The sequence below is a fragment of the Magallana gigas genome, chromosome 10 (assembly GCF_963853765.1).
Source record: "Magallana gigas chromosome 10, xbMagGiga1.1, whole genome shotgun sequence".
In the NCBI taxonomy this organism is placed as follows: Eukaryota; Metazoa; Mollusca; class Bivalvia; order Ostreida; family Ostreidae; genus Magallana; species Magallana gigas.
The window spans coordinates 10,669,785-10,793,581 of NC_088862.1; the positions used below are offsets into that span (position 1 = coordinate 10,669,785).

Here is a 123,797-nt window from a genome sequence, read left to right on the forward strand (position 1 = left end):
TAGCATATATTTTTAATTTAAGCTATGTATCCAAATAGAAAAATATTATATAAAATGAAGATATAGTTATGGAATGACGTAGTGGAAATCTTCACATTGCGGAGATAGGAAAAAATAAAAAGTAATGGAAGATAAAATGGGCCAATTTGACGCAATTTTAGTTTCAATGGAAAGAACTTTTCAAAACGGGGTGCACGAAAACCCGGGTTGACTAGTTTACATCATGTCGTAAAATGTAGGGCGAGTTAATCATCGAGCAGATACATTGGATCTGACAACTTTGTTTTAAAGTTTACCAAAAAAAATATGCACGCACTTGCGTTTTTATATTACATACATTTTATATACTATTACAGATTGGTTGTAAACCTCTATAGATAGATTAATTTGTGAACTGTGAACATATTGTGTTAACAACCGTACGTCTTTAAGTCTTCTCAAAAGTCTTCTATCTGATATTCTTATTTGGGATAATGATAAAAATATCGTTATATTTGACCATAGAACAAAATTAAAAAAAAAAAAAAGATATCAAACATTGTAAACCTACTCCCTTGTTTGAAGTAAAAAGAAAAATTTGGTTTAACCTATTAATATGCATTTTTCATATTAATGCGCAAAGTGTTTTTTTTAGCGCGCTAGCGCAGAATATCATCTAGTAAGAATCATTTTTACCATGTTTTACAATTTCTGATTGCAAATAGTGAAAACTTTTTTTGTCAAGCTTAAATTTTCAAATATAGCTTGCTTTTCCGTTCAAAAGAAGACTTCCAGCATTTATACCCAGGTAAAAAGGAAAAAGAAACCTGACATACCTGGTCTTGTACTGTATGCAGGGTTATTTCGCCCCGTGTTATTTTTGCCTTTTTTACTTTAAATTTGCAAACGGCTTCGCCCAGATACAGTAGTATTAAAAAAGATATAGTTTGAGACAATGGTATTCGCCTAGTGTTCAATTCGCACACCGACAACGAGGACAGAAAGGGGCGAAAATAAACCGGGGCGAATATATCCCTGCATACAAAATTACTTGTTCACAATTACATGTATAAGTATACCGTTCGAAAAATATTCTTCAAACCATTTGTAAAAGTGTCAAATTTGCGGATTTTAGTTTTAGGTAAACGAACGTTTGTTGTACGTTTTTTTTTTCATTCAAACCCGAAACTACCAGTTGAGACAACACGAATTTCCCCCCAAAAGAATGACCGTTTTTTGTTTGTATTTTGTTTTGTTTTGCTTTTTGTTTTTTCATCTGTAAGACGCACTATAACGTTATTCGGCAACGTATGCTATTGGTTGAATTAACGCCAACTTTTTTGGAATGGTACAAATTAGTTCTCAAGGATTTGTTTATTTTAATCTGGAGATTTTAATCGAAATTTAAATTTCAGACAACAACAGCATTTTAATAAATTCCTAATATTATAAACATTGATTAACAATTAAGAAATCTTGATAAAAAGTTAAAATGGTTTGGTATCATGTTTATCGAAATATGGGACTAATCAATTTATGCCAGTGAATATATGAATATGTTATAGAGGCGGAAGATACTTTTATTCTATTAATATGTACAATGATAGCATCTTACCACATGAAAATGATTCGGTATATATATTTATAAATATCATTGGTTTTTATACCCCCTGCAAACAAAGTTTGGGGGGGGGGGGTATATAGGAGTCACCTTGTCCGTCTGTCTGTGCAATCGTGTCCGGTCCATATCTCTTATGCAGAAACATTGGAAGTTCTTACTTCACACAAAGATTGCTTATGACCTAAGGGTGTCTCATTACCTTGACCCAAGGTCATTCGGTCAAGGTCACTGGCAGAATGAATACAACATTTTTGTCCGGTCCATATCTTTCTTATGTAGAATTATTGGAAGTTTTTACTTTACACAAAGATTGCTTATGACCTTAGGGTGTGTCATGACCTTGACCCAAGGTCATTTGGGCAAGGTCAATGTCACTGGCAGAAAAAAGTACAAAATTTGTGTCCAGTCCATATCTTTCTTATGGAGAAACATTGGAAGTTCTTACTTCACACAAATATTGCTTAAATCCAAAGGGTGTGTCATGACCTTGAACCAAGGTCATTTTGGCAAGGTCAAGGTCACTGGCAGAAAAAATACAAAAATTCGTGTCCGGTCCTTATCTTTCTTATGGAGACACATTGTATGTTCTAACTTCACACAAATATTGCTTAGGACCAAAGGATGTGTCATGACCTTGACCCAAGGTCATTTGGGCAAGGTCAAGGTCACTGGCAGAAAAAGTGCAAAATTCGTGTCTGGTCATTATCTCATGGAGAAGCATTGAATGTTCTTACTTCACACAAATATTGCTTTTGACCAACAGTTTAAAAAAATAGAAGAGTTGTTATTTATAGAAAATGGACGGTGAAATAGATTCATCCACAATTTTCTATAATTCGAAAAATACACGCATTATGATTTTTGTCTTAGCGGGGGGTATCAATTGTGAGCTTGCTCACAGCACCTCTAGTTTCCTCTTGTAAACCATGTTCAAAATAAAATCTATAAAATTTTGGAAAATTTAAATATATATTCAGGAGCAAGTACAAAAACGTTCGAAAAAGTTTTTACGAGAAATTGAAAACGTTGCTATATTTTGATTTATGTATTTCCATTGGTTTTCTGACCCAGTTTTATAAGTGTTAAATCTTTTGATATCAAGTAAGGCTGCTGTCTGGTGCACTTTTGAACCTTCCTTTCATTGGTCCAAATGTCAGTGCTAAGATTCAGATATCATTTTATTAATACGATGACCTTGCAGAATATAATCCGTCTGTAGGTTATTATGTTAATGTCTGGCATTAAGAATAAGATGCACATCTTTAAAGTATCTCGTTCAATCAGTTTGTTGATTTTTAAAGGAAACCTGTTGTCGTTAAAACAGGTTTCAATGGTTTTTCAATTTTATCCTTTTTTTGCGAAATCTGAAACCTCTTTACAGTGTTAAAGACGATGGTTGTATTGTTCTTCTTCATTTCAAAATGATAATTGCATTTCAGTCTTGATTTTAATGGAGTAGCTGTTGTACAAGGTATCAAAAATAAACTCGTGATATTCTTTATTTTTTAGGGAGGGAACAATCTAGAATGTTCGTGCTAACATTTTTTTTTAAACGTATTCGTTAAATTTTTACAATACCCTATTTCATCTTCGTAAATTTGAAAAACGACAAAGAATTTAAAACAATTTTTACTTGGTCCTTTTTATATTTCTAATATTGAATATGTGATTATTGCTGTATAAAATAATAATTATCTTACCAATTTTATCAAGATATTAGGTATATTTTCGAAATTTTTGACATTTTACTATAGAAATAAGATGTCTTTGTAGCAACAATTTTATAGGCTGTATAAAGTCTAGAATACAGGCGTTATAAATCATTCGCCGCTCAATGTTTATCAGAAAGAACAAATAAAGACCCCCTGGATTAGCAAATACAAATCCTGTTCAATGTGAATGCATTGAAAACTCTTATATTTGAAGGACACGTGCCATAAACCCCGAACTTTGTACCTCCGAGAAGAAAATTACCGGAAAAATGAGGTTGAATGAGTACAACATTAAACAAATATATAGTGCAACGCGTCAAAAGAATGAAATCAACCGCTTACGTTGTAAAATATATGAACTCAAATGACAAGGGTTGGTGCGTCGTTTTCTAGTACAATAATCTTCATTGTCGCTAGGGAATTTCGCCTATATTTTATCGTTTTATTCTCATTCTGTCTGTCTGTCTGTATCTCTCTCTCTCTCTCTCTCTCTCTCAATGTTTTCCAATTTTGATTCATATTTCTAGCTTTAACGATGATTTTCCACACAAAATAGGAATAACGAAGAAACGTAAAGAACAAAAGCCATTTTATTTTCATAACGATTATCACAGTAGAACTTCTTTTAGGCACATACATTTTGTGCATGAATTTAAATGACATTTTTCATCAAGCATCAGTAAATGATTTGTCAGTCTTTTACTTGTTAAGATGGCGGTTTTTGTAGAATATATGGAATGCAATGGTTTTAGAGAAAAATAAACATGTATTTAAATCGATACTACTCAAATGCAAAATATACATATAATAATAAGTAGTCTTATAGGCACCCAGTTAACACCTTTCAAAATAACAATAGCTTACATTACATTACATATACGAATTAATAACACGGTAAATACCACGAAAAACATACATAAGTAAGGAAAATCATACGATTTGTCTCAATATTCTGCAGACAGTAGCGTCTGGCAAGACAAATTTTCACAAACACTACAAATCTAAAATCGAGATCATTCAATGGAGTTTCGTGTATATTCAAAACCGCTCAAAAATGCCCTATTCAACAAACTATTGGTGGAACGAAAGAAGAGCAAACAAGATAAATATTTTACTCTTCAAATGAAAGCACTACGTATTTCACCAACAGAAATCTGTATTATCAAAAATCACACACAAATACAATGAATGAACAATCAGCACAAAACTTAGGCGCACCCGCAGCGTTCAACTTTCATTTTTGGCAGTGTCGTTAATTGTACCCTAAGATTGTGATCAAAGTAAAGCATCGTGAGACTTGACATCCGAACAGGTGTACAACATGGTCCAGCGTTACTGCCTCCAATGATGCTCGATTCGGGAACCTGCTGAACAACAGCAGCATGGGCAGATTGGCTCAAACCTTCATTTCTGCATTCTCCCGCGCAGTAATAGGCGTCGTAATGCAGCGGCGCGATAACGAAATCCCATTTGAACTCTTCGAAATCCACTGTTAAAGGATAGCGACAACACGTTTCAAATTGGTTTTGCTCGTTGCAGTCAATACCCGTATCTCTCTTTCTTCTGTTCTCATGAAGGGCTGTTGTTGTCCTGAAGTCAAGGTTTGGTTCCTACAAAAACCCACGATTTATGAAATTTAAAACAATGCATTAACTTCTTAAATCGAAATAAATTTTCTGTTTGAAAACGTAAACGATGAAACGTAAATTTCACCAAAATTGAGTAAACAGAAATATTCGATTTATATAAATACATAAGATATCGGAAAAATCTGATAAAATAACATTTATCAACAATCGAGTCAAAAATTATCAGGATTTTGGGCTCAACAAATGTCAGAGATACAAAATATGATACAACAATGAATGACATGAAACAATTAATCGTGAAACTGGTATAACAGTCGTATAATTCTAGATCAATACAAAACGCATATCCTAACTGTAATCAAATTACCAATGCGTTTTATTATTATATATTGTATATTTTTCTATAAATTTACATGTCAGTGATATATTTCTTATTTTAAATTTTTTTAAAATTAATTTAAACCTTATATTTCTTTGCATTTAGACGTATTATAGTTATAGTATTTCCTAAGCAATAAATTTTAAAAACTGGTGATTTTGCATATATGTGAGCCAAATGTTTTTTCTTTCTTTTTCTTTTTTATGATACTTTTAACTAGTATATATATATATATATTATCCCTTCTTATTATGAATAAAGGGCGGTTAAAATCTTACTATTGCTAAGGCGGGTGTTGTTGGTTTTTTTTTTATCTTAAGATAACATGGATACAAAACATAATAGGTGGATAGATGTTATGATTTCATGTCCAAGTACTGCTATTAACTGCTTTAAATAGAAACCAATTACATGCACTTTAGTTATCAAAACTTTAATAAATTTATTCAATATTATTTTTGACAAATCAACACTGTGTAATTTTTGGGCGTTTCGTGTAATCTTTGCTATATATAACCATTGTGTGTGTTTTGTATTTAGAACTAATCCATGCACCTGTACTAATAAATCTTTCATAAGATTCAAATAAAATTGACCTTAGACATACGATTTCTCTGAAACAATAGCAATTGTATTGGTTCATTATACGGGTACAAAAATACTTATTTTTACATGTTTTGCCAGGTGTAATGTAACTTGAGTTTCATGAAGTTAACCATTAACTTAACAGTTAAGGCATAATAGATTGTCTTGCGCCCATATACTTCAGTTTAAATGTCTATACATATGTCAACATTTTGTTTCTTCATATAAATATTTGAATACTTTATCAGATAATTAAACGATCACTACCAAGCTTTCCTAAATATAAGTCTTGATATCATTTGGTTGAGTCACTGATTTTTACGGAAAATGAGTTTAAAAGCTTTTTAGATACATTTTCTGTTTGGTACTCTTCTTTAGTTCATGTTTCATTGAATAAATCTAGTAATATACTAAACAGTATTTTGCATTTATGCAGTTTTTGATTTGTGTCAATATGAGACCAACAGATTCAATTCATATTATTATGCAATGCTACCATGCCTGTCTGCATGAATTACAGCATTGGAATGTTAAAACTAAGCCAACCTTAAAAAACTATCAAATCTGATTATATAGAAGATTGCTCTGACCAATTTAATGCATAGTATCGGTAGCAACTTACATATCCACTGCTGCCTGCAGATCCATTAGGAAGGACAATTAGGTTTTCATTATTTACATCGAAGGCTTCTACAACTACCCCTAGGTTTGAAGAAGGATCGGTTACCCAAGAATGGGCCAATTCAGTGATATCAAATTGATGCCATCCAGCAGTTTCTGCAATGGATTTCTTCCTCTTTTTTATGAACCTTTTGACTGGTGGTCCTAGACGTTTTCCAGGAGAAACCAATTTGTATAGAAACATTTCCGTTACATTGTGTGGTAAGTCATATTGTCTTCGTTGTTCGATGTATACCCATAAGTGGGCCTGGTACACACGTCTGTTTTCCATATGAGATATATTGAAGTATATTGCGCTTGGTGCTTCTACTCCCAATGATGTTGGTGCTGAAATGAAATAAATTGTAGCTGTCAAAGTACCCCCTTTTTACAATAAAATTGGTTAATAAATTTATCGTCTTTCCTCGGTGGTAAAATATAAAAACATTTATTGTACAACCTGCGACAACTTTTTCATATCAGTTATTTGGTACTGTAAGGCGCAAGAAAAATGAAAGTTTTTCATGGTCATGTTGCACAATATTGTAATTGCAGTATACTTAATACTTACGATCTTCAGAAAATATAAAGGTTCTTTCCATTCTACCAAATTCATCTTCTTCATCTTCTAGCTGTTCTGCATATGAATATGCTTGATCGTTTTGCATTTCATTCAAATTTAATTCGTTTTCATATTGTTGCTGTAATCTTTCATAGGATGGAACTCTTGGTAATCGTGTTCGTGTTACATTTGGTATACCTAAAACGTCCAATCTTAAAGCGTGAGACAGTTTTGCTCTAATGGAATCCAATCTTAATTTCTTTTGGCTCTCACGAATACGACAGGGTCGACACTGGTTTTCTGTATTATTTAAACCATCAAATCCGTTCAACAACTCTGGGGTTTGATCCAAAATGTTAGCGATTTGCTCCGATTCCTCTTCGGTAACACCATATTGTTCCATTATATCCAGGTTCCTTCGAGGTATCACCGTGCAGAATGCTAGCATTGTAAAATATGTGTACGTATAAATTAATGAGAGCAGGTTTGAATACATCGTTCACTTTGAGTCAGCTGATTGTTTTCGGTGTCTGTCTCGAGAAAGAACACGCTCTATGTCTTTTATACCAGCGGTCAAGATCCACAGAGGCCCAAAGTCTACAACAAAAAATCACTTTTGTCGATCATAAATGATAAAAACCTTTAAAAACTCGGCACTAAATAACAATAAAAAATCCATTGACGCCTTCAGTCTCTTTTGTTGCTAACTCACATTCATTTTCTTCGAAGGATTTTGAAAAATGACAAAAGAAACGAGCAGTGATTTCAACAATGAAAGAAATGAACACTTTTGCGCATATTTTGAAAGAGTATACATGCGAAAAAATGATTCATGCAGTGTGCATTGATAGACAGCCGTAATTAAGATACTTGGTGTCTGACGTAATATAGAGCTTATCGATTGAAACATGCATCTCGTCTTTTTCAACTGAAACCTAACTCTGTTATCGTTAATTAACAGGTAATAAAGTTTTAGTGGTTCAGAAAAGGTCGATATGATTGAATGAAGGTATAAGCTGATAAAACAGGTTTATGTTCAAAAGATTTTTTTTGGCAAAGTATTTTGAAATAACGTTTGAAATCGAGTTCTCTTAAAAATTTTCAAACAAAATATTTATTTTTACAAATATGCAATTGCTTTTTTTTTCTTTTGCAAAATAGTAACTTTTATTATGAATCAGGCAAGGGAAAATCAATTTTATTAAAACTATTAAATGATGCTCATTTTTTTCTTTCAAGGTATATCATAATAATGACGTTTGACGTTATACATGTCGGGTAGTTTTTTCCTTGCTGTTCAGAAATATGTTTGCCTCTCGCGTTACTCCGCCCATTTTACGTTATTCTTTTTGACACCGTACGTAAATGTAGTTCTGAATATTTCTTTTAGAAAATTACCAACACTGAAGTATTTTTACAACAAAAACTTCATTTTTCCAGCTGCGTCTTAATTATAAGCCATCTTTTTCATTATTTTCGTGCTAGTAAGGCTTTGAATAGGATGTTAAAGATAGAAAACCTCTTTTTATCTTCTTTTGCCTCATTTATTTTTAACTTTTGAAGTAATATAAAGAATCATAAGATACATAAATCTATTTTTAAAATTATGACAAGTAGAAAAATATGCACGTACATCATTTATGTCCTCAGTTAGGAAAATGAGATCGCGTTCTACCTACATAGCATATATAGTTTTGACCTTCAGGTCTTCACGTTTCTATCAACGCCACTATATGAAAAATGTCATCTATATGGACATTTCGTATGCATTTTTTATATATCATGAATGTTGAATTGATAAAATGACATGATGGTTTTGGCGCGTCAGAGCAGTGGTTATATGGAGGCTATAATATATTATTAGCTGCTAATGTAAAGTAGTTTCTGCATGTAAGAAATGTCACTATAACACTTCAGCTTGACGGTCGACTGTCAGTAAGTTTGTCATTCTGTTCAAATAAATTGTGTTTATTGCAGCAATTCGTAGTGATTGACAATAGCAAACCACCAACCTATATATTTCCCGATTGAGATTCGACATGAAATATTAGTATTTTAAAATTGTATTTCAAACATATTGTGCCTGGTTGATGTCAGAAAACAGATTTCCGCTTTAACTTGTATGTCAGCATGAGACTAAAACCATCATAAAATGTAGAAAAAAATGTGAATATGTTTCCATTATTTGTCGATTTTTAAGTCTTATGCCATTGTTTTTCTAACCACTGAAAAGGGTTTCAACAATTTTAAGAACGCGTTATTAGCGCTTCATAATGTTGCACTTTTACGAAGTAAAGAAAGACAAAATCGGCTGGAAATACATATCTACTGTATTATTTGAACATATCTGCTTTTATAATTCCCCATTCTAATAGGTGTATTTTTTTAAGTTTATTTTCATGCTTGTCTTTTATCTATTATTGTTTTGATTAAAAACAGATTTTTTGCTTATACGTTGTTTTTACTTGATAGCGAAATGTTTTAAATGATCTTTAAAATTTAAATTTAAAAATTAAATCTTTAAAATGATCTTTCAAATGTCTTTTAATTGTATAATTACCGACATGTTTCAGTCGGTAAAAAAAAAATATTTTTTTTTATAACAGTGGGTTTCAAGGTCATGATCTTCAGATCAGTAACTGATGCTTAGACCTATTGCACTACGTTGTGAGTTTTCGAATTGGAAGCCCTCATAAATTTACTGTTTTGTTTTATTTTTTTTAATTCGTATCAAGTTATTTCATAATGCTGGTCTGCACCTTTCCTCTCCAATTTCTGTCTTATGACTTCTTGAAAATTAATCATAGTAACATATGTATCTCTTAGTTCTTGGTACAACCTTAGAGCATGTCGGTATCAAACACTCGTTTAGAACGTTTTAATTAAAAGATATCAGATTGTGTTCTGTCCATGGCTGTCATTGACAGTGGAGGTATAGGCGATGCCAAGCCGTTTTTGACGAAGGTTATTTTAGATATTGCAAGAGAAGCTAGATTACACAGCTAAATGAATTTCTTAATCTTAAATTTTATCTTTTTAAAAATATAAACTATAATTCAAAGATGTTCATTTTTTTTCATTTAATTTTTTTATTTCTCCTTTTAGACTGTAGTAAAGAGCCTATTTTTGCAACAAGAATCTTTTATAAACTTCAATCAATTCATTATTCATTAAATTGTTCTGATAATTATCACCTGGCAATATCGTCATGAATTGTTTGAATCTTTACAAAATAAGCTTGTCATATGTAATTAAAATATGAAAAAAAGTATTTATAACACAAGTTTATTTATAAAGGAAGGTCACAACAAAAATATATACATACGCATTTCTTTATTTTGAATATCACAGTTTCTCATAATGTTTAGGCACATCAAAAATGTGCAGTTTATTTTGCAACAATTACAAAATTTGCCATTCATACATAAAAATGTTCCGCTTTTCTATTCAGAATAGACGTATCATCTAACTCTATATATTGCACATCATTCAAACATTTTGAAGGAGATAAAATGTAATCACATTTTCTTGGAATGCAAAACAGTAACAAACAATTTAAGAGACTTTCTTATATTCTAGATTGCACCAAAAGCCATGTTAATAAAAAACATTTAAAACTCCAAAATTTGGCGCGTCAATTGAAAATCAACATATTTAAAAAGCTGTTCGCACAAACATTCAAATGTATTTCTCACAGTGCTTTACAATTTAACAGCTGTACATTAACAATAACATTGAATGGAATCAAAACACAACACAAAAAGCACAATTACGAAAAAGCACCACAACACATCGTATAAAACTTCAAATCTACCTTGTTTTTAAAAAAACAAACACCAAAGAATACTCTCCACAAGAGATCATGTAACGGATTTCAATACTGAACAACATGCCTTTAAGTTATGTTCATATCTTTATCCTTTGCCCTATTCTTAAATACGCACCAACGTTGAAGGTGAAAGACGAAAGAGAATGATTTTAGTCAAAACCTTAACTGTCTTTTTTCATATTTTCATTCTCAAAAAGGTCATCTTCAAGAAGTTGTTCATGTTAAAAATATTTTAACGTGTCGATATGTAGAAAAAGGCTGGATACCTCGATATTTCTACGAAAACTTATAATAAACTTCACGCTGAAAGACTTTCAGTCTTGTGGATCTTAGATCCATAAATTCAACTCATACAAAAACAATTCAATTGGACAATATCTCTTTTAAGAGCAACCACACCTAACTACCTTCATACGCGGAAGGGTTGTGAGCTGTAATCTAGAGGTATGATCAAAATACAGCATTCTAAGATTAGACATTCGGACGGGTGAACAACACGGACCCGGATTATTTCCGATCATTCTTGACTCTGGTACTTGTTGAACAACTGATGAGTGACCGTGATTGCTCATTCCTTCGTTCCTGCACTCTCCAGCGCAATAATAGGCGTCATACCATTTGGGAGCAATGACAAAGTCCCAACCAAATTCTAAAAAACTGACGGTCAAAGGATAACGACAACACGCTTCAAACTGATTTTGCTCATCGCAGGTTAGTCCAGTGGATCTTTTTCTCCGACTGTGTGTTGCTGTTGTTGTTGTCCGCAAATCTAGGTTGGGTTCCTGCAAAAAAAAAAATAATTCAATTTTTAAAATAATTTTTCTTTGATTAATCGAGTTATTATGCGGATTATTTCCCCTTTTTGTTTTAACTTAAGTAGGTACTTTTTTTTTTATTGTGAATTAAGGAACAAGTGTTTTAATTGGGTTTGTTGATAAAATCGGATAAGCAAATATCATTTTCTTTAAATAGACCTTTAATAAAAAGAAAATGATAAACATTTGTGTAAGATATATCATGGATTCAATCAAATAGAAAATAAGCCACAGCTGTTCCTATTATAGCTCACTAAAGTACACCAAAAGTAGAAATGTACATAAATATCCACATGTCAACTTTCGGTTCTTATAGGTCGACTGCCACCTGGTCACAATGCACTTGGGATTTATTAGCAAAAAAGTGCAGACCAAGCAATTTTCTTTTGCTTTCACCGACAAGAATTTCTAATGATGTTAATAATTCCCCCTTTTATCAACAAAAGATAGACTTTTGACCTAATGACACACTTATTGCCAAGATTTGGATTTTAAAAGAAATTAAACATGTTTCTAAATAGCAGCCTGAAGGAGAAAAGAAAAAGACAGAATGTGAATACAAAGAGCGATCTTCACCACGAGTCATCGAAAATTACTTACATATCCTTCATCTATTCCTGAAGTAGGTGGCATGACAATCAAATTTTCATTCTCAGCATCAAAAGCTTCTACAACCAGTCCAAGATTTGAGGAAGGATTTGAAGCCCAGCGATGTGCAATGTCTGACACGTCAAAGTGGTGCCAACCACTGGTGCTAGAAATCGGTCTTTTCCTCTTCTTGAGAAATCTTTTGACAGGGGGGCCGCCGTGTTTTCCTGGTGGAACCAGCCTGTACAGGAATATCTCGGATACGTTGTTGGGTAAGTCGTAATGACTGCGGGGGGCTATGTAAACCCATAACAGTGCTTTATACACGTCTCTGTTCTCCATTGAAGGCATGTTAAAGTATATTGCGTTAGGAGTTACGATGTCGAGAGATACTGGGGCTGTAACAACAAATATATACATTTAATTAATAATGATAATATTACATCTACGAAAAATGAAGGTTGAAGGTCAGCGATTAAAAGTGTATTTTATATTAAACTCCTTAATATTTGTGATATGATTTTTTGTTATTAAACTAAAAAAACAATAGAGGAAGTATATTGTCTGATAGCCTGCAAATAAATCCTTTTTTTTTTTATTACAGGTGTATTCTTTTAATTTCCAAACTATTATATATTTTTTTAAACATTTCTATATATTTTCATATGGATATGGGTTTTGTCATTTTATTATTACAAATAGCATTTTATTTTTATTTTTTTTATTTTAATATTTAAAATTAAAACAATTTAGTATGGTTGCCATGAAAAATTGCACGTGGTTTAATAAAAAGAAATTGTATTACAGAAATATGAACGCAATGCTATAATTTAAGGGTTCAAATTATCCCTTCCCATACAAAAATAAAAAGATAAATAAACAAATAAAAGACTAGGATACTTTACACAATATTTATCAATGCTGAAAAACGAAGTAAGGTTAAAAAATCGTTAATTGTGTATAAAAAAATATGATATTGTTGCTAAAACAAATGATGCAACTTTAATTTATTTGAGTTGTTGGTGTCATTATGGAGGATGAATCTCATCAATATTTGAATATAGCTTGATTAAACCTTAATTTAAACCAAATCAAAAGGCAAAATATTGACAAAACTTACGTTCTTCGGAAAATATGTACGTCCTCTCTGATCTTCCGAACTCATCTTCCTCGTCTTCGATCTGATCAGCGTACGTGTATGGCTCATCACTTTGCATTTCACTCACTCTGTCTTGAATTGCATATCTCTCTTGTAACCTTTGATATGACGGAACTTTTGGTATCCGTATTTCTGTTATGTTGGGGATACCCAGAACGTCCAGTTTTAATGCATGTGCAATTCTGTTCTTGATTGATTCAATTCGTATTCTCTTCTGATCCTCTCTTATCCTGCAAGTCTGACACCGACTCTGATTTGAATTTAATCCATCTGAATCGCCTGGTGAATTGCTGTTTTGAGATAAGATACTCAAAATCTGTTCTTGTGTAATGTTGCCGGTCTCAATGTGTTCCAAATCCTCCATTGAATCTATTGTCTGAGGTAGAACGGTGCAAAAAACTGCAACCACTATACAAGCTATGATATAAAAAACGGAATTAACATTCGCCGGCATCTTGAACATTAAAATCAGCTGATCCGTGTTTGAGCGTCGTGTTCCAGATGAGTAGGTTCTCCCAAAGAGAGCAAGCTTTTATAGCAGCGGTCAAGCTATTCTCCTCGGCCAAATGGTTTGACAGCTGTGATTCTATGATGTATACAAACGGACGGTCAAGATCTCTCTTTTTTCATATACGCTTTTGTTACTTTTTTATTTCAGGTTTTAGGCATTTAGTTTAAAGAGTTTTTTTCTTTCTTTTCTAAATCCTCCGAAAATTAGGTCATAATTTTGAAGACCGGATTCTCCTTTTGGTTTACGTCACTTCTTTTTTTCTTTTTTTTTTTTTACTTTTTATTTGATCACTGAAAGTAGAATAAATTCAATTTCCATTATCAGAATAACAACATCCTAGAAAAAAAATACCGCAAAGCAGTTCTCCGTTTCTATTGATCTGCTGATGTTAACATCTTTCTATGCAATGCTATGGTATATCCCGTTTTTATGGTTTTAGTGCGACGAAAGGGCAAGGTCTTTACTAATTATTTTTACACACCACCAAATCATTCTTGCTTTGAAAGTCGGTGTCATATGTTTGCAATTAAAAGCAAATAGTAATATACTTAAGAAAACGGAGCCTGTCATTAAGGATAACTGAAATGTATATTTAAAGAAGAAATGCCGACACGGATTATTTCGTCTCTTAATTACAACAGTAAATTTGATGTTTCTCTCTTTAAGCTTAGAGAAATATAATGAGTACATTTCAAAGACTTTTTCGGGTTTTACCTGCTACAAATCTGGCTTAAAGTTCAAAATCCTGAGTTGTCTCTGAATTGTTTCATCCAAATGATAGATACGTTAGGTATATGTTAGCGGTATTGAAAAAATGAAAAGGTTTTATCTGTTCGTTATATAGCCCTTAGATCAAAAAAGGATGTAAACTAAAATATAACGGGAGTTACCTGAGGACCGATGCATACACGTTGTCTTATCTAAGTTTGAATAACACTCGCAAAAAAGAAAAATCTACATTTTGTTACAAATGTTATTTCGTAAGTTTGCTCAATTTGTTTAAAATGTTCCCCGTATTTCTTTTAATGTTTGTAACCGCAGTTTTAGTCCATTTTCTTTTCATTATTCTTAAAAGAAATGAATTTTGTTTGGCACTACATGTCACATGTAGTTGGTGAATATATTAACTCATTTTTTTTTCGTTTGGAGAAATTAGATCAGAAATGACAAGTCCTAAAGGGGAGAAGAAAAAATCCTAAAAGAATACGAATATTTTCAGAGTTTCTTCTACTGGGAATATATACATTACGTATGCTCTCATATTTCATTTTGTTGACGGTTTTATGTTTCACGAATTATGACACGATCGCTTTTTAGTAACCTATTCTGACATTTATTAGCACAAAATAGGCACATAGAAGTAGAGTTAAAGATTTATTCTAGATTTGAATAACAAAAAGTTATTCGATACAGGGATCATATACCCACGTCAAGTTTGTCACTTATAGTGAATAATTTGGACATTTATTGTGGCTACTTAAATGTAAAAGATGGCATCAGACATTTAATATCAATCAAACATTTTTTGGGCGAACAGCTTTAACATATTCAGAACATACGGGTTACATACATTTGAGAAATTTGTGTAGTTTATCTTTTCATGACAGGATTCCTCGCTCAACATAATATGAGCTTATGATTTGAAACATGATGTGATGACACCTCGGTAAAGGCGCACAATGCGCACCCCTGGGGCGCATATGTTAATTACGTCAGCATTTGTGTTTTTGCACATATTGGACAGAAATTTCATTGTAATCCTTGTTATGTAAATACGTGTAAAATGACGCGAGTCGATTTATTTTTTAGATGCATAAATTGCTTGTCCAAACTCAGTTTATTATTGTAATTAAACCACTATGACGGATCCGCTGTTTCTTGATTAATCATTTCGCATTTGTACTAGATATATGCCGTTAAACTATTTGTACTGTATGCATATTGTGCATATACTTGCATTATTTTTTAATACTTGTATATTAAGTTTAAAATTGTATACATATTTAGCCTTCTGATCCAAAATTAAGGAAAGTGATGGAGGAAGAATAATTAAAGAAAAACATTTGTTTTATATTCATCCTGTCAAAAAATTGAAATTATTTTTTTTTTAACAAGCTCCTAGTCAAATTACCTTACTGAGCAAAAGTTTCAATATCGTTATCTTGAATTAACCACAGTGTTTAGATGAAAAAAAATGACAATAACAAACCATGAACCATCTCGAAATTCCATAAAACGGAATACAAATTCAAAGCAGAGCAACACTTGGTAGCAGTCTATTCGTGTTTTATTCAAAAGATATTGAGGATTTATTTGAAACTTTCCTTGCAAAACTCAATTTTAAAAGCACTATCTAAAATAATTAGCATCCATCTGTGAAACACAGAGGTTTCCTCTTAATTCGATCAAGATAGAGGAACAGTATGTAAGTTAATAAAACAGATAATTTAAGGTACAAGTATTCATTCCTGTTTTTTTTTTACTATTAAAAGGAAACTCGCAATCTGATACCATGAAAACACTGAGCAAGCCCAGTGATCATGATTGCTGGCTTTTTGTTAAATTCTAGAGTAGACAGTTAATGAAACTGCTGAAATCTCATGATACATGTAATTGCTCGTGACTGCATCTGTTCTAAACTGATCTATAACTATGTTGCGCACACATATCAATGCTATTTTTTATTTACCACTCCTTATACCTTTGACAACAAATCTTTACAAGCAACCAATCTGATGCTCTCGACTTTATCGATCAAACAGCGATAACAAATGTACACGATTATGGAGATGTACTGCAAGTATCATCGAAAACATCAAAGCCACTTTAAGTATTTTGATAAATTATGGCGAGGTGCACGACGTGTAATGCTCTATCCTAATCAAGTATTGTTTCTCTGCATGATACATGGACGATTATGTCAGTTCCATGGCACCGTCTGTTTTTTTTTCGCTTGTTTGTTCCTTCTTGGAAGTGTTATGCTCATCTTCGACCACAACTTGCAAAAACACTTTTCACTTGTGGAATCTATTAACCGAATGACCGTCTTTTGAATTACTTCATAGAAAAAAAATGGTTTCTTCCAATCGCAAACATCAGTGCAAGAGCTTTTAATAAGAGTGCAAACCGTCAAAGGATTTTTTTTCATTCATTTAAGGAGGCCGGATGCTCAACAACTTCACCATCACATCTGCCTAAAATTTTCAGATATGATTTGTTGAGCTATAAAGTATTATTTAATAAAGGAACAATTCATTTATTACACCTTTTGAATTTAGGTATTTTCCTTTATTTTTATATAGAGTTCTCCTTCTAAAGGAAATCAATAGAGTCTAAAAGTGGCCACGACTTTTGAGTCCTCTTAAGACATACAAGCAGCACTTTTATTTCCAAGTGCTTTATTCAACTTTCTTTAACTTTCAAATTGTGTGTTATACAGAAAGCTTATTTTCGATCGTGCGTACTTAAATGGCCAAGAATGTTGCACCCGGGTTTCGAATTAATAAACATTCTATTTTACGAAATTTAAAAAAATTAAGATAATTGGTTGATATATGTAATGGTTATGTACTTTCCTACTTTAATCAAAATGATGCGCAGTTGTATTTTTTCGCTTTTAGTTAAACAATTAATTAATGCTAAAAATGTGGAGCAAAGTTTAAAGACCCGTGACTGGGTCTTCAGATGTTGTAATCGTTGGGTTAATTTCGGCTTCTCTGAAATAAGTGTTCTAAATCTTAACTACATGTACTTGTAAGCCACTTTATTAGAAAATTGTCGAATCAGCCTATTTAACTTTGAAATAAATATAAAAGAACTTCTTGATTTATTTTTCCATTTATATACCAGTTGCGATCAAGAATGTGTTGACAATTTTGATAAAAATAAGTGTCGGCAAAACTTTGCATAATATGCTACATCGGTATCTTCAGAGACGGTGTGAAAATTCAGTAGGGGGGGGGGGCGGGGGAGGGGGCTGGTAGTCGTGGCAATTTTGTATAATTATATAGAATATGATCATACATGTATTTTGAAGCTGTTATGTTTGGATTTTTTCTTTACAAAATTATAACGTACCGGTAGTTTATGGCTAAATATACCATAAAATAATACGTTAAATCTGATGGGTAACTTATTTACAACTCATCCTTCCTTATCTTTGCTTTTAAATGATCTATTTCCTTAACAAAACTTGTCAATTGATTTTACATCTAACAGTATTTAAGATAATATCTTTAGAACCAATTCATGCCGATATTTTGATAAGACGTTTGATAGGGAACCGAAATGCTTTTTCTAAAGTCGGATTTAGCAGTTATTGAAATAAAAAAAAGAATATTTCGTTTGGATGATTATCTGCTTCTATGTACAGTTTTATGTAGCTTGTTGGCAAATTAATTTCAACTATGCTATCAGATATTGAAAATATCATTTTACATAAAATCCCATGCCACAGTACAATTCGAAAAATACGCAAAAAACCCTGAAATACTAGAATAAATATACGTGCTAAATGTATAAATGTGGAATATGTATTTAAGCCAATTTTATTATTTTTTAAATATTCCACAAAATATAAAAAAAAAAAAATTTCGGGAAAGATGCTTGGTTTTAAAAGATTTATTTTTACCCCAATAATAAATAATTACAATAAAAAAGGGTACCACAAAAATTGAAGAAATCATTTTTAGATTTGAGAATCATAAAAAAAAATTCATTTTACTGATAGATATAGAACATACTATATTGGAGTTAAATGGACTTAAGTTATTATATTAAAAGGTTAAATTACTGCGTCAAATCTCCCACCCCCTAGTTAATGTCCATAAATCGGCTTGAAATCTCTTCGAATCATAGGATGACTTCATTTGAGTACAATGTGGGCGCAATGTAGGAATGTACAATAAATAGTTGGCACACTTCTAATCTATTAAAATTCTTGGCTATTCGCAGAGTTCAATAAATATAAATTGATGATGAAACGGTGGATGTTTTTATGCCTCGCGAGATGCTGGTTTCTCCCTATTTGTTTCTCCCATTCCAGATCTTGTCATTCACCCACACTTCTGTTCTATCTTATATTACTTCCGACAGATGTCTTTCTCCTGAAATTCCAACATCCCGTTTGGTATGTGTATTTGATAAATTATTTTTCGGTCCAAAACTTTATATTCACAACTTCTTTCATATTGAGACTTCTTGAAAAACCGAAATTGTGAAAAATACCTTTTTAAGAACTTGTTCTTGTTGCATGAATTAAAGAATACAAACATGAAACCGGGGACTCGAGTGATAATGTCATCTATCGACCATAAAAATTGACAACGACATAAATAAAGCAAAATCAATATACATTTACAAATAGTAGATTAGCTAATCTTACGATGAAGCATTATAATAAAGCATTAAAAAGCTTAAAAATGTTAGTAGCAAATATATCATTATAACATCGTTTATAATTTTCACGTTAACAAAAATTCGAACACCCCGTCCAGTATATGTATAGGCCCAAACCTTTTTCTTGCAGCCCGCGGACTAGAAATTGGCTGCGATTCGGGTAATATGTAGTGCAATGGTGTTTTCAATTTTTGTAAAATAAATTTTTACACAAATCTTAATGATATAGAATTATAAGAATTTTTTTTCCCTTTTTAAGTTCTTTATAAAATAAATATTTCATTATTTTGTGATATGGAATTTCATTTTTTTTTTACCGTGGTTTTCAATGCTTTGCTTAAAGCAGAAAAAGCACTTGTCACTAGCTTATGCCAAATGTCTCCATACGCCATAATCGCATTATACTATATATAACAACGTGTACAGATAAACAGATAAACTTTCATCAACACTTCTTGAAACATATATATTGCCGAGTTACACCTATCTGGCTTTCAGCAAGCGCCCATATCAACTTGACAAGAGAATGATTCGGATCATGTGCCAGCTTATTTATATACATCACTTCTTTGTTTACTGAATGCTCAGAATCCAGAAAATTCTAATTATTTTCCTTGAACAGGTGGCATTTTCAGATTTTGTCATATCCATCTTATTGTGACATGAAACAGTTCAAGGTGAAACAGACGCTTGGAGATTTTTAGATTATATATTTTCAGTGAATTTAGGTTTGTGTTTTATATAAAAAATAAAATAAAAAAAAAAACCACTTAAAGGACGCAATATTTCCGATGAAGATTATTTTGGTAATTTTCGCGGGGTTTTTTCACAGGGTTATATCAACTAATTCCCGGCATGCACGAGTGAAAGAGCAATTTACGATCCTTGCCTCTAGAAAATTTTCTCAGTTATAATGTTCAAGGTCTCCTGGCATCAGCTTACGGAAACTTGATGCAAGTAAACTGCTTTTTAAAAATTTTGCAACGATTTCTGAGGTTTATTTCATTGTTTAGCTGTAGAATTTTATTTTTTCCCCTCGTCTATGTAATATTCAACGGATGCATGAGGGTTTTTGAAATTACTAACATTATTGCAACCATCTATCATTTATCGCTCAAAACGCTATTAAAATCTCCTATTCGGATGCCATCAAGCCCTCTTGAGTATTTCGACTAGCTATCGCGCGTATTAAAGGGGTTTCGCATTTCAATACTACATCAATATTTAAAGGTTCGGTAATTTGCTTTGTCAGCATAAAGTTGCGATATCATTTTTCATTTCTCTCCTTGGGTTTTTAGATAATTACAATGCTTGATGAAGACCCATAGAGTGGTTAGGCATTGACACGCGTATTTATCGCCGTCCTGCAATGTTTAAATACCGACCTAGGTCAGAATTAATTGGAGATTTCGTCCAGTTTCAAATCTCCAATCGCTGAAAACTACAGAGAGATGTCTTATTAGTGAGTCAAGGTTAACCTAAATAAGCCGGCTTAACATACAAACGTCAGTTTAGAATGTGGGTTTCTGGGTTTTGCACTCTCTTTATCTCGCACCGCTTGTGATTATAATAAGTTGTTGAGATGTCAAAAGCAAGCAGAGAGGAATTGGACGTGTGTTTGTATGTATTCATATTATGATAAGAAAAGGAGGCGAAAAAAAACCCCGTCACGCTTATGACAGCCAGGTGACCAATTCAAAGTTGAATTTGAATGACAGATAGTGGAAAAAAAGTATAATTTTGTGATGATGCTTAGAGTTTTAATTAAGAGTTTAATTATGTCAGCGGCTTATTACCAATATCTACCGACTGCCCCGGTTTGGTTTTAGTATATATGTAATAAATTGATTAAAGGAAAACATAATTGATTATAATGTAAATCAAAATTTAATTAACCACGAATATATTGAGATCTAAACCGGTATATCAAAACGACTCGTGGTTTGGAAGATAATTAATTTACTTTAAACATGTAAATCAAAATTTAATTAACCAAGGACATATTGAGAATTAAATGGGTATATCAAAATGACTCGTGGTTTGGGAGATAATTAACTTAAACAAAATGATATCGGCGTGATATGGTATGAATAACACATCCATAGCTATTCCGAGACCATTACAGAATCACAGTGGGTAAGCTGGAACAGTCACTGATACATATGGAGTTTTAACTTGCTGAATATCTAGAAACAAATACAACTTAACGATGGGAAAATAAGCAAATGACAAAAAGTTAACAAAATAGGTAAATAAACAAGCCATAGATAGATAATAAGAAAAATGACCTACACAATAGTCGATTTTTTTTCATAATTTGATAATTAATACTTGCACTAGGTGTAAGGGGGGGGGGGGTCGAATTTGAATTTAGTTTTGGTCGTGTTTTGAGGAATTAAATATATTGAAATAGATTGAAACACATTCATCATGACTTTGCAAAAAATTAAAGTATGCAGATTGTATGAGTTTAAACATAAAAGGTTGTTAAAATATCACCTGGGGTTGTAAGTAAAGAAAAGCAAATTGTTGTTTACAACAATAATGGCCGGATAGATTAAGGTGTCACATTTTTTTTTTATCTTATTCTTAAGGAAAAATGAGAAAAATGCTTGAAATAAATACCATGGTTGAAGGCCATCTATTTTATTATATTAAAGGAAAGCACATGCAGTTCAACGAAACCTATACGGAAGTGAAACTTCATTGCTATCTGCATGCGATTTTAAAGTTTGTGGGAATCATTTCTGCCACATGTGGCAAATTGCCTTAAATCTAATGAAGTGTTCAGTTTCTTTTCCTATCCACTAACCCCGCCCCCCCCCCCCCCCCGCCCCCACCCTCCCGTTTTTTAGACATTTTTTGACCAAAGAATCTTCGCTTTTACAGTTAAGATCAGAAGGAAGTATATATATGCTGCAAATAAAAACAACACGTCAGAAATGCATTAGGAATGACTGTTACGTCACTTCCTGGTATCAATATCCTAAACAATTCATAAAAATATGGCAAATTGTTGGGAGTGAAACATGCGTTATGTCAGCTAGCAAAACGGCTTCATTATTTTTTTTTTACTCTGACGAATTATTTTGTTTTTCAACCGATTTGTTGTATATAATTTGTAGCCCTCGGGCCTAAAATTGATGTTTTAACATCCAATGCTTGAGAGCTTTCTGAAGTAGTTTGTTTGTAATGTTCTCAACAATTTACAACCAGTGTTATTTGATACGTGGTATTTATCACTTGCCTGGCTATGCCAATTATATGCGAAATGTCAGAGAAGGAGAGAAGGATGTAATATATATGTACTAACTATTATGACCCATCATTTCAAGCTACGTTCGGTTAAAAGAACGCCAAAAAGGAGCAGGGAAAAGATAATTGCATTATGTACATTAAAAGGAACCATCTTTTTACTGGGGTGGGGTAAGGTGGGGTTAATTTTGTTCCTTCTTTCCTTACCATATTTTAATATTTATTCAAATGTTCATGCAGCTACCATTTCCGCCCCCCCCCCCCCCCATATCACTTCCCTTTAAGATCACCCCTTTATGTGTTCACATCAAGCCAGGCACGTAGCATCGTTTTTGGTTTTTGAAAGTTGGGGGGGGGGGGGGGGGGCAGGCTCATCCAAAAATTCTTGACAAGCCAAAAAAGGGGGGGGGGGCAACTCTTTGATAAGTCAATTTTTTGTATGTAAATGTGAGAAAAATCTTTACTGTGCAAAACAGATGTTGCAGCAAAACCTCGTAACAATGTAGTGGATCTTGTTCTTCGGTCACGATATTAATATCAATAATGCTATATAATTAATAAATTTTTAAGATCGTATGCATCATGAAAAATTCAATGTGCATGAGGTTACATCATGTTTGAATTTTTTACAATAATTATGATATCCCAAGCAAGTTTCAAAGTCATGAAAAACACAACCAAACGCTTCAACCAACTGCCAGGGTAGGTACTATATTTTTCAAATCATATTACATAAGGAAAATAATGAAAAAGGTTTTTTAATACATGTAGCTTATTGAATGCGACGATTTAGTTGATAGGCATTCGTAAGAATGATATCAAATAATTAAGCAACCTTTTGATAATAATCATTCAAAAATACGAATAAATGTTGCAAAGTAAAAGTTTGTGTCCAATCTATACAAATCTAAGCTATAAACCTTAAAGTATTTTTCCGTTTCGTTTTCCGTTCCGCGTTTTAGCAACACCCTTTTTTTTTATTAAGCATGTGTTACAATATCGATATTATAATATAAAATGTAGATTATAGGCAGGAATTCAAAATCAAGGACTGGAATCAAATTTTTTTTTTCTTATAAACAATGAAGTACTGTAGGCTAGATTGTCTTCAAATTAATCATCAAACCTATGAACTATAATTTTCAATTGAATTTTTAGAGTAAAATTTGAATATATTCCTTTTTTTAACTTAGCTCTTCTACTTTAGGAGATCAATGTAGTGTGAAAATGGCCACGACTTCCAACCATCTTTAATGAAGACAAAATTTAAAATGTTTGTTGTTACATGTATATCCATTGCTTATATCAAGCATCGGTGGTTCAGTGGTAGAATGCTCGCCTGCCACGCGGGCGGCCCGGGTTCGATTCCCGGCCGATGCAATTTTTTTCTTAAAGCAGTATGAGACACTTCCGTGTTGAGGTGTATTGTTTATCGAAATAAAAAATAAATGAGGTGCATTTGTATAAGTAGTTTCTTCCCGACATTTTCACTTACATTTACATGTAACAGCGTAGCGCAGTGGGTTAGAGCGTTTACAATGAATCTGTAAGTCATGAGTACGAATCCCGCTTGGGGTTTTACAACTTATTTTTAAAAGATATTTTTGGTAAAATATAGTAAAATTTGAAAATTCTAAACCGGTGAAAATATTTCAATTATAATGAACTTTAATCCACGTATTTCACAGATGCCCCATATTACCTTAATTTTTGTCATCGATTAAATGTGTTATCGGATATATTAACTCTCTCTCTATCTCTTTTTGTGTCTCTTTCTCTTTAATTGAATTTATTTAGAGCACGGATAGCACCTGCATATCAAAATTTTTACTGACATGTTTTGTTTAAAGATTATATTCCCCAGTATGTCGGAAAAATATTTCGTACTATGCGTTTTTATCAATTTAGATTGCTCTAATTTTTAGTGAAAATCTAACGCTTGCTCCGGATTGATATAAAGTGGGTGGAGCTTTACTTACTTATATCTTGGTCAAAACAGCTGGCACTAGTAAAAAGACAAAAACTCTTTCATGGACACGAGATATAAAATAACACTCTAGGAACCTTTATCTGTCTAAAAACTGGTTGAGTGATTTCATATCAACGCCCCGTGATCAGATAAGCTCAAGAAATGAGGGTATATCTCATGAACTTCATGCGGGAAAAATTCATATTTTCAAGGTCTTTATTTCCACGAGTACATGTCTTTCTGCTCTGATTATGGATCTCAAAAACCTCTAAAAATTAAAGGCCCCCCCTCTCTCTCTCTCTCTCTCTCTCTCTCTCTCTCTCTCTGCCTTCCCGTACCCAGTCTCAACCGTCTTAGGCTAGTTTAGGCGCTAGGAACCTTGCTATATGAGACCCTAACAATCTTTATCGGGTTCCACGCAGTGTTTAAAAAATGGTATTAAATTATATTTGAAGTGTGTAAAGGAGTCTTTGGACAACATAAGAAACGCGGACATTTACAGGTATATAACAAGCCTCCCACACAAACATTATTCTCTGCACATATATCGTATAGATTTGTTGCTCCCTTTTCATAAGCTTTTGTAATGCTGTACATTTTTCATTCAATAATATTCTTATCTTTACTGATAATATGTACATTGTATGGATGCTTTGTCACATCAACTGACTGTGATACAAAGCTGCAAACATGTGTTTATATTTACATCTACCGAGAATGATTCCACCATTTCTTACGGAAACTTACTGTTAATTCATAGCTTTATAGAAACCTCGATTGGTCTACAGCGATCTACGAAAAGTCATGGACATGATTATGTCAAACTCAAATTCCCATAAGAGAAGATTTGGCTGTTTCTTTTAGCTTACGTACTGATGCACATTAACAGTAGTTTAGTGAATTTGACTTACTGTTTACAATCAGTTAATTAATTTGTTAAAAGAACGATATAAATATAAACAATAAACGCGGGTTATTTATTTTTTTCTGCAATGTCGCCTACTTCATACATCGCATGAATCACCTAAAAAGTATTTCATTGTTTAAACTCATGTTCAAGGCACATACTGAATTGAAAAGGTGTGTATTTTGAACCTCAATGTAATGCATACTGTGTTTGTTCTCCGGGTTAATATCTAGTATATATAAATGTATATTTTCTTACAATGACAGGTATATTATCAATTTAATTTCTTTACCTGGTATTTGAGAACAAGAGATACATATGCATTTACTCATTTATTTGGTATAGGTTTACATGTTGCTAAACTAGATTATCTCTTAATTAAATTGATCAAACATAGTTTTTGATTAGCAAAGAATGAAACAACAAACGAGAGAGAGAGAGAGAGAGAGAGAGAGAGAGAGAGAGAGAGAGAGAGAGAGAGAGAGAGAGAGAGAGAGAGAGCATAAAGCCGTAAACGAAAGAAACACAACTCTTGCTTCATTCTAAACGAAGTTCAAAAATTTTAGTTACTGTTCGTTCACTGTTACAATATTTTTGTTATAAGTAAACAATTCTGATTTTTAAAAGGGCTCGATGGTTGTGGCATTTTTTTTTAGACTGTATTGATCTCCTTTAGAAGAAGAGCTATACCTAAAAATATAGAAAAAAAACACCTAAATTCAAAAAGTTATCTATATTGATTTTTATTCTGTACTAATTAATAGTTTACAGCGATACAAATCATAATTCTCTGTTGGTTAATTTGTTGACCATCCAGTCTACAGAAAGAAAAGATCGGCTTATCAACAACAAACAAGTATTACAATGTATAAATATTTAGTAAACTATGCTGAACTTTTAATAACTGATAATTTGGACCGCTTATTTGAATTCGTTTTGATTTTTTAAGTGGGCTGCATGGCGCGGAAAGTGATAAACAATCAATTAAGGCCGCATTGTGCATTGATATGTCATGAACTAAATTAGGGATTGGGGGGGGGGGGGGGGTGAGTTAAGTCCCATAGAACCGAAATTAAGGGGGTACAAGTATCCTCCCCATCATGGCCAAAATAAACCTACAAGTGCCTACTCCACGAATTTCGTTTACATTATTGTCAAATGGTACATTTCGGTCAGTAATATGATCTTGACTTAATATAAAGAAAAGTTTCAGAAAACAAATTTTAAAACGTTGAATATTGTAGTTTACATTTTTTTTTAAAATCTAGATATGTCACTTCTATTTTGTGACGAGGTTATGTATAATTGGCCACTGGAAAATTCAGAAAATGAGCAATATTTGTCGGTTAATTCCGGTCAGTTAATCATCTGATGCAATTGTTGGTTTTTGCTTTGACCTGCATTCACAAAATGTATATAGCCTATACAAATTTAAAAATTAAGCTAAAGAAATTTGATTGTAAATAAACAATAAGCTTTGCATCTTAAAAAACCACACACACAGTTCAATGGTTTATATGAATTGAATTTTATTTTATGCGTTAATCGATATCGAGGTGGGTTTTCTTAAAATTGTTCTTTCACACCCCCCCCCCCAAAAAAAAAACCAAAAAAAAAAAACCCCCCAAAAAACAAAGACAAAAACAAACAAAAACAAAAACAACCCAAAACCAAAAAAAAAAAAACCCCAAACAAACAAACAAACCCAAAACAGCCATGGCCCATGATTCTATGATATGAATTTCTGAAATATCACGAACGTCGAAGAACGGTTGTAAAATCGATTCATTTACTACATCGTTCAATTCAACGGACACTGCAAAGTGAATGCGACAGGAAAACAAATTCTAGTTTCACGATTCCAACTTATGATTTTACGGAGGCCCGTTGATGTCATGTAAGAAGAATACTTTTTCTGGCAGCCACATTATATCTGGCGGCCGGATAGAATTGATGTAATAGATTTATGTGAGCATGTGCTTGATGTGATCCTAATCAAATGAACTTCTGCTTTAAGGAATTTGAGAAAATGGTGCCACACACAATGTTCTGCTTAAAAAAAAGACCATACGGAGCAATGTTAAGGCGTCCCGGAGCTAAAATACGACTGGAAAATTATATTATTTGAATCATCGCTAAAATACTTTGACCGGGAGTATATCTTAAAATCTTTATTACGTTTTTTGACGATGATGTTAAACATTATAATTATTTGATGCATTTTTGTGACGTCATATGTACTTCATAATCACGTGACGGGCAAATCCTAACATTGCAAATGATCAAATTAAATTGCATCGGTGCAGGTGATCAAAGGCATTAGATCAATAATATTTTAAAGAAAAATCCTTTGTTATGTCATATATTTGAAGTTCTTGCTTGGGCTTGAACTTTTTGTTTATCATAGATATTACCAAAACATTCCACTATCATCAAAATAAAGCAAATTTTTACTAATCAAAAGCGATTTACAAAACAGTGGACTGAATCCGTTGGTTTCCCAAGCACAATTCATATGGGTACTTATATTCTCTACCAATTTTTCGTAAAATATTCTTAAATTGTATTAATCTTTCACCTGCGCAAACCTGGTTTTTACATGCATTTAACATATGATTTCTTCATAGACCAATCCACACGTTACAAAAGTTATGTCCCTTGGCCGCCATCTATGGGGAAAAACCCATAGGTTTCTCACTGTAGCCTTTGTAGTTTAGAGGTTTGTATCTTTGTTATTTGGCAATAAAATTCTGTTTCCGTTGTGTATTTTGATTGCCCCAAGATGGTGCAACCCACACATCGAAAGAAGATTTTATCACAGGACACGCAAATATTTGGTAGCATAAAATAGGAAAAACGTTTTGTTTTTCCCTTTTGACCTTTGGGTTGACCCCGCAAAGGGAAACATCTTTTGTAAAATGTGGATTGGACTAGTCAGTTGTTTATATGCAGTAGGAAAAGTGTAAATTGTCTTTTACTTTGAACGAAGCTTTACGTCTAGCATTAACGACAGCATATATGTAAAGAAAACATGCGGTTTTATTACTGTTTTGATAGAATTCACTTTTAGCCTTACGATACATTCCCTGAGAACTATCGACAGGAATGCAGATCGTGACGTCAGATCGTATGAAGTACACATCGCTGTAAAATCAATCGAGAAGCCTTAACATGCCAGCGAAAGTTTCACCCGCATTAGAATCGGACAATATCAAGAAAATATGATATACAATCTAGCACAAAATTTTCTTTTCATTTTTGAATTATAAAGATCTTGTTAAAATTATCACAATTTAAAAATTTATACTTTGATTTGCATTTGTTCACTAGAAACTATAAAGCATTTTGATAATGCTCAATGTATCGAAAGAATTCTTGAACTATCTTAGGAAATACCGAGTTGCATCAAGGAGATCAGTTTGTTTTAATTTTGTCGATAAAAAAGTATTTGTCATATGTTTTCTTGTTTATTCACATCTTACATGGAATTTTGTTGTGTGAAAATTGAGAGGTATTAAAGTAAATATATACATGTATTTACAGTTTGATAACCTCCTATAGGATAAGGATAATTCTTCGGTAAAGGAAATTAATTTTGGTGTATTCGGTAAACAATAGGAACAGACAAACCCTTTCATACAGATCATGCAGTAATTTTCTCTATTTTACAGCCATGTATGTGCACTTCCTAATTTTGTTTTTTACATCAGAGTACAATCTTGTTTCTATTTCTTAATGCTAAAACATATATATAAATTCTATTGAGCCATTTGAACTTTAGTAACCCCGTATTCCAACTGAGGGGCATTTGTTTTTGTTTCCAAGTGTACACATTTTCTCGCAAGACAAATATGGGTATCTAAATCACACGGGCAAGGCGAAACCAGAGTGACCGACCTCTCCTGCTATGTCATAATTTTTACTGGTCTACAAAAGGTATCCTCGTACCGGTTGGATTCGGTAAATAACTTATTAATTCTAATCTCAACAGTTATAATTTTAAATGTTTGCTGACCACCTTAAACTTATTAAACTTAAATATTGCTACATTAAATAGATCTATATCTTACTGACTACAATTCACAGGAGAATGTAAGACTAGTCATATGTAGAAAAATCTGTTGAAGGTTAATTTTGTACAGATATATTTTTTTTGCATGTGGAATATCATTGTAGATCTAATGAACTATTGTACCAAAGATAAACCCTCACTAGTGAATTTGGTTTCTCTGAAAATACAAGTGTATACAGATACGACTTGTATGCATTAATTAATTGATTGTTTAACCAATTCAAATGGTTTTTTTCTTTCATTAAACATGGCTTGCAGATCAAAGGTATTGCAGGGGATATATGTACAAGACAAGAAAGGTGTCTTAATATCTTTTGCACAGTTAGAGTTACTATAGTAACTAATGGCTACAACAAGTAAAGAATATATATTTTTGTATAATGATTATAACATGTAGAGGCGATAACATACAGAGATTTAATTGATTCTATTTAATGCATTGCTTTTGTCGTTTCCATATCATTATGCAATTTTGATTGAAAATATCATTGCATTTACACATTAAAAATCAAAGATTATAAATTTTCATTTCTTTTAGCTACAATGATAAAGTTTCATTTTTCAACTTAAAATGCTGAAGTGAAACATGATTCTCCTAATCTGGTAAATTCTATTAGTTTAATTAATTAACAGTTAATACAATAATCTTTTGTCTTTTTTTTTTTATTTCAGAGGTGCAATTTAGTTTGGTCATTAAGGTTCAGGCAAATTTGTTAATGATTCATGGGCAGTCAAGAACATGCAGTATAAACCTCAAGGTAACCAACTCCAAAGATCAGATTTTTTAGGGAATGTTCAGAGACAGGCACTCTTTTGAATTCTGAATAAGATATTAAAAAAGCATATAGTTACCTTTAACATTAACAGTATTTTAACATCTATGGTTACTGTTAAAAGATTAACAAGTAAAATTAAGAATCAAAACTGAACATTCAATTAATTTACAAAGACATTTAGCTACAGGTAATGTAAAATAAAAATGCAAAATGTTCACTTTTTTCTTTTTAAAAAAGAAGAACATGTAGGAGTATTCAGAAGAAGAATCTATAACATCATATTAATGTAGCACTGGTGATACCAAACACTTAATGATATTTGATTAATATTGATACACTAAATTAAACAATAATACATGCAAGTATGTTTATGTTTTACAGTGTTAGTGTGGAAACACTTGGCATAATTAGAAGACAAAAAAAGAAGATATATTCCAGTGTTAATAATTCTCTAGTTTTAATCAAAGAATGGAACAATTTGCACTAACCATGTGGTGCAATTCATACAATAATAATAGTAACAATAATAATGATTATAATAATAATGAAAATCATAATAATTATAGTCTAATCTATCACAGGAAATTTGTTCTCAGCCTCTGTCACAAGTTTCATCATAGAGTGAAGAAAATTTAGAAACTTAACTTGACAGCAATGAGCTCACTAAATAAGACAATGTTGAATTTTCTTCATTTCTTAAAAAGATATTCAGCAATTCCGACTTTTTTTGTTTTAATAATAACAATGGCAACCACTGATGCAACGAATAAAGGTACTCCCACGCAACAAACAACAATCACAGGGATTTTCCAGTCAGATGAGTCGTTGTCTGAAGCTGCTCCTGACCCTGATGAATTTGAATTTGTGGCTGTAAAAAGAAGGAAAATAATTTATGAAATGGTTTACAAACATTATAGTTGATCTAAAGTGGTTTAAGAAAAAAAACTATCGTGATATTTTAATGCAGAATGTTGATAATACCGGTATCAAATTTGATAATTGCAGTTGTTTCTTTTCCATTTGATTTTTTTGAAGTTGCTTTTAAAATTTCAGTCAGGAATTTGAATATAAGCATGCATCTGATTTTTTGTAGTTCTTAATGTTAAGTTTTGCATGCATGTGAAAAATACATTATACTAGAAGAGGCATGTGTGTTAGCATATCTTACAGAACAATTTGACATTGACTGTATATATGTAAATGACATAATTTTTTTTAAAAATAATATTGTTATACTTTAAAATACGTTAAGTGTATGTAAATGCAACGGCTTCATTGTACATGCACAAAATGTGCTCTATTAGGCGAAATTAATTTTTTATAAAGATATTTCAACGATTATCGCAGTTGAAAAAACCCTGAATAATTTGATGTATTTTATGTTTGATGCAAATTTGTTTCCTCTATCTACGCCTTGTTACCGTTTTAAGGTAACTGAAGTGTTTGATTGTATGGCCAAAGTACGTTATAAGGTGGCAAGAATCAACTTACATTTCATAAAAATAATCTTTGGCGTGACTCATCGGTGTCAAAGAAACTTTGACTTATAGGCACCAAAGAATAAAAATATCTCTGTTTAAAGATAAATACGTTAAGGCACCAACAATTCTTTGTTAAATTGAAAAATATCCCGGGAAAGTAACAATTGATGGTGTAGGTAATATCTCTAGTTTAGAAAAACAGATTAATTAGCAACAAATGAAATTTTTCGTACTTTATTTAATTTGTTTAATTTTGTATGATTGTAAATTACGCAAGTCGAATGGAAAATACCAATATTAAATATAAAACCTAGAAATCATGGCTCATGAGTTATAATGAAAGAAACCTTTGTATAGGATTTCATCATGAATTCCATTCAAATTGGTGTTTATTACAGAAAGTACAGCAAAAATACCTAAATCGATTCAAAATCATGAAAAACTTATTGTGAATCCAAAACAAAGCTAGATGATGTATAACGAAAACAATTTTAATAGCTGTTAGAACTTACCCCGTGAAAAGCTACTTTTAGAAGGAACAGTAACTGATGATGTCGATTTTAACAAAAGAAAAATATTAGTTCTAACAAATCATGCAATCTATGTTCATATTGCCGGTTAAAACATCTGCATAATATTCTTTGAGAAGTATCATTATGAAATCCAACGACCTTAAAACCGAGTAAGTTACATTTAGACCACAAAACAAAAGAAAACACTTTGGTACACCAAAAACATTATATCATGTTTGATCAATAATACCTGAACTTGCCGCTAGAAGACGGTCAATTATATAATATGAAAGTAAGTAGCTTTGCGTTTCTACCGAGCTATTATGAACGCTTAGTTCAACCTGACGTTTTGTTAGCGCAACGCAACGTTGCTTAGACAGATTGTGTGGAAAACGAGGCAAATCACAAAAGATTGATAAATATATTTTTTGAATATTCATACGATGACACAATGTTTAAAAATGTTTATATAAATAATATTCATGAAAATGAAGGAAGTTGCTTTTTTCTCATTTATAGTTAATATATCTATGCACTCCATGCATGGTAAGAAGTATACAAAATTAAACTCACCACTTGACATACTACTCACAAATGTGAATATAGAGGTTTTTGTCGATTCTTCAACTTAAATTTAATAAATACTGATTATCAAATCAACCAATCAAAATCACTGTTTATACGCTCAATTCATATTTGTGCGTAATAGCATAGAGCTTTTATTCGATGATAACTTTTGCATAGAATATCAATAACCAGACGAATTAAATCGAAAGATTTTAAACCATTGATTATTATAACAACATGGTGTTTGACAATCATGATAAATGTTAACACAATAAGAGTCCTTTTAATGAGAGTCATACGAGCTTCTGTTACTGTTTTTTGATAAAAGTAGTGTCTTTAAATTTGTTAAAAGTAAAGCTACATGTATGCATTTGTATTCACCAAAGGTACGCAAAACAATTATAATACATTGTTCCTCCATTGCAGTTGCACGTTTGTCAAGGTTTTAAAACCCTTTCACCATAAGATATGCTCGTTTTGGCAAACATGATTTTTTTTATCTCAATAATTGAATGTATAAACTTACATATATTATAATGTATTACAAAGGAGAAAAATCCTGTATGTATAATATCAGGCCATGCCATGTTTCTAGCATACATAATTATTGTTGCATTATTCATGATATCACATGATTAAACCAGTTGTATCATGCTCCATTATATAATTAAGTTCTACTCACCGCTCGACGAGTTACTCATATACAGTGTTGTGGATTCTCCTACTGAATAACAATCATTTAAATGTTATGATTGCAAGCACATCATCATGACTACGACGTGAAACATGGGATTGCTGTGTGCTAAGTATTTGGTGTCTGCAAAGTCCTACCTTACTATGAGTGCATTATGAGCTAATTTGTGTATTATCTATACTTGGTTTTGAATCCACTCGTGGAAAAAACTGATTTTCAAAAATCATAACTACAATCATTTCCATTTTTTTTTTTTACAAATAAGCTACCCTGTGGTAGTATTTACTGTGATTTTTTATGCAATGCTTTCAGATTGAAAATCTTTGATATCAGAAATTTGAGTGAACTGTTTAATGGATGGTATGGTAGTTTGATATTCATAAGCTTTTGCACAAATACATCTTCTTGTAAAATAAGAATGGTTAATTATTCATTGAAAATTTTTAATATGATTGTAACACTGTTTTTTTTTCAGTATAATGTAGTAAGAGTATAATAATTTTAAAGTTGACCTGCTAAATGTCTGAAATGTGCATATACTAAAATATGTTATACATGTATGTACTTACAACTTGTGGTTTGAGCTGGAGATGTAGTGGTAGCAGAGACTAAATCTGACAAAAAGATGATCGGCTTGAATTATCCATCAATCAGATTTATATCACACATATCAAATTTGTATAATAATGTTTAGATTACACCACCCAGCAATATCACTGATGATATGAAATTTTGTTGATGATATTGTTCAACTGTTTTATTCTATAAGCTGAAAAAATGGTAATTAAATTGGGTTCTTACTCAGATATCTTTTTAATTTGAATGAAGATTTTTTTCTTCAATATTATAGTATGGGATCTAGTGTAATTAAAAAACATAATAAAATCTTAACTTTTTTGTTATTTTCCTAACCAGAATCTCCACAACCTTTAAACCCCTGTTTGCATTAAACGATTTCAAACAAATTTTATGATTTGAGTTCGTACATGTAATGCATTTTTCAAGCAAAACAAGGTTTTAAATCTATGGCTTAAAATGACGCATTATTCGCAAACAAAGTTACAGCTGAAATATACCGTTTTTATTTATAACCTGATAAACAAGACATTTTTCTGAAGAAATATTTAAAATAAAAATGAAAACTATCATAAAATTTGATATTTACTGACTTTAATTTGATTTAAAAATGCTGTGTTCTAGTGACAACTTACGTAATTACATGTACATTGTAATTGTGTTTACACAACAGGACTTACACCTTTATGTACTATTTGTGCTTAATAATGAGGACAGGGTAACCGAAAATGGTCGTTCGGCAGTAAAGCCAATCAGCTATATAACAGCTAGTTTAAAACAGACATTCTCTCAGAATTAAAAGGGTCAAGCGTAAATCATGATCATTTACAATTAATATTCTAAATGTATTCTAAAGGTGAATATATAACTACCCGCCAAATCTTGTTTCTATAGTACACTTAATCTAGCTGTTTCTCTCGGCTCCGAAAGAAAACAAGGGATATAACTAAGTTTCATCAGTTTGGTGAACACAAACTGTTAAATGTCGTTAACAATGAAGGGAACAAATGCCGTCGGAAATTTGTGAAGTTCAGATAATGCGTGATTTTTAAACATACATGAAAAGCTGAGATAAGTTTCATTTATATCAGGTATTTAATACGGTAAATAATATTTTAATATCGTTTTATAGCGAGTTAACGGTGTTTGATCATTGCAATGATTTGACACGATTACATGTGAAACTATGATGAGGGTCTTAAGAAGAAACGTGATGATCATCAATGTTGTCTGAAAACGCATTAAAAAAACATAAATGCTTATAAAAAAATCTGAAATTTAAGATTTTAATGAACAGATGAAATAAATAACACTGACAAATTTATTTATATTGAGAGTATTTTTTAAGAAAATTGTGGAATGCAATCAAGAACATGCTGATATTGATTTTAAACTCATCTAAGGGCAAATGAAAATATAAATGATCAAAGATGCAATTTTGTCTTGCTTTGAACACTCTCAATCTACTTGACGGTTAAATTCCAAGATGTGGAGAACCCTGCATATTCTTCTTTCAAATTAAATAAAATAATATATCAATGTTACTGAATATCCATCTTTATCATAACTACTGTATGCATATCGTAACAAAGTTTTACTGTGTTTTGAGGTGATGTTAAAAAACAATTTTTATAACAACATATTTTCTGAGTTATTTTGCACTTTGCAAGTGTCATTTAACTTTTTGCATTACAATTCAATTGTGATATATATGTAATATATTGAAATGAACGACAATATATTGTTAAAAAAATCAAATGGGAACATTATTTCTATTTCTCATAGGAATAAAGAGATGAAAATTATCTAGGTATTTTCATGAGATAAAAATTGTCAGTGACTCTTTAAATCTTGATTGTTATTCGATTTTATCGACGTGTTGTTACTTTAGCATGGGAGTCTTATTCTTGGATGTAATTGGTCTTATAGCACACCAGCTAGTTCAGACAAAATGAATAATGCACTTAGGCATGATGACGTTTATACGTGTGCTCGTGCACCGTAACAAGGTTGAGTCTGTTAAGGGAAATTGAACGTCGCATATTTGTTATACAAACATAAGGGGAAATATTCACTAAATATAGGTATTTATGGATATTGATTCTGTCCTTATCATATGTGCACTTACTTTCAGGGTAAATGTTGGCTAAATATCCTACTTTTGGACTGTAAGCGTCACTAGAAAACAAAATGGTCAATGAGGATCCGGTTGATGTAATTATGCCAGGAATAGTGGTTCCACAAACCTGCTGTATTCGCGTTGAGCTAGTTGTATCTCCTAACAAACAAAAAAAGGTCAAATGAAGAAATAGAGATTCATTGATGGAAAACTAGGTTTCTTTAAGCTGACCAATTGAATTTTTATGTATATAAAAAGTTGTTTTATACCCTACCGTCATATATATTAATATAGTCATAACAATCGCTGGGGCCGTTTGCTTCGACGTCTAAAAATAGGAACTCCATCTTAACTATTCCAGTGGGGTTTGGATTTGTATAAGTGTAAGAACACACGTAATTTCTATGAAAAAGACAAAAAATTAAAATATGTAATGGATATCTAAATTCAATTAACTCTTTTAAAACAACCGAGATATATATTTTTTTATTAAATTTGTCACAAGAAAACATTAATATACAATAAACATAAAAGGATAGGGATTTGAGTTTGAGAAATAGTTAGATTCCCATTCAATAGTATCTAACAAAATTTACGTTTTAGATAAATAAAACTGTTCATGCTATTCACATTATTTGAAACTGCCATTAACATTTTAAAACAATATCTAAAAATACATGAAAAAATGTTCGGACACAAACGAAATACTTGTAAAGTGAATTTTCTTTGCTGGAATCTCAATAAGTATTCTTTTAAAGTTAACATCACATCAAATATTAACAATTAAAAAGAACTCTTGCACAGCATATTCAGTAAAAAAAAAAACCAACTAAAATGTGGAAGTCTTACATTGGGTACGTAGCAGGAAACAGCGGCGAAGAGAGAGTCACAGAACCTGATAGATCAACATTATTTGATGTTCCATTGGATGAACAGTTTGCTAAAAGAAGCAACGTTAAGATTAATCATCAACGGTACATGAACAACAGTAATATATACTGTCAAGAGATATCACATAAAAATGTAAAAATCATCCAATCTCTACCCCTAACGAATTAATAGCGTAAAGATTATCTTCTTTTTTTATTAAGTATAATAATTGGTATTATATTTAATGGTATTATAATAACATTTTTTTTATATAACAAAATACAGGTTTTGGCATGTTACATCACGATAGCGAATTAAACGCCTATTATTTATGACCACACATTGATTTTATCGTTATAGTTGAAAAGTATTGGTAAAAACTAAAGTTCATTAGTTTATATATATATATATATATATATATATATATATATATATATATATATATATATATATATATATATATATATAATTTCTACAGGTTTTTATAGACCCGACGATACTATATCAACCTCGGAATTTGTCCTCGGTCGATTAACTCTTATCAACTAAATAAAATGATAAAATAAGACAAAAACTTCCTTACATTCATCCTTTTCATAAACAATTGATACCTTGAGGACTATACGACAAAATTTGACTGCATCAATAGGTTATGATTGTATAATGTAAAACACAATAAAAGAAGATTATATTATGAAACCCAAACTTGAATAAAATTCCTTACATTGATCATTTCCATAAACAATGGATACTTTGAAGCCATTTTCCCTTCCCGTATTAGTAGTGCTGTCAGTGGTTAACTTTGCATATATTTTATTTCCGGTTGATGTTTTCGCAGGCAGTGTTGTCCCACAAGTAGTACAACAGATAGAGGAAACAATAGTCGAGGCGCTGTCTGAATCACCTGCAATATAATTATTTAAAATTCGTTAATTTATTACGCAAGACATGACTTGCGCCAGATGAACAAGTGAAAACTAACACTAGTACTGCCCTCTTTTTTTGATATATAGTTCTTATGAATATAAACACTGAATCAGTTCATTTCGTCCATTTACAAAAAAGACCTTAATCTTAAAAAGACCCAACAAATTTTATTGACGATTTCAACAATGCATGTAACATCAACTTTACCACTATACATTTAATGGTAAAATAAATTGTGTTAGGTACAGAATGTTATAACACTTGATAGCTTTTGTAAAAATTATTTCGCTAAGCTAAAGAAAGGGATCTTTGTTCCAAATACACAAGCTTTTGAACTTTATTTTTTACAAGTGTATGCAAGCTTTAAGTTTCTTTTATTTTTATCTTTCCTTCGAGGAGGTCCTATTGATTCGCACTATCAACGTTTGTAATACATTTACTTGTTTGACATAGTTTTACACAAATATAAGAGTGCTGGAAATAATTTTGCAATTCATTTTCAAAATAATACATACTGGAGGATGAACAAGGCGCAATATATTAGAACTTGATTGACAGTATCAAAATATCACTTAACAACAGGTTTTTTGATGCCTTTAATATAAAAACAGCACCCATGCAGTCTTATTTAAATGTTTCCAAATCATTTTCCCTTTCCATTTGAGCTAAGACTTTTACTTGAAGGCGGAATCATTGGTTTTCAGACATAATAATTCATATATTAAGTTACTGTGAAATCGTCATTGTTATTGGGGGATCAATATTTTTGGCTTTCGTGGGTAACCCTTGCCCAGGAATTTACATTCCCGCGAACCTATATACAAGGATTTGTTTAATGTTCAATAAATTGTCCCGAACTTGCTAACTGTACCAACGAAATTACGCCCCAACGACACAGGAACATTTTTGCTACCCACGAATATTGACACTCTTGAATAAAAATGATTCCATAATGCCCTTATTTAAATTACTGTTCTTACCGTCATAGAAATTGAAAACATCTCCACAGTCGACGTATATATCAGACACAACAAATGAAAATCTTGAACTTGAATCAGGTGATTGAAACAGCCATTCGCAGGTTGTTAGTCTAAAATAGAGCATCATTACTCTGCTAATTATATCATTAGACAATAATTAAAAAAACATACAGAAAATGGACATATATAACAAATATGCTTTTTCTATCTCGCATCCAACATAAAAATACGAAAAATTATTGAAAATGGTAATTTGTCTACTACAAGTAAGTCAATTAAATAAGAGGCCCATGGGCCACTTCGCTCACCTGAGGAACTATAGGTATGATAAAATCAGCCTAATGAAGTCATAATACAAACTATCTGGACAATGTACAATAATGCATGTAAATCCATTTTTCTTATGTTTATAATCATTTTAGTCAAATAAAACCAATCTACAACATCATGACTGAATTACATGCTTCAAAAATTAATTTTCAAGAAACAAAGTGTTAAAAGATGTTCAGAACAATTTGGATATCAATAAAGTTTGTACAAACCTAAAATATCAATTTAAAAATCATGAACTGATCAAAAACTGAAGTCAGTTATTTTTATATCTATTGTATTATTTAAGGAATAGGGAATCATTCTTTGAGTATTATGAGGTGATAATTTTGGTCGGGACGTGATCAAATCTAAAGCACGAAGGACTTGATGATAGATTTGAACACGCCCCGATCGAAATCATTGCCTTATAATATGCAAAGAATGATTCCTTATTACTTATAATTATGTCATTTAAAGCCATTGTATAATTAAATATTAAAATATGAATAAGCAAACCCCGCTGGTGCTTTAACTATGCGTCACTTGAAAGTTATGGGTTATATAGTACAAAATCGATACATAGGCAAAGACACTAAAAAATGTAAATATTTTGTTTTATATTTCAAACAAAGCGTCAAGGGAACATGAATAAAATGTTTGTTAAGATGTGTTCCGGTAAAACAGTCAACACGTTCTAATTAAAGAAACCAACACAACATACATGTAACAAAGACAATAATTTACTTTGTAGTATAATTTTGTGTCGTGTTTGTTAACTGATAATAAAATGCCGGATGCTTTTAAATTATTTTAAACATATTCTATTGAAATTCCAATGGATTGGGTTACAGGCATAGCCTATGTAAACCATCTTCAATGATATTGTCAGTGAACGTGTGCAAATCATCAAACATTTGTCAAGTATTGAAAAATGATTTGCTGGGAAACAAAAGAAAATTTAGATGTCTGAGGTATAACTGGCTGTACCAATTTAATCGTTCCTTCAAAGTCTTTGTTAAATTTAAGTTAAAAAAGCAAGCTCAAGTACTAACGTTGGATATGTGCCAGACGCAGGGTACCTGTAGCTTTCATAAGCACTGGCAAGATTGATGATAGAGGGAGATCCACAGGTAAGGCTGGTTACTGAAATGATAATGATATTATAAGATAATCCTATAGTGATATATTTATTGTAAACACTTAGACCATTAATAGTTCTTGTAAAAAATGGTGATTATAAAAAAAAGTTATAATTATAAAAAAAATGAATTGAATTTAAAGTGAACCCAAATTGACTTGTTTTTTGAGACTTAAAATATGAGAAACTAACTGTTAATATAAATCAATTGAATACATGGTTTTATCTTGAATTGTAAAAAAGAGTTTTGATTAAGGAAGGAGTCTTCTCGTTATCAAACATACCTCTTTTAAAAAGAAATTCATAAAATTTTGACCCAGTAAAACAGATCATATAACCAAAATGATTCTATTAGTTTAATCAAATTTGACCTCCTTGTTTTTACATAAAGATCATGTCATGGTCAATACCTTTTTCCTCGACTTAACGGATGATAAAAATACATGAAGATCTTTGCAGTCAAGTAGACATCTGTTTAAGATATGAAGATTCTATTCTTCAATGAAATGATAGATTATCAGAAGGTCTATCAGCTTATATTACTAAATTGGAATAAATATTGAAACTAAAATTGATATTGCTTAGCCCGCATTTCCTATAATTTTCTTTAATTTTGAATATCTTTTTGTTATTTTTTTATGCTTCTAATGTTAAAATATTTATAGTTTTTATGTATTATGAAGATTTTTTATTAGAGAAAAAAATTGACAGCAAATCTAATATATTGACCATTTAATAAAGGAGAAAAATCGATTTTTGTGAATTTTTCAGACAAATCGATATAAAGAATGGGTGCTTTAAAAAGCTTATAAAAATGTAATTTGATAAGCAAATCTTAATCTAAAAATAAATTCTAAAACTCAAGTATCATATCATTAGTTCACATTAGTTAAAAAATCCAAAATTAATGTTATTGTTTTAAAAATGCTAAAACAGACTGATTCATTCTCCTCATTTTGTGGACGAAGAAAGTAATGGAGGTAAAGATAACAGTGAATTGATCCACATCAATTCTGAATTGCGAAATGTGTGTTATTTTCCTACGCCAATATACCGCCAAAAATATAGTCCTTGATAGATTCTTGATATTGATTACTATTTCTATGCCAAATTGTATGATAGTAAAAAAGAAAGATAAATATAATATTTTAATTTCCTTTCATCTTGATTTAATGATAATTAATCAAATTTACATTTGAGTAGTCGTCTAAAACTAGAAAAGACACCTTCTTTAATGAGGTTACCTTTTGATTGTATATTGACAGAGAGTGTGAATAGCTAATAAATGCCAGTCAATGTTGAATGGCCCGTTTTATTAACTGTTTGAATTACAGTTATTGAACGAAATCGTTTTCACAACCTTTTAAGTATATTTCTTTCTAAACACAATAAAATAGAAACAAAGCAAAACACCCCCCCCCCAAAAAAAAATAAAAAATAAAAATTACCAACCAAAAAAGGTTAATAAAGGTTAATTAATAGTTTTCATTTTGAAAAACAACAAAAAAACTAGTCTTGATTTCTTACCACATACTGCAGGACTAAAGAAGGATAGAAGCACAACTACAACAGTGGCGATCTCATTTATACATATGGTTGCCATGTGCCTCCAGTGTCCATAGTCCATTGAATCAGAATATATATTGAAACATATTCTTGATAACAAAAATCTGTGACAAGAAATGAAGTCATTTAGTTTTCTCAGCTTCACATTTCTCTTGCTGCATACATCATATACTTATTTCCATGCACTCGACTGTCCTTGAAATTTTATAATCAATATATTGATGATTATTTAATTAATTTAATAATTAATTTATTATCTTGATAAGAATGAACATGTAGTGGAATCTGATGTTCATTTTTTTTTGTTGCAGAAAATGAGGTCATCCGAATATAATTTCATCACTGATCAATAGATTATTGCACTGCAGTTGAAAGGAGATATATTGCGACTGTACATCTCTGTTGACAATAACGTCTGCACAAAAATACACAACTAACGGTTAAGTTCATCCCATTGATTTATTGTTGACAACAAATCTGAAAAATCCGGTTTACTCATAGTCAACCGAATCTTCCTGATTTTAAACACCGGTGTTATTTCTATCGATCGATTTTAAATCGATATCTCGTTGCCATAAAACGCACAGTGATATGAACCATTTTGTAAATCTCGTATACAATATTTAATATGTTCATGTAACATCTCTTTTTTTAAGCGGATACTCGAATAAAATATATTATGTTTTATTCCCTTTCTTGATACAGATTGTAGATTATTTCTTTTAAAATTCCAATCTGAACACAATGATATTGAGCTCTTTTATTTAAAGGATTTTCATGCGGAAGTAATTTATTAGACCTGCTCTAATCATACATACACACCGGGCAATATTTACCTTTAAAAATGACAACTTAAGATTGCATGGCTATTGTACTTGTTATTTACCTTACCTTACAGAATGAATGCTATCTAACAGGTGATCATTACTACATTGCATTAACAAAATCCTAACAAAAGTTGAGACTCCACTTGAGCTAAAACTATTTTTTAAAAGGTTTTTAATTTGTACATGTATATTTTAATTAATAATATTCGAAGAAAACAAGATTCAAGTCTTATAAACTAAATATTGTTTTTTAAAATTGACGAATATTGTTGGTGACTTTCTAACCATGATACTAACAAACACCGAATCATATTTACTGCCTGATATACAAGAAGACTTCATCGTTTTAAACAATTCAAAATATCAATTAATAATCATTCATATGAACCATGACACATATTAAAATCAAAAAAGCTAACCGATTTTAAACAGTTTTATTACCTACCGTTTTATTCAGTCCCCGTTATGCATGAAAAAATGACAATAACAAACCGTGAACCATCTCAAAAATCCATAAATCAAAATACAATTCAAAGCAGAGCACCACGTACTCCTAAATAAATAGAGGTAAGACCAGTCTTCTATCTTCAATCTTTCGATCTTGTTGATTGAAATATATGTGCATTAAGGTGCATTCATATGCATATTTAAAGAAGTAGAACACCTGTCTGGCCTTAGAAAGAAAAATAAATCACCGATCACGCAATGTTTGTGAATATGAACTAAACTAGATATACGCTAGGATTTAACGAAGAACCAGTGCTCTGTGATGGCGTACTCTTTTGGTAAAACTCTGAATTCTTTAAAATCCCAAATAGGAAATAACTATTTCTGACCTTTCTCTTAGTTGTATGTCTAAACGCTATAATTTTTCTTATTTTAACAAATAATCTTAAAATATGTCTATATATAAAAGTTTCTATTGTAATTTTTTCTGATACAGTTGTCAATAAAATGAAACAAGATAAGCAAATTTACTTTTAACAAAAAGGTACGGTGTCTGATGCTTTGATGTGCTTCCGTTTTTGTTTATCAGACATCTCGAAAAGTGTGATGACATGTATACTTTTTCTAATAATTGATGAGATTCATGTCTACTAAGTTGAAATCAGTTCTGTTTTCCAACTTTCTCTAGAGAATTTACGAGTAAAGATTTACCTTAAATGTGTGACAGTCAGACCTGTTCGAATTCTGGCGCCAGATAGCTCAATTGGTAGAGCACCTGACTAGAGATTCAGGGGGCCCGGGTTCGAATCCCGGTCTGGTCCGTCAGAAATTCAACTTCAGAATTTGTGATTTATACATTTTTTTCAAAGTTCGTTAAGAGTGTCGATACTAAAAAAATTTGATGTACCATCTAAACGCACTTTGAAACAAAATTTCAAAGTGGGTTAACTTGGTCAAAAATTTAACGAACTTTGATAAAAAATTTCAAAGTGCGTTGATTTGGTCCCAAATTTGACGCACTTTGAAAACTTTTTCCAAAGTGCGTAATTTTTTCAAAGTGCGTTGCCACAGACCTCCCTGGCATATTTTCACACTGCGTGTTTTTACCTAAAATATATAAAGTTTAGTAGTTATAATCGCATATAATGAATATGATTCAAAGATATTTCATAAATAAGTTAAGAGTATTAAAAATCCAAAGAAAAATTCTGTCGTCTGCATGTGATTTCTTTGATCGATACACATGCAAACATTACTAACAAAATCATTGGAGTTACACGGAACAGCCGTCAAACTGACCCATATCATCTTTTTATAGGGGAGACATTCTGTAGAAATATTGGGCTGTTAGTAGAATAGAAATAAAGTTCTTGCTATCGTGCATGTTGCAGTATAACCTCCTCGGTCTCGAAATGTTGTTTGAAATATAAAAGCCTCGGCTAACAGCTAGGCTTTTATATTTCAAAACAACATTTCTCGACCTCGGAGGTTATTCTGCAACATTCACGAAAACTTGTACTTTTTTCTTAAATTACAATACCAGCACCAATTTTCCAGCCGTCATTGGATGAATCCTTTAAAGTTTTTGGCAATTGAAATGAAAAAATGATATACATTAGCTCAAATGTACATTGTAGGTACTTAATTTAGCTATAAGCTCCATTTCTTAATATGTGTTATCATCTTCACAAATCAAGAGTTCCTGACCCACTCAGCTCTACATAAACACTTGACCGAACTGACGTAATATTGACAAATTGTTTAAAAAGGTGAGATATCCTCGCTAGAACATGAATACATTCATACAAATTTCTCATCAAATTAATGTTTAACGGACTATTTCATGTGCATTATGTATTTCAGTCTCAAAGTTTGACCCTAGAAGTTTGTAAAAAAAAAAAATGTTTGCATGATTTTTACGATGCAAACTAATGATAAAGAAAAAAAATATCAGCATTTGGACATTTTTTTTTGCATTGTATATAACATAGTTTGCAATGCGTGTTAAATAAATCTACAAATAAGTCTACAAAAATTAGTTAAACTTACCTCGATGTTCTGTTCCACTGAACGCTACGCGTTCGGAATGTTTACTCGCGGTGATAAACAGTGCTACCTATAACTGTTTTCTTCCGTGTCTTCACTGTGATCGGGTTGCTTGGTAAAATCATAGATATGTTCATTGCTTCTGGTGTGCAATGCCATCTTTTAAATAAAAGTAAATTGATGTTTGTATTGTGTAAATGCTTGTAATATTGTGCCATTTTCAAGGAAAATTCTGCATAGAATAGTCTAGTCTGTTTTGCTTTCGATTCCATTACTAGGTCATGTGCGAATCCAAAATTAATCTAAGGGGAGTCTAAAGCAATGGGTGTCACACACACACACACACACACCCACACCCACACTCTCTCTCTCTCTCTCTCTCTCTCTCTCTCTCTCTCTCTCTCTCTCTCTCTCTTGTTTATGTTTAAGAGGTTATCTTAAGTTATTCAAATGGACATGTTTTGTTCTTAGTTTTGCTTTCAAAATCTCTGAATGATTAATCATTATTGTTCCAAGTAAGACATCATTTGTTGTAAAAATTAAAAAAATAATTGATATTCTTAGGGACAACCATTGTTCCTTGCCAATAACAGCTTTATTTGCATTACAATTGGTGAATTTCAAATAATCTGAATGATTACGAAACAAACAAAACATAAAAAAAATGATTAATTTTAATGATTTCAAAACAGCACACTTACTACATTTACAAACAAGACAATGATAATGCTCCAAATTTCTTTCTATAAAGCCTTATTACATTTCAAGATTTTAATATGGCTGGCTAATTTGATGGTTTGCATAAACCCACTGTTCAGATCTTTTGGTAAAAAGTATTCATTGTTTTTTACACTTGTTACTCAGTAAGATGTTAAGAAAATGAATATTTTATGACAGTTTGTTTTCTTTTCTTAGCTATGAAGTAAAGTGGTGTATATTCATTTTTGTTAATCATTGGAGTGTATTTGTTTATATTTTTGCGCATACTGTATACATTTTTTCAATAATGCGTCTCATTGTAAAGTAATTCAACATTGCAAACAACTAAGGTCATTTAAATGTATGTTTTCAGAAAATTGTGATACTGAAATATTAAATTGTATTCCAGATTTTATTCAGATTCAACGAGTTCCTCTTATATTGTTGCGTCATTCTTTAAATAGTTATTGCAGTGCGTATTATCATATTAGCCGAAGTTATGTAAACAATCCTGAATCTCAAAATCACTGATAATTTGAAAATTTGTTTATTTTCATATCGTTTAACGTTGGTGATTCAATGCATAAAACTGTTTTTATGTGGCTGCTGTTTTTTGCACAAAATATATGCTCTGTATTTTGTTTTGACAAGTACCCAGATTTTTTTTTAGAAAATAGACAATTTTACTGCAAAACTAAAAGGGTCTAATTAAATCATGTGGTCTACATTTGAAAGACAATAACATTTGCAGGGGTGTCTTAGAGACTTCTAGACAATGATGGCTTTTATTTTTAAGAATTTTTTGGAACATCTTGAATAGGTCCAGCTTTTCTATGTTTTTTCTTAACATAAACAATGACAACAATGGATATACAAAGTACTCCAACGCAAAAAACAACAATAACAAAGGTCTTCCAGTTAAATGAATCATCGTCGGAAACTGACCCTGGCCTTGTTGAATTAATAACTGTAAAAAGAAGAATAAGAACATACTAAGAAATGTTTTTCAAACAGTATGGTCGATATAAAAAGGTTTTGGAAGAAATATATTACCTTGATAGTGTAGAGCACAACTTTGATAACAGTTGATATCAGTTTTCTGCATTTTTCGATGAATCATAGAACATTCTTTGATCATGATGCATACAATAAAATCTACAAAACTACATCCCCTTTAATTCCCTCATGAGCTAATAAAAATGGACAATCCAAAGACATTGATCCCTGGCATTTTAACAAATCACCAGTTGATACCTCTTTCTTTAAACACTCAACAGCTGGAGAAACGCTGGCTAAATACCCAACCTTGGGAGTTGAGCGAGGGGATTATACACTTTCCACATTAATATGATACAATGCTTAATATGTTGAACCACATAGGCCTACTTTGTTCCTTTTTTTGTATATTCTGTGTCCAAAATTATTCGTAATTGCTTTAGTCACCAAATTTTTAAAATTTACATAAAGAAACAACTCCATGGCTTGACATTTAGAAGAGCGGGCAGAATTGAAAAATTGATGATATAAACATGAACGTGGCCTCAATTCTTTTTACTGCAACTGACTAAAACAAGTTAACTATTAAACTTTTCATTTCAAACAATTGAGTGGGTATTTAGTGCGCCGTATCCATGGATTTTGTTCTTCAGGTCAAATTATACTCTAATTCTATCACTGTTCCAAATTAGATTTTTTGATAAAAGAATGTTTAATAAAAGCAATCGGGAAGGGAGGGAGTCAGCCCCAATCTTCTTCCCGTTTTATGTATGCATACATTTATACATCATTTATTCATATAGACGCAGGTCACAATCTGTTCAGTGTTTATAAATAAATGTATATAGTTTAGTACCAATCCGTCGGAGTAGAAAAATGTATGAAATTTTATAAAAAATGCTTGTGTTTTCATATTCATTTAAATATTTCAAACAGTTTAAACAAAAGCTGTCAGAGCCAAAGTATCTCGCCATGACATTAATTAGTCAAACTGCGTTCCGTGACATCCCGTTCTGGAAAGTTATTTCCATCAAGACCACCATCGCATCAAATTGTTCCATTTTATCTATTAAATTTAATTGTATAAAGTAGGTTGGCGCCTGATATATCAATGATGTCAATCATCAAAAAACATATTGGATATAAAGATGGGGACTTATGATGTTCATCTATCTTATTTGTGACTTATGTCACATGCAATTTTTTGAAATATAAGGTCCCAAACACAAATGATAATTTTCCTTAAATTATTTCTACAATTTGGCACGGTAATTGATATTTAAAGAAAGGTACTGATAGTGCCATTTTGTACTGATATTTACAGATATAGTACTGTAAGTGTTGAGAGTTGCTTATATTTACTGATAATTTTACTGTTGTTACTGATAATTGTTATGGGTCCCGATATTTATTGATATTTACTGATGTTTTTGCTGTGAGTTCTGATAATTACTGATATTTACTGAGATTAACTGTTCGTACTGAGAGTTGCTGGTATTCACTGATAATATTTTTAAAGCCCAAAACATTGTCTTTTAATTATTAAAATCACATACTTCAGATTTAACAATCTTAACAAATACCGGAAATTTTCCTAAAAGAAAAAAAGAAAGATTTAAGTTTTATCAACAGTAATTTCTATTATACAACCACAGAAAATTAGATGTGATTTTTCTTATATTATCTGCTCTTTTATTTTAATGTTAATTTTTTTCTTTTTGTTCAGAGACTGTTCCAAGTTTTAATTTAACTGATTAACACAATTCAGTACATAAATAAATGGATGAAAAAATTATATAATAACTATATATCTCATCCCTGTGCGGAAATCAACTCGATACTACAGTGTCACAATGTATGTCTATAACAATCCATCCTAAAACATCTTTGATAACAATTTTAGCCACTTTATATAATTGATAGATACATCTAATGATTCCCAATTTTGAGCAATCAATTCATTTAATGAACCATTTTAAATAACTATTAACTTGAGATGTTTTATCCCGGCCATAATCACTAATTTTGTTTCAAAAAAAAAATCAAACACTTTTGTTTCACGGTGTATTTCCCGGCCATTTACATCTGTTTGTCTGCGCGCTGTCTGTTAGTTCAAAAAGAATTTATTCTGCATGGACTTTATCTATATAATCGTTGATTTATCAAGAAAAATCAGTTAAATTGTGTGTCCTTTTTTCAAAATTAGAACCGAATGTACATTTAGCCGCTGGTCATATTCCCGCATACTAGTGCATGAATAAAGTATTTGTGTGTGTGTGTGTGTGAGAGAGAGAGAGAGAGAGAGAGAGAGAGAGAGAGAGAGAGAGAGAGAGAGTTTACAATCAAGTCTCTGTTAAGACCGGCGGTTGTGATGCTGTAATGGGACTTAATCGGGCATACGCCTTTCTGTCTTGACGCTTCAAAATACCTTTTAGTAGATAATGAAAAAAATGACAATAACAAACCGTAAACCATCTCAAAAATACAAATTCAAAGCAGAGCAACACGGACCTCCAAATAGATAGAGGTAGTATCAGGTGCCTAGGAGGAGTGAGCATCCTCCATCTATGAGAGAGAGAGAGGGAGAGAGAGTATGTTTGTGTGTGAGAGAGAGAGAGAGCGAGAGAGAGGAGAGAGAGAAAGATCATAAGCATGATAAGCCGTAACACTTTTTCACTATACATTATTGGTGTCTTTTGTAGTATAATAAAAGTTTCACTTTGAATTAACATTCTTAGGATAATGGATACCTCTAAACGTATATTAGATAACGTCATACATAAGGTGGCAGACTGACAATTTACAAGGTTAAATTGCGACAATCACATCTCTTTGATCCGCTGAAAGTATGTATACTGTACACAAATACTGCCTCGCTAATCTTTCTGTGAAGTAAATCTTCAAAGACATTTTGAACACCTGACCTGAAGAATATGGAGGTTTATAAAAAAAATTGTCAACCGCATTTAAAAATTAAATATTTACGTAGATTTTGCCTTTAGTTTTCAATTTTTGACCGGCTTTCTAACAAAAGTTTAGAGTGTGATATGTGTGATTCAAAAGTTCAAAAGAAGCTATTAAATAGATAAAAAGAATATATTATATATAAACAATTTCAATACTTGGTTTGTGCATTATAGTTAGTCCAGGTTGTAAAACTTTTTCCCATAAGATATGCTTGTTTTACAAACTTGATTTTGTTTATCTTAATAATCGAATGTAAAAACATACTGGCATTTTATTCCACAGATAATTTGAATTTTACTATCTATTTAAAAGATTCATTTCTTGATACCATAATTGATTTATATACGTGCTCATGAATTTTGTGGATAAAGTGAAATTCATAGTTTCAAGGTTTCGTAAATTCGTAGCTAATGGTCATATCAACACAAAATATTAATAGAAATTGCACTTCAACAAATATCAAATTTCGTGGACAAACATAACGAAAATCCACGAAAATTGATATTCAACAAATATTGATAAAATCAAAATTATAAATATAAGGAAAGATATGGTTATGTGTTCCCTGTAGATGACTTTTATATCCAGTAAACATAAAACAAATGTAAAAACTGTTCTTCTGTATTGCTTTTCTAATCTGCTACTTTATTAATTTTAACATTTAAAACTTTCTTGCGTTCATATCTTTTTAAATCAAAACATGTTCTATTTCATGAATAACTTACATGTACCGGTATTACAATGTATTACAAAGGAGAAAAATTCGGTTTGTATAATATCAGGACATGTGATGTTTCTAGCATATTTAATTATTGTTGCATTAGTCACGATATCAAGTTTTGTGACTTTACTGAGCCAGTTGTACCATGCTCTATTTATATGCATACATGAGGACTCACCGCTTGACGAGCAACTCGTATGCAGTGTTGTGGATGTTTCTACTGAATAACAATCATTTAAATGTTATGAGCGCAAGTGCAGCATCATGACTACGACTTGAAACTTTGAATTGCTGTGTGATAAGTGTTTGGTGACTGCAAAATTCTACCTTACTATGAGTGCATTATGAGCTAATTTGTTTATTACCTGTATTCATTTCTAAAAAAAATAAAAATGAAAACCATCATAAAATTTGACTTTTCGTGAGTTTGTTTTTACTTTAGGGTATTGCGTTTTAGTGACAAACTCACCTAGTTCATTGTATTTATGCAACAGGACTTAGACCTTTATGTTCCATATGTCCTAATAAGTAGGAGAGAGTAACCAAAAAATGTCGATAGGCAGCAAAGCCAATCAGCAATATAATAGCCAGCATAAAACAGATATTCTTTCAGAATTCAAAGGGTTAAGCGTAAATCGTGATTATTTACAACTAATATGCTAAATGCTCACTAAAGATGAATGATAATTATCCGCCAAATCTTGGTTTTATAGGAAACGTGTCCTAGCTGTTTCGCTCGGCTCCGAAAGAAAACAAGGGATGTAACTCAATTTCATCAGATTTGTGAACTCCTACTGTTAAATATCGCAACAATTGATGGGAAAGAATACCGTCAGAAATATGTGATTTTCGGATAATGCGTGCTTTTTAACAAAACTGAAAAGCTGAGGTAAGTTTGATTCACATCAGGTACATGCATTTAATACGGTTAACAAAATTTTAATATCGTTTTATGGCGATTTAGCGATGTTTTATCATTGCAATGATTCGGCACGTTTACATGTAAAAGTATGATGAGAGCCTTAAGGAGAAACGTGATGATTATCAATTTTGTCTGAGGCAGCATTAATAAAACAATAATCCTTGTAAAATAAATACTGATTCGTGGTGATCAAAATAATAAATTTTTAACGGGATATTTTTAGAGCATTCTATATAACTTACAGTTTTCAAATTTATTTTGCACTATGAAAGAAATATATTGAAATGAACGGCAAAATATTGATAAAAAAATCAGAAGGGAACATTAATTCTGTCTGTTAAAGGAGTATAGAAATGAAAATTACGTAGATATTTCATCAGATTCATAAATGTCAGCAATTCTCATTATTTTTAATTAATAAGCTTGATTATTATACCATTTTATCAAAGTACATATATTTTTATTTAAGCAAGGAATGCTTGTTTTTGGATGCCGTTGGTCCTATAACACACCAGGTCGTGTAGACAAATTGAATACCGCGCTTTAGCGTGATGACGTTTATACTTGTGTTCAGATGCCGTGACAAGGCTACGAGTGTTAAAGAAAATTGATTATCACAAATTTTCTATGCAAACAAAAGGAGGAAAACAGACTGATTTTAAAAATTCATAGATGTAGATTCTGTCCTAATCATATGTGTACTTACTTTCAGGGTAAATGTTGGCTAAATATCCGACTTTTGGAGTGAAACCATCACTAAAGAACATAATGGTCAATGAGGATCCAGTTGATGTAATTATGCCAGGAATAGTAGTTCCACACAACTGCTGGATTAGCGTTGAGTTAGTTGTATCTCCTAGAAAAAAGAAAAAAACCCGTTTAAATCAAGAAATAAAGATCCAATGATGGAAAACTAGGTTTCTTTGAGTTACTTACAGACTGAGCGATTGAATATTTATGTATAAAAAACATTTTTTTTTTAAATCCTTGCAATAATAAATATTCATCTAATCATAACAACTGTTGGCGCCGTTAGATTCGAGGTCTAGAAATAGAAACTCCATCTTCACTTTCCCATTGGGGTTTGTATAAGTGTAAAAACACACGCGGTTTCTGAAATGAGAGATGTCAAAAACTCAAGAAAATCGGTAATATATACCTAAAACCAACTTACTCCTTTCTTAAAACAACTGAGTTTCATGATTTATAAAATATGTCACGAGAACATTTATATACAATAAACGAAAAAAAGCTAGGAGTTTTGATTTTAAAAGTGGTTAGAAACAAATTCCATGGTATCTTGAAAAATTATCGTTTTATATAATTAAAATTGTTCATGCCTTCTGAAATTTTCGTTTATTTTTTAAACAATATCTAAAAATAAATGAAATAAGGATTGGTTAAAAAAAATCAGATACCAGTCCTGTAGAGTGAAATTTCTGTGCTAAAATTCCAGTAAGTACACGTATTTCTCAAAGATAGCATTGCAACAAATATTAACGATAAAATAATTTGCATAGCATATTCAGTAAAAAAAACAAAATTGTGGAAATCTTACATTGGGTACGTAGCAGGAAACAGCGGCGAAGAGAGAGTCACAGAACCTGATAGATCAACATTATTTGATGTTCCATTGGAAGCACAGTTTGCTAAAAGAAGCAACGTTAAGATAAATCATCAACGGTACATACAAAATTGTATCTATACTATCAAGAGAAACAATATGAATATGTTAAAACCAATCTTACCTCTAACCCCCCCCCCCTTCCACTCCAAAAAAAAAATGAAAAGAAAAATAAGGAAAGGAATTAATGGTGTAACAAAAAAAAATTAAATTAACTCATGACCGATTATAAATCTAAAAATGTGTGTATTTACTTCAAAAAATTACGCTGCTGTTTTTTTTCCATTAGTTGCTTTCCTATCTTGGTCCTTTAAAAAATCGTCTTACACAATTATTGATTGTATAATATGTCCTTTTTATTTATAACTTCTTAATGTATGAAAATTGACCTGAAAGTATATCTCTGATATTTTGCATTTATCATATATATATATATATATAAATATATATATATATATATATATATATATATATATATATATATATATATATATATATATATATATATATATATATATATATATATATATATATATATACTTTTTGTATCAAACTATTTGGTTTGAGCGGATAAACTGAACTAGACTGGAAAAAATACAGGTTTTGGCATAATTATAATTTATAGTGACGTCACTATAGCCACTTAAGCGCCTATTAATCCTGAACCACATATTTTACTGTTATAATCAAGGGTAGTATTGGTATAAACTAAAGTTTATCAGTTATATCAGTCGCTATCAGTTTAAAAAATAAAACAATTCTAGCCTTTTGATATCGATTGCAACAAGTTTTTCAATAGACCCAACGAAACTACATCAACCTCGGAATTCGGCCTCGGTCGATAAATACTCATCAACTCTATAAGACATATTTTGACCGTATCAAAGGGCTATAATTATAAAGTGTAAAACTCACTAAAAGAGAATCATATTATGGAACCTAAACTTGACTAAAATTCCTTACATTCATCCTTTCCATAAACAATGGATACTTTGAAGCCATTTTCCCTTCCCGAATTAGTGGTGCTGTCAGTGGTTAACTTTGCATATATTTTATTTCCGGTTGATGTTTTTGCAGTCAGTGTTGTCCCACAAGTAGAACAACAGATAGAGGGAACAATAGTTGGGGCGCTGTCTGAATCACCTGCAATACATTAATTCGTTAGTTTATGACGCAAGACTGGACTTGTGCCACATGAACAAGTGAAATATTTTATACGCATATGTGTAAAACCAGCACTGTTCACCTTATTTATAAATTCTCACGAATACCAACACTGAATCAGTTTATTCCGTCCATTTACAAAAAAAAGGATCTCCACTTTTTAAAAAAAAATTAATGTTTAATATTTTTTTAAATTTACGTTTAAAAATATTTGCTTATCATATTAAGAGAACAATGTGTTGCCCCCCCCCCCCACCCCCACCATGTAATAAATGGAATTGAAAATAAGGAAACCATTGAACCGCTAAAGAGCTGAAGGATTAGAATTTTCATGATTTTTTTTTCTTTTTGCTTGCAAAGATTTTTTGGATTAGGCTGCCATCCACCCACCCACCCCCTTTAAAAAAAGGCGCTGCTACGTACATGTATACGTTTCAGGAAATTACCGTAATTATAGTGAATAAAATAAATGTGAGCATTCATCCAAATGAGTGCAATTTACAACTGTTTCCAATGTCCTTATTCGTCAGCTGTTCTTTAGCTTAGCATTTGCAAGATTTGGAGAGGATTTTGGTCATTTCAGCAGATTTACAATAACTTCAATTAGAGTAATTTCCTCTTATCAGTGCTTATTGTGACGTCAAAGCTGACGTTGGTTAAATGTCGTCTTACTCTTTAAAATTCACCTGAGAAATAAAAGTACGCGAAGTATACTGTTTTATTTACTTAAAAAGCATGATGTTCTTAAAATTACACATCTTGAATGCTTCTCAAAAGTTTTACTTTGATTCTTGACTTATAAAAAAATGTGTTCTTTGACATTCATCAATATATTTTTATTTGAGAAAATATTATCGCAAATTTATCGAGTTTTGATTGAGGAAAATATTTTTCTGATGTATTGAACACAACAAAAAAATAAACTTTGGATAAAAAAGTAGTTGAGACTGTTCTCCAAACTAATTGTTTCAAGAAATAGATATTCGATACACTGATAACACTTCAAATTAATTTTGTGATGTATAGTCCATTACGTTTCATCTATGACTTTTCTAATATGTAAAATTGCTGTAAATTATATAAAATAACAAGGAATCATTCTTTAAATATTATGAGGTGACCAAATACAGTTTAGTGTGATCAAATCTATCAAAAAATCTGTCATGATATTATTGGATTTGATACCCCCCCCCAAAAAAAAAAATTGACCATATTTAATGACCCCAAAATACTCAAATAATGAGTGTTTTATTCCTTTAATGATTTAGTTTCTACATAACGAACTGTCTTCTATACTCACGTTGGGTATGTTCCTGATGCAGGATACCTGCAGCTTTCATACGCACTGGTTAGTGTAATAATAGAAGGGGTTCCGCAACTGAGATATACATCTGAAACACCACCAATATCAGCGTATTTAGAAAAACTAAATGAATTACCGTACTGAGTAATGCAATAAAGTTAAGTACAGGCATGTGGCATCGATTTTAAAAGATTTTTTTTTTAGGGGGGGGGGATACTCATCGAAAAATCTTGACAAGCGAAATAAAAAGAAACTTCTTAAAATTATGAAAACCCTAATTCGTACCCATAACTTCATAAAATATGAACATCAATTTCACAGTTAATTTCCCCCTTTCTATTCCATTTTTACATGCTCCAAAAAGGATGGGGCAACTCCATGTTAATGTACTTTTTGCAGTATTACTCTTACAGCTTAAGAGACCAACAGTTGAAATTTCAATGGATATATGCCGCAATATTTTGTATACCCTGTTTGAGTTCCAGTGTTTTTCTAATCTGAAAAAAATTAATATTAATGTATTTCATCTTACCTACTCATAACAAGATATCAGTGCGTTCTTTTCTTTATCGTCCGACTGCGAAGTACTACGTAAATCGCCATGAATTCTCCCGTCATAAATATCAAACACATTCTACGCATGTTTTAAAAGATTTGAAAAACACTGTTTGAGCTTTATCGCATGTTGGCATTGCAAGAATGTCTTCTTTAAACTTTCATTATTCTAAATTGTCAAAAAATGGTTGTTCAAAGATGGCGCTAGTGCTGGTAACAGGTGCGTGAAGAGCTCAGGAAAAATAGTCAGGATATCTCGATACCGGCACATTAGTGATCCTTTTCGGATTTACAATTCTCACATCTGTGACTTTCAAGGTATATTTTGAGAGTTTCATCTTATATTTCCTTACATTTTGTGTTTTATGAACAAAAACTGTTTATTCTCTGACTACCGGTGAGTAGTGCTCTGGACAATCGATTCATAACATATATACGTGGCTTACTGTGTTTACATTTATCTTGAACTTATCCTAAGCAGTGTTTTTGTATATGAATACACTGGATAGTTTTGTTAAAAAAATGCCACCAAAAAAATCTACTAAAAAAACAGACGAAATCGGTCCTGAAAATACCCCGGAGCAGACCTGTGATAACGGCACTATGTCCGAGGTAAACAAAACTCTAATTCTCATACAACAGGACATCAAAGAGGTCAAAATGGAACTTCAAAAAACAATTAAAGACGATAAGCTGGAATCTTTGGTCTCTTCGATTGTTAAACGGATCGTCGAACAAAACAACCAAAAAATAGAAACTAAAATTAAAGACGAAATAAACAAAAAGTGTGAAGAACTAGAAAAATGTTACAACACAAAAATTCTAAAAATGGAAAACAACATTGAAAACCTTGAAAAAGGTTGTGTAAATCGGGACAATGTGACAGGGCCCAAGGACAATCTGCAGTAAGAGTGCTAGAAAGGGTTTTCGTAAAAGCAACAATTTATTTAAAGCATTGTATGAGTGTTTGCAAATATACACGTTTGTTTTTTATATGCGTGATTTGTACCATTTTAAAAAACAGTAATCGGCAAATGACGAAGAAAGACGTCGATTTAGAGTGTTATAAAGTTATCTCAAAGAAATTATATTTGCCTTAGAGATTTTAAGTTAATGTGATATTTATACCTCACGTGCGGTAAACAGCTCATCTTAATTAAGCGCTAAAACGTTAAACTGTCATGATATTTTAATTTCTTTTAAGTCACAAAGTTCTAGTCGGTCAAAATCTATGGTCAGTCATGGTGTGTTACAGGTAATTTCAGTTTAACATCGAGAACTTTGTACCCCATGCTTCTTTTAAGGGGCATGTCTCCTTTGAATATAATTCAAGATGAAGCACCTTTGATGAATACCAATACAGTATATCCATTCCAAAAGTAGGATTAAACACATATCTACAGACAGTTTAACATCCAAGAGTATAGATTTAATTCGGGGATTTACATCTTGATTGTAAAACATGTAAAAATCAAAGTACTGAAGTACTGACGGGAATTGATTTTATCGATTATCATTTATTTTAAAATCAACTTATCTTGCTTGGCAATGAGTTTCTAGTATGTATTTAAATTACGCACTTTTTTATAATATGGATTTTAATTAGACTTTTCAGACAAGAATTTAGAGAAACCCTATATAAATCATGTTGTGTAATATTACAAGATAGACGCTCAGTGTCTGAGTTATTCTCCGACAAGCAAGAGAGCCTCTCTGTTTATCGGAGATTAACAGAGAGAGCCAAGCGTTTGGTTGAACGAGACTATATTAAACTCTGGCGTAGGAATACATGAGTCTACAAAAATATCTAAATTGTTCGTATTATATAAAATCTGACTATTTTCAAAGTGTTTATAGATAAGTTTCCTTGAAAAACAATGCTTCAGCATACATTACATCGAATTTTTATATATTCAAGAACTATGACATGTCAGCGGTGATGATTTGTGCTAAGGTCCAAACACTGTTTCACTTTAGGTTTGCCAGAGTAACTGTATAGGAGAGCTGATTAAAATCAACTCCCAAAAAAACAGCCATGTTGGTATCAGAAAGGAGATCTCTGTCACAAATCTCTGGCAGGCGTTCTTATGTTACCACAGAGTGTATTGCGAGTTCTTTTCGGGTAATTCAAATCGTTAGCTTAAAAATACAAAACGTCCCGACAAAAATAATATTGCTGACTATTCATGTGGTTCATATTACTTTACTACTAATTTAGTCAATGATTTTGATCATTTTGATTAAATGACACTCAGGCCGTATCGTATTAACAGGACACCGGTAGAAGAGGCGAGGTCAGTTACATGTATTTAGGATATTCCATGATATCAATTTCTACAATTTAGTTGTAAAGAAAGCTTTTGACATCGTTAATATGATGGGATTTTGGAAACATAGAATCAAGATTATGTCGCTCGGAAAACAAACTGTATCACTAAATAATTCTAACTTAAGCATATCAATTGAGGGAGGTTTGCACAACCACTTTCAGTAGCATATTTACATGTAGAAAAATCGTAGGAAAAAAATTAATAAATTTTCAACGAAATACTGTATATTTTCCGAACACCCCATTAAAAATTTGAATATCCCTATATACATGTATAGAGATATCTGGTTAGTTTTTTTTTTGAGGGGGGGGGGGGGGGGGTCGGATAAATTTCCACTCTGATGAGTTTTTAAAATTCTTTTGTAGGTGTGAATTTTTGTGTTTTGCGGAAAAAAGCTTAAAATATCTTGATTTGCTTATATTTGTGCGTTGTATAATGAAAAACGTTCTAAATACAAACAATTCTGTTTTGATTTTGGAACGCGTAAAAGGTAAGGGATCTTTAAGAAAATAAAAACAAATTCTTACCGCATTCTACTGGACAAAAGAAGGTCAACAGTATCACCACTACTGAAAGGGCAGTCCCATACCAAGTTACCATGTGTTTCATGTATCCATTGACATCACAAGATAGGACTAAGCGTTTCTTGTTTATATCATTCTGCGTAGAAAAAAATAGTTCATTGATTACAGTTTGTATCCTTGCTTTGATACGGAATGTTCATAAAATTTCATTCAAATATGGCCAGATTTTTAAATTTTTGTTTTAATGTTTTGTTTTGTACGGGCTCTTAGTTTGATTTTTTTTCGTTTATGAAAATTAAAAAAAATTTCTTTTTAAACACTAAGCAAATGCGAGCAGCACAATGTCTCTTGTTGAAAATCCTCCGAGAACTGAGAAATCATTAGACATTTTTAACTGGAGTTTGTATCATAGTCGACGAATTTTGAAATAAAGACATACCTGATTAAAATCTGATTCCTTCTGATGCATGTCAACACAACATAATAATGTCTTCACCAAAACATTTCTAATGATCAATGTGTCTTCAGACGAACTGTCGTATCTTAACCAAAGATTGATTTTCTAGTGGGGATGACAACATGCATGTTGTTTAAAAAAAGATATGTCATTGTTATCTCTACCCCCTGTGCACAACGTGTTAGCATGCTCCAGAAAAAAATAAAAACCTTTATCTACCTTTTAAGTTATCTATGATGACGTGGTTTTACAATTATCAAACGACGGCTTCTTAGAATTTGTATCTCTTCAATGTCTCCTAGGTTTGGTAATTTTAGAGTGAATTATTAAGCATATACATGTATTTTGCTATCATTTACATTAGATATTTAGTGTGTCATCGTTATCTCTTTGATATTGTTAAAAAAAAACTAGACACGTAGATCTATAAAACTCTTTTACACTGTTTAGATTGTTGCTTAGTTTTTTTCCCACAACTGGTTTATTCTGTTTGTAATGAGACATTCTTAAATAAGGGCTAGGTTTATATAAAGGGTACATATTAAGACAAAAAAGTCTTTGCAATGCATCTTTAGACCAACGAAAATGCGAATCCTATCTAACATATATGACCAATATGATTAGGCTAATGTTCCTATGATTTCTGAAATGTTGTTACTTATTAAACACAGATAGAGAGAGAGAGAGAAAGAGAGAGAGAGAGAGAGAGATAGAGAGAGAGAGAGAGAGAGAGAGAGAGAGAGAAGAGAGAGAACCCAAACAAACTACCTGAAAAGAATTTCTTTAGTTCATTTGCCTAATCATTAGGATGAATCAGTATTTTACCACCATGAAATATGAAAGAGGGCGGATTTTGTAACTTTATCCTTGCAATAGCTTTTGCTATGCGCCACCACTTTCCAGGTGAAATGGATTTACCAAACAGCTATTAAATCAGTTTGGCTTTGAAATCTCTCCGAATAATTTGCACCACATCTGTTACTTCATTACGTAATTGTCAAAATTTTTAGCTCACCTGATCCGAAAGTTCCAGAGTAAGCTTCTTTGATCACTTGCTGAACCTGTCCGTTCGTCTTTTCATCTGTCCGTCTGTAAACTATTCACATTTTGACTTAAAAATACATTATGATTTCCTATTTCAGAGAAGGGGGTGGTTTAAAGACAACATTTTGGGGCATGTACTTATCACCATTTGATGCACCATAATGACATTAGAAACAAGAATATATAGTTTAATTGTGGGGATCTCAACAGTTTTCAAGATATTTGCTATTTTCCTCTTTCTTGGGGTCAGAACAATCCCATATATAGGTTCATAGCCTACATCATATTTGATGCATCATATCTACACTTACTTACATGTATTTACACAATACAAAATATCACAGGGTCATAATGGGGTGACTCAATAGTGTAAGTCTGCCAAACGAAAAAATAATGTTTGCATTAAAAAAACAGAAATGTGCAAATGCGATAGGATAGGTAACGATGGAAAGGATAATAGGTAACGATGATAAGATTATCTAAATATTAAAAGACTATGATACAGCATGCTGGCAAAGGGTGATCACTTATTTATAAGTGAAAGTAATACTTATATGAACCAGTGTCTCTTAATATTGCGCTACTACATGTGATATCTTTAGTTACCTATATTGGTCAACATCATAATGGTAATCAAACTAAAACACAATATAAATCCCTTTAACTGATCATCACAAAAGAAACGTTTATGTATGTTAATTAATATTTTTTGCATAAAGAAAACACATACCTGTATGTACACCACATGAACCCCATCTAACCAAAGAGCTGGTTAAATATTAGTGCCTACTAATGCGACCTGCAGACATGTGTTGTGTACGCAACTTCAGACAAAGATCAGTTATTTGTAACATGCATTTCGTTTTATGTCTTAATTCTTTAAAACACATTGCACTAATTCATTAGGTAAATAAATATGTAATTTAAAGTACACATTTTAGCTTTAAGATCAATTCTATGTAAGAATCAAAGATTTATAAAAGGGTCTGGCCAGGCATAGTCACCAATTTTCCTTATATTTCCTTATATAACATGGACACACGTAAGTGTAAAACGCAAAAAACCCCACTAAAAGTTGGTTGCTAGGGGTACCGTTGCCATAGCAATTGAGGCTAAAGATGGAAGAATAGCAAAACTTGCCTACTTTGAAGCCATATTAGAAGGTTTTACCCACTAATGTAAAGTATCAAAGACCTAAAACAGTATTTTCCTATATTCAATTATTTATTTATATCAGAAAATTGATGGAGAAACCAATACTTTTAAATGTTACCATAAAAACCGTTTTTTTCGGTTTTTTAATAAGCCGAAATGGAAAACTGTTAAATTCCTACATCCTTATCAATCTCCATGCTATATATAGTTTATTATGAACATTGACATCCGTTGCTATGGCAACAAGGGCAAAAAATAGGAAAAACTGAGAAATTGAAGATGATTTTGATATGCTTTATTTCCCAATTTTAGATTTTTTTTGTAATTGTTTTCATTGGAACTTGTAAAAAAATATTTCAAGTTTCATTATATACCTCAAAAATCATTGTTATGCAACAAAGAAGTGTTGTTGCTAAAGAAAATTAAGTTGCGTAAAAACTCACACAGAAACTCTTACTTTTTGAAAAGTCCACAGCAACGGCAGTTATTTTTAGAAAATTTCAGATTTTTTTCAAGTGTCATTCACGTTTTGGATATATTTTATATATTCTCACCATTTGATTTTATATATTTATTCATTACAAGTGAATAATATCCATTCAAAGATGCCTAAAAATATATACATTTTATACATCAGAAGAGTTTTTGAATTAAAAAAAAACAACATAATAATTTTTCTTATTTTTAAGCTCGTTACCATAGCAACGGTTCTCAATTTTTATATTTAAATTCCTAATTGCAGAATCATAAAAGTGTTTACAAAAAAATCCAAGATTTGCACTTTTTTTCAAATTAAATGAAGAAAACAGATTTTTAAATTTCTGTTTAGAAACCCTGGAAACGCTCTAAAATTTGCATTTCTCCATGAGTTATTTCTTTCTTTTGAAAAATGATAACTATTTTTAATAATATATTCTACCCTGGAAACCCCAAGTTCTGCACATTACTCACAATATGTTCTCAAATAAGCATTAAAATGCAATTTTTACGTCTTTACAATCGGTTACCATGGCAACAGGATCACAACAAACATATGGTGTTCGGCTTTTTTACTCACCAAAGTCTATCAAATTGTCAAGTATTAAGAAAATCCGTGACTATGCGTGGCCACCGAATTTTGATTCTTACATAGAATTGATCTTTAAAAGGTGGTACAGACACCTGAATATTGTAATGTCCTCCCTATTTAAATAACAAATAAAGTATCAATATTATATTTTCCTTATGTTACTTAGCAGTGAAGCGCAATGGGTTAGAGCGTTAAGTACATGTACGTGTCTGTACGTTGAAAGTTTAAATCCAGCTGGGGCTTTTCTATTTTTTTACTTAAGTTTCCAAAAATTACTTTTTTGTGCCAAATGCATGTATTATAAAATTTTAAAATTCTAAAACATTGCTTTGAAATAAATTTGATTAAAACGCAGTTTTATCCACATAAATATCAACATTTGTCATATACCACCTTAAATCAGTAATCATATCTTCTATACTGTCAGTTCTGCATTGAAAATCTTTGCGCAATAAAATTATGTCATTTATTTTGCAATGTTTACAATCTTCTTTAATGCAACTTCATGTACAAGCGTTCGTTGTTATCCAAATGATCTGATGTTAATTTCTCCATGAGGAATTTAATGGGAAAGGGGTGAGATACATGTAATTGTGTTTGCAGGGGTGGGGGGATAGAATTGGGGTCCGAGATGTATTTTTGGTAAATTTAATGTTAACGTAAATGAATTTTCAGGGGGGGGGGGGGGTAGAAGGGCCTGGGCACCCCCCCCCCCCCCACTCCCACCCTTCTCTAAATTCCTGCACACGATAATGTTGAAGCAAATCTAAATGTAGCAACCGCCGAGAGAGGGAAAATTATTTAATTTTGTTTGTAATAATTAGATAGACGATACTTTCTATAACATGAAATGTTAAGATTATTGATTAGCTTAAAATTCAATTGCAAACTGTTCAACCCCAAATTGTACATAAAGTGCCATTCATGTGTATTATGGGATGGGATCTCATCCTTTTTTATAATTTTTAAAAATACCGGAAATTGCGTGTGGCCTTATTTCTTACTAAAACTGGTATAAAACAGTGTTTTTTAAGGTCAAACACTTGGTGCGGGTATTGCTTTCTAATGACAGCATCTAGTTATTATTTTGATTGGATGTTGGTGGCTAGATAGGATTAAGATACATTGTGAAAATTTTCTATTAGTTTTTTTTTTTTTTCGAAAACTTAAAACATTCTTCAGATGTTTGCAAATAGAAAAAGACAACTTTGCTTTACAAAAAATATCAAAATGGTTTTTTTTTGTGAAATGTGTTTTAATATTAAAATACGTGTACAAAAACATGTTCACATTCAAATAATGATCAGAAGTTTAAACATTATTTTAGGGAATTGACGCCTTTGGATTAAAACATTTACCCAGCGCATAAATAATGAATAACAGGTAAAACTTTATGTTAAACATAATAATATAGAAATTTCAATGTAAACAACATTCATCATAATAACTCTTGAATTGAAATTTGGTCAAGCTTTTGTAACTGTTTAATTCCTGAAATTGAATCACTTCGTAATAAAATAAAAGTAATGAAATGTACCATCAAATATGCACATTTTTTAGACTTTCCCTTTAACAACATTTATATTTACATTTTCCAGTGTCCCTGTCTATGATAACACTACGAATTGATTTCGTAACGTATAGTCAAATTCATTTCAAAAATAATCAAGTTGATATTCTAAAAATTTTATAAGTAGTAAGTAATCATTGTTTACACATTATGAGGTAATCAAATATAGTCGGCATGATTAAATATATCATAAAGCCCTCTGGTTTTTATTGGACCTGATCTTTCCCGACTCTTTTTTATCACTCCATTATATTCGTACTCAAAGAATCATTCCATATACGAAAATGTGTAACACTGATTTCGTGAATTTAGGATCTCCTGCAATTAATCCCATCTTGGATGAAGAAAATTATTTTAATGAATACAAGTGACACAAACAAAATATCCATATCTTAATATGTTAGCCCTGCACAAGCATACAAGCGTTAACTTAGCATTGCATAGTTTTGAATAAAGAAAATACTACATGTATTTCCTCACATATAATGAGAAGAAAAATTTAGATCGATACATTTTGCCAATCTTAATATCATTAAATCAAACTATTTAATATTTTTTTCAAGGCATTTTGATTAAATCATGTAGTTTAAAACGCAATCTCGTTTTTTTTAAACTTCATTAAACAGAATCTATTTTTTTCTGAACGTTTTGATTTTTTTCATCCATTTGAATCTCCTGTTGATTATTAGGAAGCTCTTTGTCTATAGCCCTCTTTTCTGATGTCGGCGTTATTTCACGCTGTTCTTGCTTTTTATGATAAAGAACGACAAACACTATTCCAATAGCTATAACTGTCAGTGGGATAACCACACCAACACCGATTTTCCAGCCGTCATTGGATGAACCATCTAAAGTTGTTTGAGCTGAAAAAAAAAATGAAAAATGATATGTATTACAACTCAAAGGTACATTGCAAATAATTTGCTTACTTATCGGTTTTCAATTTCTCCTTACGTGACACTGAAAATTAATTGTTTGTAAGAAAACTATTTGGATTTTGTACAAGCGTTTTTAAATCTTTTAACGAGAGGTTTTGAATGTTCAATTTCACATATTTGAACGCCAGTGAATACTTCCAGCATAACACGATACTGATCATGAGCTTTTGCTGAAAAAAATTTTTTAATTACATCAATTGCCAGAAAAAAAATACAAGTTGTCATAAACATTTTCAGCAAAAAGGACCAAATAGCAACAATTAGAAACAATCACTGACAATTATGATAATTGATAAATAGCTTCGAAAAAAATGGTAAAAAAAATCAAGTTTAACTGTTGATGCTTGTTGTTTTTCCAACTGAAATGAAAAAGATCCTGAACCCGATTATATATATTTCAATTTACAATCCTGATTGAAAAAAAAACAACCAGATTGAAATCAAAGTGAACCAGTTGTGTTAATGATTTGAGCTAATCAAGTCTGCTGTTTCTTGAATAAATGAATTTATCCTTAGAGATAAATTCCACTTAATTAGTAATTTTTACCAGAAATATCTCCGATATATTTCTAAAAATAATTAGAATTAAAAGTGACGTGCATTTCATGCAGGATGATTATTAATTTCTCACCAAAGACTGCTGGTTTCCGTTTTGCCGTAGCTGTAGTTATGGATTTCATGACTAACAGACAAAAATCATATGAAGTTAAAGTTAGAAATAATCATTGGTATATATTTTATAAAGAGGGGAAAATGGATATTTTGGAGTTGCAATACAAATATACTAATTATTGTATATAAATATTTATACATTTAACCATTTTTATGAAGTATTTATCTCTTATTTTAATAAAACCATCCGGAATAAAAGTTAAGTAAAATATTTTGATGCGTGGGCATAAATGATAATTCGTTAAGACTTACTTTCAAAAATAGAAAATGTTGTTAAAAGTAAGTACTGCATGCAATACAAGTTAGGATTTTAAGGACATGCATTATATTATTTGTATCAAGTGTACACTGCACGCATGTTATAAATTTAACGATTAAATGAATTTAACTTAAATAAATGACAGCCTTAATGAACTTTCAGATTTTAAGATTCCGTTCAATATCTATATACAAGCATATGTCAAGGGAAATCATGCTAGACTAGATTCCTTTGTAACTTAAAGTACATAACTCTAGATTAAGAAAAGAAATGGCCATTGTTGAAGAAAAAAAAACTGCTTATTTCTAAAAAAAAAAAAATATTGATGAAATATTGAAGAAAGAGAAAAATAAACAATCAGCTTGATAATGTAGCTTTTTTTAAATTAAAAATTTCTAACAAGTTTTTGAGTTAGCAATTTATAATAAAATAAAAGCTACATTATCAAGCTGATTTAAATCAGCATGAATATTTATCTTTTTGAGTTACTTAGGTTGCATATATTTGCAGCTTATCTATATTCTGTGTTGTATAAACAAACACATTTACTGAACCTTTATCAAAAGTAGAAGGTAATATTGATGTTTTTTCAGTTTAATTTTCGTTAAAAAAAATAAGTCTCACAAAAACTAATCAATGTTAGTTGCAAAATATTCTAAAGCCTTCATGTAATATCAGTATAAAAAACCCCTTAAGTTGTTGGAATCTTTGGTTTTGTGGAAATATGAGTTCCCTTACCATTTGGTGTGTTAATCATAGTTGACGTAAAATCGATAGATGCAATTAATCGAAATATTTAAAGTCAATGTATATACATATATAAACTCTGAAGGTTTAATAATAATATTGACAAAACGAAATGATAACGTATAAATGATAATACTGATTACATATCTTTAACTTTTATATATCTTATAATGTTCTCAATATTTACATACGTGTATTTTCATGAATATTTTTTTTCTTTTGTGTTACTTTTATTCATGTCTGACTTAAAATGTATAAAATAAAGAAATTACATTTGATAATAAACACAAAATTACTTTAAAATTCTAGCTCCTAGAAACTGTCGGTATAAGCAATGATTTTGATGTTGATAAAAAACTTAGCATAGTTTTATAATGCTTAAACAGTGCTTTCCCTTTATTACCAGGGTTACCCCATTTTCATTTCATGCAAATAATCTTTTTAAAATCACATAAGCAATATAAAAAATTCAGTAAATTCTCTTTTTGAAGATAAGAATTCTTAGATGAGATCATGTCCTTATAGACTAATGTAAACTGAATATTCATTGAGAATTTTAGACTATGTAAGTCTTTTTTAAAGGAAAATGTTTTATAAATATACAGAAAATATTCAAATTTCAAAGCTATATTATAGAATTTATTACTTAATTAATATATTATGATTTTATTATCATTGATATTTGCTGACCATTCAGTCTTTTTTTGTTTCTGTTGGTGACATGATGAAGCATTCATTTGACCATATTCATGTTATTTTTTATCTAATAAAGGTATACAATGCTTGCCTGCGTTCTTTTTGTTTCGTTTTCGTCAACGACAAATGTTTATGAACCATGGGCATAATTTTTTGGAAGCAACCTTTTCAAATAAAACATAATCCTTACACTGGTTTTAAATAAAAAAATCAATGCTGATGTTTCATTTGCATTAATTGCCGAGAATCTATAACGAATTACTTCCCAATTCAAGCTACAACCTGCTTGGTTGTCAAGCAAAGGAGAAGGAAAAAATAGCTACATACGACAACTTTTACATCGGGTGATCCTGCAATGTGACAAGGGATTGAGTAAGCGCAGCCAAAACATAGAAAGACACAACTAAGTATGCAGTTGATAGGACAACAAGCAATATCTGTTTAATGAAAAGACGGGAAAGGTGGACATGCAGCCGACCTGTCCAAAAATCAATGAAACTCACCTATTTTTTTTATCATATATGTAGAATTTATTTTGGGTGATGTTGATAAATCTACATCAAATAGCAAATTTAATAAAAGAGGGACCGTTCAAAAAGCAATATTCAAGATAATAATAAACCTCAATACATGTAAACTATTAAAGGAAACCATAAACTTTCATGATGGTTCACGCAAATTTTAGATAGACCGTATTTAAAAGTTCACAAACACTGTTGACATTAAATGCTACTAACCATGCAAAAATACACATTTGAAAACAGATTAAAGATTTCCAAAAATTATTATCATTTTCTGCGGGAAACATTTTCACCCTTTAAAACTGAACTTGAATTTGTCTCAGGTAAAATAAATTTAGTTCATTTTAAAAACAGGTTTTTTAACAATAAAACACTCATTGGATGTAATTTTTATTAAGTATATTTTTTTTCCAAGACAATGAATTTTTTTTATTATTTTGAAATTACACTTAAGAAACTTTATATATATATATATATATATATATATATATATATATATATATATATATATATATATATATATATATATATATATATATATATATATATATATATAATGAGGTGTATGGAGAAATATTTAAGTACAAGTTAATGAAGAAAAAACTCACTGATTAAAACGTGTTCCTAATATATCCTTCATAAAGAATGAGTTTTTGATTTTGCATGAATAAACAAAATGTAGAAAATAGACATGTTTAAGATAATGTTCCATACTGTTCTAATATACTATGGGTCTGAGGAAGGCGTAATGTAGCCACAACCAAAACACAGTTAAATTCTAGCAATAAATGAACAACATGGATATAAATGTGCATTGTACACAATGAATAAGTAACTATATACCCAGTTTAAATTCGTATAATGCGAAACTCAATAAATTTACCTCTTGATGAGCTTATCATAGATGTTGTCAAGATGTGTGATGTAGATGATTCCACTTAAAATCAAATAGATTGGATAGGTTATTGAAAAAGAAAAAGACAAGTTAGTACGACATTTTCTTCGTTTCATATATAGTTTTAATATGGAAGTGAGAAACCTATTAGAAATACTCTGCATGTTCTTGTCATTGGCGTTTCAAATGTTGTGTAACTATTCGATTACCTTCGCTATTCAGGAGTTAAAAAAAATAATCCAAAGTCATGTGTTCAACGTGCTGAATAGGAAAATGATAGTAACACACTATTTCGATCTAAGTTATATAATAACATTTTGTTTTTGTTATAAATGACAGCAATGCATTTTTTTTAAGAAAACAGATGTTTTCGTAATGCACATAATAAATATATGGTAACACTTTAAAAATAGTATGCTAGAAAGGTGGTGGTGGGAACAAAATGAAGCCAAAAGGTAGTGAGAGATATTTTTGCAAATGGTTAGGAACCATTAAATATTCGTGTTAATCACATGCATTGGATAAGAAAAGTACTTGGTCTTCAGTCGTACAATTCGAAAATCAAAGAAATCTACCTGTTGATGTGCTGGTTACAGATGAACTAGTAGCTTGTGGTGAAGGTGATGATTTTACTTAAAATTAATAAATATGGAAGGTAAATATAAATGCCTATTAGACCCAGTCTAAAAAAAGCTGCATTGTCAAAAACCTATCATCAGATTTGCCTTAAACTTTGAGAAAGGAAGTTTTTGTCTTTAACTAACATTCAGAGGATGTGGTTATGTCATCCAGTCAACTATAAAGGTGCAAACTTAATAAAAGGTTAAGAAAGGTGACTAAAATTGGCATAGCCCAGCCTTTTCAAAAGTAGCCAACTTTCTTCAAAATTTGTTTTCAGTGTTAGCTTGCTATTTTGTATGCAATCTTCACATAAGTTATTTAATAAAGTATAATTTTTTTTCTCAAGATGATATATTTTTTAATCAGACTAAAGAAACTTAGAACATATCTAATATATTGATGTATAGGATGAAATAGTCGAATAAAAGTCAATGAAGCAAACTCACTGATTAAGAGGGTTATACACCTTATAAAGAATTATTTTTGATATTGCATGAATAAACAAAATGTAAAAATAGACATGTTAAAAATAAATATATCATGTGTCTAGGGAAGGCAAAATGTAACCATAACCGATACACAGTGACATCCTTGCCTGTTATAGAACAACATGCAATATATGTGTAATGTCCACAATGAATAAGTACTGTATATAGGATATCAATGAACTTATCTGTTGATGAGCTAATCATAGATGTAGTTAATTTGTGTGATGTTGGTAATTCTAGTTGAAATCAAATAGAATGGATAGTTAATTAAAGAGACCAGTAATTGCGACAATTTCTTTCGTGTCTTATATATATTCTAACACGGAAGTGACAAACCTATTAGAAATACAATGCCTTTTTTGGTCAATGGCGTTTCAAATGTTGTTTAACTGTTAAATTGTTTACGTTATAATTATTTATAAGTGCATTTGGACCTGAAGTAAATGAAGTATTTTTCATTCCGATAACTTAATGTATTAATACCACATTTCATGCTAAAACCATAAATCCAAAATAAAACGCTCAACGTACTAAATTTGATAACGATAGTTGAACAATATTTGGATCCAAGTTATATAATAACATTATGTTTATGTTAAAATTGACAACACTACATTTTCAAATTAAAGATATTTCGTAATGCATAAAATAAATATATGTTAACACGTTTTAAATATTATGATCGAAAGATGGTTGGGGAACTTAATTAAGCAAACACGTAGTACCATACAGTACCGATCAGATCAAACTTAATACCAGAGTAAACACCAACTATACCCTGGGTTTACTTTCTGGGTTTACTTTGGGTTTACTTTTTGAAAATTTGGGTCCATTCGGAGTTTGCTCAGGGTTTACTCTGGGTTTACTCGAGAATTGATTTAATTGTCAATTGTACGCACTGAAGTGTGAAGCAGGACTGTATTTAATCTTACCATCTTACTGCCTGTAATTCCTGTCCCATTTACATTCCGAATACACATTAGCGTCTGCTTTCAGGGGTATGCTTCTGATTGGGGTTTACTCTCTATGTTCATTCTGAGTTTACTATGGGTTTACTCTGGCTTTACATATAACCCAGAGGAAACCCAAAGTAAACCCAGCAAGCAAACCAAGGGTTTAGTTGTGGTTTACTTTCTGTTAGGTTGGGTCGGATTGATACTGTATTTTCGAAAATTGTTGAGTACCATGCAATATTCGTGTTAATCGCATGCATTAGATAAGTAAGATACATGGTCTTCAGTCGTACAATTTTAAAATCAATGAAATCTACCTGTTGATGTGCTAGTCACAGGTGGACTAGTCGCTTGGGGTGAAGTTGTTGATTCTACTTAAAATCAATGAATATAGAAAATAAATATCAATGCTGCTTGTAAGACTAATTCTTAAAACAAACTGAATGGTAAAACAATCATCATAAGATTTGCCTTAAACATTCAAAAAGGATGTTTTTTGTCCTATACCAGTATTCACAGTATGCAGTTCTGTCATCTAGTCAACTTAAAGGTACTAAGCACCTGATATGTTTAGACAGGTGACTTAATGGCAATTCAGCCTTTTCAAACGCAGCCAACTTTATTGAAAAATTGAATTGTTTTCTGTGTTAGGTTGCATTTTTATATGCAATGTTTACATATGTAATTTTGATGAAGTATAATTTTTAATGTTTTATGTTTTTCTCAAGACAATTGAATTTTTTAAATTTTAAAATTGCACCATGGATAAATATATATCCAGTTTGCATTTGTATAATCCGAAAATCAGCGAACTTACCTGATGATGGGTTAATCTTAGATTTAGTAATTTAGTGTGATGTTGATGACTCTACTTAAAATACAATGCCTTTTCTCATCATCGATGTTACAAATGTTGTTTCAATTACTATTATTTGTAATAGTCAACGTAAACATTTATTGCTTTTGATCCTAAAGTGAATGATGTATATGTCATTTTGATAGCTTAATGTATTAATGCTATTATCCACTGCTTATATAAAAGATCTTAAGTGATACGTTCAACGTGCTTAATACAAAAATAATAGTTAATACGATTACCATATGTTTAAATATTTAGTTAAAGACAATACTGCATTTTCAAATTAAAGATAGTCTTTCAATGGACATGAAAACGATACTGTAACGGTTACACTTTTCTAAATAAAATATGCCGAAAGGTGGTGGGGGGAAAGAATATCCATCCGAAACGAAGTGAGGCCATTTTTTTACAAACGGGTAGGCACCATGCAATATTCATATTAATTGCATGCACTGAATAAGTATAGCAGTTCGTCTTTCTTCGTACAATTCGAAAATCAATGAAACCTACCTGTTGTGCTAGTCACAGGTGGACTAGTAGCTTGGAATGAAGTTGATGATTCTACTTAAAATCAAATATGGAAAGTATATGTAAATGCTTATAAGATCAATTCTTCTAAAGAACCTCAATATCATGCATTGCTAAAAAAAAATCCAAGTCAATCATTTAACGTTCAAAATAGCAAAATAATTGTTAACACCAATTAATGTAAGTTTAACGTTTTTTTTACAATGAACATAATTACGATACAGTAACACTTGGAAACGTTAGGAAAGGTGACGAGGGAATAAATGCAGCAAAAATGATGTACGCTATATGTGCGATATTCATGTTAACTGCATGCTTTGGATAAGTATACTTATTCTGAAGCCGTCCAAATTCGAAAAAAGCAATGAAATTTAATGTTGTAAATGCAGTGTAGTGAGACATGTTTTTGTAAATGGTTGGGCACCATGCAACATTCGTGTTATTTGCATGCATTGGATAAGACAACTACAGTCCCGATCAGACCCAATCTAACAGAAAGTAAACCCCAACAAAATCCTGGGTTTACTTTCTGGGTTTTACTCGGGGTTTACTTTGGGTTTAATAGAGTGGACCCAGAGTAAACCCAAAGTAAACCCAGAGTGGACACAGACAGTAAACCCGGTCAGAAGTATACCCTTGAAAGCAGACGCTAACTGTGTATTAGGAATATACAAGAGGCAGGAATTACAGGCAGTAGGATGGTAAGATAGCAGGCAGGTCTGCTTCACACTTAAATGCATAAATTCGACCCCACTGGCAATTGCCAAGTAATCCCAAAGAAAACCGAGAGTAAACCCAAAGTAAACCCCAAGTGGACCCAGATTTTCAAAAAGTAAACCCAGAGTAAAACTCAAGTAAACCCCAAAAGTAAACCCAGGGTTTATTATGGATTTACTCAGGTGTTAGGTCGGGTCTGATCGGTACTGTAAGTCTGCAGCCTCACCTGCTGAAGTGCTAGTCACAGATGAACTAGTAACTTGTGGTGAAGTTGATGATTCAACTTAAAATCAAAACAAATGGTGAAAGTATAATAAAAAAATACCAGTTATTATGACATTTTCTTTCCTTTCTTATACATTCTTATATGTAGAAAACATATTAGAAATACAATGCCATTTATTGCCATAGGTGTTTCAAATGTTGTTGAACTATTAAGTAGTTTACGTAAACATTTATTGCTCTTAAAGCTTAAATGAATTATGTATATGGTTTTTTTTGGGATAGATTCTTGTATTAATACTATCATTCATTGCAAAAATAATAAATTCGTAATACGTAATACGTTCAACGTGCTAAAAAGCAAAACTTACAACTGTTAACACGATTTTAATATGTTTAAATATTGCAGTAATGTTTCACAGGACATTTATGCAGTTTCAAATTAAAAATATTCTTGCAATAGACATACATGTAATAACGATGCGGTAACACCTTTTAAATATAGTGTGTCGAGGGGTGATCGGGGATTAAATATGAAGCCAAAATATAGAGAGACATTGCTTGCAAATGGTTTGACACCGTGCAATACTCATGTCAGTTGGCTAAGTATACCTCATTTTTAGCACTGCAATTTGATTTACAATGAAATTTACGGTTACCTGTTTATAATTCAGTCAAAAGGTAGTGAGACATATATTTTGTAAATGGTTGGGCACCATGCAACATTTATGTTAATTACATGCATTGGGTAAGACTACTTAGTCTGCAGTCTTACCTGTTGATGTGCTAGTCACAGGTGGACTAGTAACTTTTGGTGAAGTTGATGATTCCACTTTAAATCAAAGAGAATGAATAGATTAATGAAAAAGAGAATTTATTACGAGATTTTCTTTCGTTTTTTTTTTACACGTGTATATTATAAATGGAGATGACAAAACTTATTATTAAAAATGCAATGCCTCCTCTTGTCATGCGTTTCAAAGGTTTTTAAACTATAACATAGTTTACGTAAATATTAATTACTTTTGAACCCCAGGTATTAGATGTATATGTCAGTTATATTGATAGTTTCATGTCTTAATACTATAATATTAGTACATGTACTATCATTCATTGCTAAAATAAATAATCCTTAAAAATACTTTCAACGCGCTTATAAGCAAAAAATAGTCACATGATTATAAAATAAGTTTAAACTTGGTTATGTTATAAAGGACGTCAATGCATTTTCAAATTAAATATATTCTTGCAATATACGTAATAACGACACGGAAACACTTTGAAACACGATATGTTGAATGGTGGTGGGGGAATAAATGAAGCAAAAATTGTGTCATATTTCGTTAAATGGTTGGGCACCGTGCCATATTCATATTAATTGCATGCATTGGATAAGTATACTTTTTCTGCAGCCGTCTAAATTCAAAAGCAATGAAACTCACTGTTGTAAATGCAACAAAAATGTATTAAGACATATTTTTGTAAATGCCCTTAATTGTTGGGCACCATGCAACATTTATGTTATTTGCATGCATTGGATAAGACTACTAAATCTGCAGCCTTACCTGCTGAAGTACTAGTCACAGATGTACTAGTAACTTGTGGTGAAGTTGATGATTCTACTTAAAATCAAAACGAATGATAAAGGATAATGAAAAATACCAGTTATTATGACATTTTCTTTCGTTTCTTATATATTCTAATATGAAAGTTATAGACCTTTTTAAAAATGCATTGCCTGTTCTTGCCATCGGTGTTTTAAATTTTTTAAATTATCAAATAGTATACCTAAACATTATTATTTCTAACCTTAATGATATTATTATTTTGATAGTTTCATGTATTAAAACACCTACTCATTGCTAAAATAAAAATAGTAAGCAATACGTTCGACATGCTAAATAGCAAAATGATAGTAACAAGATTTCAATACATGTTTAAATATATGGTGGTTATGTTAAAAAGGATATACATGCATTTTCAAATAAAAGATATTCCTGCAACGGGCACAATACGATACGGTAACACCTTTGGAATATAGTGTGTCGAAAGATGTTGGGAGGATAAATATGAAGCCAAAATGTAGTGGGGCATAGTTTTTTTTTTTTTTTTTTTTACAACTAATTGGGAACCATGTAATACTTATTGGCCCCACCCTAGAGCCTGAACCCCTGACCCAGGAATCATGAATTTCACAATTTAGGTAGAGGGCTTCATGGACATCATAATCATGCATTCAGTTTTTAACAAATATATATGGGAGTGGAGAAGAAGATTTTCTAAGATTTAATACATTTTTACTGTGTGGCCATATTGGCCCGTACCTAGAGCCAGAACCCCTGACCCAGGGGCCAAGAATTTCACAATTTTGGTAGAGGGCATCATGGACATCATAACCATGCAACCAGTTTTTTCCTCACATGTGTGGGAGTAGAGAAGAAGATGTTTGAAAATTTGGCTTTTTTGGGGCTTATTTGGCCCCACATGTGGCGCCCCGGGGGTGATAGAACCACGAAATTCACAATTTCAATTTTTCTTACCATAGAGATGCCTCACATCAAAAATGGTAACAACCAGCCTTGTAGTTTTTAAGAAGAAGTTAAACATGTAAAATTGTTAACCCACGACGACGGACAAAAATGGATAGCAATAGGTCACCTGAGTTTACTCAGGTGACCTAATAAAACAAGAAAGAGGAAAAGAAGATAATATTAAAATTACTGCATGTATGTACATTCATGTATCACTTTTCATATATATGCAACATTCCTGGAATTGAATCGACTTTTGTGATACTGTATCGGAAATGAAAAAATAATCTTATTTTAGGATTAAAAGTTATTGCTGAAGATAGAGATTTCATGCGTTTGATAATATGCTATTATTTAAAACTTTTGTGTGCCACTTGATGAAGAGATTGACGTAAGAATTTTTTAGACACTGGAAATACCATTTTAAAAAAAATTATGCTTTGCAACATGTGATTTTTACGTTTACTTAGCATAATTAAAAAAAAATACAAGCATTCACAGACGAGTCCAAACTCATTCAAATACATGCACCCATGCATCAGATAATGTGCTGGATTCAGAAATATGTACATTTTCACTTAAAACGTCATGCTAAGTCCGTGGCCACCTTTAACTTACTACTTGATGTAGCGGAAACTTCAAATGAGGTTGATGTTTCAACTTAAGTTAATAACAAACAAATGAAAGCCCTTTTAAAATAAGATATATGAAAGAAACCTTTGTATAGAATTTTATTATGAATTTCATTCAAATTGGTGTTTATTACAAAAAGTATAACAAAAATACCTAAATCGACTCAAAATCATGAAAAACTTATTGTGATTCCAAAACAAAGCTAGATGATGTCGTATAGCGCAATTTTAAAAGCAATTAGAACTTACCCTGTAACAAGCTACTTTTAGAAGGAACAGTAACTGATGATGTCGATTCAACTTTTAACAAAAGAAAAATATCAGTTCCAACAAATCATGCAAGCTATGTTCATATTGCCGGTTGAAACATCTGCATAATATTCTTTAAGAAGTATCATTATGAAATCCAACGACCGTTTGTCGATTCTTCAACTTAAATTTAATCAATACTGATTATTAAATCAACCAATCAAAATCACTGTTTATGCGCTCAATTAATATTTGAGCGTAATAGCATAGAGCTTTTATTCGAGAATAACTTTTGCATAGAATATCAATAACAAGACGAATTAAATCGGAAGATTTTAAACCATTGATTATTATAACAACCTGGTGTTTGACAATCATGATAAATGTTAACACAATAAGAGTCCTTTTAATGAGAGTCATACGAGCTTCTGTTACTGTTTTTTGATAAAAGTAGTGTCTTTAAATTTGTTTGAATAAAAGCTACATGTATGCATTTGTATTAACCAAAGGTACACAAAACAATTATAATACATGGTTCCTCTATTGCAGTTGCACGTTTGTCAAGGTTTTAAAACCCTTTCCCCTTAAGATATGCTCGTTTTGGCAAACATGATTTTTTTTTATCTCAATAATTGGATGTATAAACATTCTGGCATTTTATTCCACAGGTTATTTGAATTTTACTACGTGTTTTAAAATAATTTTTTCTTGAAACTGTGGTTTCATTAATATTTGTGGTCATTTATTTGTGGATAAAGGGAAAATCACAGTTTCAAAGATTCAAAAATTCGAAGCCAAGGGTCAAAGGGACAAAATTTTAATAGAAATTGCACTTCAACGAATATTAAATTTCGTGGCCAAATATAACAACGAAATCCACGAAAATTTGTATTCAACGGAAATTGATGAAACCACAACAATACTGATTAGGAAATATATGGCAATGTGTTCTTGCAGATGAATTTCATATACAGTAAAACATAAAACAAATGTGAAAACTGTACTTCTTCGTTGCATTTTTTTAAATCTGCTACTTTACTATTTTTAACCTTTAAAACTTTCTTGCATTCATATTTTTTCTTTCAAATCAAAGTATATTACATATCATGATAAACGTACATGTATTACAATGTATTACAAAGGAGAAAAATCCTGTATGTATAATATCAGGCCATGCCATGTTTCTAGCATACATTATTATTGTTGCATTAATCATGATATCACATGATTAAACCAGTTGTATCATGCTCCATTTATACGTATATGTGATGTATGTTTATTAAGTTCTACTCACCGCTCGACGAGTTACTCATATACAGTGTTGTGGATTCTCCTACTGAATAACAATCATTTAAATGTTATGATTGCAAGCACATCATCATGACTACGACGTGAAACATAGGATTGCTGTGTGCTAAGTATTTGGTGTCTGCAAAGTCCTACCTTACTATGAGTGCATTATGAGCTAATTTGTGTATTATCTTTACTTGGTTTTAGTCCACTCGTGGAAAAAACTGATCTTTAAAATCATAACTACAATCATTTCCATTTTTTTTTCTTACAAATAAGCTACCCTGTGGTAGTATTTACTGTGATTTTTTATGCAATGCTTTCAGATTGAAAATCTTTGATATCAGAAATTCGAATGAACTGTTTAATGGATGGTATGGTAGTTTGATATTCATAAGCATTGCACAAATACATTTTCTTGTAAAATAAGAATGGTTAATTATTCATTGAAAATTTTAAATATGATTTAGCTAGACATTTGAACTTAAGCTATATAGCAATTAAAAGTGAATGTATTAAGGAAAACCATTGAATGACGAATGATATGTTATGTTAACTTATATGGAATGCATTATCAAATGCAATCTTATGAAATTGTAATGTAACACTGGTTTTTTTTCAGTATAATGTAGTGAGAGTATAATAATTTTACAGTTGATCTGCTAAATGTCTGAAATGCGCATTGTATATACTAAAATATGTTATACATGTATGTACTTACAACTTGTGGTTTGAGCTGGAGATGTAGTGGTAGCAGAGACTAAATCTGACAAAAAGATGATCGGCTTGAATTATCCATCAATCAGATTTATATCACACATATCAAATTTGTATAATAATGTTTAGATTACACCACCCAGCAATATCACTGATGATATGAAATTTTAGTTGATGATATTGTTTAACTCTTTCATTCTATAAGCTGAAAAAATGGTAATTAAATTGGGTTCTTACTCAGATATCTTTTAAATTTGAATGAAGATTTTTCTCTTCAATTTTATAGTATGGGATTAGTGTAATTAAAAAACATAATAAAATCTTAATTTTTTGTTATTTTCCAAATCCGGAATCTCCAAAACCTTTAAACCCCTGTTTGCATTAAACGATTTCAAACAAATTTTATGATTTGAGTTTGTACATGTTATGCATTTTTCAGGCAAAGCAAGGTTTGAAATCTATGGCTTAAAATGACGCATTATACGCAAACAAAGTTACAGCTGAAATATACTATTTTTATTTATAACCTGATAAACAAGACATTTTTCTGAAGAAATAATATAAAAAAAATGAAAACTATCATAAAATTTGATATTTACTTACTTTAATTTGATTTAAAAATGCTGTGTTCTAGTGACAACTTCCGTAATTACATGTACATTGTAATTGTGTTTACACAACAGGACTTGCACCTTTATATACCATTTGTGCTTAATAATGAGGACAGGGTAACCGAAAATGGTCGTTGGACAGTAAAGTCAATCAGCTATACAACAGCCAGTATAAAACAGATATTCTTTCAGAATTCAAAGGGTCAAGCGTAAATCATGGTCATTTACAATTAATATTCTAAATGTATTCTAAAGGTGAATATAACTACCCGCCAAATCTTGCTTTTATAGTACACTTGATCTAGCTGTTTTCTCGGCTCCGAAAGAAAACAAGGGATGTAACTAAGTTTCATCAGTTTCGTAAACACAAACTGTTAAATGTCGTAAACATTGAAGGGAAAAAATGCCGTCGGAAATTTGTGAAGTTCAGATAATGCGTGATTTTTTTTTTAACATTGATGAAAAGCTGAGGTAAGTTTCATTCATGTCAGGTATTAAATACGGTAAATAATATTTTAATATCGTTTTAGGGCGAGTTTAACCCCTGCGAGATGATCATGAACAATTCATGATTTTCCCTTGAATGATTCATGAATTATATTCATGAAATGTTCATGAACAGTTCATGAGGATCCCATGAACTTATTATTGGACATTTTAAAGTCATGAATTTTTGTTCATGAAAAAATGTTGATGAATATTCATGAATATAATTTTTCATGAATAATTCATGAACAGTTATATTCATGAAGCTTCATCATTTGATGAATGTCCAATAATAAGTTCATCGGATCTTCATGAACTGTTCATGAATAAGTTTAATGAATCTTCATGAACTGTTCATGAATATCATTATGAATTTTATTCATGAATAATTCATAAATAAAATTCATGAACTATTCATGAAAATTCTTACCTTCTACATTTTGTATATAAAAAGGTAAAATCTCCTAAAAAATCAAATATAAAATACTTTATTATATTAATAAATTGAAGAATAATGAGACAATATCTTAAGTATCACATAATTCTTATGTACTGACTATCACTTTAAATAATCAGCAAGTTTAATTAAGTTGTTTTAAAAAACAACAGGTAATGATATCAATACTAACTCATTAGCTTTAAAGGAATGTTACAATATTAGAATTGACATACCAATATGCAATGATTTGAAATATAAGCGACATTAGAATATGATTACTAGTTGATAGCTATCAATATGTTCTTTATGAAATCTTCCTTTGTTGCATCTTCCTTGCCTCTGCTCATGTTGATTTCACTTGTATTCCATATATTGCAATGTTCATTTACTGCATGGTAGGTAAAATGCTCCATCCTTTAAATGATTATTTTCTACAAACCCAGAGTGTCTTGGTGACAATACTTCTTGGTGGCAATTCTTCAGGCTTCACATATAGCCCCTTCGGTGGCAGAAGAGTTGTACCCCTGTACTGTACAAAAATAATATAACAAATAGCAGTATAATTATGACATGTTGTTTAAAACATTTGGAACATCAACTAATCATTCAATCATCTCATTTAATTCTTATTTCAAATATTTTTATCAAATGATAATGCTTAAGAATGAGAGTGCCTACCCTAGAAAAAGTGATATCGCAGAAAAATAAAACAACTCAAGATAAAACAAGATGAAAAATTCAGGAGAAAACATAAGTAGGCATTATGCCTGCTGTTCAATCCATTTCAATGTATCAATATACTTGAATAAAATACTTCTTTAATTTATTACGATGAAACTATAACTGTTTTCAAATTTGTAAATGATACTGGCCATCCTATTAGAAATTTTCAACTACTTGCAATAGCATTTATTTATTACTTACTGAAATTTATGTTCAATGATCACTATCTTTAGGGCTGTCCAATATTCTGGTTTCACTGCATAATTCTAGAGTAAAAAATAATTTGTATTAACTCAAATGACATCAGCATATAACTTTACCTTGTAATTGCACCGATTTAGGTATATCAAATGTGTAATTTATCATCAATTATTTAGTAAAAACTTATAAGTTAGTTCAAAAAGAATTTCACTACAAATTAAAAACCGCCATTTTGAAATGTTTGAAAAAATGAACAAACTTAATCTTACGTTTTGACTCCCTCATAAAAGTTATTTCAATATACATGTATACATACTATATTACCTTTAATACCATTACTTTGAACTACATCTGCTGCATTATCTTCTTGCATGTTCCATGCTTAATTAATCCATCGCTCATGTTGAAGATCCGTCTGCTTTCATTCAAAACGCGTAATCATTGGGCGGAAGTGACGTAATAGAATCAAAACAACTCGCTGACTGTGTATTCTGAGACTCTTTCATTTAGTTAAATAATTTTTTCAACATATGTTAATAATAATCAAAAAAATATCTTTAAATGAAACTAATTATAAAATGCTTAAGTTTTCATTATTATATTTTCAGAGATTGAAGAAACGTACGATTTAATATCGTTCGGTTTACACAAGTTGTGTCTGTTAAACTTCAACCCCCTTCGTTTTTGAACCCTCAAGGTTTTGGAACTTAAAAAATAATTTACACTCAATTAAATAATCTTTCATACTTTATTTCTATAATTTGCATTAATGTTTTAAAGTAATATTTTCATTATTGCTTATCATTAAGTTAATTGACAAATTGAAGTTCAGTGTGTTTTTGTAACGGAGGCGAATCGACATGACACCTCATAAACAATGGCCGACTCCTCGAAACTCGGAGTGTAGTAACGGTAGTTGTCTGAGTTTAAACAGCTAATCATAAATGAATTGTTGGAATTTCTCAACGGAATATTTACATAACGGATTTGTAATTTCTTAGAATGAATCGCTTTCAAATGTATGCAACAGTAATGCCTTTTACAAAGAAACCGCAACGGTTCTAAACTCGATGGGGTCCAAATTTCAACCGAATGTGCTCGGAACATTTTCTCTGTCGTTCTCTCAGGAACAGACGCACTTCGTCTTGTGTGTATTCATGCTTCTATGATAGACTGACAACTTACCACGTCTTTAATAAACTTGATATACAATGTAATTCAAACAAGTTTGAATTCAACGTATACTAAATCTTTTTTCCAAAGAAATATGCAAAGTTTTAAATTATTTCACTTTTTCAGTTTAGTTTACAAGATTTTTAACAACATAAAACAGCCATAATGTATCATCTGCAAAGACTGATTATTCACTAATAAATTATGTCATTTTAAAAAAAAAAAATTGAACAATGAAATAATTAGGCGTCAAATTTAGGATCTAGTAATGACCATTTGATCATGATGTCTGAGACCTTCGCTGTTGTCAATGAATTTACATGTTTCTTAGAATTGAATAAATAAAGTAACTATAATATATCACATCTTTCTTTTTCAAAATTAAAGATGCCACATTTATATAGGTGTTTGCATGAATATTCATGAATGTTCATGAAGACTGCGTTTTAATATTAATATTTTAAGATGTATAATTCTTTTTTAAAAAGATAGTGTTCTGAATACTAGAGTAAACTATGTTATTTATAAAAGTATTTGAAATTAATTATATATTTCGTAAATTAGAACTTCATGAAAATTCATGAATTTTCAATACCTAGAACTATTGAATACCTGAGGTATTTCCTGTATTCTTGTATATTCATAATTTGTTCATGAATTACATTTTAAGAATATATTCATGAATAAAATTCATGAACCACCTTTATGAACCAGTTATGAACCAGTCATGAATACATCATGAAACTTCATGAACGGTTCATTAAAGTTCTTAAAATCATGAATTTCATCTCGCAGGGGTTATAGCGGTGTTTGATCATTGCAATGATTTGACACGATTACATGTGAAACTATGATGAAAGTCTTAAGAAGAAACGTGTGATCATCAATTTTGTCTGAAAACGCATTAAAAAAACATTAATGCTTATAAATAAAAATTTTAATGAACAGATGAAATACATAACACTAACAAATTTATTTATATTGAGAGTATTTTTTAAGAAAATCATTGAATGTAATTAAAAACATGTTGTTATTGATTTTAAACTCATCTAAGGGGAAATAAAATTATAAATGATCAAAGGTGCAATTTTGTCTTGCTTTGAACACTCTCAATCTCCTTGACGGTTAAATTCCAAGATGTGGAGAACCCTGCATATTCTTCTTTCAAATTAAATTAAATTATATATCAATGTTACTGAATATCCATCTTTATCATAACTACTGTATGCATATCGTAACAAAGTTTAACTGTGTTTTGAGGTGAAATATGAAAACAATTTTTATAACAGCATATTTTCAGAGCATAATATATAACTGACGTTATTTTGCACTTTGCAAATGTCATTCAACTTTTAGCATTACAATTAAATTGCGATATCTATGTAATGTATTGAAATGAACGACAATATATTGTTAAAAAATCAAATGGGAACATTATTTCTGTTTCTCGTAGAAGTAAATAGATGAAAATTATATAGGTATTTTCATCAGATTTTAAATTCTCAGTGACTCTTTTAATCTTGATTGTTATTCATTTTTAATCAAAGTGTTGTTATTTAAGCACGGGACTCATGTTCTTTGATGTAATTGGTCTTATAGCACACCAGCTCGTTCAGACAAAATAAATACTGCACTTTAGCGTGATGATGTTTAGACGTGTGCTCGTGCGCCGTAACAAGGCTGAGTATGTTCAAGAAAATTGAACGTCGCATATTTGTTATACAAACATACAGGGGAAATATTCACTAAATATAGGTATTTATGGATATTGATTCTGTCCTTATCATATGTGCACTTACTTTCAGGGTAAATGTTGGCTAAATATCCTACTTTTGGACTGACACTGTCACTATAAAACAAAATGGTCAATGAGGATCCGGTTGATGTAATTATGCCAGGAATAGTGGTTCCACACACCTGCTGGATTAGCGCTGAGCTAGTTGTATCTCCTAACAACCAAAATATGTTCAAATGAAGAAATAGAGATTCATTGATGGAAAACAGTATGTTAAGTTTGTTAAAGCTGAGCAATTGAATTTTTATGTATAGAAAAAGTCCTTTTATTCCCTACCGTCATATATCTTAATATAATCATAACAACCGCTGGGCCCGTTTGATTCGACGTCTAAAAATAGGAACTCCATCTTAACTATTCCATTGGGGTTTGTATAAGTGTAAGAACACACGCGATTTCTATGAAAAAGAGAACAAAAAATTAAAATATGTAATGAATATCTAAATTCAATCAACTGTTTTAAAACTCTTTTTTATTAAATATGTCACAAGGACATTGATATACAATAAATATAAAAGGCTAGGGATTTGAGTTTGAGAAATAGTTAGATTCCCATTCAATAGTATCTAACAAAATTTACGTTGTAGATAAATAAAACTGTTCATGCTATTCACATTATTTGAAACTGCCATTAACGTTTTAAAACAATATCTAAAAATACATGAAATAAGGTTCGGACACAAAAGAAATACTTGTAAAGTGAATTTTCTTTGCTGGAATCTCAATAAGTATACTTTTAAAGTTAACATCACATCAAATATTAACAATTAAAAAGAACGCTTGCATAGCAAATTCAGTAAAAGAACAAAAATAAAATAAAATGTGGAAGTCTTACATTGGGTACGTAGCAGGAAACAGCGGCGAAGAGAGAGTCACAGAACCTGATAGATCAATATTATTTGATGTTCCATTGGATGAACAGTTTGCTAAAAGAAGCAACGTTAAGATTAATCATCAACGGTACATGAACAATAGTGTAGCGGATAGTGGATGGAATATTTCACTTGTGGATACAAGCACTAAATTTTGCATGAAGGTTTCTTGAACATTACTTGATCAAAAAATATCGTTGGCCATTCAAGTTTTGGTCATTTTCAAGATGGCCGCCTCTTATTTCAAAATGGCGTTTTTTTTCAAAATGTTTTCATGATATTCTAAGAAGAATTTGTTGTATGATATAATTTGATGTTCGTTTCATATATGAACACTCTGCGCATGCGTTTAAAAAAATGCTGCAGCTCATTTTTGAATGTACATGATCTAATCGTCTAAGCAGTTGCACTGCAAAGAGCAGTGCAAAATAATTCGGACTTGAAACATTTGCATTCCCCAGAACAACTAATATCAACATTTCAGTAGTTCTTAACATGAAGCCGCCATTGGTGGTAAGGATGTCCAGTGTGAAATCTGAAAACCGTAATCTTTATCCCAACCCTATCTGGAAAAGGGTGGTGAGTTTTGTTACTTACATAGTAACTGACCCAATGTATGTTTAGCTTACAATACAGATCTCTTAATATGCTCTACAAGAACAGCTTCTGAGGGATCGAGGAATGCTATTGTACGGACGCTGCTTACGAGCAAAGAGGTCAATGCGCGTGTCATTTACTCTATTGGCAGTGCTGGTAAAATATTGGTAAAAACTAAAGTTTATTAGTTTTATATTTATATATATTCTCTAGCCTTTTGATATCAATTGCTACAGGTTTTTATAGACCCGACGATACTATATCAACCTCGGAATTTGTCCTCGATCGATTAACTCTTATCAACTAAATAAAATAATAAAATAAGACAAAAACTTCCTTACATTCATCTTTTTCATAAACAATTGATACTTTGAGGACTATAAGACAAAATTTGACTGCATCAATAGGTTATAATTGTATAATGTCAAACACACTAAAAGAAGATTATATTATGAAACCCAAACTTGAATAAACTTCCTTACATTCATCCTTTCCATAAACAATGGATACTTTGAAGCCATTTTCCCTTCCCGTATTAGTAGTGCTGTCAGTGGTTAACTTTGCATATATTTTACTTCCGGTTGATTTTTTCGCAGGCAGTGTTGTCCCACAAGTAGAACAACAGATAGAGGTAGCAATAGTCGGGGCGCTGTCTGAATCACCTGCAATATAATTATATAAAATTCGTTAATTTATTACGCAAGACATGACTTGTGACAGATGAACAAGTGAAAACTTACTCTAGTATGGTCCTCCTTTTTTGATATATAGTTCTTATGAATATAAACACTGAATCAGTTCATTTTGTCCATTTACAAAAAAAAAATCTTAAAAAGACCCAACAAATTTTATTGACGATTTCAACAATGCATGTAACATCAACTTTACCACTATACATTTAATGGTAAGATAAATTGTGTTAGGTACATAATGTCATAACACTTGATAGCTTTTGTAAAAGCTAAAGAAAGGGGTCTTTGTTCCAAATACACAAGCTTTTGAACTTTATTATTAACAAGTGTATGCAAGCTTTAAGTTTCTTTTATTTTTATCTTTCCTTCGAGGAGGTCCTATTGGCATATCTATCAACATTCGCACTATCAACATTTGTAATACATTTACTTGTTTGACATAGTTTTACACAAATAAAAGAGAGCTGGAAATAATGTTGCAATTCATTTAAAACAAGAATAGAATTCCTGGGTCCCCCGCCGGTCAAGCAGTATACTAGTATCGAGTCTATCGACCAAGGCTGATTTTCGAACTTGACCAAGGTATTAGTGGTATAAACATTTGGTATAAATTTAATGAAAATCCGTCAAAATTTGTAGGCATGAGAGCGCTTACAAGGTCAATTTTTGGATAAACTGGGGTCATTATTGTGGTCAAAGTCCCATAACTCCAACAAAAAGTATTGACCAATGCTGATTTTCGAACTTGACCAAGGTATTAGTGGTATAAACATTTGGTATAAATTTAATGAAAATCCGTCAAAGTTTGTAGGCATGAGAGCGCTTACAAGGTCAATTTTTGGATAAAACGGAGTCATTATTGTGGTCAAAGTTCGATAACTCCAATAAAAAGTATCGACCAATGCTGATTTTCGAACTTGACCAAGGTATTAGTGGTATAAACATTTGGTATAAATTTAATGAAAATCCGTCAAAGTTTGTAGGCATGACATCGCTTACAAGGTCAATTTTTGGATAAAACGGAGTCATTATTGTGGTCATAGTCCCATAACTCCAACAAAAAGTATCGACCAATGCTGATTTTCGAACTTGACCAAGGTATTAGTGTATAAACATTTGGTATAAATTTAATGAAAATCCGTCAAAGTTTGTAGGCATGAGAGCGCTTACAAGGTCAATTTTTTCATTAAACGGAGTCATTATTGTGGTCAAAGTTCGATAACTCCAACAAAAAGTATCGACCAATGCTGATTTTCGAACTTGACCAAGATAATAGTGGTATAAACATTTGGTATAAATTTAATGAAAATCCGTCAAAATTTGTAGGCATGAGAGCGCTTACAAAAAAGTGTGACGGACGGACGCACGGACACACGGACGCACGGTCCCACGGACACACGGACACACGGACCCACGGACACACGGACCCACGGACACACGGACGGACGCCCGGCATTTCTATGTCCCCGCACCGCGTTGCGGCGGGGGACAAAAATACATACTGGAGGATGAACAATGCGTAATATAATAGAACTTGATTGACAGTATTAAAATATCACTCAACAACAGGTTTTTAGATGCCTTTCATATTAAAACAGCACCCATGCAGTCTTTTTTCAGTGTTTCCTAATCATTTTCCCTTTGAATTTGAGCTGAGACTTTTACTTGAAGGCGGAATCATTGGTTTTTAGACATAATAATTCATATATTAAATTAATGTGGAATCATCATTGTTAGTGGAAAACCAATGTTTTTGGCTTTCGTTGGTAACCCTTGCCCACGAATTTACATCCCGACGAACCTATAGCTATATACAAGGATTTGTTTAGTTTTCAATAAAATTGTCCCGAACTTGCTAAATGTACCAACTAAATTACGCCCCAACGAAACAGGAAATTTTTGCTACCCACGAACATTTACACTCTTGAATAAAAATGATTCCATAATGTCCCTATTTACTTTAAATTATGACCAAAATTGTTGAAAATTACTGTTCTCACCATCATAGAAATTGAAAACATCTCCACAGTCGACGTATATATCAGACACAACGAAGGAAAATTTTGAACTTGCATCAGGTGATTGAAACAGCCATTCGCATGTTGTTAGTCTAAAAAAGAGCATCATTACATGTACTCTGCTAATTATATCACTAGACAATAATTAAAGAAACATACAGAAAGGTGGATATATATAACAATTTTTTTTCTCTCGAATCCAGTATAAAAATACGAAAAATTATTTGAAATAAAATGGTAATTTGAATGGTACAAGTAAGTCAAATAAAAACCTAAAGGCTCATTCAACTTATTATAAAGAGAACATTATTATATGTTCATTGATATTCATCAATATATTTTTGTTTGAGAATATATCGTAGATCAATGCCAATTTTATCTTATTTTAATTGAAAAAAAAACATTTTTCTTATCAATTGAACACAACAAAGACACAAACTATGGATGAAAAGTAGATGAGGCTGTTTTCCAGAAGAAATGTTTCAAGAAATAGATTTTCGATGCACGAAGGATCAGCCCTACATAAAATAAAACCAACGAGCACTTAAGACTACTACTGGTACATGAAAATCTGCAGATCAATAAAATGAATATTAACTGAAAGATCTGGAAAGGTGACTAAGTGTCAGTCTGATTAAATCAGATTCTAGGTTCGCTCTTTTTTTTTGTCGCTACACGAGGCTCGTTTAGCGACAGCTGAAAAACAAGGAGCGGATCAAGAATCTGATTTTAATCATATTGACTTAAATGTCAGAGAAAAGCCATTAAGTCATCTTTAGTTATTTTTCAGTCACATTTCAGTTGACCTAATGGCAGAGGGATTTTGTAAACGATTTCTGTTTCAGAGACTCTTATATTTACATTTTGCAGTATATATCTTTGTCTGTGATAACACTTCAAATCGATTTTGTAATGTATAGTCTAATAAGTTTCATCCATGAATATTTCAATATCTAAAATTGTTAAAAATTCTATAATAGATACATAAGTAATAAGGAATCATTTTTTTCTTTATTATTTTGAGGTGACCAAATACAGTTGGGCGTGATCAAATCTATCAAAAAATCTGTCATGCTTTTATTAGATTTGCTAACCTCCGACTGTAATTAATCACTCTGATGAGTCCTAATTCCTTTTAATAATTAAGTTGTTACCAACGAACTGGCTTCTATACTCACGTTGGATATGTTCCGGATGCAGGATACCGGTAGCTTTCATACGCACTGTTAAGTGTAATTGTAGAGGGGGATCCGCAACTTAGGTCTACAACTGAAACACGACCAATATCAACGCATTTTTTTAAAAAAATGAAGAATTACCGAACTGAGTAATGCAATTAAATAAAGTCTGTCAGTACAGGCATGAGGCATCGTTTTTGAAAGTGGGGGATAGGGGCCAAAAAATCTTGACAAGAAAAAAAAAACAACGTTTCATGAAAATCCTAATCCCTTGGGGCTGGGGAAGGGCGGGGGGGGGGGGTTGAGGGGCAGAGCATATCGTACCTATTACTTCATATAACATCAAAATCAATTTGACTGTTAATTTCCCCCTTTCAATTTTATTTTAACATGCCCTTAAAAAGTGTAAGAAAGGGGGCTGCTCTTCCCTCCCTGATGCTACGTGCCTGCAGTATGACTCGAACAACATAAAAGATAAACAGTTGAAATTTCAATGGATATATTCATATCATTGTCTGTAAAGCAAGGGTAAAGAGTTTTAAAGAAATCAGAAATTTAAAAAAATCGAAATTCTTACCACATTCTGCTGGACATAGGAAGACCAAGAGTATTAACACTACCGAAATGACAGTCCCATACCAAGTTGCCATGTGTTTCATGTATCCATTGAAATCACAAGATAGGACTAAGCGTTTCTTGTTTATATCATTCTGTGAAGAAAAAGCAATAGTTAGTTAATCACAGAAGCAATTCTTTCTCCGATACGGAATGTTCATACAATTTCACTTAAATATGGTCAGTTTGTTAGTTTTTTACACTCATCTATTCTAAAGTGCATTCTACTGTTTGCTTAGTGAAAGTTTTTTTCCTTGTAGGGGCGCTTAGATTGATTTCATTTTCATTTATGAAAGTTTAATTGAAGTTTCTTTTAAAACACGGAACAACTGCTGGCCATTTGCGTTTAATTTGACCTTTCTACCTTTCAATTGGGCAGCACAATGTCTCTTGTTGTAAATCCTTCGAGAACTGAGAAATCATCAGACGATTTTAACAGGAGTTCGTACTACAGTCGACAAAATTGCATTTCGAAATAAAAGACATACCTGATTAAAATATGATTCCTTCTGATGCATGTCGACACTACATAATGATGGGATCATCGAAACATTTCTAATTATCAATGTTTCTTCAGTCGAACTGTCGTATCTTAATCAAAGATTGATTTTCTAGTGGGGGTGAAAACATGCATGTTGTTTAAATAAAGAAACTCAATTGTTATCTCTGTCCATGGTGCACAACGTGTAAGCATGCTCCAGAAAAAATAAACACCTTTATCTACCCTCGATGTTATCTATGATGACGTGTTTTTATGATTATCCAACGACGGTTTCTTGGAATTTGTATCTCTCCAATGTCTCCTTATAGTTTGGTATTTTTAGAATGAATTTTCTAAGCATATATGTTGCTAGCATTTACAATAGGTATAAAATGTGTCACCGTTATCTCTTTCATATTGTTATAAACAACTAAACATTTTGATCTCTAGAACTTTTTTCACACTGTTAAGATTGTTGCTTAGTTTTTTCACAATTTCAAATTTAAGTAAATATTAGAACATAGATTACTCTGTTTGAAATAAGAAATTCTTGAATTGGGGCTAGGTTTTTTTTAAATGGTACTTGGTAAAACAAGAAGTGTTTGCAATTAATCTTTAGACCAATAAAAATTCGAATGCTATCTATCGTACGGCGACATTATTGTCAAGGTTTGCAATTAAAAAAATAATATTTGCAGGCTGGGATTAAATTGCGTTGTTTTCATGTGTGTAAAACTCACATTATTTAGTATTTTGTGGAATCCGGAGAGAGAGAGAGAGAGAGAGAGAGAGAGAGAGAGAGAGAGAGAGAGAGAGAGAGAGAGAGAGAGAGAGAGAGAGAGAGAGAGAGAGAGAGAGAGAGAGAGAGAGAGAGAGAGAGAGAGAGAGAACGCATACTGTTGAAACGTGCAACTGCATTTATTTGAAATTATTCTTTTGTTTGGAATGATTTTATTCAAACATATGGAGAGAGAGAGAGAGAGAGAGAGAGAGAGAGAGAGAGAGAGAGAGAGAGAGAGAACTTAGCTGGCTAAGCGAGATAGGGCCTCCAGGGCCCGCCATCACCAACTTTTCTGAAGTCAATAGTATACTCAGTTTCAAGTCTGAGTATTGATATCATATTTATGATTTTTTATAAAGGGATTCATGTTGAGGAATGAATAGAGTAATTCTAAGATTTTGGTGACGGTGGAGCCAGATTTTCAAAAAAAGTTCTCCTTAATTTTTTCCTTTTCATAGACCGCTGAATAATTTATGTCGTTATTTATAGTTGCAACCGATTGAGCTCATTAGAATACACTAATAAGTATCGACATCACTGGGTTTACTCCTGAACCCCATTCAGGTTAGTGTACTACGTGCTTGTATGTAAGGTTTGCTGTAGCATCTTCGCTGATTACATATAAAAAAATGTTGACCATTATCCAATCGGACCGTAGTAGGCGAAGTTAAGAATTTACCCTGGTGACTTGAATGAGAGAAGAGAGATAGAAAGTAAGAAAGTGAATGCATCGATATAAATCAAACATGTAAATAATCTGTGACCTACAGTGTTCAAGAAATCAAAATGCATGCAACATTTGACAGTAAACGCATGTACATGTGTATATATGCTTGCATGCATGCATGCATTATATAAATCTATGTGAATGAAAACTAAACAGTTCTTATTCATAATCGCGGCATTTCTTTGTTGCCGGTGTAATGAAGAATAATGACCCCCGTAGAATAATGACCGGGGGTCATTTTTCGACGTAGAATAATGACCCCCCCTAGCTGAAGAATAATTGGATTTTTCTGAAGAAAAAAGACCCAGGGGTTATTTTTCTTCATGTTAAACATGAAGAAAAAATGACCCCCCCCCCCCGTAAACATGAATAGAAATTGGTTACACCGTATCCAAGATATGACTGTAATTTACTTAATTTTTCACTCTGTTCAACTGCTTTTGAAGCTATAAACACCGAATTTGTAAATAAATCGCTGTAAATAGTTTTTCATATCCGTAGCAGGCACACACAAAACACTCTTATATTGCCACAAATTGATTGTTAACAGTTACGTCACTTCTCTCATCGACATACGGCGGGAAATGACGCAAATAAAGAAAGATTCATACACAATGAGGATATTGTGTGATAATTAACGAGCAATAATCATGAAAGAATAATTGTTGTAATAATATAAGCAATATTCACTGGTGAATGAATTGTCAATCTTAGAATGATACATGTATATATCTTTATGGAAAAAGACTAAGGGGACAAGTAACGTAGGAATATGTATTCTTCTTATTTACATTTCTTGAGGAAAGTGATTTTTAAAAAATCATTTTGCGTTAGTTTTGTTTTCATCTACGTGATACATGAACATCAATATTCTAAACATTTGTTGTAATGTTGTATTTGTGATCATGAATAGATTTTATTCTTTTAGAGCAAATGTGTGAAGAGTACCGACTACAGTTAATCTTAATACATAATAAACACTGATCGATTATAATAAGAAAAGATTGTTTCTAAAAGCGTTGATAAGAGGTTAGGGCCCATGTTAGGGGTTTATATCCCCCTTGATTTTGATCACACGATCTTTTTTGTATCCAAAGTTACCATTGCTCATACAAACTATTGTTGCATTAATCATCTTGATATTAACTAAACTTACTAAAGTATGCCGACGATAAAGTAAAATATATTTTCTCAGTACTTTGACGACCTTCCTTATTGGCTGTTAACCTCTACTGGCGTTATGGCTGCTGTCAGTGCCTACTAACTTCAGCTTGGTTATAATGCCTAACAGTGAAGTAAACTTTTCATAATTTTGGTTTCATCATTAATTCCGCGTGATGCACTTACATACCCAGCAGTTTGTAATAGTGGAAATCCTCAATGCAAGTATAATTCATGAACAATAGGAAGAATATAAAAGATGCGACGGCGAAGCGCGAAGATGCGAAGACGAAAGTGCCAAGTTGCGAAGGGGAAGAAGTGATACTGATATCGCTTCTTTGCCTTTGCAACTTCGCACTCTCGCCTTCGAATCTTCGCGCTTTCGCCTTTTTAGCTCACCGAGACGAAGTCAAGGGGAGCATATGCTATACTCCCGGCGTTGGCGTCCGGAGCTGGTTAAGTTTTTGGTGCAGGTCCTGTCTCTAAGCTATAACTACTTCACCTAACCTGAATGGATGGTGAGTCTTATGATACAGATGCACCTGACAGGCATGGATGCTGAATCAGAGCCATAGGTTGGTGATGCTTGAGGAGGTAAAGGTTTTAATTGTAGGTGCCCTCTGATGAAGATATCCTAGTTATTACTGGTCCTAACTTCACCAAACTTGCATGGATGGTGCGTCTTATAATACTGATGCACCTGACAGCCTTGAATGCTGAATCTGAGCCATAGGTTTATGATGCTTGATGAGGTTTAGTTTTTCGGAACAGGTCATATGTTTTATAGATGATAGCTTGCATAACTGATTTAACTATATTATGAATGAAACGCAGAGGTTGCTTCAGATGCAAAGCCTGATCTCCATTCTCAAGAATGCTAAAGAAATCTCCTACCTCACTCAAACCTGCTTGATAGATAGATGTAGTTGCTGTTAAATTATATAACATGATTCCTATGATATAGTTTTGTATGATATGAAACCCTATTGTTTAATAGGATACAATATAATACCATATGTTATATTGTAAAACGTTATATGATACGATATAATATTATATCATTTTTTTTATATATTTTATAACATGATATTGTAATTATCATGATATTGTTCTGCATAGTATTGTATATCATAATACAATATTGAATAATATTATATTGTTTTATTTTTTTAATTATTAAATCACTTTATACTATTACATATGATATTGCAAAATATAATATTGCATCTTATGATATAATATTGTATATTTTATGATATTGTATCATACAGTATTGTATAATATGATATTGGTTTATATAATATAGTATCATATTACATGAAATTGTATTTTATGATATTGTTTTATATATTATTTTGTTATACTTTCATGTTAAATACTGAAATCTGATTGGTTAAGACGCAGTTAATAATATTTACTATTACCCTCAGCGTTAGCAACGCACTTGGCAACGGGTAACATTAAAAAATGTTACATGCGCGAAAATTATGCGCGTACGGTTCGCTGTAGAATTCACGTTATTCCTATATAAAAGCAGTAAAATTTTCTTAAAAATTTTAAAAAAGACATTCAGTATAACAAAATAAATAGTACCTGTTTGGGAGGATAACAGTTGAAATTGACACCCCTCGAAAACCATTGTCAACCTCCGCTTCGCATCGGTTGACAATGGTTTTCTCGGGGTGTCAATTTCAACTGTTACCCTCCCAAACAGGCACTATTTATATAGTATCATATGATACGATATGTATAATATAATTGTATCATATTATATTTTATTTTATCCCCTGATATTGTATCATTTAATATGATACAATGTTGTATCAAATTATATTGTATCATATAATACAATATCATATTATTTATCAAATATGATACAGTATCATACAATACAATATCATACTATATTATACAATATAATAACACATGTTTCAATGTTATGATGTTTTATTGCAATATGATATTGTTTCATCTAATGCTATATTGTCTTATGTTTTATGATATTGTATTATTTGATCAAATACAATAATGAATAACACAAAGCAATGTCATATCATACGTCACAAGATCATATCTCACAATTTTTGTACGGTATTTTATTGTATTATATGATATATATTGTAAGTATACAGGATGCAATTTTTTATTTTATATTATTGTATTGATTAACATATGATCATATGATTATCATACAATTTTTTAACAGATGATATACGATAATGTGTCAAAACAGAATCCATGAATATCCAAGATCATAAAGGATGGTTTTCATATAATATGATAAAGGTACTAGTCTAATAAAGGTGATGCCTCATAAAGGTGATGCCTCGTCTCGGTTTGTAATCACCTATGTTTTATATTTGTGGAACTCTCTATCGTTTAAGGGTTCCGAGGCATATTTTGGAAATTTTGTTTCTATAAAATTAATAAAATTAAATTATTCAGGGGATACTGTCCGGACCCCCTCTCCCCTTTTACTGCGTGAAATTATTAATATTGAATTTTCCCTGGGGAACGGACCCCCTCTCCCCTCTCTGGATCCATGCATGAGCAAGGAGTGTCGCATAATGAAAGTAGAATGTTACTGTGTTTGGTCCACGGTAAACAGACTGCTGGTAAGTGATAGGAGTCTGGAAGTGCATACATGTATGTACACATTATGGTGGACAGTTAATTTTGTGTGGAGTATATAATGATTAGGCATAGCCAGCACTGGTAAACAGCCTGGATTAATCGAAAAACCTTGGCGAGTACGGTGCCTGCATTAAATTCTATGTAATCGACCGAGACTTGCTGAATGCAATCAAAAAAAGGCGAAGGCGAAAGTGCGAAGATGCGAAGGCCAGAGTGCGAAGTTGGGAAGGAGCGCTACTATCGCCTTCGCACTTTAGGCATCACATCTTCGCACTTTTGCTCCTTCGCCTTCGCACTATCGCCTTTGCAACTTCGCATCTTCGCCCTATATTAAGGTCGGAGTGGCCCTATCGGAACATCATAGATATATGTAAATGTAATTGTTAAAGGGGCATGGTCACGATTTTGGTCAAATTCTATTTTTCTGTTTTCATTATTTACAATGCTTAAGGAAAGCATTTCTACTGATCAAATGAAATTTGAGGGTCAGTTGTAAAGTTATAAGCAAGATACAGGGCTCACAATTCTTTGTCATGTAAACAAGGCTCGTGCCCTAGGTTCAATATACCAGTAAAAATATCTTTTTCAAGCTGATTTGTCTATCTTCTTATTCATTTTAAGCATAAATAAACAGTTCCTTATGTTTAACATATTCATTAGGTCTAAAATTAGAATTTTCACTTCAACATTCAAAATGTAACGAATGACACTCAAATTTTGGTTGCCTACTTAAAATGTCTTACTAAAGCATTGTAAACATTAAGATCGGAACATTTTTTTTTATACTAAAATCGTGACAATGCCCCTTTAAGATGACAACCATACCCCGATGCAATAGGTCAATGTCTTGTTATAACGGAAGGATTTTTATTTTCTAAGCTTTACCCCTTCTTTCACTTTAAGTTTATTTGAATATGAATTATAATTTCTGTTACTTTCTGTAAACTGCAGCAGTAAAAATTACAATAGTGTAAAGGCTATTTCACAAATGCTGAAAAATATACTGAACAACTTTAATCTACAAGGGGGTCACTATTCTACAGGGGTCACTTTTCTTCATGTGGAGTGTGCTCATATTTATGAAAATGACACTTATTCTTCAGGCAAAGGGGTCATTTTTCTACGTAGAATAATGACCGGGGGGTCATTATTCTACGTTGAAAAATGACCCCCGGTCATAATCTACGGGGGTCATTATTCTTCATTACACCGGAAAGGCGTGGGAGTTTCGGCGGCATGTCTTTAATGCCGGCGAAGCGACGGGCGTCTGGATATAGCGAGCTGCTGACGAAAACGATACTGTCACCAAGTGGGAAAATCGATGGTAGTTTGAAACGACCTTTAACAAGGGCAAAATTTGTCCCCAAATGTCAGTCAGAGTTCGTGTGTACCAAAAAAACAACTGTGTACGCAGAAGCTGACAAATATGCTGTATGGTTCGCCTCAGGCTATAGACGTTTCAGCATGAGTAACTATTAAGAAAGGTTTTATACATGTATAAACAGTCCCACCCCGTACAACGTTTCTACCAGGAAAATTACAACTAATAAATGTTTAAAGATATCCAATCCGCAGCAATGTTCGATAACTCTTAACAATCCAGAATTTGCTTATTCGTACCACAAATCTGCCTTTTATATAGACACTTTTAATTATTCTTGAAGTGTTAATATTACGATAAGCCATTCAACGAACTGATTGGGTTAGCAGCTCCACGGAGGCCTACTAATCACAGGTAAAGTGGTTAGAGCAACTGATGCACCGGTACAACCTTTTTTCTAATTTGAGTACGGTTAGGTCATTGTCTCAGTTGAGAACATACAATTGTATAGGCATATTGCCTGGGTTTTTTTTAATCATTCAATATATTTATTATATTTATTATTGAATAAACACTTCTTAAATTCTTCTTTAAGTTTCTAATTTCAATGTTAACAAATTCTCGGCCAATATCTTACTGGCATTTTTCAAGTTATAAGAGACATACAGCTCAAGTGCTCACATTTCATTGCTGAAAAAGCCAAAGGCTATGATGGATGGCTGTCCGAAAATAATTGCATTAAAGAACGATTAGATTAAAAACAACTTCTAAATTTTTATTTGTCGACTAAACAAAAAAGATGTTATTTACCATGCAATTTCGTGATATAAGTATCAATTTTCAGTCAAAAATTTCGACAATGAAAGAACTCTGCTTTATATGACGAGTTAATTTAACAGGTGAATAAGATCCACGTCCGCTGAAATAGGGGATTGTGTGTTTTATATCACGCTTGTATATACATATGATACGTCGTATAAAAAGCTATTGGAAATGTTAGAAATGCCGATATAAAAGTAAAATATTAATTCAATAAACCAAATGACAAAGCAATATTTAAGTCATCAAGTACGATGACCTCCATTAAGTCCTCGACCTTTCAAATGCTTTGATCGAATGCTTGACGAAATGAAAGAGACGACAGTGTTCAAAAGCTACATGTAAGAAAGCCTGTTGGATATGCCAATAAATTGTCAATGAGATGTGCAGAACGATTTCAAACTTTCATTTCATAGTTCTGTGGCTGAATTGTTTCAAGGCCTTTGAATGTCATTCTTTGTGCTGTTTTTGCTATATAGGAAACCAAACCCAAAATTTGTCAGTGTGATGATCTTTATTAAACAAAAAACACTACGACGAATGCACGCAGTAATTTATGGGTATTGATTGCATAGTATTCTGATTACTTTATGTAAAGAGAAATGAAAATCTTCTTATTCATATTCATTGAAGTGTAAATCTGCGATTGCATGAAAAGTACTGAGGGTGGGGGGGGGGGGGGGGGGGGTAGTATAACAGCAAATTTATTTCAAAATAATTATTTGACGTTGAAAATATTATATTCTTTCAGAACTTAAGCTACGAAAGAATAACTAATATCCATAAACCCAAAGACCTCCATTTAAATTCATACATGATCAGTGAACAAGTTGCTGTCCTTTAAAAAAGGACTGCAATACGTGGACCATATGCACGTGTTTCCAACGAAAACGTGAAAGTCTTAAGATTATCTGAGATTCCTACGACTCTAGCCGCCTACTTTTAACCACTAAATTTGTACGTTGTATTATATATGTATAGCCCTGACTTTTCATCTCAGAGTTTAGGTTCATACCTCTAAAATAATTATGATCTTTATTAATGAAGACTGCATGTATAGTATCAGGCATTCGGCGAATTCTACTATTTGCGCAAAAATTACGCTTTGCACTACTTTGTTAACTATGCAGTGACAGCTTTGAGTAAATTAATTTCATATTTTGATGTAATTTTCTTTGAGATTTTAACTTTTATACAGTGACAGAATTATTCAGTCATCTATTATATACAGTCACATAATTATTCAATCATACTTAAATGCTTAATTCTTAATCGGGAAGTTTTCGGAAAACAAGAAAACTTTGCAAATTATGCTATTTGATGCCTGTTGTAGTTTCGGCATAACATTAACTTATTTCATAATACTGACAGTTCATATCATATGCCGATCATTTCCTTAAAAGGAATTCTTTGTTTCTGTACTGTTTACCGACAACTTTACAATTACAGCGCCTTTGAACTTATGTGTACATATAGCATAGAATCCTGATCCCGATTCATGTGCTTGCCTGGTTCCCTAAGCAACCCATTACGCACAGGAACCAGACTAGCTCATGCGCAGGCTGAATTTTTCCCATATCATCCGGTTTAACCTCGCTTATATATTTTTCTGCGTGGACCTCAGGGTCCACGCAATAAAGGGGCATGGTCACGATTTTGAGTAGATTTTATTTTTCTTTTATGTTTCTTTATAAGTTGTTAGAAATACACTTCTAATAATCAACCTTAATCTAAGTGTCAGTCGTAGAGTAACTATGCGTAAGAAAGATAAAGAGCTCACAATTCTTTGTCATGTAAACAAGGATCGTGCCTCGTATTTGTCAAGTGACTTTGAGTTTATTTGTTTACATTGGTTCAATATACCGGTAAAGGTTCCTTTTCAAAATGATTTCTCTCTGTTCGAATTTTTAACATAAATAAATAGTTCCTAACGATTTACACACTTATCTAAGGTCCAAAAATGGAATTTTCACTCCAAAATGCAAAACGTAGACCAAAAAATGACGTAAGCTTTGTTTTCATGACATTTACACAACGACTGAAACTCAAATTTTTGGTGACTGTTAGAAATGTCTTACTGAAGCATTGTAAACATTGAAAACGGAATAATAACTTCTGACCAAAATTGTGAATATTTCCCTTTAAAAAGGTTCTGTCTAAAGAAAAAGGAAAACATATGAAATAAAAGTTAAAATGTATTGGATTTTTCTTTAATGAATGATAGTTTATAGTTAAACAAACCTATTATTTTTTTTAGGTCGACCCGATGGTTAACTAGTTGACCACCCAGCCCACACATTAAACGAAACGTAATCCAAATGTTTACCGATATTTTCTTCAAATAGAGGTAGGTGTAATCGAAACAATATCCGTTGCTACATGTATTCTAGAATGGATTTAACAGTTCAAATTTATATTGGTCGCTGAATCGTCGCTCAATCATCGAACGTTTTGGGAAATGTGAATAAGATTGAGGTTTAAAACATTCCCCCGGACCCTCTCCCCCCACTCCCACCCCCATTCATTACCCACCCAAATGTAACCAGGTTTATTTGAAGCAATCGACTAAATCAAATTTAGAAAATTGGATGCATTTTTCTTCTTTCTGTTACACTCAGAGATGACTGTTTAGGCCTATAACCAGGTAATTTCGTTGGTTTTTGTAATTTTGTATTTGAGATTTTGATTTGTTCTTATCTAAATGTTTGCATATACTTCAGACGACAGGAGGTTTAAGCCAAATACTCCAATTAGCGCCGAATCGTGGCGTATAATGACATCTGAGCTCTTTCAAAAGGGCAGGAGGTATTTATCTAGAAATAACTGACTAAAAATATTCCACGGTTTCGAATGCTAATCTGAAGTTCAATAATCTAAACATATGTACAAACGTATTACCCTCGGATGACCAAAACTACTTCAAACAAACAAAAACCCGAAAATAATATACTTTTTAGGAACACCCACTCGATTAAGATGTGCAAGGCCATTTTCAATGGAAAATTCAGTAACACAACAGATAGCCTCCTTATCAACACTCATATACTCGACACCGCTTCTTGTTTAACTTCAAACTTTGACACCTCGTTGAGAGACCTCTTATATTCCATTCCATGTTTAATTAAATGACCAATTTGTTTGGAATTAATTTTTTTAAATGTAGCACATCATGAATTGAGGTTTTTGCAGCAAAATGAGATTCAAAAAATACAGCTCAATTGCTTTAAGTGTTTCTGCGTGAACATCTTGTAGTAATTTACACGTTATATAAAACATGAAAATTATTCTTACAAAATTCATTCATTTGATATAAATATCATGACTATTGACACTTCCACAAACTAGTGAAAATTATCGTGTGTCACTTGAACCACATTAACACATTCTGACAACTTATAAACCTTGTAAATGAATCAAATCTCCATCTTCTATTTATCCGTGTACGTGTAAAAAAAAGTCCATTTACACCATTTATTTATTTTTAGATCATTAGAAATTTGATAATATGTTGGAACCCATTATAACTCGGATTATTGTGCCAGTGCCAAGGTGACATTTATGTACCCGTCTAAGCTGCATGTATAAAAAAAATCGTATATACTATATGATAGACCATTGCTTAAAGAATGTATAAATACCTTTGTTATTAATGTATCTCACCTGTCAGTAACAGGAAAATAATTTTTCCCATAGGAAAAACAATTTTTTATGGGATATTTGGAGTTTCCTACCGGAATAAAAGAACCTCCGATAGGAATTTAAATTCCGATAGGATTTGGACCAAAGTCTCTCAGGATTTTAAAATCCGATCGGAAATCGTTATTTTCTATAGGATAACTACCTATCTGAATCAAATTCCTGCAGGAAATACCTTTCTCTTATAAAAATTATAAATCTTATAGGGTAAGTAGAAAATCCTAAAGAATTTTGAAAATTCCCTGTAGGAAGATTATTTCTCCGATTGGAATTTTTATTTTCCTATGGGATATTATTCTTTAAAGGTAAATATCTCACCTGTAAGGTAAGACACACTAAAAACAAAAATTAATATACACTCTATAGACAATGTCTATCAATTGGTAATAATATATGGATTTTTACGAAACTGCATCTTATGGTGCAAAAAAATCCACATTATTGAAATTAGCAAATTTATCCAGCACAGGGTTTTTATAAACACTTAGGCAGGTAAAACTAAATAAATGTTTTTAGCTGGTAATATTAGAAAATGAATCAATATATTTTTACCACATGTTTTTTTTAAGGTAAAGTTTAATAAACAAGAAAAAAATTATAAAACTGAAAAAAAAAATGTAATTTTAAATGAAACAGATCTTGATTAGAAAGATCGTGTGTCTGACACTTATCAAAATTGAAGGCATGGCTATTATGTTATTTAAAATGACGTAGATGTAAGGAGAGAAAAAGATGTTTGTTCCTCTGTTTTTGGGTAGCCATTTTGGATCACTTCTATTGTTGAAATTATGCACCATACATTTATTTTATTCATAAATTCATATTTCATAATGCCAATTAAACCATATAAAATAAAATACTAAAGGAAAAATTATATATTTACAGAGTTTAGTAGGGGACTATAATTTGTGGAGGAAGGTTTTTTATGAAGAAAATGAACATTTTTCATAACTCAGTTTTTTAGGAGTACCGTGACGTTTGCTTCCTTATTTTCTATGCAAAAAAAAAATTCCAAATAGTTTGTACATTAGAATGTCTTCATTTTGTTACGAAAAACAGATTTTACAATTTTTCAATATTTCCATAGACTTGTGTTTGCAAATTTAACTTATATTTCAAAGAAAAATGAATCCAATTCTTGGCCTAAAATTAGCTTACATGTATTTAATGTCATATCTAAAATTTTACATAATAGACCCATATTTTTAGTTTTCATTACTAATTAGATTAGATAAGATTTTTCTGACAAGTCTATCATTATTTGAGAAAAAGTTGACATTTTAAAATAATTTGATTTCATAATTAAATCCTTTCATTGTTAAATCGTTAATTGATAAAAAAAGCGGGTTTTTTCCTCAGTGCAAAAAGGTCAAAAAATAAGTAAGAGGAAGACATTTTAAGATTTTTCTTTATTATAATTTTAATTTTATTTATTTTACAAAGTATACATTTGTATTTGATGCCATGGTTTATTCCGATAAAAAAAAGAGGGAAAAGCGATTTATTTGCAATCTGCACTTCAATTGCAGAAAAGGTCATATCAAATACAACGTAGCGCCGAATGAAGCATATAGACTCCAAAATTTTGTTTTGAATATCGGTAAAGCTATGTGTATAGATTTAAAAAAAAATACTTTAGAAAAAACTCTTAAGACTTTTGATAGCAGGATCCAACGTCTTTAAGTTGATTACCGATATACCGATATATATATATATATATATATATATATATATATATATATATATATATATATATATATATATATATATATATATATATATATATATATATATATATATATATATATATATATATATATATATATAATTAAGTAAATGTTCATATTTCTCATATCCTCGTATCTTGTCCACTACAATTCTTTCCAATTACTTATAAAATAAAACATTGAACAATTTATAGATAGTACATGTATCTTATTCATATTGAATTAATAACTCTACATTGTGCGCAGTAACAGATTTTCTCCCACTTTAAAAGAATAAATTGACGCCAACATCTAAAATGACTGACGCACATGTTTTATACCCACACAATAATATTAAATTGGTTAGCGACACAAGATAAACGTGTGCCAATTATTCAACTTGAAGTTAATAGAAGTGTCGTTTTACTTATTTACATTTTTTTTAAATTACCAGTGAGTCTATGACTTATATTATTAGTCATGGACTCATTGACAGTTAAAAATTGCTAATCAATTAAATACAAAAGTATTAAAAAGTCTTTCAGACATCCATCATTCACCTTTTAGTCACACATCAGTTATCTTTCTATTACTTTTCTGACATCTTTCAGTCATCTTTCAATCATCTTTCAGTCATCTTTCAGTCACACATCAGTTATCTTTCTATTACTTTTCTGACATCTTTCAGTCATCTTTCAATCATCTTTCAGTCATTTTTCAGTCACCCATCAGTTATCTTTCTATCACTTTTCTTAAATCTTTTAGTCATATTTTAGTCACCTTTAAGTCATTTCTAATCCAATTTCACCTTATCTTCCATTCACCATTTAGTCATCTTTTAAATACATTTTAGTCATCAGTCACATTTCTGTCACATTAAGTATCATGCAGTGGAATTTAACGGGCCACTCTTATAACTTAACCACTAGAATGACTTAAACATATTTGTTTTTCCGCCTTTCTTTTATACACAGTGGCCATTTTTCAAGACTGGGAGATTTTTTACCTAACATTCTGGATAAATAATCACCACTGTCTAGAAGTCTAAAATTCCAATAAAAGCATGTCAAAGTCTCGTATAGGAAATAACGTTTCTTTAGAACTTAACGCATCTATAAAATTTTCATAGATATTTTTTTGAGCAAGATAATTGTTTACTGGGTGAAATTCCAACTTTAAAAGCTCGTGAAAACTTTCTGCAATGGTAAATTAACTTTCGACAGTTGTAATTATCCGTGAAAAATATGTTGCTGTTTATATAAGCTGGAAATTGATTTAAATGTTTCGTTTGACATTTTCAATGTAAAATTCAAACAGTGTGCGCGTAGCAAAGGTCTTTGATTTAATATGTGACACTTAATAAAATCTTTGCATGTATTTCTTTGATTCAATCAATTCTATTACTATCGGAACTGCTACAACGTACTGCAAACTAGCATTTACATGGTAAACATATGCAATTATACTATATACATATTGGCCGCGTATTCTATTTTGCATTTTTTGGCGGAATTCCGCTTCCACTAAATCACGTTCATTACTAAATGCCACGCATACGTGTCTATAAGAATAGGAACATTTATGTCCGGAAAACGCTAATTAAATCCTCGCTAAACAATTGTGAGCCAAATACCGTATCAACACAATATACTTCATATAACGTTAGCAGTATACAACTTAAATCATGAATAAAAATAGCCTTTATTTACGTTACACAATGTAAACAAGCTCACTGCATGCAATTGTGATATCAGTTTAATATTTCAGAAGATTGTACAGACGAAAAATACATTTGTCCCTCCTAATTATTTGCACATCATCATATGCCGAATTCCGAGAGTGGGGTTCGTTCCCTCTGCGATTAAGGACAGGACACCCCCATCACCCCCCCCCCCCCACAATTTTAAGCCCGGGGTAATCAGATTTTCCTTTATAGAAATACCTTTAAGCTCGTGTAAACAACATGTTCTATTTCAAATATCTAAAAATCAACAGAAAATAATGATTATTGTAAATCACCCCCTCCCTGGATTATCCTCTTTTTGTATGCAGGTTGGGGTGTTGTGTTTGAATAATTGCTTATTTTCAGTTAGTTATCAGATATTCAACATGAAACATTTTGTGTACATAACTTTAAAGGAATTTCCTTCAACAAGAGTCAACTACCCTGGGGATGTAAATCCGGTAAGGGGGCCCTGTCTTCAAACACCTGTGGTAGTGTAGTTTACTGTTACCAATAGACATTCTACATGTATAAACTGGACTGTAGATATTTTGAGAAAGAAAGAAAGAAAGAAAGACGAAGTTTAAAATTTAAGACGCTGTGCTCAATATGTATTGAGATAATACAATATTTGAATTAAAAAATGGAGCTAGAAAAAGGGAGGGGGTGTCAAAATGTCGAATATTTTTTTTCTCTGGCTTACGACATCATTAAAAATAGCAAATCCGGACACATACATGTAGATACGCTCTTATCACGCTTGTTCCGACGAATTTTACGCGGAAGTAAATTCGTGGTACTCGTATCTAATCTTCTTTATACCGAGCGATATCGAACTCTGTTTTAAATGACAGTATTGGAATGGGTATTGAACTTATATGAATATATCGGTGAATTTGTCCTAATAAATATCTGCATGGCAGAGTATTATGAATGGTATTCAAAAGGCGCACTCCATAAAATTATACGGTCCTGTCAGACATGGGAATATATGTCTTTCGTTTGCCGTCTCTTAAAGGTTTTCATTTTAAAAAGTTTAGTTTGAGAATAATTTCGATTAATATTATGATCAGATTCTCATTTGGGGTTTTTTCTGCGCGGAAATGGGGGGGGGGGGGTGTTTATGTTTATGCAGAATAAACAAAGCAACAACTTTTAATAGAAAAATGGGGGATCGGTGGTATATAGCCGATGCAGAAATTACACTGTACAACAAATACGACAATCAACAATTTAAAAAAAAATGAAAGAAAACTTATTTCAACCCAGGAAAAAATTTGATCGAAGGTAACACAAGGCTTATAACGACATAATAAACTTTTGTATGCCTGATAACAACGACGGAAAATTGATAATTAACATGTTTCCTTACCTGAACTTGCGTTAAAGCTCATATGAACATTCACCTTTTAAATTAAAACTGATATGTACATGCATTTGCAGAGACATGAGCAATAACGGCCTCTTATGCGGGCTTTAAATGGAAAATAAATCAAACACTTCACCGCTAATCAGTTTGCATGAGCAGACACAGGAACGAACAAAAAAAATGTTTCCCCCACTTATATTATTTTGAGGATGACGGTAGATAAGAGTTAATGACCATGTACATGTACAGAAAAGGTAAAGATTCCGAGGATTGGGGTTATATATGTTAGATGCCAGATACCCTCCCTACCCCTCCCCCCCCCCCCTTGTTTGTTTTCATTTATGAATAGCCAGAAAAATATGGTAACATCATTTTTAAACACTCATCTTTTAAAATCGCATTGGCATGTTGTTGAAGAAATATGCGCAGATCTAGAAGGAGTGGGGGGTGGGGTGGGGTTGCCTTGTGGAAAAATCGATTTTTTTTCAAATGTCATTATAAATTTGCCTAGGAGCCCACCCCCTGGGAAACGTACATATCTTTTGGACCCCCCCCCCCTTTCCCCCGGAACATTATTCTGGATCTGTGTATGGGACTTCTTTTTTTGTCATACATGTATAATAGGTATAAAAAGGTGTGTAAATTAACTGTAGTCATACAGGGAATAGATTGTATGTTCTCACTGCGAATCTACAAGCGTCGCTATCATATATTAACAAGAGCTTGGACTTTGGGTAGTTGTGTTAAGCAGCAATATGAAGTAGGCCTATCTATTTTATCGCTGGCCACTCAGATATGGCTCTTTAAAATCAACTAGATTTGTCTGACTTTTGAGCTAAGACAACGCAATCGGTGTAAATTTAGCTTGAACCAGAAACAAAAACAAAAAAAAAAAACAAAAAAAAAAACAACAAATAGCTGACTAAACGATGATATTTACATTTATGACCTTATGACGAAAATGATGGCATAGTATATCAAATACAGTACTAAATATCAAAGTGTGTGTGTGAGAGAGAGAGAGAGAGAGAGAGAGAGAGAGAGAGAGAGAGAGAGAGAGAGAGAGAGAGAGAGAGAGAGAGAGAGAGAGAGAGAGAGAGAGAAATGAATGGTTAGTTAACGTGTGTATATTTGACTTTGTTATATTGTATGACAAATTTATTTATATAATTGGCTTGAATTTGAGATGTGCATTTACGTTTAGAAACCTTCAGATACGTGACTGTATAAAAGTTTATGAATTTGATGTTTGGGAAGGATATATGCGTATGTATTCTTAAATTAATGATAATAATAATATAATGAGTTTATTGCATGTAGCGTAATGCTTTCGTATTTAATACGACTTGTAATATCATTGATCAGCTCTATTCATGTAATTTACATGAACAGAGCTCACCAATGATATCACATGCCGATCATTCCTTAAAACGAATACTTGTTTTTAAATTGCGTTGAAATGAGGATGTACGGTCACATTTGTTCCATAGATATTTTGTGTACAAAAAAATATAGACGAATTTGATGTTTAAACACCAGCAGCGGGAAAAAAACATTTACCAAACGTTTGAACTGACGTAACATTTTATTGGCGAGCTTAAAGAAAACTTAAAAGACCTTCCCCTTTGTCTTTGCAACTTACAACTACTCTGCTTTCAGCATTGTCGGAAAAGCCGCATGATGGGGGTGACGATGAATGAACTGTTTTACACGAAAACTTTCGCAAACACATTATATGGCGTTATCGTAGGCGTGGATCAGACACTTATTGCATGCAGATAACATTATTTATGTCTCTGCTGCATATCTGAAATGAATTTTTCTTAAACAGTACCACAGGGTGAGAATTTATCACCAAAACAAGTGTCTGCATCTATATATATATATATATATATATATATATATATATATATATATATATATATATATATATATATATATATATATTGAAACACAATAAAATCCACAGTGGTCGGCGAGTTATAGATAAAAATTAAATAAGAAAACACGAAAAACGTTCAATATAGCTTAAGTGCTTTCATTTTAAAATCTTCAGAAGCTATATAAGCTATATTGAACGTTTTTCGTGTTTTCTTATTTAATTTCTCTCTCTCTCTCTCTCTCTCTCTCTCTCTATATATATATATATATAGATGTGTTGTATTTAAAACAAAAAGCATATTCAAATCAGAGAGAGAGAGAGAGAGAGAGAGAGAGAGAGAGAGAGAGAGAGAGAAAGGAACGAAAACTCTGAGAAATAAAGACAGGACCATGATAATCAATATGTACGTCATAACATAGAGGCGTCCCATACAGTGTACCACCTTAATGTGCATATAATCCTCACGTCTGCTGGTGGCATGCGTTTCAAACATGCATACACATGTGACTGATACATGCATAACAGTGAATCATAGGAATGTAAAGGATAAATTTGCACACTTACGTAATGTTAAATAACCATGTTTCATATACATTGGAATTTTAATATGAGGTAAATATCAATTTCGTGCTTCAAAACAAGGTAATATGACGCTGATTTTGATTGAATTATGCATAGATAGCGTGGATCTAGCTCAATAGCCAGACATATCTATAATAACCATGACCTGTGTGGTCAGCAATGAAATAGACAGGCCTACGTCACATTGCTGTTTGACACCAACTACCCAAACTCCAAGCTCTGGTTAAAATGGTTCTATGTCTACATTAACCAGTTCATCATTGAACTTATAACAGTTTGAGGTAAACAAATAGCTGGATTTTGTGGCCATTGGGTGAATATTGGTCACTATGGCAAATCCCATAACAATTATATAATGTCATCGCCACTTTATCAAGACCATTGAGCTTATAAAATAATTATAGCTCAGGTGAGCTAAAAAGGGCAAAGAAGGGCATATCACTCTTTGTACTAAGTAAGCCACTCGGCCATTGCGCTTTGAAATCAACAAGATATGTCTGACTTTTGAGCTAAAATCACGCAATCGGTGTATATTTCACCCAAAACTAGCATACGAATTTGTAGTGTCATTTTAAACTTGTTTTGACGGAAGAAATAGATAGTGGATACTATATATAGTCAATGAGCAATTTATTATTAAGGCCCTTAAAATACTAGATATTTCAGCTTTTATTTGAAAGAAATGTGAAGAGGAACCAAACAGAGGTATAAATTCGGGTGCAATGATAATTTGTCTTGTATTTATACTTGTATGTGGAATTGACAGGATTTTTAATGAATATATTAAAAATACATGTGTCATTCTGCTAAATCTTTATGTGGAGTTATTTAACAAGATTTTTGAAACTGGAATTATACCTACACAGTGGATACATGGAAACGTTATCCAAATTTATAGAAATAAATGTAACAATGCTGATCCATCAAACTATAGACCAATTACACTTATAAGCTGCCTTGGAAAATTATTTACTTCTATCCTTAGTGAAAGATTAACTGAGTATGCAAGTAGAGTAGAACTTATTTTAGAAAATCAAGCTAGGTTTCGTATAGATAATTCGACTATTGATCCCATTTTTTCGTCATATTCTTTGATAGAATTATCCAAGACATTTAAAATAAAATTATTTTATGCTTTTATAGATTTTGAAAAGGCCTTTGATTCAGTTTGGCGTGTTGGTCTATGGAACAAAATTTTGTTGAACAATATTGATGGCTAGTGTTTTAACTTTATTACAAATATGTATATTCATTTAAGTATGGAGACATTAGTTTTGAAATTGTTGATAATTTTAAATACCTTGGAGTACACATTTGGAGTAAATTCAGGTGACCTCTTGCTATCTGTTTTTGTCCGTCGTCGTGCGTTGTCCGTTAACAATTATTTTACTTTTAACTTCTTCTTAAAAACTACAAGGCTAAGTGTTACCATTTTTGGTGTGAAACATCTCTATAGTATATAAGAGGAATCTGAATTGTAAAATTTATTGCTCTACCACCCCCGGGGCGCCATAGGTGGGGCCAAATATGCAAAAAAAAAAAACCAAAATTTTCAAAAACCTTCTTCTTTACTCCTACACTTTTGAGGAAAAAACTGGTTGCATGGTTATGATGTCCATGAAGCCCTCTACCAAAATTGTGAAATTCATGGACCCTGTGTCAGGGGCTCAGGCTCTAGGGTGGGGTCAATATGGCCATAAAGTAAAAATGTATTAAATCTTTAAAAAATCTTCTTTACTCCCACACATGTGGGCAAAAAACTGAATACTTGGTTATGATGTCCACTATTTCCTCTACTTAAATTGTGAAATTCATGACCCCTGGGTCATATTTTATATTATATAATATTTCCTATATTTTGATATTAAGCTCTTCTTTTACAGGAGACCAATATTGTCTAAAAAGGGCCACGACCATCGGGCCCTCTTAAAAGGCCCATGATCTCGGTTTTAAGCCAAAAAAAAAAAAAATATTCCACCTGTTCGGTGCGATTTATTGGCTTTTACAATATCAGATAATCTTCCATACAAATCAATTATCTTGAAATGTTATAGACTTGCACTTTATAATTATATTCACCAGAAAAATCGGTCTCTTAGAGTAAAACAGTAAGTGATCATTAATATATAGATCTTTTACTGATATTGTACTGAAATATAAAATACTCGTATGAGAATTGTGCATTCCAGGCGTTTACTGTTGAAAGGCGGGGGGGGGGGGGGGGGGGGTATTGAGCGTAAGGCACTACCATACGAACTTGTTATAATAGAGAGGTTTAGCAAACCAACGTGTACGCGTACGTGTACGTGTAGAACGGAAAATATGTGCATTACGTCATCAGTTTGTGTAATGACGAATTTCTACACGTATGTACCCGAATGAACGTACGTGTAAATTGCAAAGTACCCGTAAGGTCAAACTTGTAGCCTCTGTTTCCCTGTTGTCTATTAATTTTAAAAAATATGTTAACTTTTTTTAAGCCTGAATATTCAATGCGAATACTGATATCTACCAACATAAATTTTCATTAGCGTTTAATATGTTATTGGAGTTTTATTTCACGCATCTCTTCCTCTAAAACATGCAATGGCTCCGTTATCTCATTAATTTGCGATAAATAAAAATGTGCATATATAATAAATGATGTTTAATAAAGTTAACACATGCAGAATTCCTACTTTTCGTTTATAACTAACATTCTCAGCTTAGTAGGAGAGGATATCCATAATTACATTAAAACATTTAAACGTACAAGTACACGTTACAACTGCTAAACAAGAAAAGTAATTGAGCTGGTACGGGTAGTTCTAACTTGTAACCTACACGTACAAGTACACGTACACGTTGGTCTGCTAAACCTCTCTATTAACGTCTTTTTTTGCAATTTGAAAGGGCGTAATATAACGCCCATTTCGCATCAAAACACATTTTGGAAAACGTTATAACGCCTTTAGAAAAGGCGTTATAATGCTTCTACAAAATGTTTATACACATTAAGCAAAGGTCTGATAACGTATTATAACGTCTTCATTTTTTTTCGCAGGGGGGGGGGGAGGGTGTCAATAATGGTACGACTGCACTTAAAAAGGTGCAATCGTACGAATTTTTACTTGAAAACTGGCAGAGTGTTTTCATAATGATTTTTTAAGTAACAAGAGTCAACATAACAATGTTACATAAAAAGTATATATAAATCACTCTGTATTTTCGCTTAAAATGTAGAGTCATTCTTGGACTTCTGACTTTTAAATCTAGAACATACTGCAAACCTAACAATTTACATAAAGCACATTTCATAAAGAACCACCTTATATAACAAGGCCTTGGACTTGCAGTAACTATCCATTTCGTGAAAGAACTCTGTGAAAAAACTACTAGGGCTATGTATAGTGTATTAGGTAAATGTAAAAAACACAATATGTCAATTGATTGTAAATTAGATATGTTTGACAAAATTGTGAAACCTATTTAATTATATGGATTTGAAGTTTGGGGTTTTGGTACATGTAATATAGCACTGGTTGAAAAGTTACATCTGAGATTGTGTATACATATCTTAAACCTAAAGTCTTCAACACCAAATTATATGGTTTATGGGGGAACTTAGACGATACCCACTAATAAAGTCCGCATGATAGCATTTTGGAGTAAACTTGTCTTTTAACAAAATAATAAAGTTTCGTCAAAACTACAATATGTAATGGGTAAAATGAACAATCCGTGGTTTAAATTTATTGTTAAAATATTGAATGATTGTGGCCTAGATCTATCTTTTATTTAGTGCCAACAAACTGTAAATATCCAGTGGCTTTACAAAACTGTTTTTCATATACTTCTAGACCAATTCAAGCAGTCATGGAATAGTAAAATGTATAATTCATCAAAAGGAATTAACTATAGAATTTTAAATACTACAATATCCTTGGATAAATACTTATTAGATCTGCCCTTCAAATATAAGATTTTTTTTTGTACTTTTAGAACAAGTAATTCTAAATTGCCTACAGTACGAGGTAGATGGTATGATATACTTCGTGAAAACCGTATATGTACCATATACATAACTGTATTGACATAGGAGATGAATTTCATTATTTATTTCATTGTACAGATATAACATTTAACGTCCTTGTTAAAGTGGTCCTAAACCTTTACAAGTCAGGTTGGAAAGAGGTAATGTATCCATATGTTATACTTTGAAATATTATAGGCAAAAGATGCAATATAAAAATAAATGCAAAAAACAATTGAGGTATACGTTATAACTTTTCTTTTTAATCAAGTTTAATTTTGATTATTTTTAGTTGTTCGAAAAATCATACCAAATTGTCAGTTGATGCACTAAAATACCTGCATTTTGCGCTAGAAAGCCTTAAATCAGCATATACGAATTGTCCCTTCTGAAGATATTTTGCTGACACGAGAACAATAAACCCGCCACTAGGGAATCCACTGTACAGAATATTAGATTTCAATGAAAACATTCATCCTCAATCCTTTGCGATGGTTGAACCTTCGACAACGACAAATAAGGCATACGAACTTTGTGTATGTAAATTTGACCAGGACGACGATCTAACGGTCAGCTACAATTACTTTGGTTATCTACATCATGTACTGACACTGATTTCAATATGACGCTACCCAAGTCCGTCAGGAAGAGCATTCAACTCCCATACGCGGATTTAGTAGACGGAAGAAAGATTTTGGGACCCCCTCCGTCCCCTTCACCCTTTAAAAATTCGTATTCTTATATTCACATAGTATCTCTACCTGAAATAGGCAAACTTACAAACAAAATTATTTTAATCCCCACCCCCCGTCCTTTTCTCGCCTCCACCCCATCCAACCCCACCTCCCTCTCAGATTTTTTTTAATGCACGCATGAATCTGGGATACATTAAATAATATTGTTATTACAGCAGTGTAGTCATTCACTTCACGGCGGGAGGGGGGTTTGGGGTGGGGTGGGGCATTAGTCTGCTCAGTTGCGCAGTCAATCGTCTAAAACGTATCTGGCATAGTAATATAGAAGTATATGGGACAACCACGCTTCATATTTTGGTTGTGGTGAAAGATAGTCAATGGAAGTTAACACATGTAAAGTGAATGACTAAAGTTCATGTATCAGTCAAAACGAAAATGAGAAAAGAAAGTAAAAAATTAAATATTTAATTGTAGTTCAAACTTCCGTCTTTCTCTTATCTGAAAGTTGGTGTAGGGGTAGGGGTGAAGTTTTTCGTTGCATGTTTTTGTAGCTCCATCGATTAGCTAAACATACGGATTATTACGTTGATTATCTATTTTTTTTCTGCATCATTCGATACTTTTGGAATCCATCGTATTACATTGCTAGTTCACTTGTTTTACGGACGTATAAGGAAATGGAATGTACATATCCAACCGCACTGACAACGGCTATCAACGACAGCCATGTATTAAATGCCCTACTTGTAATAATCAGAACAGATATGATAAAAAAAAAATGAACCCACCTTTGCCATGCTGTGAAACTTCACAACTTCAGCACTTATTAAGAAAAGTTCTCAGATATCCAGTACTCTGTGGTGAGTTCGACACTAGCTGGTCACTGCTTGGTCAAAGAAGTGCGCTCGGTTCGTGTATACTGAATTCTTCATTACGTGGGGGTTTCTTTTGTACGCTGTCTACACCGCTTTACTCGATATCCGCCCTACGGAAGCATATGCCATCCGGAAATTGTAAAACATAACATGCTTTGCATCACCGACACAACATATTTTCACACCGCCCTTGTTTATTAATACACAAAACGACATTTTTTCAACAGGGCGTACCTACACACACACACTTTCTTTCTCTCTTCTTTTTTTCTCTTTCGCTTTCCGGTGCAACGTAATGGACTTGTTCTCTCTCTCTCTCTCTCTCTCTCTCTCTCTCTCTCTCTCTCTCTCTCTCTCCATTTTTCCCTTTCGCTTTCCATGCAGTGCAACATAATGAACTTGTGCTCTCTCTCTCTCTCTCCTTTTTGCCCTTTCGCTCTCCAGTGCAACATAATGATCCTCTCTCTTTCTCTCTCTCTCTCTCTCTCTCTCTCTCTCTCTCTCTCTCTCTCTCTCTCATTCCCTTATTTCAGTCATTTGTCAGCCCACTCTTTTGCATAAGCATTCCAAACAAATTGCATCGTAAAGGAAATTGCCGTTTTCCGATATGAAATCCAAAGTGTTTATCATTTGAACAACACTCTGTATGCAGTAAGCTGCTTCAAATGATGATGAATAATGTTTCTTTAAGAATACGCCCATCTGTTGGTTTAACGCGCCATGGAATTACCAGTAGCTGCATCCTACAGGAAAGAATTCTATTAATGAGTAATCTAAATCAAAAAAGCCGAAAAGCTTCCAAGGACATTCACATTTTTTGTTGCACATTTTACATAGCATTAAACAAATAGCAACTTTAATTTGATACCGGTAAATTATCATTGTATAAGCTATACATGTATACTATTTAGTCAGCAGTATTTCTAAGCTAGAGGGTTCGGATTCCTGAATTGATTTCAGTATCTTAAGATATATATATATATATATATATATATATATATATATATATATATATATATATATATATATATATATATATATATATATATATATATATATATATATATATATATATATATATATATCTCTATATATATATATATATATATATATATATATATATATATATATATATATATATATATATATATATATCTCTTAAGATACTGAAATCAATTCAGGAATCCGAACCCTCTAGCTTGGGTTGAACTTCACAATAAATAAAGTTAAAGTACATTATTTGGTCAGTTTTTTACATGAAACAAATATATTTTAGATAATCGGATAAGAAAAACATTTCATTTTGAAATGCGGTGTATTAGGGTTTGCACACTTGCAGGGCATTGTCCGCAAGCGCATGTGGGCGGCAGCCCGTGTATACATGTATATGTAGCAGGCGATGAAATACACAGTGGAAAAATCGCAGCGGTCATCTGGAAACTGTCCCTCTGTCTCCTCTTTATACAGATTGGGAAACAGGACCCCCCCCCCCCCATGAAGGAAGTAACACCTTTGGAGGGTCAGCGCCAAGCATAACGTAAATAATTCAAAAATGACGATCCAAGGTTTAAACTACAAACATATAAGTCAGTTTGATGGTATTTACAAAAAAAGGACTTTTAAAGGACTTTTAAAAATATAAGCTTTGTACCTTTCAAATCATTTTATGTATAAAACCTTTAGTTATATAATAATATATACCGGGTAGTTTATGATTTTTTTCTTTTGTTTATTGTAGTAGTATCCAAGTTGCCGCAATTGCTGCATCAACGATCAAACTGATGAATTGCCATAGACACTCAAAAATCAAAACCGGAAAGCAGTTTGATGGAGTATGAATAGGTTCTTCGCCTCTAGGCTACTTCTTGCGTAGAATCTCAGTCTGTTGTCATAAAATTCATCAAATTTCCCTATTTCAAACGGGAGAATTTACAGCCGCATTGTTCAAACTCCCCCGTGAGGAGAAAAGGAGCAAATCGGATTTCACCATAAAATAATCTATTTGTTGCGCTCAACATTATTTTTCTTGACGATCCGGAACCGAATACCGATGTAAAATAATTAAATACTAAAGGTGGGGGTGGGTTAATAAAAATGATATAAGCAAGTTTATGAATCCTTCATTTTGAACTTTGTATCAAGGACATATATATATATATATATATATATATATATATATATATATATATATATATATATATATATATATATATATATATATATATATATATATATATATATATATATATATATTAACCAATTATACAAAACATGTTATATGCTTTGCGCAATCTAGGACTTGATGTCTTGGCCAATGGAATGTTTTATTTCTTTGTTTAGGAGAGCCAGTTTTAGGTATTAATATGACTCTGTCTTCGTAAAAGGCATTTTCAGAACTTTAAATTCGATGGCACCTGCATCGTGCTAATACGCATATGGCACCAAAAGTCTTAATTACTCTAAAGCACGATATATAATTGTTGCAAAACTTTCATTTTAACGATATTTGTATTTCCTAAGTGGGATAACGCCCAAACGTTTACAATGGCAAAGCGTTGCCTCATTGAAATGTGTTGCAAGAAAAGAAAAAAAAAACGAAAACCAATCATGATAACATTTTGAAAAAATAAAGGTTTATCTACCATGGCCGATTTATAAAGAAAGACTTTTGACATGTTGTAATTATCTTTTTTTTAAAATCATATTCAGAACATCGGTGTTAAAACCAGCACGAGTTTTAAAGTTGACAATTGCACAATGTAAACATGTAAATGAAAACACACCCACGTTTTGTTATGGGGGGGGGGGATATAGTTGACTCGAAAAAAACCCCCAACATTCAGCAACTTTAAATATCTGTCCAGAGATCCAATTTGTTAATCACGCAAACAATAAAAATCAAACATGATTTCAGTGATGATTTGTGAACTGCTTATTATGAATCATACTAGCTATAGTGTAACCTATCTTTAAAAATGTCAATTTTTAATTGACCTATAAACCTTAGAACAATTAAAGCTTAAATTTCATCACAAAAACAGAAACAATTATTTTTCATTTCAATAGCATTCTTAAAGCAGTATAAGCTATATGTTCCTTAGAAGAGAAATCTTTCCTCTGACAAAAATTAATGATATTTCTAACTTTATTTATCATAAAAGTTTAGTTATATCCAGACTTATCATACTTCAAGGTTTTTGCAGCAAGATAAAATTCTAAAAAAAAATACAGCTCATTTTGCTTTAAGTTAATTGGAAAACGAGATTGGCATTGCTTTTGATTAACTTTTATAATTAAACGCCCATTCATAAGATTTATCATATAATCAGAGTGGAGATTGGTTTTATTAGAAGCGTGACGCACAGTGTAACAATTAAACATTGATATTAAGGTTTTACGCGCCTTCAGGTGTAAAATAGATATCGGCAACTTCGGAAATTGTTTGCGTATTCAATACAGCCAAAAATTACTTATATTTGTGTAAACATATCGTTATGCAGTTATTGAAAAATGGTGCAAGTTATTAAAAATAATGTTAAGGACATCAAATCAAAAGTGGCAGAATGACTAGAAAGCACTCGACTATAGAAATATGATTAAATTTTGACACCACAATTCATGTTGCACACTTGCTTTCACGCAACCTCTCCCCACACCTTTCACACATCGTTAATCGTGTCTCGTATGAAATACTATCTGTATGCGTAAAATCATTATTCACTCAGTACATGCATAGTCATCGAAATGTTTATTAATGTCACCGCCCAGTATCCTCGCTCTTGTTTCATCACCAATGAGAATTTATTTGTTATTATTAAAGTAGGTATCAGCGTCCGAGTGGATATTCTGGTGGGAAAAAGGGGACGGCAGAAAATGTAATGACGTTTTAAACTCCTATATCTTTCGGTGTCAACTAAAGCAACATCCAGAAGTGCAGAAGTCAGCAGACGGTACAGATTTTTTGCTATTATTGTAAAAAAAATAATACAACCCCCCAAAAAGATGCTGAGGCGTCCTATACTTTGCTGCTTGCTCGTTAACGCAGCCATGCTATGTTATGCGCAACTTCGTCGAGACAACCTGCGGCCATCAAAGAAAGATAACTACACTTTCGATTTGCCATCACATTTGATGCAGTCGGGGAAACACGAATGCATTCTGACGATTTATCAAGACCTTCTAAACGGGGTTCCGTCAACAGGGGGATCCCCTCACCTCAATCTGTTCTCTACGCATGCGCAGATGTTTAACACAGTACGATGTCTCAAAGGAATTCAAACTGGTAAGTCTTTGGAAAAAAAAATTAACGTTAACCATTTTGTTTTGGTTTAGTTTTCATTTGCTTAACATACATTCTTTCGACACATATTAACACTCGTCATCAAAAGTAGAACTTAAAGAGAATGCATCGTTTTTTGAAAGGTTCCAGTTTTATTTGAGAATGTTACGAAATCAAAACCTTTTTCATTTATCCCGTGTATAAGTACAACGTATGTTTTAAACTCTTGATATATTTTGTTTTGTGTACTTTAAAAACAAAAATCGTGAAATAAAAGACGTAATAATGTCTTCTCAACATGCGTTACACAATGCCTAAAAGCCGTTTATAACGTTTATAAAAAATCATTTAACTTTTTAACTTTTGATTTTTTTTTTACAGCTGGCGAGAATTCTCGTACTTTCTTTATCGAACAGCCTTGGGATGAGAAGTTTCATCATTTTGAATTTCAAGCAAAGGTCGCTTCTACTCCGAATTTGAATTTATTTATGTCGTGTCCAAACACCAACGAACGCATGTTTATTGACCAAGTTCGAACACCGCTTCACCAGACGTTTAGCAAAGACATAACTGCACAGATCAAACGTCTCAATATCCCCGATAAAGCAAAATGCAACATTACAATAAGTTCTCCGAACGCTTTTTCTGCGTTGCATAAGAAACAGAGCGCAGCCGATGATTTCAGATTAATAATTCTGTCTAAAAAAGAAAACACTCAAACACAGCTCCGAGAAATCGCAGCGTTGAGCGCTGCAGCAAATGGCCGCCATCCTGACAAATCGCCTTCCAAACGAAGTAGTTCAAATGGATGCAAGAGAAAACAGATGAAGATAGACCTTTGGAGAATTGGATTTATGAACAAGTATGTCATCCATCCATCCACCGTCGATGTTGGGTCCTGTAGCGGGGAATGTCGTGCGAAAAAGGTGATTGAAAAGAACACGTCGAACAGAGGGGTCTTCCTCAGCCTGTACCAAATGACCCTTGGCACGAAGAAAGCAATGACAAGATGCATACCGGAAAAGATGATGAAACTGAGCGTTCTTCATGAGGACGAAACTGGGGTATACGTCAGCTATGTCGGTGACATAATCATTGATAGTTGTGCTTGTCAGTAGAATGCCCCAAAACCGATGACGTTGATCCTATGAACAGCTTCATGTAATTCAAAGTGCCTTAAGGTGGAATAACACATCATCACAAAATGGCTGACCGCTGATCGAAAAGACATTTCGTTTTATTAAAACGATTTTATGGAACATGTAACTTACTCCATAGCCGAGTGATTAGAATGTCGGACTTGTGATCATCCCTTCAACCTGAGTCCGAATCCCGTAGGGGCTTTTGTTGTTAGTTACTGGAATAATTATTTTAGATAATTCATTTTTCATCCCCAAACGTAAAACTTTTCACTTATTTGACATTTGTACAGTTCTTTTATTATTATATCTTCATTATAAAAAAAAAATCTGTTAATTTGAGTTACTTTTTCCAGGTGTGTTATTCCACCATAAGGTTGTATGGGACACACCCTTATTGTGAGGTACTATTTTATCGAAATAAATGGAAGTGCACTTGAAAAAATGTTGTTGTTTAATAAATTTTAAAAGACTTTTAAAGCTTAATGGTGAATTAAGCCTGTTACCTTTTTGTTTATTTCTTTCATGAGAGTTCCGGTGAAAGTTTTATATAGGTATGTTACAATGCACTTTGAAAAATTACGCAATTTGAAATTTTTTTTTCAAAGTGTGTTAAATTTTGGACCATTTTAACGCATTTTGAATTTTATTTCAGTACAGTATAGTATGCTTACGCAAGATAAACCCTTTGAATACTATCGAAAATAGATGAGTATTAATTGTATAGACACACACTTTCAGGAGGTATCGATGGTTGTGCTTGTCAGCAGAAGCCCGAAAACAGATGATATTGATCAAATGAACAGCTTCATGTACATGTAATTCAAAGTGACTTAAGGTGGTATGGGACACATCCCTACTGTGAGGTACTATTTATCGAAATTAAAGGAAGTCCGCATGAAAAAAAAATTAAAGTTGCCTTATCAATTTAAATGTCTTTTGAAACTCCTGTAATTATTAAATTTTCAAGTGTACTAATGCTCAATTTTGGAACCACATTATATCTTCTTGCAAATATGTATCATAACTTTCCTATAACAGTTACAGGATTATGCACTTAATACATATTTCTCTATTCATCTCTTTTCATTTTTTCAAAATAGAATGGCGTGTCTGTCAAATGTCACTCGCATTTCAAATTTCCTTAGCATCCACTCCTCACGTAGTTCCAATAATAGCGGTCTACAAATAAATGTTCAATAGTCTCATTGGGTCTTTTACAAAAGGAACAGACTGGGGATTCTTTAGCTTAAATTTTGTCAAGAAAATCATTTGTTGGTATTATTTTGAAATTTGAAATTGTAGCCAATGAGGTTAAGATTTTGTTGTATGTTTGTTTTAAAAAATAAAGCCTCTTTCGAGCCATTTATATGAAGATTAAGTTGGATCATCATACATGTTTTTGTAAACTTTTTTTTTTATAAGTAAAGAAGTATAACATAGTATCTAATGTTATGGTTATAGTATCTGAGAAGTCATCTGTAGGATCAGTGTCAAGCTTTTGGTACCAAAAATGCAATTGATGATTTAGCTAAAGAGGATCGATTATCCCTTTTGAAATACAAACCTAAAAACGAAGACAACAAAGTCCAATTTGTCACTACTTACCATCCTGTCCTTAGGGGTCTAAATGCAGTTCTAAAGAAGAACCTACCAATCCTTTAAAGCAATGATGAAATGGTTGAGGTTTTCAAAATCCCCCCCCCCCCCCCCCCCCGATGGCAGCTTTCAAGCGCCCTAGAAACCTTAAGGACATGGTGGTAAGAACCAAACTAAAGAACCATCTACCTAATTGTGGCTTTAAAACTTGTTCTGACACCAGATGTCTGTTGTGCAAACACAGCTCTGATGCAGACGACCTTTTAAGCCCCATTACTGGCCCTACTTACAACATTTTCGCAAATACTTCTCGTCGTACTGTCAATTGCATATACCTCATCAATTGTAAATTTTGTCATAAACAATACGTAGGGGAAACAGGAGAACACCGCAGGCGCATCAATAATCATCGTTCCACCATAAAAACTAAGAAAATTAAAGAACCCGGCAGGGAACACTTTAACTTAAATGGTCACAAATGGGAGGACATGATGGTTTTGGTTATTGATCACAACCAAGACTAGACAGATGCGGAGAGAAAAAGTAAAGAAAAATTTTGGATGCATTGACTGAAGTCATTCCGCCCTGACGGTATGAACAAATTAAGTGACTTCACCAAAATGAACATCAACTAAATCCTAAACTTAGCAATAGCACCATCATCATCGTTTTGGTTCCATGTACAAATATCATTCACGTTAATTATTCAACTTATTAGCTCGTTCCTTAATCGGTTTAATCTGTACGTCGGGTTCTTTTTTTGGGGAGTTGATTTTAATCAACTCTCCTATGCAGTTACTCTGGCAAACCGAAAGTGAAACAGTGTTTGGACCTAAGCACAAATCATCACGGCTGACAAGACTTAGTTCTTGGAAATAATCGATAAATTCGCTGTAATGAATTCTGAAGCATTGTTTTTCAAGGAAACGTATTTACTGATACCTTGAAAATATTCAGATTTTAAATGGTACGAAACAATCTAGATATTTTTTGTAGTGGTATGTATTCCAATGCTAGAGGTTACTATAGTATCGTTCAACCAGACGATCGGTGATTTCCGTAAATCTTCGACAAGCATAGAATTTCTCTTGCTTGTCGGAGATTAACGGAGACAGCCGAGCGTCAGGTTGAACGAAGCTAGAGTTCAATATTGCTTGAATCCATACAATTTTTCAGAAATATTTCGATTACTGATACATACATGTACGTTGATGGAATTAATAGTATTTTCAAATATTACACGACATGATTCATATGGGGTTTTCTCAAAATTCTTTTCGGAAGAGTCCGAGTAATCATATTTTAAAAAATGTGCGTAAATCAAAAACATACTAGTAATTATAAGAAACCACTAGCCATGCAAGATAACATTATCGTTGATTCTAACACAAATAATAATCGATAAAATCAACTCCCGTCATTACTTCAGTCCTTTGATTTTTTTTTGTTATTTTGTTATTTTTAATTGTTTTTAATCCATTTTTTTTTCTTTATTTATCTCCTATTAGTTTTTACACTCTTATGTATATTTATGAGGTCATTTACAGAGCCTGTCTTCCCTACAAACCTTCATTACAAATTATCTTACTAGTACAACTTAATTAACAGCAACCCCCAATTAGTAAATTAAATCGTTCGCGTTATCTTTCACATCTACACAGACCGTCCGCTGCGTCGGACGGGATTTTTCTCTCTCGGGCTTGACATCTTTAGTTTAATACAAAGATATAGTTGCCACGTTCCGATCTGGAGTTTTATATATTATTTAGTTTTTATATATTATTTTGTTTTTAGTTTAGTGCTAGTTTTGTAGATGTTTATTTTCTTTCATATGTGGTTTTTATTTTGTTGTCC

General features: G+C 31.9%; 4 protein-coding genes, 4 long non-coding RNA genes and 1 other non-coding gene across 64 annotated transcripts; 3 read left to right on the forward strand and 6 right to left on the reverse strand.

The window, feature by feature from the left end:
• Positions 1-3,884: 3,884 nt before the first annotated feature.
• Positions 3,885-14,381, reverse strand: LOC105337024 (uncharacterized). The gene is made up of 6 exons (XM_066073603.1): positions 13,440-14,381; positions 12,332-12,717; positions 11,303-11,698; positions 7,097-7,586; positions 6,488-6,873; positions 3,885-4,922 (listed from the first exon to the last, which is right to left on the reverse strand). Exons 1-6 carry the CDS (start codon positions 13,939-13,941, stop codon positions 4,521-4,523), a joined length of 2,562 nt encoding a protein of 853 aa, XP_065929675.1. The 5' UTR covers positions 13,942-14,381; the 3' UTR covers positions 3,885-4,520.
• A 9,569-nt stretch (positions 14,382-23,950) lies between these two features.
• Positions 23,951-24,021, forward strand: Trnag-gcc (transfer RNA glycine (anticodon GCC)). Its single transcript has one exon. It is a non-coding gene; the product is annotated as a tRNA-Gly (tRNA).
• Positions 24,022-30,510: 6,489 nt separating this feature from the next.
• On the reverse strand, positions 30,511-43,650 carry LOC105335316 (neuropilin-2). Of its 7 annotated transcripts, none has more exons than XM_066074229.1 (12): positions 43,380-43,650; positions 42,069-42,211; positions 40,483-40,546; positions 39,092-39,201; positions 37,909-38,088; positions 37,164-37,254; positions 36,589-36,716; positions 36,324-36,473; positions 34,189-34,233; positions 33,608-33,649; positions 32,932-32,985; positions 30,511-31,233 (listed from the first exon to the last, which is right to left on the reverse strand). In XM_066074229.1, exons 2-12 carry the CDS (start codon positions 42,166-42,168, stop codon positions 31,055-31,057), a joined length of 1,143 nt encoding a protein of 380 aa, XP_065930301.1. In that variant the 5' UTR covers positions 42,169-42,211; positions 43,380-43,650; the 3' UTR covers positions 30,511-31,054. The 7 variants fall into 7 exon arrangements, with proteins under 7 accessions (XP_065930301.1, XP_065930299.1, XP_065930300.1 ...); XM_066074227.1 differs by having other exon boundaries at positions 40,456-40,546; positions 43,380-43,646; XM_066074228.1 differs by having other exon boundaries at positions 40,456-40,546; positions 43,486-43,508.
• LOC136272531 (uncharacterized) lies at positions 43,439-52,576 on the forward strand. Its single transcript, XR_010710535.1, has 3 exons — positions 43,439-43,501; positions 51,524-51,699; positions 52,445-52,576. It is a non-coding gene; the product is annotated as an uncharacterized lncRNA (long non-coding RNA).
• On the reverse strand, positions 46,750-52,577 carry LOC136272532 (uncharacterized). The gene is made up of 2 exons (XR_010710536.1): positions 52,439-52,577; positions 46,750-47,093 (listed from the first exon to the last, which is right to left on the reverse strand). It is a non-coding gene; the product is annotated as an uncharacterized lncRNA (long non-coding RNA).
• Positions 52,578-52,724: 147 nt separating this feature from the next.
• Positions 52,725-54,494, reverse strand: LOC136272530 (uncharacterized). Its single transcript, XR_010710534.1, has 3 exons — positions 54,320-54,494; positions 53,291-53,381; positions 52,725-52,845 (listed from the first exon to the last, which is right to left on the reverse strand). It is a non-coding gene; the product is annotated as an uncharacterized lncRNA (long non-coding RNA).
• Positions 54,495-64,200: 9,706 nt separating this feature from the next.
• On the reverse strand, positions 64,201-91,109 carry LOC105340957 (uncharacterized). Of its 50 annotated transcripts, none has more exons than XM_066074237.1 (22): positions 90,951-91,109; positions 90,425-90,557; positions 89,848-89,938; positions 88,652-88,761; positions 86,442-86,621; positions 85,326-85,416; positions 84,767-84,888; positions 84,495-84,644; positions 79,067-79,111; positions 78,350-78,391; positions 77,056-77,106; positions 76,793-76,834; positions 75,209-75,265; positions 74,419-74,475; positions 73,648-73,704; positions 72,687-72,737; positions 71,635-71,688; positions 69,831-69,887; positions 69,244-69,297; positions 68,343-68,393; positions 66,097-66,147; positions 64,201-65,390 (listed from the first exon to the last, which is right to left on the reverse strand). In XM_066074237.1, exons 1-22 carry the CDS (start codon positions 91,005-91,007, stop codon positions 65,146-65,148), a joined length of 1,848 nt encoding a protein of 615 aa, XP_065930309.1. In that variant the 5' UTR covers positions 91,008-91,109; the 3' UTR covers positions 64,201-65,145. The 50 variants fall into 50 exon arrangements, with proteins under 50 accessions (XP_065930309.1, XP_065930308.1, XP_065930307.1 ...); XM_066074236.1 differs by having other exon boundaries at positions 72,687-72,740; XM_066074235.1 differs by having other exon boundaries at positions 71,635-71,691; positions 90,951-91,108.
• LOC109620809 (uncharacterized) lies at positions 80,632-82,229 on the reverse strand. Its single transcript, XR_010710539.1, has 3 exons — positions 81,847-82,229; positions 81,523-81,587; positions 80,632-81,127 (listed from the first exon to the last, which is right to left on the reverse strand). It is a non-coding gene; the product is annotated as an uncharacterized lncRNA (long non-coding RNA).
• A 27,568-nt stretch (positions 91,110-118,677) lies between the features above and the next one.
• LOC105335289 (nodal homolog 3-A) lies at positions 118,678-120,754 on the forward strand. Its single transcript, XM_011439114.4, has 2 exons — positions 118,678-119,208; positions 119,587-120,754. Exons 1-2 carry the CDS (start codon positions 118,929-118,931, stop codon positions 120,321-120,323), a joined length of 1,017 nt encoding a protein of 338 aa, XP_011437416.3. The 5' UTR covers positions 118,678-118,928; the 3' UTR covers positions 120,324-120,754.
• The last annotated feature ends 3,043 nt before the right edge of the window (positions 120,755-123,797 follow it).

Bases quoted from the DNA above. Each gene is read 5' to 3' on its own strand.
- LOC105337024 (XM_066073603.1), bottom strand. From the start codon at position 13,941: ATGTTCAAGATGCCGGCGAATGTTAATTCCGTTTTTTATATCATAGCT. The intron at 12,718-13,439 runs GTAAGTTTTGTC...TTGTTGTTACAG, and splicing joins GTACATATTTTCCGAAGAAC to CCCCAGTATCTCTCGACATC. The intron at 7,587-11,302 runs TAAAAGAGATAT...GACTCAAAGTGA, and splicing joins TAGTTAGGTGTGGTTGCTCT to ACGATGTATTCAAACCTGCT.
- LOC105335316 (XM_066074227.1), bottom strand. From the start codon at position 42,168: ATGGACTATGGACACTGGAGGCACATGGCAACCATATGTATAAATGAG. The intron at 36,474-36,588 runs GTAGGGTATAAA...TTTGTTTGTTAG, and splicing joins CTATATTAATATATATGACG to GAGATACAACTAGCTCAACG. The intron at 33,650-34,188 runs GTAAGTACATAC...ATTGTTATTCAG, and splicing joins TCCAGCTCAAACCACAAGTT to TAGGAGAATCCACAACACTG.
- LOC105340957 (XM_066074234.1), bottom strand. From the start codon at position 91,007: ATGATCCCATCATTATGTAGTGTCGACATGCATCAGAAGGAATCATAT. The intron at 74,476-75,208 runs GTAAGGCTGCAG...TTTGATTTAAAG, and splicing joins TGTGACTAGTACTTCAGCAG to TGGAATCATCAACTTCACCA. The intron at 68,394-69,243 runs GTAAATTTATTG...TATTTGATGTAG, and splicing joins TATGATAAGCTCATCAAGAG to ATTTATCAACATCACCCAAA.
- LOC105335289 (XM_011439114.4), top strand. From the start codon at position 118,929: ATGCTGAGGCGTCCTATACTTTGCTGCTTGCTCGTTAACGCAGCCATG. The intron at 119,209-119,586 runs GTAAGTCTTTGG...TTTTTTTTACAG, and splicing joins TCTCAAAGGAATTCAAACTG to CTGGCGAGAATTCTCGTACT.